Below are 121,230 nucleotides of genomic sequence, written 5' to 3'. Positions count from 1 at the left end.
AAACTGCTCGTGCGGCTCCTTCGAAATGTATGGGCCAAACATAAATTGTATAGAGCCTTATTACTCAATTCGTCAGTTGAAACTGCTCAGAAGTGCTGTTCAGGCTTCAAGTCAGACTAACAGTTATTATTAAGGTTTTATGAAGACCTCATGGCCACATTGAACAGGCAAGTCTTGAAATCATTAGAACATGTAAAGATGATCCTGTAGGGAACAGCTGTACTAGCAAAAGAAAGCGGACGAAAGAACATGAGCAGATGACATGCAGCTGTGGTCTGGCCGCTCACCTATCACATTACACTTACAGAGATGGGCAAGAATCGAGAGTTGGTGCTGCCATAGTCACGTGCTCGCTAGAGGAGGTGATGATGACGACTGATGCTATATCCTAGTAAACTTTCTAAATCTCTGTTGTTTGAAACTTGCAGTAGACAAAACCTCAAGGATGCTCTTATAGTCAATGCTTTCCTTTCTGAAAGGAACAAGAATTCTGTCCTGCAGCAAATTTCTGACAACAGTTACATGCAGTTCACACCAACATGGCGGCTGTTACGCTGTTGCACTTGCACGGATCCAATGTCGCTCGTGGCTTTATTGAACACCTTCGTTCTAGTGTGTTAATGTCAATTATCATTTCATTTGGTGAAATTTGTTGTCTTTAAACTGAGAATACTATTGATAATGAATGCCAGGTCGACACTGTGCGATTTACGCCGCTCTGAATCGATGTGGGGAGACCATGTGAAAGACAGTAGCCGCCGAAGTGTTTCCTCCACTACATGCCTGGTCACGTCTGGCCGGCTGATGGAGAGGGTGGGGCTCAAGTGCAATGTCTTCTTAACGAAACAAGCAAAGATGAAAAAACTGTTTGTGCACAACTACTGTCGCTGTAGTCATCAGCTGAAACACTGACCAGTCGGCGCCAGGTATTTGCAGCAGGTCGGTCGTAAACTCGTGTCCAGACTTCACAAATTCTAGAAAAAGGTTACCAGCCAGAGGCTATTATATCTATTTGCACCCAAAAGCCCCGTTTTACACCCTCTTCATGTTTCACTTTGGGTAACATCTTTGCCGCCACAGCCTGGCTTCGGGAGACGTTAGAACTGCAGCTTTGTTTGGCCGAGGATTCTTATCCGGTAGCCGCTGGCCTTTAGACTGGGGGTCCAAGAGGTCAAATTTGCTTATAAAATACACATGTGTAACTAAAGAATGTCTTGCTTTGCCGTACCAGTCATGTGTAGATCGTACATATATTATCACTAATCAGGAGAGAATGAACGGTGGTGGGTCATTTCTGGTACACGCAATACACAGCCTTGGCCGCTTGGCTACTTCCCTTTTCCCACTGTTGGGCCACGCATGCGCATGGAATATCTTATTTTACATGTGCCTATCTCAGATGTAAGCCCTAACCCATACCCATGACCAATCCTAAAGTAAACCCCAACACTAACAAGATGCTCACTTTTTGATCTAGAGGCTACAAAAACATATCTTCAATGTAGTTACTGCATACCTGGATACTCAACGATCTCTGTGTATGAAAAATAAAAGAACTTCCATTGCTGAACTGGGCGATTTTGGTGTCATGTATTCAGACCAGTTGTATTGACTATAATTGTTACAGGTCCTCACACACAAATGAAGGCAGTGCCCTGCATGTATCCTACTTGCTCACAAATGAAGCCAGTTCATATAACATGTGACACAGTTTTGATGTAGTTGTGAAACAGTTGCAAGAATGTAAAAAAATTGCTTGATATAACTGAGGGAGAGGCCAGATAAATTTTTTGCTCTTACTCCTTGGTTCTGTGTTTTATTCCTGCTTTTTGATAGAATAGAGTCTTACAGCTTACACTGACAAGTTTATAAAACACCATAGCTGAACTGAAATGACATTACTGGATATCACTTCAAATGGCTCCCAGGTGATCAGTATTGATATTTTGCCTTTCATATGAAATTTTGAACCTTTATTTCATAACAATTATTAATGCTAATAAAAAAAATCTAATTTAATAGTTTTTCATACTCTATGAGCAGACTTTCACACTACATTATATTTATCTGTAAATAAATGAGAGTGTAAGCTGTAAGACTCTATTCTATCAAAACTATTAAAAAGTCTTTCTGCATGTCTCTTCTATTTCTTCCATCTATGTGCATCCCTGCCACATCCCTAAGTATAAGAAAGTTTTTCAACTAAAACATCTGTCTGAAAAAAAGCTGAAAAAAAGTCTGCACTGTAAATCTTAATAGTGGTCATGCCAGCATTCAGCAGTCTATTGCAAAGACCAGAAAAGATGTCACAATAGTTCCATGTTTTATTCAAAGGAATTTCTAGAAACACAGAAAAGGTAGGCACAGGAACCACTGTCGTTTCATTTTTAAAAATATTTCCTTCTGTTTTTTAATATGTAAAATAACAATAAAACAGTGAGCAAGCGCAAATATGAAGTACAAGTATTGCAGACACAAAGGGAGACAAGTGAAGTTTCACAAGACTGATATTTAAACAGAGAGCAGAAGCAATCACATAGCCACTTTTACTATCTGTTTACCAATGTTGCCTCCCTTCATCATTGAAACAAAGGCAGCTCCAGCGTTCTCCAGTCCTTCTACGGTTGTCTCCCTCACCTGCATATAGATTACTCTATTTCATGGACTTGATTTTACATACAATCAACACCACAATTTCTCGCTCTTTACCCCTCAGTTTGATTTCTTGGGTAGTACCCCACACACCGGGTGACATTTCACTTTGCATAAAACATTCTCCTAAATGTAAAATTGTCTAGAAACTCTAATAAGCCATAAGCTAAAGATAGGATTTCACTAACCTTGATCTTTCCTTCACCATACCACTGAGCTAAAACTTGCAGGGCTGCCTCAAACTTGTCTGGGAAGTCTAGAACCAGAAATCTTTCCCTGCAGTTAAAGAGGAATAAGTTTTTGTTCGTCAAGTATTTTGGTACCTTCCTCATATGTCTTGACAAATGTTCACAGAGGTCTCATGTTACTTTTATAACAAGATTGTACATTACATATTGTGGATGAAGCTAGAAGATTAAAACTAATACCTCTCTCCTGTATACCTGGTAATGTTGCGCTGCTGTAAAATTTCTTGCAGTTCAGCTGAAATTGGTGGAGGATAAGGTACATCTTGGCTGTACATTGCGATCTGCCCGCAGAGTATTATGTGACTGTTGGACACCATCTGGAAACACATTTTTTTAAACATAAACATAGATGTTTCACACCAATTGTTGCATCACCAGACTACCCAGTAAACAACATGTATTTGATTTCTCTAATGTCAGATTAAATGAAATAGAGTCGCCCTTCGCTATATCACGGTTCACTTATTGCAGCTTCACTGTAAAATGTTTTTTTTTTAAAAAATATATAATTCTGTATTGCAAAGTTTTTGTTATATCATGGGATTTTGCGGTATACAGGTATTTGTATAATATTTAATATATATAAATAATAAAATAAACACAACGCTGCTACTTCACAGATTTTCACCTATCACAGGTGTCTCTGGAAAATAACCCCCGCAATAGGTGAGAGATCACTATATAAGAAATCAATCCCACAACACTGACCTGTTTGATAACAGATGTACTAAGGTCTCCACCAACATTATCAAAGTACACATGCACTCCTTCAGGACATATTTTCATTAGCTCTGCTGCTACATCTGTGGTCTTGTAGTTGATGGCAGAATCAAATCCAAACTCTTCCCGCACAACTCTACACTTTTCCTCATTGCCACATATTCCCACGACCTTAGCAGCACCAAGCAGGCGTGCAATCTGTATAAACAGAATATGTTTGAAACATTCTTTAGTAGTCCAGCCTATAAACAAAAACACCATTTTAAATAATTTGTTTCATAAAGAATTTTTATAAAATCTTTCTTCCTTTTTCTGTACAACATTTGACATCAGCAAAATATAGAAAAAGTCTTGCAGCTGTCATAATATGGTTGTCTAAATAAATACAATGATATTTCTCCATCAGAATATCTAATATCTATACAACTTCTTGAGAGTTTTTTTACCTCACCCAGCAGATAAAGAAATCATGCAGCAATACACACCCTCTACTTAGCATGATCATAGACAATGTAATCTACAAAAACTCTTATGAGGCAAATTATGCTATCAAACTCATATCTTACCTGTCCAGCAAGGGACCCAGTGGCACCTCCAGCAGCACTGACAACTACAGTCTGGTTTCCACCTTGTCTAAGATGTGCTCGTTCCGCTATGCCAAGGTAGGCTGTCAGACCTGTTCCTCCCAGCAGGCTGAGAGCCAAGGATGGATGGTTACCATATATTTCTTTTGGCAGCTGGGAAGACCATTTAGCAAGATTTGATGATAGTATCAGCTACTGATATCAGTAATTTTTAGTACCTGTATGAAAGAATTAATATACGGTTTATTAGGATGGCTTAGTTTATTTCTTTCACCCGTAATTTTGAGGGTAAACTTTATCCCTCCTCCATTCTTCCCATGGTTCAGATCTATTGCATGACCAGAAAAATATGCTAACCCTTTCAATCAAGTAACATTACCTATTAAACATTTTGACAGCAGTACCCCTAGCAAAACTAACTGAAGAAAAAAATTTACATTACAAATGTAGTATTTTTCTTCAAAACATTACCTTTCTCAAATTGCTGCCCACAATGGTGAACTCTGCAGTCCATGGCCACAAAAAAGTGCCAGTCACAAGGTCACCTTCTTGAAAAACAGGATCGTTACTTGACATAACTTTGCCAACGCCACCAAGGCCATCAATTCCTTGGCCAAGTTGCCATGCAGACATGTAATGCACACCAGAGTCTTCATTCATGCGGCAACGCTAATAAAACAGTTCCAAAAATTATATATACTCTACATCATTCAAAGAACAGCATCAAATGTTGATAGGCAGTTTGCTATCATAATGATCGAGTATTTTCATTATTTGTAGGCTTGACAAATTTGACAAGTTCTGTAATAAAATTAATATAAATACAGATGAATTTCAATGGTGTCTCTCTAAGCAGGACCGAAATCTCTACAATATTCCAACTTGATACAATCATTGTCGTGATTAGGATCGTTGTTGACTTATTAGCTCTCGTTTGAAAAAAAAATATATATCTATACCGCACGCAGAGAAAAGTGAAAGCCGAAATTTACCAGTGCTGGATCCACAGACAAAAACAGATTTTTCATAAGCACGTCTCCCGCCGCTAGGGATTCTGAAGTAGGTATTGGGCATTCTTGAATTCCGAAGTTGCTTTCTTGTGGCTCTCCATTCACACCTGAATTTAAATTATTCCTCTGTTTTACTTTCTATTAGATGCTTCTAATTTATCCTTCCACCACCCTTCCTTAAGTACCGTCGGGAATCAGCAAAATACATTTCCATCTGCCGTTATCGAGAATATCTCATTTTGAAGTGAAACAGAGGAACGAAATCCCACACTCACAGAAACCAGAGACTTTAAATAACATTATTTTAAGAGGAGAGTGAATGTGGTTGAGGAATGTTGAAATCTATTAGCAATAATTTAATTTCAAGTGAGCATTTTCTCATCAAACAACTATATAACTGGCTTCGAGAGCCAGCTCCGATCAGTAATGAGTAATAAATAACACTACATAATCAGTCGTACAAATAGATAAAGAAACAACGTCGTGAATAAGACTCACCTGGTCTGCTCAACAGTGTCACCTGTAAATTCTTACGCTCACTCATTCTGGAGACGTTATGATCTTAGAAAATGACTGTTGAGGACTTTGGTCCCTACACACATCCTTGGTCGCTACACACGTTTAAGATAACTCTTTATCAATCTATGAGGATGTTTTCGCAGTTGCTTCCCCTGCATCGAGTAATACCTCGAAGGCTTATTAAAATCAAATCAAATCAAAATCAAAACAGACTTTATTGTCTGTCGAGGAGACCCAGGACAGAAAATTGTCTTAGCTCAAAAGGGCAGGCATACATACTCAACATATTCAAAGTGAATCACCCACTAGCCAAGACACCACAAAGCACAAATGGGGCTGGATAGGAAACAACCTGCACAAACCAGCTGACACCATTGCCATAAACTGGAACCCTAAAGGGAATAGGAGAGTTGGGAGACCAAAGCAGACTTGGAAAAGAACATTAGAGAGTAAGGCAAATGACGTCAGAACCACATGGGCCCAACTGAGGGAGGCTGCCCAAAACTGAGTCCCCTGGCGAAGTGTTGTTGCAGCCCTATATGCTTCTTGTGGAGTAACAAGGAATAAACTAAACTAACTGGGTGCCATAATGACCACATAAGTATGTATGGATACATTAAAAAAACAAAAGATTGTGAACAAAGCGCCAAGACAGAACTTTGCTGCTTGAAATCGATGGAAAAAGTGGCGCTTTCTTGTTTCACCACAAAGCATCATGAATAAACATGGCATCTCGGACATATTTTAGCACAATGATAGAGTGCTGAGCAAGTAGTTGAGCACCAAAATAGAATTCTCTCAAAAATATTGGTTGAGGACTTAAATGTTCGAGCCCAAAGCAGTTTGAGTATTGAGGTACCACTGTGTTGTGTTAATCTAAATAATAATAATATACTCAAATTTTTTTTCTCCTTCAGCATCTGACAAAAAAGGAAGATCTTAGTGTCTCTGTCTTTGTGTCATTGAGATATACATAATATAGTTCCATCTTTCACCAATAAATGATAAGCATGCCCTATTCGGCAGAATTAAAGTCATCAAAATATTTTATTTCCATATATGGGTTTATGTTTGCCTGTCAGAAAAGCAATTTCACATTGATGTTACATTGTACCTCTAAAGCAATTCTACAAAAGGAAAAAATCAACATAATTTAACTAGCATACAGCAAATGGGACATTTTTTTCCATAATGTATTGGACAAGACACAAATTTGCACATAATTATAAAATGAAAAATCCACAATAGCAAGAACTCTTGATTAATGTCTTCATCAATGCCACATGATGACAGCTCATTCTGTTGGTAACAGACATAATTTTACTGAAGTATCCATCATATTTTTCTATGAATCAATGAAATCACAGTTCAGAAAAAATAATATAGCTACAAGGTGTGTAAGCAAAGAGACTAGAAATAATTCGTTTAAAAAAGCAGATTCCATATAGTGTGGAGTATAATGTTGCTAATGAATAGTGCTGCAAACATTGGGAAATCCAGAAAGGCTACTAATGTAAAAAGCTTATGAAAGTCATTATTTTGATTATTAAAACAAATTACAGGAAAAAGTCATCTACACAGAATTTTTAGTTTTACATAATAAATGTTTTACTGATTCAGTTGCTTAATAACTCTTTCATTAGCACTTTGAACAAGAAGGCACTGTTCATTGTTTCCTATGCATTATCAAGGAAAGTGTTACATTCTTCTTCACTTTGGCAAAACACACTGGTTTAAAGATGGAATGGCACTAGTTTGATCCGGTGATCATCATCTGGATGTTGCAAAATAATGTGACATCGTAGCAAAAGTTCAACATATGCGGGCCAGTATCTGTCATCCAGCACAAGGTACGGGTCATTTGGTGATTCCACACACCTAGAATGAGATTCCACACACCAAAAACCCTTCATATAATGTCCGCTTGAAAGCCATACATGCACAGATATTTAAAACTGCATCGATAAAACAGAAGCATAAAACATTTTAAAAAATGAAACGAGCTTCTAATAAAAATAATAGATAATATATACACTATATAAAACTTTGCTGCATTTATTCTCTTCCATATCTAAAATGCACAAAATGCAGAAGCAAATTTAAAAAAAAAAAAGAAAAAAAAAAGAGTTGGTTGGGAGACAAAATTTCACCTCTTACCAACACCTGATTTAGCAAAATACCATCCTGCATGTGATGCCAGACTTAATCATAGGTCAAGCCTAAATATCTCCCTACATTATTTGTCATGAAGTTACATTCATGGTGATATGATTTCTGTTAAATGTGAAGGCTTATGAAATGGACAAAAAACCACCATACTTTGTCATGAGTTCAAGCAGAATGTCTTTCAAGGGTAATGTCTCCAAACTTGTCTTCTTGTGATGTGATCGTAAATGCTTGGAAGTTAATGCCACCTAGAAATTAAAATAGACATAAGCCAAGTCACAAAAGGATCTAAATACATACAAGGTGTAAGTTTCTTTTTTTTTTTCAAATGAAACTTACCTGAGACTGGTCAGGTAAAGGGAAATGCTTGGAAACAAATGCTGCCATTCTTTTCATGACAAGTTTCTCTGTCTCCCGTGCAGCATCAATCTTGCTGGTGAGCTCCTGGGCTACCACCTCAACAGCATCTTCAGCTGGCTCCGTTGACACAAGAGAATTACATTTTTCCTGAAATGATTAAGTAAAACAGTCATATTCTATACTTTTTAAGAAATAAATATAAAATTTCTCTATGTTTAGAACTCACTGCATGTCATTAATTCTGTGACAATTAAAATATTGATTTTCTGGCTCAATCAAAAAATACTAATTTTTGAGGTAAACTAATTAATTATGCATTCATAATGGATTCACAAACAGGTTCTTTAAAGGACTTGGACTTAAGAACATTTTATGAAACATTTTTGAAATGATGAGAGATTAAAACTAAATCCCATGCATATTTTTGTCCCTAGGTGTTTGTGTGTGCAATTGGTCAGTGAAAAGATGAAGTAAGCATATTTTTAGTGCTTTGTTTTACCTGTAAACGCTCTTGTATAGCTAAAAGCTGCTGCTGAAACTGTGTTTCTTTCTCTATGCTGTCTTTCAGATCGAGACACTGTGCATTAACCAAAGACTGAATCTCCTGCAGTTGAATTACTTCTTGTTTCAAGTCCTCATAGAGAGATGCTTCTATGACCTGTAATAATTTAAAAAAAAAAAAAAACAGAATTAAAATTTTCTTTACTCAGTATCATAGCAGTCAACCCAAACTATAGCTTTTACTAACTAAATCTTAAAATATTTAACAAAAGACAGGATTAGGAGCATCCAGATCACAAATATATTACAAATTGAACAGGAAAAACATTTTTAATGTATGGTGATTTCTAATAAGATAAAATTATTCTGTCAATAAAACAGGTATACAAGTAATTTCAGATTCATAATTAAAAATGAAAACAGAGACAGTGACAGCAATTTAATTTCAGCTCTATTTATTTTGTTGTATCAAGAGATAGATCTTTCTTTAGTTTGAGACAGATATAATTACACACAAATAAAATGGTTTTCATATACATGTATTTGTGATATCATTTACATAACTTACACACACTGCTATGGTAGAGACACATGCATACATAAATATACACACTCTATCGCATTCACATACATTCACCACACCACATACTCAGCACTGTAAATAAGTCTTATGGCCGATTGGAACAAAACTATTTCTTCAGAGTTTGTACAGATCTGATCACACTAAAAATAAGGACCTTTTAAATCTGTCATTCTTTAAGAAATGAAGGAACTTAGGGACAAAACTATTACAGTCACTATCTTTTTATTTTGGCAATAGAAAGTATGGCAATAATGTGACCTGCAAAATGAATTCCTCAAAGTCTTTGCTGCTATTATTAGGGACCATAGGTAATAGTAGTCCCCCCAGCCTTTAAGTCATTAGCAACTTTCCTTGAGCCAGCTTTTTGTGAGGGTGATACCTGTCTCTCCCTTCCTCATTTTCTGTCTTACTTTTCTCAACCCTTCAAGTTTTCATTAAAGGTAAAGGCAAGTGACATTACAAGTTCTAACCTCGGAATTTGTGGAAAGAGACCTGGGAGTGCTGTTTTTTAACACCTCGATTTCAGCCTTAAGTCGCTTTTCCTTCTCCTTCAGTATAGCTACCAGGGGTTGTTGATCTAATGATCTGGTCGCTGAATACACTTGTTGGGTTTGCTGTAGAAGCTGTTGCGTTTCTTGGATCTCTGACCAAATAGTCTCACATTCAGTCTTTAAAGCTACGATGCCACTGCCATCAGCAACTCTGCCAAAAACCGCCTGTGCAGCATCATTACCCGCATCACCTGTGTCCGTTATAGCAGACATCGTCAAAACAGCTCTTGAAAGTTAATTTTTGTAGTTAAATGGAACATTATTTCTCGATTCCTTTCTGTGACATAGTAACAAAGTATGTTGTAATTGTAATTGTTGTATCGAGCCGCCGGAAGTTAAAAGTAACCCCCGGACGATCGTCATGATTCTGTTGAAATTAATAATATAATTAATTTAGAAAAAGTTCCAAGAAATATTTTGTAGTAAGCTAAACCAAATGTTAATAAACAGTCGTCAATAATAATAGATATCATTTTATTTTGGACAAATATTCCTAAATCCACAATTTTAATGCTGTAAAGCTGATTACTTCCCTTATGCTGTGTCATTTTTCTGCAAAGAGAAAATGTCGCGAGGGAGCAGTGCAGGCTTTGATCGTTTTATTACTATCTTTTCTCCTGAAGGCAGACTTTATCAAGTTGGTGGGTATATTACACTTAACATTTTACTTTTTATTCTTTTATAAAAAAATTAACTTGCTTGTGATGTTAATGCATGATTACTTTCTGGAGCCGGTATCGTCACTGTGTGGGAGACATGAACTACCGATTGAACAATGTGTTCCGTTTGTATATACATAGATGTATAGGTTTTGCGAAGTTTTCAGTGTTTAGATTTGTGCAAGAAACTGCTAATTGATCGCAGAAGTTGGATTTGATGTTAACTGAAAAGTGCTATGTTTTAATGTTTAGTGTATCATTCAAGACATTTTCGTTTGCTCGATTGCCGTCAAGATCATATTGTTTGGTTGCAGCATTGGCAGTGATTCCTATCACATAGACAAGCATAAAAATCCAAATCATATAATCAAAATTTCCCAAGGATATACGAAAACAAATGATTCGGCATAACATGTCATATCTAGTTTTGTAATTGGTATCCAGTGCCAGCCAGAAAGTTTTACATATATAAACATGGTATTAATGATCAAAGCAGCTAACTGACATCAGAATCAAGACTATCAATCATAATGTTAGCATATAAGTTGGTGTGTTCTTTTTTCAGCAACTGTTTGATAAAAGTAAAACCCACAATAATTATATCAGGGGCTCTGGGTCTAACTCTTAAAACTGTTCAAAAGAAGCAAATTTTTTTTTTTTCAAAACTTGCTTTTTAAATCATTTAGATGCTGCACATGAATTTTAGCAAGCGTTTTAAAAAGAGGTTTTCTAAATTTTATAGAGCTTTGAGCCATTTTAAACTTGGTAAAACAATTTTAACAGTGATGACCATGATCATTGGAATAGGCTTCAGAGAAGAACTCAAAGTATTTTTTTTGAGAACCCTATGAAAGTATGATGAAATAAAATAAGATGAATATTTTCAGCATTTTGGAATTTAATAAATGGATATCACCCAAATTATTGAAGACATCAAAAATGGTAAACGTGCGAAGTGATGATGGAAGGCATTCCAGACTCTACAGCCAGAGAAAGAAAAAAGTATGGGCTGAACTAATTCCATCTGATATGAGGTTATCAAGCAGATTTGAGAGATTGAGTGAGCTGACAAGGTGTTAATAACTCAGATATCCTAGAGCAAGGCCATGGCGACAATGGTAGCAGAGGGAGGCCACCTTGTAGTCGGTGGGATCATGGACAATCAGTGCAGCTCACGGAGGAATGGTGTCACATAATTGGATTTGGTCTTATTGAAGACAGCTTGGGTGTATGGTTTGGACTGAAAGCTTATTGAGTAGGTTGTTGTGAAACTCAGCAAACAGGGAGTTAATAGTCCAGCTGGGATGGCACAAATGCAGACAATGTAGATTTAACTCATTCAATACGGAGCTGCGGTAGCCCGTTCGAACTCGGTGTACGCAGCAGAGAATGACCGCGAATGAAATCTCGACTGGTATTTTAAAAAAAATTATATTTAATATCCTACATTAACAACAACTATGTGTGATACTCCGTTTTAAAGATCATTTAAAATAGATTTACGTGGTGTACATTTTAACAAATATACGTTTTGTTGTCTTGTAGTAAAATCAACTGAAAGACTGTAACTGTATCGGACCGAGAACTCACAAAATGGGGCCGTAGGTCAAAAGTTCGACAATCAGAATAAATATTTATAAAATATATACACACACAAAAGCACAAAACAGGCATATATTTAATGAGAATATACCTTTGAATTTTAATATTACTTACTGTTTTCTTCTCATTTTCGGTTGTTTGAGTACAAATCCACGTCGAATTGAGTAACCTGCTACGAATGTCAAAATGGCGCTGAAGTAAACAAACCTTCGCGTGGTTTTAACATGGAGAAAATACCTGATTGGTTGATTTTTTCAGACTTTAAAGGGAAGTAATCGAAAGAGGAACAATTCCTTACGGTTCCCGTATTTTCTCCCCTTATGTATTCGTTCATTTACGCACAGAACTAAACACTCGACAGACTCTACTGTGGTACAACAGTGCGTAGTACAGATACAGGCGACGCGTGGGCTGGGTCAAGTAGCGCTGTCGCGCAACCGCGTACTACGCGTGGCGAATGATTTAAGAAGAACTCCAGCTCAAACAGATTTTGCAAAACTTGCTGACCATAGGTGCAAATTGTCAGCTTTGAAATAAGATGATAAATTGCTGCGTTTCAGGTGCTGAAATTTACAGAGTATATTTATATTGTCTTTACCTACCAGAATCAGTGTATATTTTTTACCAATCGGGTAGGTGTTTAACAGCATTAATTCCTCGTGTTGACTATCCATGACATTAGTGGGAATGTTATTAAACTGAAGGAAAGCTCAGCATTAAAAGCAAAGGATTTACTTGAATGTCATTTGCTGAGGCTGAAAATTCATAATACTTAGACTGAATTAAGAGTTCCCACTTATTTTTAAAAAAATGATACTTTCTTGATTCCGGTGGATTACTTAATTTTTTTTAAAAATTGCAGAGTATGCTTTCAAGGCAATCAACCAAGGTGGTTTGACATCAGTTGCAGTGAGAGGGAAAGACAGTGCAGTGGTTGTTACACAGAAAAAAGTTCCTGTAAGTTTAAAGTGTGGCAAATGAAGAGAACAGTTCACAGTAGGAATTACCAGCACATAATTTTGCTTTAAAGGAATGAGTCCAGATGAGAAAATTTATCCTGCTATGTATTGGTTAAAGCATGTTATTATTTATAAATTATTTAAATGTCAGTGCCAGGAACAGTAGTACAGTGATACCTCGGTTCTCGAACATAATTCGTTCCGGGAGGACGGTCGAGAACCAAATTGTTCGAGAACCGAAGCAATGAAACCCATAGGAAATAATGGAAACTGGAGTAATTCGTTCCAAGCCCAGAAAATGCCTATTTACTGGCCTAATTTGTATATAATATGTAGAAAAACATGAGTCTCAACAAGAAATAAGAAATAAAAGTGTATTTATTAAAACAAAAAAAAAATAAATAAAATGTACTGTACAGTACAGTAAATTGTGTTCATTTACTGTACCTCTACCAAACTTTATGGCAGGAGGGAATGAATGTAGGGAAGGGGGATGGTTATTGTATTGAAGGGGAGTCCTCTTCAATAAAAACAGAGGGTAACTGCTCTTCGGGTGTTTCTGTTCTCTGTATCTTTTGCTGAGGAGAATCAGAATCTTGCTCTGCAGTTGGTCTGATTTCTTTACGGAAGAATTTGTCAATTGTTTGCTGTTTTTTTCTCCTTTGCAAAATTTTGCGGAAAGTGGACATAACATTGTCATTAAAAATGTTAACTGCTCTATTGCTACCACTTTATCAGGTGATGTTGTTCAACAAAATTTGCGATTTCTGCCCAATTTGCACACATTTCATGACTCTCTCCACAAAAACGTCACTCTCTCTCTCTGCACTCACACTGATGACGCAAGCAAGGCGCGCTGGGCTGAATCAGAGATCTGTAGGTCCCTACAGATCTCTGGCTGAATGAACGCCATTCGGCTCAACTCGGCTCATCTCGGACGTTCGGATGTTCGAGTTCCAAATATTTGTTCGGATTCCAAGACAAAATTTTCTCGAATTTCCTGGTCGAATACCGATTTGGTCGAAAACCAAGGCGTTCGAGAACCGAGGTATCACTGTATAATTAATTCCATCTCCCACCTGTGTTTTTTCAGGACAAGCTGCTGGATCCAGACACTGTGTCACATTTGTATCCTCTTACTGAAAGAATTGGTTGTGTCATGACAGGAATGATTGGTTTGTAAAATTTTCTAGTATCCTATAGAATTGTTATTATGTAGGGAAAAGGTGAATTAATATAATTTTAGGGTTATTTCATCATGTTCCACTGAAGAAGAGTTTATACATCAGTGTGTGTGCATTTACTTCAAGTGCTTTGCCTAAATGTTTTGTGTTATTTTTTGAAATGATAATATAAATAGTATGTAGTTTGTTAATGACCTAGACTCAAGCTTTTAAAACACAGATTAAGAATCATAAACAGTTATGCCAAACTATTGTGATCTGCAAATGCTTGCAGTAGCATATTTGTTGTAGTGATATACCCCTTTGCATCATCTTAGTATTTTTTTTTTTCCATACAGCTGACAGCAAGTCTCAAGTACAACGTGCTAGGTATGAGGCTGCAAAGTGGAAGTACACATATGGCTATGATATACCTGTGGACATTTTGTGCAAACGCATTGCCAACATTAACCAGGTTTACACTCAGAATGCTGAAATGCGGCCTCTTGGATGTTGTAAGTTAATGTATCTAGCAGGTGTTTATTACCTTAAAGATTTTGTTGTCTGACAGAAATTTGTAGCTCATGATAAATTTGCTGATATTTATTGTAGTAGATATAAGTAACAGATACAAATTTTAGTATTGGTTCTCATTCTTCACAGCAGAAAGTCTTTGTCACCTGTGTAAACGCTTAATCGTATTCATAATACATTTTGAAGAAATTATGATTACACGTGTATTGCCTTCTGAAAATGCACATCAATATTTTTCTTCTGCAATATATGTAAAGGTATTACTGTAATTTCCAAAATATCTTTAATTAAAATTTGGTAACTCCAGATAATCCTTTGATGCATTTTCATTTTTCTAATGCTTTCTTCTGAAGGTATGATTTTAATCGGATATGATGAGGAACTGGGACCTCAGGCGTTCAAGACAGATCCTGCAGGATACTACTGCGGTTTCAAAGCTACATCAGCTGGTGCTAAGCAACTGGAAGCGAATGGTTTTCTTGAGAAGAAGATCAAGAAAAAGCAGGACTTTACTTATAATGAAGCAGCAGAGGTAAAAAAGAAAGAAAAAATAAATATAAGCTTTGCTTGTCATGTTCTTTTGTTTAGGTAAGATTTTCTCAAATACAATTTTAAGTTAAAGAAAACTATTTTTTGAGTTTGTGGAAACTAAGAAGACCTACTTCCGATGGCATGGTGTAGTTGCAGCCTATGCTCCACTGGGGTTGAAAAGGAATAAAAAGAAGACCTATTACTCAATATAATTCTTAAAAAACAAATTAACTCTGAAAGCAGATGTTTGCATGCAAGCATCACTGTAAACACAAGAGTGACCATGTGAAGATATGGCAGTACAGCTTGCTGATCTTTTATATAAGAGCCATATTCTTGTGCTGTCCTGAATTGTAGTTTTTCATTTCCAGATTGCCATCACTTGCCTATCCACTGTCCTTTCAGCTGACTTCAAATCTTCAGAAATAGAAGTTGGCGTGGTTACAAAGGATAATCCAAAATTTAGGTATGTCACTTATTAGAAATTTTGACTGGTGTAGGTCTCATCTTTTATGATTAAAATACAGTTTTCAGTTTAAAAATAAGTACTTTTTGATTGAGTTTATGTAAACTAAAATGCCTTACTAAACAATAAAATTTTTTAAAAATGTAACTCTGGAGCCAGTTGCACAAAGGTTTCTTTAATTTAAAACTTTTAATAAAAGAAATTTAGGAACAAAATTTTCAAAAATTGTTCTTAAGTTTAGGTGCATTGTATAAACGCTTTGCAACATTTAAAAGTAGTTTTCTCTTCTTAATTTAGAACAGCTCAGAACTGTTCTAACCTGACTAAAACAGTTTTAATCCAGTTATCACAATCAGCTGTAACAGTGATCATGGTTATCACCATCACTTGAGGTGTTTATGAACAAGACTGAGGTCAAACAATATTGTTTTAACAGTTTGCATTTCAGTGTGTCCAGAATTATTGATGAGTTGTCTCGTCAAAGTGGTTGAGTAGAACTGTCTAGTGACATGGTGATCTGTTTACAAATTGTTCTGTTCATATTCACAATATTGACTGTGCTTACCATACTGGCCATTGATGCCACTTCATTTGTTATGCTAGTCTTGAATTTGGCAAGTAACCAATCTCATTGTGTAACTCTGCTCCCACTGTGTATGACATTTTCCTTTTGCTATTTCCATAGGAGCTCCATTTTCACCTTAATAATATATGCAGCATTCTGGCTTGAGAAATTTATATGATTTAAATTGATGTTGATTAGATTTAGTAAAGGTTGTTTAGTGCAAACTATGTTGTGCAAATAGTTTAAAATCTTTCTATAAAACTGTTTTGATTGATTTAAAGCTCAAAAGTGTTTAAAATTAGAAATCTGTAACTAGCTCCCCCAATTTAGTTCCTATTCTAGAAATGTATGGGGTAAAGACTTTGATTCTTCCAGAAATTTTAAAATATTTTGATATCCAGTAGATTGTTTATATTTGTGTGTGTACACATGTAGAGGTGCATATTTACTTGTTTTCATTCTCTTACAGGGTTTTGACTGAAGCAGAAATAGATACTCACCTTACAGCCATTGCAGAGAAAGATTGAGGAATTTGACATTTTTATAATGTTCAGTGTTTGCACATTATTCACCTGTCATACACATCATTGTTTCTTTGGTGGAAAATTGCGCACAGGCTGCTTCTGATCCTGTAATGTTTGCCCGTTTGGCTCACAGTCAGTGGACATTCATGAAGTGGTCACTGATGAGCCTAGAGATCGTAATCTGAATTTCTGTATAAATTCTTTCTCAAAAACAGGAAAGCAACTTTTATGACAAGCACAGAAAACAGTTACACCATACCTTGGTTGTCTCTTTTTTTTATTTCATGTCATGAAAATATTTTACATTCTACATGCTGTTATGTGCTGATGTACTGAACACTAGCTGAATAAATATGTTAAACAGTCATCTGTGTTTGCACAAGACTGTATCTGAGATCAATTTGTGTAATGTAAGACATGCTTATTCCAGGCCATACCAGTCTGTTGGTATCTCATGACACATTACAGTTTTTTCCCTTGTGACTGTGCTCTTTACAGTCATTCATCCGTATACGATACAACTTTTGATCCCCAGGGGCAATTCAAGATCGTGCTCATACTAGCAATAATATGTACATATACATGATATAAAAGAGAATGCTGGAGATGTAAGGATCACAGGTAACTAGATTTCTTAGCAATCAACCTTTGACATTTTCCAGATATGTTTTGATTTTCTTTCTTCTTTTTTTTTTTCTTGATAGGAGAGGATCTAAATATTATTCCAAAATGAGTTTTCAAAGAAAACAGTTTATTCAAAAGATATGTACAACTTAAAAAACAGTTTTCACCTTCTTGCATTTTGTGCCAGCACAAACATGTCCAAAACAAATGGTAAATTCTAGCAAACATATGCTGTATATTGAAATTACATCTACACAAAATCAAAATATTAACCTCTTACATAAAAGCTTTTTATCAGTCTTTCCCTTTCTGTTGCAGCAAATAAGCAAGTGGGCCTGACAATACCATTATACATGTGTATAGAGAAAAATAAAGATACAGAATATCCTGTTTAGTATCTTAACCTACTTTTAACAACACTTAGAAAAGGAGCCATTAGATGTATAACATAAATGAAAAAAAAAATTAATTTGAATACATGCCTTTGTTAGCTAATATGATTACACTGGAATATTGCACAATGTAAAGGCAGACAACAGTTCAAATTAATGCTAATTATGAAAAAAGAAAGCAGATACTTAAACATTTACTGCAGACATTTTGGCAGCTCTGCATCTGTAAGTTTCACCATCTCTGCACATTTCTTCCAAAGCTCCTTCCTCTTGTTGACATCCAATACATGAGGCATTAGTTGCTTGGGCTTACAGTCACTGAGAAAAGACCATGCAATCTATAAACCAATGGCTGTGTATTACACTACAGAGGTTTAATGTTAAAGTTTCCAGAATTGCCTGTGCACTTGAAATTATCTTGGCATGCCTGTAAGGAAATGTTGGGGGACCCCAAAATAAGCAGGAAACTGAAATAGGGCAAAATAAACAAGCCTTACATCGGGTTATTTTAACTTCTCCAGTGAGGACATTAGACTTTAATCCTTGAAAGTAATCACTTTACTTCCTGAAAACACAGTTTGTATGAAAAAAAAAAAAAGGTAAAGATTATAAAATTTAACATTTAATTTTAAATCACAATAAACAATATCATAGGCAAAAGCTAAATATGCGTAAATCAACCTTTCCTACCAGAATCCCTATTAAAACTACCTGTTTTGCAAATTAAAAAGAAACAAGGTTTATAAATTACAGTTTACAAAAATATTTCTCTCTACAGTGTTATTTTTTGGTGGGATGGGGGTGTTTGCATTAAATTATTGATTTTTAGTAGGTATAAAATGCAATCCAACATACCTCAAAGTGCAATGTGTGTAAGAAAATTAATGCCATATGGTGAATGTGTTAATAACAGAATAATATATTTAATGCTTGTACTTGATTGAGCAAAGATGATTTTTTTTGTTCACTTAGTAATACAACAGCTATATTATTTAGAGTAGAAATTATTCTGAAGGCACAGACATCAATGCCTACCAAATTTCACGGACACCTAGATTTACCTAAAATACTGGCCAGTCACATCCTCCAGTTCTTCTGCAACAGCACAGTGTACCGTTGTCTGTGCTCCCTGCTTTGGTGTTTTAAAAAACAGCCAGCTCATCAGACCAAGCAGACGAATAAACAGACAGCTAAATGGCCATGGCATCCCACCATCCAAATGCCGCCCCAGTTCTGAGTGAATGACACCAGGATGTAAAGCGTTTACAGTCACACCTTTCTCTTGCAAAAGAAATAAAAAACAAATATTGAAAATCATGTTTTCTTCAAAAAGACGATTTATCTACTGCCATCATTAATTTGCATCATAGCTGGCTGTGAAAGCAAACTGGAAATAAAATATACATTATCGTTTTGACTGTTTGCTCTAACATGCATTTCAGTAGAAGAGAATCACATGCATACTGCCAATGCATACCTCCAGCCTTGGATGCTTGGTTAAAAACTTCAAATCTGGATGTATAGATTTTTGCAGTTTGTATGAACATGGCTTAAAAAGTAGTCTATAAATTATTTCAAGAGATATCTGCAATATTGGCTGGCTTATTAAAAAACAAATTGGCAACAGAGCCTTTCATATTATGTCATGATTAATTATTAAAAAAAATATTCATGAGAAATAAAGTTGGGCTTATTTTATAGGAAAGTGCTACGTGAAAAAACTAATGTACACTTTAGGGGTGAAGTGTCATGAAGTCCGACTTTTAGGGGTGGGTGGTAGGGGAGGTGCTAGATAAAATGGGGAAAAAGATGCAACATCCACAGAGATATGTGTATGCCCTGACCTTTGAACTATGTCTTAAGCAAGAAAGGCAAAATTTTCTCCATACCTTTAAGAAGAGCACTAAGTTCCAGAGCAAACATTATGTTGGCAATCTTGCTTTGAATGTAAGCAGTGATTTGGTGATATGATTTCTTTCCATTCAGATTATCCAGATCAAGATCACCATCTGGAAAAGCAAACCATGACATGAAAATTTTTGTATGTATAAAAAAAGATTGACATAAACAGATAAATGATAACCCACACATTATCTCACTTATTATATATAAGAAGAAAGAACCCCCCCCCCAAAAAAAAAAAAAAAATCAATGGTACTTTCTCCTCCCACTTCTCATTATTATTCTAAATGAAATATGCAATCATGGACGACAATTAACTGGACTGCTGGCAGTCTGCCAAGACCAACTCTTATAGTCTTTCATGAAATGACAAGTGCTTAGGTCTTGGAAAGCTCTTTAAAAGCCAGCATCTGGAAACAATGCAAGCTGAAGAGGAATCAAACTGTTTTTAATATCAACAGTACATTTACCATAAGCATGCTGCTTAGTTAATTTCCTGCTTCTTTCTTTTTTGGCAAAAGTTATCAACATCCACTCTTTCCCATCCCTACATGCTTAGGTCCAACAAACAGAAAAGACAACAGCAATTTTGTACTTCTGTCAACCTGAGAGTTCACATTATCTGCTCTTTGCATTGATACCAAACTGATTTGCAAAAAGCCTTATAAGTAAAGGCAGAAAATGCATCGGCCAGCAGTCCATTGTACGTAAAATCCTTAATAAAATGAATTCATACATTCATATGCCTTTCCAGACACAACAATGATACGGCTTGGTGCTGACTTGTGGAGAAGATCTAGCAGAAGTAAAGTCAAGAGAAAATGACCCAGCTGATTTGTGGCAAACTGCAACTCATAACCATCTTCACTCTTTGAGAAAGGACAAGGACCCACAGCTGTAAAGAAAAGACATGGCAAAACGTTTTATAAGAAGTGCAGCCAAAAAAGGGTTAAGTGCAGTATGACAAGATGCAGAATAAACCTCATTAACCCAACCACTGCAGAAAGATGATAATGATTAAAGTAACATTACAACTGTAAGTCTTGAGAAACAGGTTACAAACCAGCATTATTAATCAAGATGTCAAGGTGCTCAAGTTCCTGGTTCACTTCTGCTGCAAACTTTCTAACAGATGTCAGAGATGACAGATCCAGCTGTCGTAATGTCACTGGCCTGCCAGTTGATTGCTTGATATCATCAGCTGCTTGCTTGCCTTTTGTCTTGTTTCGGCATGCAATTATGACATTAGCTCCTGTGAATATAACAAATTAAATAATGCAGGCTGAGGCAAGACAATGACCTTTATACCAAACAATAACTAGTCACTTTATGGAAAAGTTCACAAACTATGCAACATAAAAAGTTTTTTTTTACATGCTTTTACCAAACAAAGATTATTCACAACAAAAGGAATCCTTTTCATAGAACAAAGACTAACAACAGCATTTATTTCCTTCCCCTACTTTACATTCCACTGTTACTGTTTAATAACAATTCCATCTAATTATTGAATGAGATGACTGAGCTATTATTTAAACTTTCCTACAAGAAAGTAAGATCAAAGTCACAAATATATATAAAAGAGTATGTAGTAGTTTGCAGCAATACTATACCTCTTGAAGCCAGATCACGAGCTGTTTCTTTACCAATGCCTGTATTGGCTCCTGTGATTATAACTGTTTTTCCATCAAGCCTTGCAAGGCTAGTGGATTTACCTCCAGCAACAAATTTTCTAATAATCACATATCCAATACCTAGATGGGAAAAAGTGTAAAGGAAAGAAAATGTAGATTACAATCTATCAGAAATATGAAATGAACCTTGACAATTTTAAAATGTATAGATTTCTTGGTCTAATGTTTACATGTAACCAACAATAATAAAAACAAACATCACCTCCTGTCGTCTTCAGTCTTTCTCCATTGTCTTTGTACGTATTCATACTTATATGCAGTGATATAATGGTTAAGATCTCATTTACCCGCTGCAGCTATGGACAGGAGAAAAGTTGATTTTGACGCTGCCATCTCCTGCAGTTCCTCCAGGGAGGATAGTTTAAAGCTGGTTATCATTTTACTTGGAGCTGAAATGAAGAAATAATTAATTGCTATCAGTGTATGAGAAGATGCATACGCTTTTTGCGTAGAATAAATAGAATTTTCGTTTAACTTGGCGTCGATTCCACTTTGCGTGCTTCTCTGTCTCGCCACCTTGGACTTTTTTTTTTTTTTCTTCGAAGCCTATATATGGGTTTATCTAAATTTTTCGCGAACTATATATTTCCTCGTTGGCGCGATCTGTGATTTTCAAGATAAAGATTACGCGCGTGCAACTGTTTTCATTTATGAGATTGTTTAGGTGTATGCGTATTTAAAGTCATGTGTGCAAGTTCCTTTCTCTGCACTTTGTTGTTGTTGAATGGTATTAAGGTCAGACAAGTCAAATATCCTCTGCTGCTCGAGTGCTCTCCCCTTGCACTCCCTCTTCGCCCTCATGGAGAGCGCGGAGTGACGTCGTCGCTCGATCGCTCATCAGTTCCCACACGCGCACGCACTCTCATCACACACGGCTTTATAATTGTCATTTTTCAGACGGCTTATCTACAGCAGATCAGACGTCACACGCGAAGAAGTAATATATCAGTCGGATCACTAAGCACATACGGCGCGAAGAGACTATGCGATCAAAAGGAAAACAATTTTTTGTTTGTTCACATATACAGCGACCAATCGTTATGACCAACTTACAGTTATTATCAAATTTATTACTAATGTGTAACTGGCAGACTAATTGACTTGCATATTCGACTGCTTTTAATGATAACAACATTAAAAGTATAACTTGATTTTGTACACAATATATATATAGTTCTAACTGTGAACTGGGGGCGCTAACGGCAATAATTAACAGAAAATGTTTAGATGGATATAATAAGGATGTGCATGTACACCGTTAAAAACACAAAACCTGTGCTTGTATAGTGATCCTCATGAAATCATAGAGGGAGACAAAATAAACTTACTGGTAAAATTCACTGAGCCAGACCTACAGTCGGTGTGATCTGCAATTAAAGATTGTTATAATTAGTTCTTTTTGTAAATCATGTAAAATAAACTGAAAAAATGGCATGCAGCATTTTAAGGACAAAGAAAATATATGTGATCAGATAAGTGATTGTTAGAAAAATGACAGACTTTGACAAAGTTCATTGCATAGCTTTGGATTTCATACATTTTGTTTTAATTTCAAAGTGTATAAGTACAAAAATAAAATTCTTTCTTTTGCTTTGCATTAATTTTCCAAAATTTTAGTTGTTCAGAAAGCAATGTGATTGTCTCGTTGCTTTTCCCCCAGAATGCACCAAGACGGAGACAAACGTTTGGTAATCGCCGCACCACTGTTATTGAGAAAGCAGACGACGAATTTCAATCATGTCATAGATTTCAACTTCGAAGTTAATCATCAATAATACGAGAGATTGTGTGTGTGTGCAGTGTGCTTTACCTCTTGACTAGTTAATTTGAACCCATCATGCACTGTCATCTTGCTTCCGGCAATCGTATTCGCGCTCAACATTTCGTTTCTGTAATTAGTAAATACGTGCAATTAGTAGGCAAGAGATACGATTAAGCAATTTGATTATTTAAAACAAGAAGGATATGGTTAAACCATTTAAATTATTTACAGCACATATAGAAAACAGCGTCATGTAAAAGCGAGTTGCTAGCGATGTAGTATGTGTGAGACCTGCCGGGTACAACACGTGAAACATTTCACAAAAAGCACTACAATACTTATATATGATCATAAATTATTCATGACTATCCACTGTTATAAAGTACAGTTGTTTTAATGGCATCTTTCACTTAACTTTATTAAGACTTACTTCAGAAATCGGCGGTGTTTCACTTGAAGATGGACGTACAGTTCAAAATGTCCGCGCGCCGGCCGGTGTGACCTATCTATGACCCGCACGTACCTTGAGGTACACGCGGCGATGGAAAACAGACGGGGGAGGGAGGGAGGGAAACAGCGGGTGGAAGGATGCGACACGATCACGTGGCTACCAAATCGAGCGCGGCTGAAGAAAAAAAGCGCGATGGACGCGTCAGTTTAGGATCGAATTACACGCTTCCCATCCCAAAGTCTCACTTCCCTATAGGGGCCGTTCAAACACCCAAAGCCCTTGCAAGCTGGGAGGGTTCGATTGAACCCCGGTTAAGAACCACTGCTCTATAGCATTTTCTTTCATTGACTAGACTATAGGGATGCTCAACCTGGGGTCCTCATCATTTTGACCAAATACAACATAATTTCATTTTTAATATAATATGATTCTGGCCCTTGGGATTTTATATCATGTCCAGTGCGAGCGAGAAAAGGTTGGGCACCACTGTATGGACTATCAGATCACGCTCTTCTATACCTCTTCAATATATATCTGCTGTATCTATTTTGAATATTTCTCTTTAGTCTGGAATATGCATGTTCTTCATGTTTCAGACACGATCAACTGGTAAGAACCCCTTGTTAAAAATGCCAACCTTTTTAGACCGTTTAAGAGGCAGACACTTTTGAAAGTTTCTGCAAGTCTATGTGATGACAGTCATGCATGTCGATCCTGTCGCGAGAGTTTGAACTCCCATCGGGCCGCCGATCCTGTACGTGTACCTGCAAGCATGACCAACAGAAAGAGACTGTACTTTGATGTTTCGGCTATGGGACTTCTGAACACGCATGAACGTAGATGTTAGCCTACCATGATTGTGTAAAAGTCTACTTGGTGGAGGGGATATAAATATGTTGTGATAAATTTATTTTGACGATCTGTAAAACAACAAATTAACTTCTTTTGAAGTTTCTGTTTTGCTTCATTACCAGCTCCATTCAACAACCATTGATATTTCGGAAGGCTCAGTACTATGTCTCTGAGAAGCAAGCTTTTAAAGACTGTGCCTGCCATGAAATACGTCTTGTCAGCACCCGAAGCCACACACTTCTATAACTTGTGTCCACAGTCTTTGTGAGAAATACAAAAACTCACAGTTGTCTTCCTGTGTGATGCTCTTCACCTTGCGCGGGTAGGAAAGAACTCACCGCGTCTGCTTGCCGTGTGCATTAACGATTCGTGGTTGGGAAGGAAGTACCTAATCTAACTTGTTCAAGGATTAACGTTCATTTTGCATCGACAGAAATGCATTACTTTCAGAATTCCGTAATTTTGTTAATTTTATTGACAGTAGGATTATTCGTCAAAGCTTCAGATGATAGCAACGATGGAAATATTTCAGAACAAGAAGTCGGTTATGCGAAGGGATCGTTGTGTGGATATTGTACCTATTGCAAGGTGAGTTACAAGGATATTGAGCTTAGATATTAGACAGACTTTGTAACCTCTTATAAGGAAAGCTGAGTAAGTGAAACATTGACATAAACGCATTTTATAGCATGTGTTTTGAATGAGCGATAATTGATCACAAGAGTGGAGATAATATATCAGAGTCTAGAGGAATGAAACCTAGTCAGAAAGAAATCTCTTTCTGATTTTGCTTCCAGTTCTGCAAACTTTGCGACCACGACTGCCCATGTGAAACCAGTCAGTCCAAGCCAAACTGTAAAATGTGCAAGGTAATTTTTTTTTTCAAATAACAATTTCTCAGACCTGAAGTGCATTTAGCCAGCGTGCATGGTATATATATATATGTGTAAAGATTTTTTTTTTAGTTTTTTCATTTAAATCTGCCCTTTTTTTCCCAAGATGAGCTAAAATTAATAGCCTTGCTTAAAAAATGTATGCAAAGCCTATCAAAAGATAAACAGTGTTAAAAAAATCTTGTATGCAACTTGGTCATGTAGTACCATTAATATTCTCAAGAATTGCTCAATTCGTTTGGTTTATTTTTTTCAGTACTGCAAGTTTTGCTATTTGTGCTCTGCTTTCTGTGATACAATCTGCAAACCTGGTATGTGTATTATATAAATAGATTATTCAATGCGAAGTACAATTTGTCCTCTGCAACAAATAAACAATAGTCAAACACAAAGTTTTATTTTTAAAAAAGCAGGTAATCTGGCAGATCATAAGAACCGTTAACTTTATTAATTTAATCTTTCAAATTTGTTTAACATTGGAAGAAGTTTTATTATATTTTGTTACCATAAAAGCCAGCCTTTAAAGCTTTATTGAGGGTTACTGTGTAAGGTGATAGGAGAAAGGACTAGGGTAGTATATACATTTGTCTTATCTAATTCAGAGCACATACAGGAGATCAGCATGAGTAGACTGGACATAATTCACTTCCCTGTGTAATTTAGTCCCTTATGCAATTATGTTAGATATTTGGCTAAATTGCTAATATTGTGAACCTCAAAGTATGGTCAATACTTTTACAGGAAGCATCATTGATACAGTGTCTTCTGCTATAGTCAAGTAAGTTTACCTACCTTCATATATAGACATGTTCATTCATATATGCTCAGTTCTAACTGAAGATAGTTTTCTTTTATTGTATTACAAAATATGTGTTAAGAATGATAATGACAAAAATAATGTTACAATTATAAGTCTAGAGAAACAGAAATCTTGTAAAGTACTGGAAAATGTTACAATAAATTGTTTTAAATCATTACTTATAACACTGCACTGTTGGTATTTGGGTCATACTTTCTCACAGCCCATAAGCGCTTAAGCTCCCATAGCTGATTTGGTGTCACACTAATGCATCGAAACATAAAGAAATTTATCAAGGGTGCATTCATTTTTATTCTTTCTTCATTTTTCTGGTCAGCACTCACCACTGTCTCTGCCTTTGTGAAAAGCCACATCTTCCTTTGGTTATCATTGTTTTATGTTCTGGGCTTTCATTTTCTACATGATTAATTCTCATCACTTATTTATGGACCATTTTTCTTTTGCTGCTCTCCCCCCCTCCCCCATTCGGTTCCTCCTTAAATCAACATGAATCATGTCTGATACTTCTTCCTGCATTTTCTTACTGCTATTGTGTCAATGCATCTTTGACAGATGTATACCTCAAAAACGGACAACTCTGATCCTTGTCAACTTTGTTGCCATTGCTGTTAGGACAGAAATGAATGCTCGTACTCAACATCTAAAGTTGTCCACACTCTAACTGTTCAGTCTTATGCAGGGTCAGCTGCAAATGGTGTTATTTTTATCATTGAAAACACAACTGCAGACTTACCTTTTCCTGCCTAGTCATGATACCAACCTCACTGTTATCCTTTCTTGATGCTCTGTTGTTGTGACATGCTTTTAGGGCATGATTCTGTTTTTCTGCCTTGTAATGATCACTGTTAATATTATTCTGTGTATTTGCTCATGTGTTTGTGCATTTTGTGTCTGTATTTACTTTGTTTTTCTTTGTGTAAAGCGTATTGAGTCTTCTATAAAGCAGGGAAAAGAATTATAGCAATCTGATTTATTATTCTTTATTAATAACCAGAATGCTATTGCTGTTATAGTTCTAGAGCTTTTAGCCAATTAAATGTATTTATGGCACATATTATTTACATTACAGTACTGTTGGTTTGGTTGCAGTGCTCTTCCTTCATTCAACAGAGAAGAAGTTGATGGTGACATTGAGTCCGTTAAAACCTGGATTGAGAAGAAGAAGGATGAACTATAAAATCCCAACAATGATGCAAAATTAGGAATGGGTTATGCAGTTTTAAAATGCGATGAATATTTGAGATTTCCCACAGTAAGTGAATAAATGTAAAAGCTTGAGGATGTAAGATTGCAAAAGTAGAGCACCTTAAATGATTTGTTAAAAGGGCATTTATATACTTTTGTAGAATACAGGGCAGGTATAGCTTAGGACGGAATTGATTAAATGTTGGTATTGATTAATATTTTTAATGTGTTAATATTTTTGTCATCACTGTGCCAGGTGTAATCTGAATGTAGAGGTCCTTTCCTCCTAAAGTTTTGAAAAGAGTTAACTAGAGCTTAGAAAGAGTTCTTACATTTGGCTGGCAGAGAATCTGCAATGTCTGTGTTTTTCATGAGCATACCACTCTTATATGCCACCACAAAGGAAGATCAGTTTGGATTTAGTGTGCCACAATATGTTCTTAGGTTTTTCTAAAATTTGATATGATTTTCTAAAAGTTTTATTGTTCTTTGTATTGTTTTCCTTTTTGATTTTCCATATTTACTAATTTGTAAAAAATCTTTGGTTGTGTTATTTATATAAATCAGATAAAGACATTCCACTATTAAATGATACCATTGAACGCACAGTTGGTGTTTTTTTAATATAATTATGTTTTACCAATCATAAGAGTTGCTGTGCTCATGAACTGTATGAAGGATATGATTTGTAGCAGACTTGTGAATAAAGAACAAAGACTGTCTGTTAAATAGCTTAAATCAAGTGTACCTCAAACAATTTATAAATTCTGTTACACTATAGTGATTAAGTTCTTGTAAGAGATGATGAAGCAGAATATGCATAGTCTTGTAGTATTTCACAAATGTCATCATGAATCACAATTATAGATGTGACTAAAATTTCAAATTGGCTCCAGAAGGAGAAGTTTAAGACTGCTTGATGAGTGAAAGATTACTAAATAAAATGCAAATTGACTATTAATACATGTAGCAGTCTGTGAATGTGTGTGTGAGCCAGTGAGAGATGGAGAAGAAATTTTCATTCTTAATTTTGTTCTCCTTAAAGAAATTCTGTGTTTATTTGGAATGCAGTTAACATATTTACTAACATTGGTGTCCAGACACTTAATCCCCAGACACTTCATCCCCAGACACTTCATCCCCAACGCTTCATCCTTAAAATGAAATTTTAACTATAAAAATTATGAAGCCAGCGAAAAATTTAATTGAAATTCAAATAATTATCTTCATATAAACATCACAATAAGTTTTACAATTAAAATACTTTAACTAATGTTGTAGAGGTTCAAATGACGTTGAAGTTAATAGCATGATTTGAATATTATTAAAGTATTTCAATATTTATTTTAATTATAAAACTTATTGTGATGTTTATATGCAGATAATTATTTCAATTTCAGTTAAATTTTTCGCCGGCTTCATAATTTTTATAGTTAAAATTTCATTTTAAGGATGAAGCGTTGGGGATGAAGTGTCTGGGGATGAAGTGTCTGGGGATTAAGTGACTGGGAACCACTAACATTGTTCGACAGAGCGCATACTTTTAATTCGTACTTGATAAAATTGTGCTGTTTAATGATCATCATCTCCTTAAGCAACTGTGTTGCTGAGAGAATAGAGCAGTTAATGCAGATTTGTTAATCATGTGTTGCTGACAGTTCTTGGATATAGTTGTCTTTTACACAGTTTGTAAAACATTCTTTGCTCACTGTTGGAAAATCAGTCTGAAGTCTGTTCATGAAGATCTTTACACTTACATAGGCTGACTTTAAAATAATGCTGGTAATTGACTTTGTTTAATTATATAAATTTACTGAAATGTTTAGTATGTACCTGAAATTCTGATATGAATGACAACAGAGCGAAAAAACACAAAATGGAGAATAAATTTGTACTTTTTAATGAATTTATTTGAATGTGGAGTAAAATGTTTTTAGAGATGATTATTGAAACCTTGCAGAAAAAGTATGTCAGCAAAATAACTCTTGAACAAAGAACAAAACACTTTTTGGTCTGTTTATGAGATTTTCGATATGTTTTATATTTGAATCTTTATCTTCAGCAGGAAAATATTTCTCTATATTGGTTATAGTATAGTTAAGGAGTTATGATGTTTATATTTTTTCTTTTCCATCATAAGTCTTTTTGTCGTTTGTAAATTAGAAAATAAATCTTTCACATGGAATTTTGTACTTGAGGTTATAGAATGGAGATCGAATGTTTTTACTGATACATGCAGATACACATGCTTACACGTGAACTTTTAGTGAATTAGAGTTTCATACATATTGAGAAGTAAACCCGACTTTCCACGATGTAAGTACCGGCCAGTGTCTAGTGTTCACGTGTTCGGTTGAAGGCTATCGACTGTAGAAGAGATGGGCGCCATCAATCGTACCGTGAGAAGGACCTTAGATAATCAATTCAGCAGAAACTTCATCCCGGATTGGTCTAGACGCGGATCAACAATGACGGCTTGCCCCTTCGGCAAGCTCCAGGAGCGTTTAGCAAAAAGAGTGCTACCGGAGATCAGCCACCGAGATAGCCAAGAGAAGGGACTTCACTGGAACGAGAATCGTCCGCACATTACCCTAGCGCGGCAAGAGGAAAGAACTCACCCAACAGCTAGAACTCTGCCGCTGGCATGTTGTGGGACTGGCAGAGGTCAGATGGCCAGACGTTGGGGGGACGGGAACCGCGAAGTGTAGATTTCAAACAGGCTGACTTCCCATTCGTGTTTCCACCAGGTCTCACAGTGTCACTACTGTCCAACTTTATGCTCCGACGTTCACATACAAACGAAGACAGAAGTTTTTAGCTGCAAAGGATCATAAAGGCTGCATCCTCGTCGTGTTTGGTGACAAGAAGGCCAAGATCGGTCCAGACGTCTACTAGCAATGGTCAGGAACGGCGGTTAATTTGGCCTTGGGAAAACCAATGACAGGAGGGTAAGACTTCTGGAGTCTGCGCTGAGCCATCGACTTGGAAGTCACATGACACAGACAGTCTATCAGCTGGGCTGCTCAAGCACAGAAAGGTCCTGCTTTGTACCAAAGGACCTGACCCCTCCTCCCCACCAAAAAAGCCCAAAGAATGGTCACAATTACTAGTCACACCCATTCCAAAGAAAGGAAATAGTAAACAGTACAAACACCACAGAAACAGTCTAATCATCTACTCTTGCTGAAAGTAGACTGGTCGTTGCATGCAGGGCCTGCTTACCATCGCTCGAGAAAGGCCTATATGGTGATTAGCTTTGCCCCTGACAACAAGTTCCGGCAAACAAACAAGACTGCACCAGTCAAGGGATGAATGAATATAAACAATATCAATTGCCAGAGAAACAATTTTGTGTCTGTGTGTGAGCACTTAGAAGTTCGCTAGCTGTCTGCGAGGAGTAAATTACTGATTCTTTAATGAAAGATTTACCGGAATGAAAGTGTTCACATCATTACAAGATACAAAAGAAGTCACCCTGGTTGGTGTTTTAAAGTAGATATGTCCCTAGCCTTTAAAACTATTACGAAGTAAGCATTCCCTCGCTTGACAAGAAGATATTGTGGAACAGAACGAGTTAAAGTGTTCCCCTCCCTCTTTGTCTTTCTTCTGAACGGCCGTTGTTTTTGTCATATCTTCTATACTCTTCTTTCATTCTTCTAGCCCTTAAAAACCTGCATTGAGGAGAACAATGGAGGATTTAAACAAAACATGCCGTTTGTACTTATAAACTTGATTGCTGGCGCATAATTCTTTCGCCAGAACAAAATCATTTCTAAAAGGTGCCATTACAATATTTCCTTTTGGCACAATTTTAAAATCTGTCGAATTCGCGATCCTGGCCTCCCCAACGTTCCACTTGGGCCCTAAATAATACTCAGATTACTTCCCACTCACTAAATGTATTACACTACTTGCACTTGGTTCTGTACAGACTGTACTAGGGGGATCTTACAAGACCGAAGTAAACAAGGTGTTAAAAACAACCCACACAACCGCCGAGGGTGGATCTTATTTATGCACACGAGCAAAACAGTCCAAAATCTGGAACTGAGTGAACAAGAAGACTGTGATTGACTTGCAATTATTGTGTTAAAAATTCACTAGGGCGGAACACTGTATTTGTTGTAGCAACGGGGCGAGGGGTAAGAACTCTTTTTAAATCGAACGGATAAACAGAACTGCATGATATTCGCTAGGTGCCAAAGTCGCTTTGTGCTAAATGTTATTTTGCCAGAAGAGGGTGTGTCTTTGTCTCGGCAGGTAAAAACAAGGTGTAAAGCCACTCTTGCCTGTATACGCCCGAGGGAGCTGAAGTGCCGAGGCAGTGCACTGAATCTTCTTGCATCGAGTGAGTATTGTTTTTGCTCAATTTCCTAAATAAGCTGCTGTGCTAATTAGATATCTCATTCATTTCTGACAATGTATGTAGGCATGCGCCGAGTCTTAAAGCGTATCATTCAGTTTGGAAGCTACAGGTGCACACCCGATAGTAGGAGTTGGACTTGGTAGAAGAGAGAAGATGAAAATAGTGTAAGATTTTAATTCAATTGCTTGTGCAGGGTCTAATCAGGGTCTGATTCTCTAAACAAGCAAGCTAACCACGCTACAAATGTTTAAAAACAATTACACTGCTGTAACTAGTCATTCACATCCCTCCCGTGCACAGAAGGACATCTTAACTTGCAAAGCCATTGTGATGTCAGATCAGGGGTGTTTTTCCTCCTGTTTCAAGGGTGTGTGATATAACTGTGAGGATGCAAACATATTTGCAGTGTTCTTTTTATCTTAGCGACAAACTTATGACCTTCATGTCCCGCTACATTTCAGTTTTGTTCACAGTGTCACAATTATATTTTTGATATCTTTTCTACCAGGCTATTTTACCATGTTTTCCTCCGTCGTTAACTTTTAAAAAAAAATCCCTGTTTTGGATTCAGTTGACATCACGTAGAATTAACATGATACATGATTCTCTCTCGTACACACGCACACACATACACACACCTCTCCCTTCTCCCCTAGTACATGACCTAATGGCGAGAGATATCTCTCTGTTCGTTCTCTGGCTCAAGTCACAAGCCACCGACAGTAGATTCTCTTGCATTTTAATAAAAAGAAGAAACTCGCCGACTCTCTCTCTTTCTCTCTAACCATTCATCTCTATTAATGTGTGAGTTCCCGCTCAACAGGAGGGCAGGTCTCGACAGGGCGGCCCCACCCAGCAAAATACAATGACGGAAGCTCAGGCCTGAACTGCCCTAGCTGCACGTTGATATTATTTATCCCCCACCCAAATTTTTTTTTCGCTTTTCTTAATCTTCGTCGGTGTTATTTTGCTCCTGATAATGATAAAGAAAATTGTAAATAATACCAAATTTGTATTATCAAGGTGACGCTGATGAAAAAGGGACGCTACTGCCTTTAAACTTCCATTCAATAGTCAAAGAACTTTTAATTTTATGATTTTAGCTTTATTAAACTTTGTGTGAAGGATTCTGAGCCGTTGCACACACACACACACACAAAAAAAAAAACAAACCACCACCACCAACAACAACAACAAACCAAAAACAAACAAACAAACAAAAACAAGAAAAAACCCCCAAACAAACAAACGAAAGGTGGGACTTGAAAAATTGCCTTCTTTTTGTCAAATGATTTAAAGGAATTAAAGAGGAAAGTGACGCTATTCATCCGGCTACATTCATTTGCTTTTGCTTTTTATCCATGTCCTTCCCTAACTCCTTCTTGCGCAGAAGTGAACATTAGTCCATACACCAATCAGAGTAGTTGTCAATAGCCGTGAGTATAGTTAATTGATTAGTCCGCCTGCTCATCTTCCTTTGCAGATTTATGACACTCTCCATACTTATTGTTTGTTCCCTGATTCCTCTTTGTGATTTCTAGGTTTGTCTTATATTGCTTGTTGATAGTTGTTTTTCCTCCGTCATTTATATTCTGTCCATCTCTCGCGCTGAGATGTTCCTTGGTGAGTGTGATTATGCGCTACACCATCAACAACAACAACAACAACACCAACAACAACAACAACAACAACAACAACAACAACAACAACAATTGCTACAGACTACTAAACCGTCTAAGTACTTGTTCTGGCTGTACCTGACATCGTGTCTCTCATTGAATTCCTCTTCAACAGACCTCGCACGTGAGCTACAACCTTCCATCGCCGCGGTCCACCTTCTGGGAAGAACCTGAGCAGCATATTTGCCGAAGATGACTCTGCGCACCAGTTTTATGTCAGCTTCGCTGTTTAACAAGTTGTCTTTCATCTTTGCCATCATCGCCATGTTTTGCGCTTGGATTTCCTTCTGCTTGCCGACATGGGGCTACAACAACGACTCCCGGTCATCAGGGGTCATGGGTTACGGACTGTGGAGAGAATGCGGCAAAGGGGCTTTGTCGTCGGGCTGCTCAGACATCAGTGGAACGAATCTGGGTAAGTTCTGCAGTAAGCGGCATGTACCCGCCTTCGCCTGCATCTTGTCCTTGATGACCTAGACACATCGCTTAAAATGTGACTATATGTGATGCCCAGGGTTGTCCATGGGACATATTTTTCTATCCCGTCCCATCCCATCCCATGGCAATTTATGCCTGTCCCATCCCGTCCTATCCCACGGGATGTTTCCCATGGGATTCCTATGGTAATAACAATCCTATGGACAACACTGAAAACCACTTTTCGGCTTTTGTTCTATAATTCCTGCTACTTCACATACAATAGATGATTCAGAGGAAAGATTTAAATCCTTGATGAATGAAATAACAGTAAATTTATTTTGCAATATCAAGTATCGACTACCATGGGAAATACAAATGTGTGCTGTCCCATCCCATCCCATTCCATGGGACGTTTCCCATGGGATTCCCATGGGATTCCCATTCCTATGGACAACACTGGTGATGCCCATACCATAAAACCTAAACCATCCAAACAAAACGTCAGTACCAACCACCCCTAGTTTCTAACTCCAAACAAACAAACAAACAAACAAACAAACAAACAAACAAACAAACAAACAAACAAACAAACAAACAAACAAACAAACAAACGCATATTTTCGAAAAGGCCCTTTAGAGTCTAAGGGGTAGACTATGCGTCATCAACATGGTCATCGTATTAGTGCTATTAAGCATTTGAAAGTGAATATGACAACATAAAAAAATAAAGATATTCTTTCTAGTATTTAGCGTTTACACGTTGCCTATATTTTTTATGCATGTATACCGGTTCCAACTCGTTATCTCTCCACCATCACCTCAACCCGACACACACGTTGGGCGAGAGGTGAGGGTGGCAGCCTGGAGGAAGTCTTCTCTGTCACAAAGTGCAATAAGCGAGATAACGAATATTTATTAAAGAGTTGAGACTGTATGCACAAATATGTACATACGCATTCAAGACATATTAATGTGTGTGTGTGTGTGTGTGTTTTAGACTGGTATGGGGTGGTGCAAGCAATGGCCAGCCTGGGCTTCATCGGCGTGAATCTGGCCCTGGTGCTGGTCGTCCTGCAGATCTTTGTGGACAAGTGCAAGGGCGCGCGGGAGATCGCCTTTTGGAACTTCGTGCAGTGTGTTATCACAGGTTTGTGGTCACCTGTAGTCAATGCCATTGTTAGAGGGACAGTTAAATGCTTATTTAATATTTTATTTCTTTAAACTTTAGAACGACTTCATGGCTTTGTAAAAAAAAAATCGGAGAGAAAGTTTTTTTTAAACTGATATTAGTTTTCCTCTCGTAAGAAACATTACTTTCCCTATTCGGTTTACATTATTATATCCCTTGCATCCATACAACACTGACTTCTTTAACAATCTAAAAACATTTTTGTCACACAATATCACCCATTCATACACTAAAACCATCAGGGTACTTAGGCATCGTGACACGTTGTCTTGGTTGTCGTGGGATTTGATATTGTCTTCATCAATGACATTTTATTTATTCTACTTTTGTCTATATATTGTAGCTGTCTGCTACCTGATAGCAGTCATCATCTTCGGCAGCAAGTACAGAAGTGCACTAAGATCAAACATCTCGGACAGACCGGAGTTCGGCTATGCGTTTGGACTCGCCGTCGTCGCCTTGGCAATCAACGGCATCGCCGTGGCTGTTCTTCAGTTCATGGAGGGAAGGAGTGCAGCAAAGAGCTAAACACGAATATGGAAGAACCGCTGGGAAAAGTGTTTACAAAAGAGCATTTCTGGAATATGGAGCATTCAACATAAGAATACAAAGCATGAACAGTTAGTAAGCGATAATAGTAAAGACAGGGTACTTGAGAGCATGACAGACTTCTATACAGTAATAGATATAACAACCTTAGAACAGGCGGATACAGGAGCGAGCGACACACACACACACACACGTGCACACAGACTTATTAAATAAAGGTAAACTAAATAAAAAAATTTAATTAGTTAATGTGTGTGTTTTTGAATAGAACTTTTTGACTCATTAATTATTAGCAAGGAGATTCTTCCTGCATAAGGGTATTACCAAGGGGTCTGTGCCTAAAAACAAAGTTGACATTAACCTTAAAGGTGTCATCTAAGGGTTGATTGCGTCCGTGCATTAGGGTTAACTTTTGTGACCGTGGACAAGACGGCCATAAAACTGAGTGCCACCCATCGACACGAAGTCGTCTTTTCCCCAAATATTTTTCAATTGCGTTGAATTTGTGATGAAACTGATTTTTCTTTTCTTTTATTTTTTGAGTAAATGACGCACTCTAACCGATCTAGTCTCTGTAGTCTTTAGGCGATTCTTTCTCGACTTTAAACACTGTTTTCTTATATATTTGAGGATGACCGGGTGTTCTGTCAGGAATGTCTTGGCACTCGATTGGTGACATTCCCAAACGCAGTTTTTCACAACAAACGCGCGGATGCGTCATCCACCATTAGAAGACCTTTAAAGTTAATTGTTTTTTTAAAGTTTGACAAAACCCAGTCCCTCCCGTTCTCGTCACATGGACATTCTCGTCTTTTACACTACAAGCATTGGTTTACGACATCAACGAGCTCACATATGCATTTAAATGTCCCGACTAAGGAAAACTCTGAAACATCCTTGCGGTTTATGGAATGAAACGAGATGTGTAAACCCTGTAATCGAAAGTTTAGAGGCGCTCTGGTTCTCTGTCGACACCTGTATTAGAAGTAGGTGCTTTTTTGTGTTAACAAGCTTCTTCAACACCAGCTTTATTCGCACTTCCACAGAATTTCCACAGTCTTCTGGAAATCGATGTCAAGAAATTTTTTTCCGACCTTCAACTGTTCAGACACAATCCACTTCATTTGCTCAAAGCGCACAAGAAACAGTTTTAAAAAGACCTGATTCACAAGAAGCAACAAAAATATTTTGTGGAAATGCTTAAGATTTCCTCAGTATGAATAGCAAAAACTGCATCTGAATGGTTCCACGACTCCCAGAAAGACACCTATAGTTATCAGGTTTTTCAGTCCTTCGAGCCTTTTCATATTTTCTCGTACAGTGTTGCAGCTGGCACGTCAACCATGGTACCTTTGGAAGTGTCACCAGAAGAGGCCTCTGAGACTGCTTTCTCTGTTGAACACATGGATCAACTGTTTAATGTTTTCAGCAAGTTTAGCAGCCAAATGATGAGTCATGCCAACTGGGAAACGTCTGGTCACGTAGAGTTCTTGTACTAAACTTTGTCATGGCTGTCGACACTTCATCAAGCAATTCATCAGGGCCACCTCTGTGATTGAGGGAAAATAGTTATGCAAAGTCTGATTCCACTTTGGGTCAATCTTTGTAAAACAAATGAGGTGAAATTCTTCCCCACTAGCAAAATAAATCAAGAGTAGAAAACCTCTTTTTGTAATACGAGAGAAGCGAGGGCATGGGGATAATCCAAGTCCCCGGCAATGTCGGTTCTTTCTGCTCCAGGTGATGGTGGATGATCTCACCATGCAGAGTGCAAGCTACTGCATCAAAGACAGATAACTTTCTCTTGCCGTTGACCAACATAAGGGCTCAGCGCACTCCTGCGATTTTTTTTAAATGTAAAATTGAAATAGAAATATGCGAAATCTCTTAATTTGCTGGTGCCGCTAGTTGGTAATGGTGACAGAGGAACTGGAAATTATATTCGGGAAATCCGAAATGCTACTCCAGATGTGCCGAGTTAGAGCTTAATTTATGGAAATTTTTGAATAGAAATTGAGTTCACTCATGTGTCACCCAAGCACATGCAGACAAAGAAGTCTCGTTACCAAGTAGTTTTTAAATATAGAACTGCATTAAAAGGAAACAATAGAAATTTTCGTCAGGGAATAGTCCTGTACACTGTGACCGCCGCACGACCTCAAGTTCTCGCAATAACAGTAGACTTTTTTGCTGACACTCTTTATTTGTATGATTAATGCTGGCAGAAATTATTGTACACAGACCCAGTGGAGCAATTCGAGGTGTTTAATGTGAAATTGATACGTGTACGAGTGCAGCGTGTCTCCAGATCTACAGATCCACCTACCCCTCTCTCTCTCACACACACACACACATACACACACGCACGCACGCACAGACAGACGCCCGCACAGAATATAAGGTCTGGCTACCACGGAGAGCCTGCATTAGCCGTTCACACAGCACCTTTGTGCACAGTGAACAGCTCGTGACAGCCGCCTGGACACAGGGCCTACTTGTAACATCACATGTGAGTATACATACAGTTGCAACAAAACTGCCATCATGTAAACAGCGAAGTCGTTGCACTTATGTGCCGCCTTTATGAGTATTTACAAACTTAATCAGAAAGCTTGCAAGAAACTCACAAATTGATTTTTCTTTTGATATTACATACTTTTGGAGCTATTGGCCAACAAATACTAGTTGAGTCATATATAGGCATAGTTTTCTTATCATTCCTTGAGATTGTGGTCCAGAAATGAAGGAATGAGAATCACTGAGATGTATTCGAATTAAATTTTTTGAATGACAGTTTATCAACCACCCTATTTATTCGTCGAAACATCTTTAAAGAATAACACGAATGCAACAATTTTTTTAAAATTTATGATCGGGTTAAATTCATTAAAAACATAATTCCCAAAATATGAGTACATAATTATAATAATATATGAGTACATAATATAATATAATAATATATGAGTACATAATTACGCTTAATTTTCAAGAGATAAGTCGACATTCACACCTGCCACGAGGAACGCAAAAGAAAATTACTCTCATACACTGGAGAGTTCTGTTGCGTATAAGCAGTCTTTGTAACAACGAGTGTAGCAAAGCTGTCCCTGTCTTCGAGTCACACGAAGATACATCAGGTTGTCTTGTTCAACGAGAAAGTTTTTGCCCCAAAATGAAACGGCTGATTTTGAAATACAGCCCTACCGATCTGAACTTTATTTAGCAGCTTCACAGGAGGAAAAGAAAATTCACAAATTTAGGAGATTTGTACACACTGTAAATATTCACATTGGGTAAAATAAATTATACAGGTTGGAGACACAAATACAATATTTGTACCACTCTGCGGTATATTAATGAGCAAATCAAGCTATACAGGTTGGTAACAAAATCAAGTACACGATGTACAAAATATACATACGAGGTATGACAGGTTTGTGGTACAGAAATACTAGACCAATTACAAGTCAGTGTCACACAAACATATCATCTCACAAGCCAAGCACAAGTCCCTTGGTGATTTTTATTTCGAGTCTTTGTTCTTCGGTAATTGTTACTGTGGGAACATGAAGTAAATTTCAAATCCAGTCTCATGGACCTTCTGATCAATGTTTCTGTAGCCACTATACTGCTCATGGGGCCTCGTTCTGGTTATAATAGAACGCTTGCGTGAATAAGGTCCGTTGATCTAGAGAAATAGCATCTTGAACGGAGTTTTATTCAGTTACAAAACAGGGTACCCTTGTATGCTAATGAGCCTCTCTACGTTTCGAACCAGTAAAATTGAATGATTTAAAGTCATTATGCATGTGTTCATCTATTTCTTTCTTTAGAAAACTCAGCCAAAGGAAAATTAGTTTGACGGATAGCATTTCAAAAATGAAGCAGCGTGGAAAATGGATTGTTTTCATCGCCGTCGTCATAATGACGGGTCGCCTTGCCACGTGTCATAGGAAAACACACCATCAGAAAGATGCTACCTGCAAAAAGTCTGTAGACGACGTGGATCCAGCAATAGCCGACCTTTTGATACGCTCTATCGGCGCGAACAACATAGAACACAACCTGAAGTGAGTTTATTCAAAGACAGTAATTATAATTCTTATATATTCTAGCTAGATGCCACTCACTGCGCACAACAGACACACATGTACACAAACTGTAAATCTGTTAAGGTAAAGGTAGAGGTCGTCTCATGACCTTTGTCAGGTCGTTAGAGAGTGAGGGGGTCGAAACCTCACGTTTCTCGAGGTCTGAGTGCAAGTCCAAACAGGCAGTAAAGAAAACTTTCACAGTACAGGCACTAAAATCAACTCGGGATCCAATTTTAATGCTACAACAGAAGGCGCTGTTTAAACAGAAAATTTACTGCAGAATCTAAATTTTGACAATTAAGAAAGATATTCAAATGCACGAAATATTCACGAGTTTGTGGTCACTTCTGCTCCATATAGATTGAAGATTGCAGTTAATGATACTGCTGCCACTTCATTTCTCATTTGATGATATCACCCAGGAGAATAGTGACAGAGTCAACCTAAGTCAGATGTTTTGTTCTGCCATACCACACGTCACAAAATGTTTCACTAAAGTCTGAAAGAGAGAAAGAGAAATATTTTCAATCTTTAATATATTTTAGGCTGCCATTCTGTCCTCCTGTCACAGACACCTGACACAGAGTCCTCACATCGCAGGAAGGGACCGCGACTTTGAGCTTGTGGCCTACCTCAAGAGTAAATTTACAGAATATGGACTGGATTCTGTAAAGTCCACGCCGTACCAGGTTCTCCTGTCGTATCCAGACAACGAGAATCCCAATACTGTGCTGATTGTGAACAACACAGGCGGGGAGACTATCGTCTTCGACTCCACTTCCACCGAGAGCAACATCTCTCAACTTGAGGGAGTTATCCGCCCTTTTCTGGCTTACTCCCCCTCTGGTGTAGTCAACGTGAGTGTGAGCACAGACTGTAGGTAGTCCTCTGTGCTGACTAAGCGCATCTAAATAGCAATGGAATGATATTTAAAAACGTTTTTAATTTGCTTGTTTGGAACACTTTTAAATTTTAAAACACGCGAAACTAGCCTCAGATTTCTTATTTTCAAATTTTCAGACTTCCAAGCTGGTGTACGTGAACTACGGACGAGTTGAAGATTTCGAATTTCTGAGGACAAACTACAACATAACATTTAATGACTCTATCGTCATTGTGAGATATGGCAAAAATTTTAGAGGAAGCAAGGTCTGTACAAATCCATAAGAATCTTCTCCTCTTCGATTAAGATTAGAGGCAATACTAAGCATTTGCCTTCACTTCAGTAGCATTATCATCAATAGCAGCAGTCCAGTATATGGATTAAGTATTCTGAACTCACAGCTTGATAACGTAGGTATTTCGAGCTGTTACAAACACATATGTGCGACAATGGTAGTGTTATTATTATATTTCGTTACAACTTATACAGATAGAAAACCTAAAACTATTTTACTCGTGAAAAATTATGGCGTATGTCCTAAGTACACTGGCTTACATCGATATCAGCACTTTAACTTCTTGTCTCCTCCGAAACATTTGTCTGAAGTCTTGCTTGGCTCCACAGGTAGAAATCGCCGCGCGCTACGGGGCTTTGGGGGTCATCATCTACTCAGACCCTGCGGACTACACCTGGTCTAGAGACCCCCGGTATTTTCCAGAAACGTGGTTCCTGCCATCTAGTGGCGCACAAAGAGGCAGCCTCTACACCGGCGTGGGAGACCCTCTGACCCCTGGGTATCCATCTATAGGTTTGTATCACTGCGAGAAGCAGCATTACGCTTGGGTTGTCTGGCTACTGGCTAAAATATTCAACTCATAGCTAACGTCAGGCTACCCAGCTAGAGACTAAGAAAATGAGAGATGAAACGACAACATCAAAGGCTGGAGAGATCTGTTATTAGTAGAGAATGGCAGAGAAACAAACGATGATGAAAGTTCAGGATGGCTTGCAAAGTTAAAACGGATGATGATGACTTGAAAGCGAATAGCAATGAAAAAATAAGAACAATCATTAATTTCATTACCATGAAATGTTCTGTTTTACCTTTTTCGAAGTGAACACATATAAATAGCTTTCATTCAGTAATCAAATCTACTTTTTTCAACCCGTCTAACTCGGTTTACTTCACCTTTGTAATGATTTTGATGAAACGTTTATTTAGTCATTAAATCTTATGTCCTGAAGAACACTGAGATAAATACGAAATAATTTGGATTTGCACCACCTTGACTAGCCAAAGCCAAGTAGACGATTTTGAAAAATTAAAGAAAACATTGAACTTTCACACACGTTTATACAAGCAAGCATATTAAGCAGACTATTATTAATTCACTGTTGTATGTAGCCACAGCTTATCGATACAACGAGAGCAGCACACCAACACCTTTGCCAACCATACCAGCACACGCCATGGGCTATGGAGGGGCGATACACTTTCTCAAGTGAGTTTTGAAAATAATCGAAAAACACTTTTCAGGATTACGACATAAAATACACTTTTGTTGTTTCCCTTTTGTTTTGTCTTTTTTTCATCGCTTCGTTCTTTCTCTATTTGCTTATTTATTGAGAGTTATCTCTCTTGGACTAACTGGCTGAGAATAGCGCCCTCTGTCGTATATTTGTTTCATCTGACGTCTTCTTGGTGCTGAGCTTGTTGCCGTGTCTGCCACTGCACGTCTGGAATGAGGTGCATCTTACGTGTCGGTGTTACGGTTCCTTTTTGCTTGTATTCGTTCTACTATACTTTGGCTGCGGTGGTTTGTGCTGTATGCGGACGATGCCCTTTGGTTTGGGTTATAAAGTTTGCATTTCGTTATGTTGTCACCTTATTTAGTATCATGCAAGGATTGTCAGTATGTATCCTTTGTCTTCATTTGTCATCATCTGCTGTGGTTCCTGTGATTTGTGACGCTCTTTGAGATTGTCCATAGGGCGAGGATGTAGCACCAACTTTATTTATCATTATGCTCTGTTCATCACCTCATGCTAGTGTCCTTGGAAGGCCTTAGTGCTAGCTACAAATTTTGAGATAATACGCAGCTTGGGATTGATTAATCCGCAAAGTGACCTCAGTGTTACATTGTGTTTGTTCAAACTTTACGAATCAGAGAAATGCAAGGAGACGAAGTTCCCAAAGACTGGAGAGGTGGCTTGAACATCCCCTACAGGCTGGGCCCAGGGCTTACTCCTGGACTCTCACTTCGCATGAAGGTTACAACAACTAACAGCATTAGAAGGGTGGACAACGTGATAGCGACGTTGAAGGGAGACGTGGAGCCTGGTAAGAAACAGCACATTGCATTGCAGGAACCATCTTGTTTTGTTTTCGGATGAAACACTACGAAGTAGTTCAGTTGATTGTTTTTAACTTTATGACGACGACTGTGGTTTTGATGTATTTTTAAATGACAGACCGCTACGTGTTGATGGGAAACCACCGCGACGCCTGGGTGTACGGCTCCGTTGATCCTTCAGGCGGAATGGCCGTCATGATGGAGGTGGCCAGAGCTATGGGCCAGCTGGTCAAGAACAGTGAGTATGTCAAAGTTGAGCAAAAGTGCAAATCCCCAAATTGAAAAAAGCTAAAAATGTTCAATAGCATCTATGTTAAACAAATCTGCTTTTTATTACCTTCCTTCAAGGTCCAGGGACCAGTGTTTAGGCCGTAATCTTAAACGGTTCGATACCCATGTGACGTAATTTTAATTTCCCCATTTGATGAACGAGTACCTGACCCAGTAGAGAGGTGGGGAAGGTAATGAAGCCATGTGAAGGAGATGGACACTGCACTCATGAACACCTCAGCCCTCAATGTCTGATTTGTTAGCGGTTCCTTTACAGTTTCCCTCTCTGGCATGCAGAAGTGACTTTTAGTGTGTGTGTGTGCGCGCACGCACCTGCGCATGCGAGAACGATCACAGATGCTCTGGTGGTTGGATGTAGTCTTATCTAAATTTTAAATAATAATAATAATACCAGCAACAACAACTTAATGCGCTGCACACGAAAGACTATAAAACGAACCTATGGTCAGCTTACAAGAAATTTAAGCGTCAGACAATTGACAAGACCATGACAAAAACAATAAATAAGTGAATGAATGAAAACATGAGTAGTGAGCGGAGCAATGCTCTTGATTACGCCAGGTAATTCTTCAATAGACGGGGTTTGAATCTGGGCATGAAATCGTAAGCAGACTTCGAAAAGACTAGAAAAGAGAACTCCAGTTAGCTTGAGAAGGAAAAAAAAGCAAATGTCGAATTTCTCGCTTTACACGTACCACAGAGAAGAGTACATCAGAAGAGACTCTAGTGGTCAGGTGTTAGTAGCTCAGACACGTACCCGGCAAGGCCGTGAAGACAACGGTAGCACCGTGTGGCCATCTTGTAATCACTGTCATCTCGGACTGACAGCCACTGAAGCTCACGTAGGAGGGAGGGCACCATGGTCTGCTAGTCACCTACGGAAGACAACACGAGCGGCATCAGTATGAACACTTTGAAGTTGCTCCAGTACGCGGTTGGCGATAATCCACAAGTTGCAATAATCCACCAGACACAACAGATATCGAATCTTTGAGGAAATGATCAAATTCTTTGTGATCTCCCTGTGAAGTTCGGCTTTGTCCTTCACGTTATTGACCTCTGACGGAGGTACAGTGTTGCCCTCGCTAACGACAGGTGGAAACGCACGTCCAACCTTTACATCACGGGTTTACTTCATATCACACGGTAACAAAGTTACTTCGTGCATTTTGCAGAGAGATGGAGGCCACGCCGTTCTATCATGTTCTGTTCCTGGGGAGCGGAGGAGTATGGACTTATTGGTTCTAGTGAATGGGCGGAGGTAACAGTTCCCAGATTTCTTTGTTTACTATTGTTTACTAGTAGCCATTTTGTATCTCCGCATATTCTAGACATCAGTCTGTTACCCGTAACCTTTTTTGTTCTTTTTCTGCGCCATTATTGTAATGAGCAAACTTATAGTCACATTTTTCGGAATAGAAAAATATGGATTAAAAAAAAGAGTAACACTTTATTTTCTGTCTGTGCACCTGTCTGCATATCGGAATAACAGTGCGAGCGTGCCTGTGTGTGCATATGTATATATGTTTGCAAAATAAGGTGAGCAATATGATCCTGTGCACATTACGGAGCTTCAAGTACTAATACATTATAATAGTACATACTGTATTTTGTACCAAACAGGCATATCAACAGGTTCTAAGCTATTTAAACTTCGAAAAAAATCTACATTTAGTGATGACATCATCAAACTGAATAAGCTTGAAAGCTAGAAGCCTGTAGTTTGAGTCAGTTTGCACGAATTTTGAAAGATTAGGATTCTCTACATTCCTTTGTCTGCAGCAATATGTCAAGTCGCTGGGGGCGAGAGCTGTTGCTTACCTCAATATTGATGTCGCTGTGGGAGGTACGTGCGACAGTCAGAATAATGACGTAGTGTGACATCAACAGGTGGCATAATGACGTAGTATGAAATCAACAGGTAGCATAATGACGTAGTATGACATCAACAGGTAGCATAATGACGTAGTACGACGTCAATAGGCAGGACATAAAGCGTACTGTAACATAAACGGGAAATATTATGAAGAAAACTGCTTTCTTATTGCAGTGGGTTCCCTGATTGATTAATTAGTACTTTAACCGAGCGGTAATTTCTCAATATGGGGAGAAATAATTAGGGGGAGGAATGCTGCATTCCTTAAAAACCAAGCGTAGGGCCAGATGTGAGTGACCTGAACCCAAGTCCTAAGGATCTTCAAGATAAAAAAAAAATAAATAAATAAATAAAAAACTGATTTGTCCATTTGATACCCACATTTTGCTAACTCAAGTCGGAAAGTTTTGGCAAAGTTAGAAATTTAAGAGACATTTTGTTGAAACCAGCAAACACTCAAACTAAAAGCGTGTAAAGGTCTAATACACATTAATACAATACAATCTACACATCTAATACACAAATAACAACTTGAATATTGTTTACACAGAGCTGGAGCCACCATTACTAGGTTTATATACAAAACTACAAGAAAACGTATCTACCTCACGTCTGATGGTAGATCTGATGTGTTATTTTCAGGTAACTTTTCCCTTTATGCTTTGGGGACACCCCTGATGTACAGAGCTGTTTATGAGGCTACCAAAAAGGTAACTGCTTAACCTTTGTGGGTTATTGAAGTTAAAATTCCTAAAGGTCAACGACACGGGTATCAAGATTATTCATGTATATGTTTATGTATATTTCAAGACTACATGGACAGCTGGTGCTTTATGTTGATTAGTCATAGGCCTGTCTTCTTTCTGTGCATGGTGATGTTTGTAGGCGTGTATCCGTATGCATTAAATGCCCTTGAAAACATAAATTTTATGAAGTAAAATGTACTCTGCTCCACACACACAATTAGCTACACACAATAATGACAATAATGATAATAATAAAGAAAGAGAATAGGAGAAAAAAAGTAGTTGTAGCGTTGGTAATGCTCGCAGTGCACACGTGATCTCAACATTCGGGGTTAAAGAAATGCGGAATGATTTTTGATTGGTTCTTATGTTTTCATTACCAATGTGCAGCATCCGGCTTAACCATCTAAGAAAAACACATAATTTCTTATCACGTTTTGATAAGCTCATTTATTTACAGTTGTAAAACATACGAAGTAGCATGCGAACTGAAACCTTAGTACACATTTCAAAAACCACTTCCCAGAAACTGGTTAAACGTCAAAAATGGCGTCACTCTGTTGTTGAAGGCATGATATATTGACTTCACTCTATTGTTGTGAGTATATTATTTCGTGTCCATGCGTTGTTGTAGGTGCCCTAATCCTAGCGAAGAAGAAGTCAGTCAGAACAGACCTTCTGTGTACGACACGTGGGTTCACTCATTCCCATGGACCTCCGCTGGCCTTGACCTGCCTTTGTAAGTCAACCGTAGTCTCGTAGCTTTTAGGCACAATTGTATATTTGTTTATTATAACACATTGGTTTAGAAATACTGTTCTTTACTGCTATTATGACTGCCATATGTAGGTTTCTTTTCCTGTGGGTTAAATTAGGTCAGATTGACTTTAAGTTCAGTGTACCGGACTCAACACGTGCTCAGTGGGGTAGCGCAACACAGCAGACAGTGTGATTGTTGACTGAAGACATTTTCATCTCACATGCAGGGCCGCCGAGAGCCAGCCCGGGCCCCGGGACAGACGACCTCTCCGGGCCCCTTGTACTTGTAATCGTAAATTATTTTCCCAGTATATAATGTATGTTTACAATTCGAATCTCAATATCTACACTTCATTCAGTAACGAAATATAGACTGCAAACAGTAGGACAAGTGCACTAGGATCTACATCACTACTTGAACATAAAGTTGTTTACATGCGAGTGGTTAGTAAATGAGGACAAATGATGTTAAAGGATCAGACTTGTAGCACTCCGCTCCACAGACACCCCCCCCCCCTTTAGTAAGGACTGTTACGTCAGCAGCGATGTCAAAACCTCGACAGATTAGAACAACGGGCTAGATGTATGACATCGCCTTTGTGTTCTAAGTGCTGCGAGTTTGTACTAAGCTCACTGACGTGCAAGGAAATGTTCTCTATGTAATGATTTATACTTCTACATGTAAAGAGGAAGAACCGAAGAAGTAAATGCCTAAACAAGTCTTCATCGAGTGTCGTTAATAACCTCATTAAAAAAGTGTTTGCTGCGACGAACAGCAGAGCACATCAGTTATCATTTTTTTTAAACTTACATAACAAACACGCAGCACCTATCGAAAGTCCCTTCCTATATTATTCCTTTAGCAAAACCGCACGCGCGCGCGCACACATACACACACAATAACTACACACACGCATGCTGTTACACGTAAACAAATATCTGAACTGAACTGTCGCCTTCAGACTCTTTAAAGCAGAAATTTTGAATTCATCCAACTTTTTACGAAGCATAAACTCGGTCGACTTCAACCGCATCAGTCACTAGCCGTTAAAATACCTGCTGAGTTTTAGAAGACAAAGCAACTGTTTTAAAGACTAGTTAGCTAGTAAGTGTTAATACTTTTAATATTTAAGGAGATTAGAAGGTTTTGTAAAAATGACAGAAAAATAGAAATGTTTAGCATATTTTAGCTGAATCGTAATAGTTCCTAGAACAAAGTTATACAGTACTAATATTGTCATTTTACCTGCTGACTAAAACTTTATGAGCTTTTCTCACAAACTTCATTATTGTCAGTCAATTTGAGACGCTAGTCACTCTCATTGACACTGATGTTCCTGCCTTGTCAAATGCTATTTGCCAATAAACTCGATTACTATACTGTATGGTAGTGTGCGACATCGCAGTTAGTGGGGATGGAACGTAGCACGCACACAGGGAGGGTGGAGGCTGGCAATGTGGGGGTCGGGTGGTCGCTGGCCGGGTGACAGCCACGTGACAGAGGGAAGGTGTGAGGGGGTCGACTAGCGACAGGATGCAGGTGCGCGGATGTGGATGGATACGCCTAATCAACCATCCAAACAAAGTTATGCAGAGGGCAACCCAGAATCACGAGGTCAGAAGAGTTGGAGGACTTTACGGATACATGTATCACCATCTTCAGTGTACCCTGCGCAGCAAACATTCTTTCCTGCGATAGGCGAGCTCCGTGACCACTTTGTACGTTGACCTCAGCTCTGTTCTGTAAGCAGCAAATGTTGTTTAACTCGAGATACATGCATACGAAAAAATAGAAAGACGAGACAAAAATGGCGTATCATACGACTACTTCTAAGATGTTAATCTTTTCCTATTCCTTTGGCTAAGGAGCATACACATATTTTTAGTTACAGAAGTCTTACAAAACAAGTGCGAGCATGACAACTGTGAAATTATAGGTCACGAATCACATTCGCATACACAAAACGCATACACTCACATTCACACTTACCACCAGACCTTCCTATATGCACCAGGCCCTCACTCAGACCAGGCCCTCCCTTTTCGTATACTTGAAGGAAACGAGGTACCCTAAGCTTCTAATGCCCAAAGCGAAGAAAGTGATGAATCAACATTTTCTTCTCAAAGTTTTGCGCCAGGCCCTCCCTTTGCACCAGGTCCTCCTCTCTGCACCAGACCCTCCCATCGACCTGGACTTTTGTTAAAAAAAAGTTTGCACCAGGCCTCCCTTTGCACCAGACCCTCCTCTCTGCACCAGACCCTCCCATCGACCTTTTTGTTTTTAAAAAAAAAAGTTTGCACCAGGCCCTCCCTTTGCACCAGACCCTCTTCTTTTGCACAGACCCTCCCATCGAAGTGAACTTTTTTTTAGTCTTCTAATGCAAAGCGAAAGAAACTGATGAATCAAATTTTTTTGTTTTGCACCAGGCCCTCCCTGTGCTCCAGACCCTCTCTCTGCACCCCCTCCCATCGACCTGGAACTTTTGTTAAAAAAAAGTTTTGCACTAGGCCCTCCCCCGGGTTTGTTTGCTTTTTTTGTTTTGTTTTTTGTTGGTTAGAGTGTTGTGCAGTTCACATTAATTCACGCAACTGGCTGCGTTCTTCATCGACGTGCGAGTCGAGTGATCCCACCGCCTAAAGTTGTTTCATTTCTTTTCATCTGCTTTGCAACGATATTTGAAAGGTTTCAACAAAATGCGAAATGAATGAAAAAAATTGTAAAAATAGGAACAGCCACGAGAGAATGTGCCTCTCTTTACACTTTCGCCGATGCCACCCCCGAGGCGAGAGTCCGGGGCGTTACTGAGAGCCTGACTCGGCAAAAGCTTTCCCTCCGGTTTGATAGACTTTTTCAGACTCTCGACGCGGAGGCCAGCTACCCCTCACTAAACCGTTCACGTCGTAGTAGTGACAGGCGGTGTGTAGAAAGGGCACCGACGTAATTACTGGGAATTCCTCGTTGATAAGAAGAATTTCAAGCCCCCAGTCCCTATCACGAAGGACGTTCAAGGGGTTCGCACTGTTTTCAAAGCATGGTCACATCCACCTTGATTCCTTCTAAAGGCAGCCACACCTGTTATTGCTCAATCTCTTGTGGCTAAACGCCACTTCTCCCTCTAAGAAGTTAGCACCGATGCGTGAAGAATCGGTGAACTATTTAACAGGCTAGAGACTCGCCCGTGACAGAAATTAATCAGACCAAATCGCTCCGTACCACCTAAGAAACGGCCATGCGCCATCACCCACCGAATCAAGAAAAAGACATATCAATCTGTCAATGGTGTTTTGATTACAGTGCTCGGACTGGTGTGTGTGTTTACCGTGTTGACATCAATTAAGCCGCAAGGCTCCCATCTGGTGGTGACCTTCCGTCAATTCCTTTAAGTTTCAGCTTTGCAACCATACTTCCCCTGGAAGCCGAAAACTTTGGTTTCAGAGTCGATGAAGCAACACCTGCACAACGCTAGTTGGCATCGTTTATGGTCAGAACAATGACAGTATTTAATCGTCTTCAAACCTCTGACTATCGTTCTTGCCTAATGAAAATATGCTTGGCAAAATGCTTTCGCAGTTGTTGGTCTTTGCGAAGACGACCCTGCGAAGAGCCGCGCACGCTCAGGCTTCGCGCAGTGACCGTCGGCGCGAACGGACCGCACGACGATGCCTGAGATGCAACTACGAGCTTTTTAAGCGCAACGACTTTAATATACGCTATTGGAGCTGGGAATTACCACAATGTGCTGCTGGCACCAGACTTGCCCTCCAATAGATCCTCGTTAAGGGTTTAAAGTGTACTCATTCCAATTGCGGAGCCTCAAAAGAGTTCCGTATTGCTATTTTTCGTCACTACCTCCCCGAAGCTGGGAGTGGGTAAGTTGCGCGCCCTGCTTGCCTTCCTTGGATGTGGTAGCCGTTTCTCATGCTCCCTCTCCGGAATCACACCCTGATTCCCCGTTGTCAACATGGTAGGGCTATCACGTACCATCGACAGTTGATAAGGCAGACATTTGAAAGATGCCTCGCCGACTCGAGGCCATGCGATCGGCACAAAGTTATCCAGAGTCATCAAAAGGGACGGGGCCGAGACCCCGACTGATTTTGAACTAATAAAAGCGCTCTTTCCCGGCTTTGGACGGGTCGGAGTTGGTTTGCATGTATTACTCTAGAATTGCCACAGTTATCCAAGTAAATGATCATCTAAGGAACCTCGACTGATTTCATGAGCCATTCGCGTTTCACCGTACGAGGCATGGCTTAATCTTTGAGAACAAGCATATGACTACTGGTAGGATCAACCAGAATGCTGGGTGTACACGTAACCGACTCCCACGAAGCAAGTCGCCGCTGGAGCGCGGGTCCTGCGTTCGCGGGTGCTTTTTCGCTCTTGCAACCGAATCAATCGGTTCAAATTTTCAACGTGCGGAGCGTTCACCCGATCGACACGGGCGCGCTCTTTCACTCGAGACACAGTCAAGCGTTATTCGATACGCCGACGCGGCTGGCCGAAAGGAGCACGACGACGAACCCTCTCTCTGCTCAACCAGCCCACGCCTGAGCTGTGGGAAAACGCGACAGCGAAAGCCGCGCGAATCGCCAGCGAGCCAACCCGTACCACACCTTCTTCGGTCCGCTTCGAAACCGGCTCGCAGCAGGACGGGACGCAGACAACGATCACTTTCGACCGAGGGCGTCGCACGCCGAGCGAGCGCTCATTTGCCGATGCAAAATGCAAAACTGGGTGAGCACTACATGGCTAATAGTAACCTTTCTCTATTGCCATGTTCACTTTCTCGCGCCCTTTCGGCACACCTGCTCCCCATATATATAGCGCCGATTTTGCCCTTCCCTGCCTTGTGCCACGCCTCCCCTTGCACCAGGCCCTCCGCACCAGACCCTCCGCACCAGACCCTCCTGTTCGGTAAACTTGAAGGAAATGAGGTTCCCCTAAGCTTCCAGTACCAAAATGAAGTTACTAATGACTAGAAGTGTGTTTTCAATGTGTTGCACCAGACCATCCGCTTTGCACCAGACCCTCCGCTCGAACGTACATTTTCCAAGTTTTGCACCAGACCCTCCTCACCAGACCCTCCTCTCCAACGAACATTTTACAAGTTTGGCACCAGGCCCTCCGCACCAGACCCTCCGCGAGACACAGTAAAGCGTTATTCGATACGCCGAAGCGGCTGGCCGAAAGGAGCCACGACGAACCCCTCTCTGCTCAACCAGCGCGCGCCTGAGCCGTGAGAAACGGGGCAGCGAAAGCCGCGAATCACCACCAAGCCAACCCGTACCAGACCTTCTTCGGTCCGCTTCGAAACCGGCTCGCAGCAGGACGGAACGCAGACAACGATCGCTTTCGACCGAGGGCTTCGCACGCCGAGCGAGCGCTCATTTGCAGATGAAAAATACAAAACTGGGTGAGCATTTCATATATAGAAACCTTTATAGCCACGGTCCCTTTCGCGCACCTTTCAGGACGCCTGCTTCCCATGTATATAGCGCCGACCTTAACCATACCTGCCTTGTGCCACGCCTCCCATTGCACCAGGCCCTCCGGGCACCAAACCCTCCCTAGGCACCAGGCCCTCCGGTACCTGACCCTCCTTAGGCATCAAACCCTCCAGGCACCTGACACTCCCTAGGCACCAGACCCTCCGGGCACCAGACCCTTCCTAGGCACCAGATCCTCCGGGCACCTGACCCTCCCTAGGCACCAGGCCCTCCGGGCACCTGACCCTCCCTAGGCACCAGACCCTCCGGGCACCTGACCCTCCCATAGCACCAGGCCCTCCATTTTAGTATACTTGAAGGAATCGAGGTACCGCTAAAATTCTAATACCAAAGCGAAGTTAATGACGAGTAAAGTTTTTTCAAAGTCTTTGACCAGACCCTCCTATCTGCACCAGACCCTCCCATCGAACTGGAATATTTTCAAAAGTTTTGCACCAGGCCCTCCCCCTGGGTTTTTTTTTAAGAAAAAAAAAAGAAAAAAGCGAAGTAGTAAAAGAGAGAAAAGTGGTGTGCTGCTTTACCGGTGCACCCGGTAGCTGCATCACCACCTTCCCCCCTTTGTACTGAGGAGGGGGACTCGAGCCCATCGTCCGAGATGCGTCCGTCTGCGAGTGCGGACAAATCTCCTGGTCCAAGGCTGAGTCTCAATAGATGGCAGTGAGGTGGCTGCTCTACTAAGTACGACACCCCGACCGAGAACTAGGTCGTCTACGAATGATTTGGCATCTCCACGTCGCATGGGGTGAAAATCGTCCTGGTCCCCGCCGCGCACTGCTCGGCGCGAGCGGCTGATGACCCCTTCCTGTGGCTTCACCACCGCCGCGGCTGTGACACCGCGGCGTGTATCGCAGCGGCACTGAAAGTATCGTTACATATTCGGGCGGGATTCTGACTTAGAGGCGTTCAGTCATAATCCCTCAGATTGGTAGCCTCGCACCATTGACTTATCAGCCAAGCACATTAAACCTTTCGGGACGCCTGCTCCCCATGTATATAGCGCCAACCCTAACCATCCCTGCCTTGTGCCACGCCCCCCTCCAAATATTCTAACCGGGCGCGAGCCGTTTCAGGCCCTCCCTAGGCACCAGACCCTCCCGAATCCCTTCAGCCCGTTGCCGGTGTACAGCGCTGCCGAGAGACCGTTGTGAGTCTTTTCCGATTTTTTGCCCATCGTTTGAGAAAAGACACTAGGCCTACAGCAAGCGATGCTCGTTAACAACGATTCCATTTGAATTCCCTGGGGAAATTATTATCCATTTTATTTCTATTGATTTTTTGGTCAAAAACAAGACTTGCATGACCATGAGAAATTAGAGAGAGGATTAAAATATGTTACTTTTGTTTCAATTTTTTTTCTACACTTGTATTGCTTTATTTTGCTTCAGTGCTGAAAGAAAGTGCACATCAAGATAGTGAACATGGTGGCTTAGAAGATTTATTTTCCAATGATCAGCGAAACCAAACCCATTTGACTGGACTAAACAGAGATGGAAAAAAATGCAAGACTGGGATAGCAGACTTCTCGATTCATTTCAAAACTGACACCATTGCTCTATTGATGACAGACAGGTGTATGTTGAAGATGACGTGTTTAATTAAGATGAGGCTGAACCTTACACAGTACTTGTCTCATACATTTCATACATCGCAAGTCTGTTACATGCCACACACCATAATTCTTACACAGGAACGCGTTATGGTACAGGTCCCACACGTCACATGTCACACGCGTTATGGTACAGGTCCCACACGTCACATGTCACACGCGTTATGGTACAGGTCCCACACGTCACATGTCACACGCGTTATGTTACAGGTCCCACACGTCACATGTCACATGCGTTATGTTACAGCTCCCACACGTCACCCAGGCCACACGTCATCATACTCACACGTGTTGTTCTTTTGCTCACCTGCATCTCCTACATCGCGGAGGAAAATGCCAACACCAAGTGTTAGTGCAGACTTCGTGCGCGTGCTGAATCAGAACAGTTTTGTACATCAGGTACCTGGTGAGAGTTTAGAAAAACAGTTACACACAAATACTTAGACACAACTCACGTGCCTGTGTGCGCCAGGTATTCGGTGGGAGTTTAAAGAAGCCGTTACACAGAAACAACAGACTGGGACATCTAATCTAAAAAATGTTGTTTCCCACGAAGGCACATTTCACAAAATACCATTTGCTTTAATATATTACAGTTTGACTATCATGCACTCGACTAAACCTTTAGGCTAGGGCAACGGCCGTGAGATATGTATGTGTAAACCTTGACATAAACTGTGTATTAAAATATCAAGAAAAATATTTCAGAAGCGAGTAGAATGAAAGGAGGCAAGAAATCTGATTTTTTTTTTTTAAATATCAAATTTATCACGAAATTTGACAAGAGCTTTCATTAGGCCACGTGCGTTTGAAATTCTGACAATAAAACACATCTGGATACTTACGACTCCTGTACAGTGCACTCAGTACCAGTCACATTGCCTGAGGTCACACCTTGCACCACGTGGAAAATAAGAAAACAGACCAGAAATCCCAATGGAGCAGGACACTTCAGCTTCGTGTTCACTTTCTGACCCTGCAATAATACTGTACTTTATTTCGTCTTCCTGTAAACAGTAATATTCCTGGGATGATAGATTATCCCTATATTATCTACCTTGATGGGTGTTAGTTCCTTTGTGCACTATTTACAGTAGCTGCATGAAGAAAAGAGACTGCTCATGTAAATGACACTGAAGACGATGTTTACACTAGATTTTACTTCCAAGAAGTACAGTATTCCATTGGAGAGCCAACTGTCAGCCTGTTATTTTAGACTGTAAGCAGGGCCGCCGAGAGCCACCCGGGCCCCGGGACAGACCTCTCCGGGCCCCTTGTACTTGTAATCGTAAATTATTTTCCCAGTATATAATGTATGTTTACAATTCGAATCTCAATATCTACACTCAAACTCAACTTCTGCATGTGTAATGCTTGGGTGTTCTGTCCTTAGACCTTTCTTTAAAAGAAAAAGAAAAGGAGAAGAAGAAAAAAAAATCCACTGACCAAGGCCGGGCCCCCTTGACAGCCGCGGGCCCGGGTACACCAGACCCCCCTGTCCCCCCCTTTCGTCAGGCCTGCTCACAGGGTCAGGAACTTTGGCTCCGGAAGTGATTACTCGACCCTCCTGCAGTTCGTTGGCATCACGTCGGTGGACATCAGCTACATGTATGACCCGGTGAGTGAGCCACAACAGGCTGCCCTCTACCTCGTGACCCCTGACCTTTAGTGACTAATGCGTTACGTCATAAGCATGTTGATAAGACCTACAAATTTCAATAAGCTGTCTCGGCTACTTGAGATAAGCAGTTGAAGGTCTTATATATATATATAGTCAATTCTTTTCAAATCTAAATTAAGAATTCTCACCAACAAACATTGTCATGCAAATGCTGCTGTCTTCAAAAAATAACTGTCATTCTGTTTGCAGAATAAGTATCCGATCGCTTTCTATCCTCTGTACCACACAGAGTACGAGACATTCGATGCAGTGAAGAGGCTGATAGACCCGGACTTCAGGGTGTGTACTTCACTTTGGTCTTACGAGAGTCTGACACACTTTAAAGAAGTTTTCCGATCGTTTTTCATGACATTTTTAGAATATAGTGTAAATAAAGCTACCTGTCATCAAGAAGAAAGCTTCACGCCACCAAATAATATAGCTCTGTGTTGTGCTTTGCGATTATATGTCTATACGTGTGTGCGTGTGTGTGTGTGTTTTCAGTATCACCGGTCCGTGGGTCAGGTGGCAGTTGAAATTGTTCGTTTACTGGCCGACTCTCTCATCATTCCCTTCAACATCTCGGACTACGCCTGGGGGCTAGAAATGAACAGACAGAAGCTGGACAAAGGGTTTGGGTCACGACTGCAACAAATTGTCTCTAACTACCGTACGTTAAATAATTGTCTTTATTTACATCTACTGTAGTCGCTATCTTGCCTCAACCTCTCCCTAAGGTGTTAGCATCTGTTCCAAGATCACCGTAACCAGGCAGAGATACAGTAATTCCTTACAAAATCATTCCCTATACTGACTATTCCTGATCATGTGTTAGCATGTGAGTTCTCTGTCTTGCTCTGGCTGCAGATACACGATGCCTGTTCGCTGAACAATTCGTCACCGCAACTCATTCACCAGCCATTCACTTGATCCACTGTAGTGGTCGTGATGTTGTATAGGTCTTAGGTGACCTGAGGAAGATCACCAACTGTACGCACTGTTGCTGTGTATGTATATAGAACTGACTGTAGTCATATACATGTATCTATTTGTATATTATTAGGGTATCAGCACTCCCCGTAATTACCGTTGTATATTGCCGTTGTGAGTTGTGTTGTTACTGTGCATTTACATTAATAGGAGCAATAACTGTCGCGTGTCATTCTCTGTTTCAGCGGACTTGCAGAAAGTCATAGAAGGTTTTAAGAAGGATGTACAGACGTTTGAAAGAACCGTATCGCAAATAGACAGAAAGTAGTAAGTATCATTAACAAAAAGACAAATAATTCCAATTAAAACTGTTATAAATTAAAAAGGAATCAGTTTTTTGAAAGTCAAGTAAACTGAGCATTTAATTGACAGCAGAATTTTTCAGAGTCTTTAATTTGTAGGTGGACACAAACACATTTTAAATTACAGAAATATATCTTTTAAGAATATTTAGCGAGGAAATTTAGTAACAGGGGCAGTTAGACACAAAGATGGTTTACACTTTTCAGACATTTGATATTCGCCGAAAGCATCAACGACGCATACGCCGGAAACAGTTTCCCAGGGCTGGTGGACCTCCTGTTTGACATCGACAAACTGCAGGCAGACAGACTGGCAGAGCGCTGGAAGGAGATACAACATCATTTCTCCGTTCTTCTCAACGCTATACAGGCCGCGGGCTACACACTACGGGACGTCACCGAATTCTTGGAGGAAACCTACTGATCACCATTTTGGAGCTTCTTGGCACGGTGCAGACCACGTGACACAATGCAGCATATTTGCCGCCCACACCACCAGCACTACTACCAGACTACACTATGTAGTCCGACGTTTGCTTATATGATTGTGAAATGTTAAATAATGCAAAATAAAAGCAATCAGCAGTTTAGAAATGCAGTTTGTTTTCACTCACTTCTCGCACAACTTTCCTCTATCAACTGTAGTCATCATTGACTAGCGTGGCGTACGTGACGGAAAACTGTCAAAGTCAAAGCTGAAAGTCGTTGTCACCTTCTGCGATGTGATAACTCTGTGTCAAGTATTGGTACCAGGAAAAAACAACAGCAGCCTTAAATTGCTTAAAAACTTCAAAATATCTGGTTTAGACTTGAATAAAATGTTTTATCAAGTCCTGTATCGGAGACGAAAATAGCATTAATAAGCTGCCACTGTGGAAAATCAGGACAAATTCATGTGTAAATACAGTCAGCCCACGACATTTAAACGTCTGAAACCGGTTTTTGCCATCTGCATCCTTATCTTGATATTGTGCTCCTCCTGGCACGTGACTGTAGCGACGGAGATGATTCTCTCGTTTTGACGCGATTTTATCTGTGAAATGTTGTTCCACAAATTAATTTTCCCCTTGACTGGATAGCTTTCAAAATAAATAAATAAATAAAATAAAATAAAAGATCAACACATACAAAATAACTTAAAATGAGCGGCAGCGTCCTGTCCGCGACATCATTTGCTCTGACCATGTCAAGGTATCCGCTGGCGGGATTGGACATAACTCTATGAGCTGTTTACATAGCAACATACATGTAGACATACAAACACATGACAAACAGACACGTATGCTTCTCGTCCTCTGCCCGGGGCCGACGATGAGATGTTTCGCACGACATCTTGACACACATGCGCAGATCATCTTCTAGGTCAGTGATGTCCAGCCTTTTTCGGCCTGTGGGCCATACACATTTCCGACATGCGTGTCGCGGGCCGCTTCACCGCAAAAATGCAAAAAAAACAAAAAAGAAAAAAATAGAGCAGATACCATTTTTATTAGAAACAAGTTGTACTTACCAGTAATTATGTAGTAATTATTGGGATATTTGAAGTTGTTTACCCGAAACCAACTTCTGAATGTCCGGCTGCATCGTAGAGACATCAAGTCGGAGCACTGAATCGAAATGTTCGTCCATCGAAAAAAAGATTGAGAGACGCACCTACGTAGGGATAAATACTTCTTCTTCCCCTTTTTTTTCGTTTTTTTTTTTAGGTTTTTTTTATTACTAACATGCCGATTTCATGTACTGTGGGCAGAAGTTTCGCGGGCCGAAGGCACCGCGTCGCGGGCCGGATATGGCCCGCGGGCCGTACGTTGGGCATCCCTGTTCTAGGTTATTCTGTTATCACAGTATAGTACTTTCAAAAATGAACAACGACTAGTTTGACATCAGCTGTTACATCCCAGAGATACGTGAGCTGTTCCTCCATATATATAACGCGATGGTGTTACGACCCACCTTGTAGTATTTAGTATCTTTGTTTTAATTTCCCAAGTTTAAAAAACTGTTAATTTACCGGAGTAGCAGGCTGGTCGGGTTCGAGAAATGGGATATAATCAGGAAGAACATTGAACAAAGAGACTAAAGACCAATATTTCACAGAGACGTTGCTATGATAAAGGGAGAGCCATGATTTGAATCCCTTGTATGTGCCGACTAACACAACTATCCACCTTGATGTACACAATGTACAGAATTTCTGACTTGATACATCAGTTCACTAGAACCTGACTCATGCTTGAGGTATATACTCAGGTGGCTAGATACAAGCAAAGGTATGCAAGAACAGGTATGGAGGATAAAAAGCTCACTTTCTCTGTCTCACACACACACACATGTCAGAAGCAAACACAGCATCAGGCAGACGATATTTACAGTATCGAAAGCCAAAAAATGCGCAAAGTGCATCAGTTCGTGAAGCCTCGAGACTCTAGTGGGCCTTGAACTGCCGCCCTCGAGATGACACTTGTGCTGTTCATGTTTACTCGGCAAGTTTAGGGTACAGTGTGTCAACACACACAGACTGTATGATGAGCCAATCACAATGAGTCTGTGCTCATGACACCTTCGTGCACACTGCATTGCTAGTCACAGCAACCTTCCCCGACACCCGGCACCCGGTAGCCCTCATGTCAGGAAGCATTTTACACACGAGTGTAAGTATACACTGCATCTTGTTAGCCTGTAAGTCAAGGTATTTATATGGTACTATTATAAATATATTACAAACTTTTAAATTTCATTTTCGTCATCATCATCATCATCATTAAAATTGGCACAGAAAATGATTTTTCCGGCTGTCTCTCAACGAATGACGAAAGCTTTATTGCTTTTTGTAATTACGAACATTTACAGTTTAAAAAGAAACACTTAAAAACTGTTTGAATAATGTGTGCCAAATACACATTTAATATTGACACCCACTATACTGAAGAAGCAAAAATAATATTTGAAGATTATTTGATAATAACATATATTTGTGACATTTAGGGAGAATGTTTTAATAGTATTGTTTAGAAAGCGATTGGAGGAGACGTGCGGTGTGTTACGTGCGTTACTTTGATGATTTGTGCGTGAGTTAACTTTCACCTGTCATGTCCTCGGTCCGGTGGAGCAGCGGTTAGCGCCTGTCACCATACAGTGAAGGTTGGCTGCCCAGAGTTCATTTCTCGTCTCGGGCACGCTGTTCTTTCTCTGCACGTGACATCTGTTTACAGGGCTGGCTGCTTGCCGTAATATAGCCTTAGTTGCTGGCACGGCGTAAAACACCATTCCCCCCACCCCCCTTTCATGCCCTCGCGCATGTTTCTGTCGTCTGTTACGAATGGTGCAACAGTTGCCGCTGTAGTTGGTGTTGATATTAAACTACGAAGGCTACAAACTACAGTTATAGGAGGTATTCAAAGTTACCTAACACTCAAAACACCCAGGACTGCCATGAAATGTGTCAAGTTGGTTATTTCAGATCTTTCACTCAAGGGCCCCTTGACAGAGTGCTTTGTGCTCCAACGTTTGTGTGAGGAGTAGTACTTTCGACACCTGTCTCTCCGTTTATTTAATATTGCAAAAATGCTTTTTCTATGTAAAGTCTGATCGATGGCCATTTCCATTTAATCTCTACCATTATTAATTGATATCGTGATGTAGGTATTTCAGACACCCGGAATCAAACAATTTTAACAATACTTTGTATGGTGTAGAAGGATTGTTTCCTTTACACGTTTTAACAAAGCATCGCATCTCTCTCTATCTATAAATATCTTTCTTATCATGTAACACATTGATGTCACGATGGAAATACAAAGGCTTCAATAACTGATTGAGGTGCACAAGACCCAGGCGCTTATGTTGTCGTCAGTGGTCCGTGGGTCCGAATCTGCGATGCCAGTCTCTCCAACAGAGTCGTTGTAGTCGTAGTTCGTTGTACACACTTTCATTTCCAGCCTGCACAATGGTGTTCAGACTGCACATTGACTACAGGCGACACACACCTGACGATACCTGCTCACATACTCTCTTTCTCCACTCTCACCCTGCTGCCGTCTCCTGCGACCCTCACTTTATGTCTTTTGCTCCTTCTCTCAGCTCGTGACACAATCGCAGTGAGTACACACAGTTTACAAAGAAGCTATAGAAACATCTAGTAACTACCTGTCACGAATGCTATTTTTCGCACTCGCACCGAACATTCTGGCTAACAAAGCTGACACACACACACAAACACACCTGCAGTACTGGCCAGGTCAAAGCATCTTGCCTAGACAACGGTCGGGTACACCTCTATAACGCTTACACAATTTCAACGGTAATCACGTCTGCATCAAGCAACAGTTTCTCTCCTTACAAGTTATCTGATTCTTAGTCCATTCAGTTTATTCACTCTATGAATATGTCTTCTACAGACAGGTGTCACAACACACAAAGTGCGCCAAACTAACGGGAAACTTGAACGTCTTAAAACTTGAGTGACGCAGTGGATTGTAAAAATGTCTCGTTATCAGCCCATGAATCGCCTGAGTGAGCGAGTGAAGCCCGAATGATGAGTCGTTTATGGCCTCAAGTTGCATTGTCTGCAAATACACATTTAGGGTCACCGGGTGGTTCAACCCGTGCCTGTCTATGGTACCTGTTTTACCATGAGAGTTTAAAGCGTGGCTTTAACTTAATGCAATGTTGCGGCACTGCTTTCGAATTGTTTTGCTTTGATAATCATTATCCCACCCCTAACTGAAACCAATCGTACCCAGAGAAACCGGTCCACCTACTTATTATTTTTCTCAACGTTTCAGTGAGGTCAGTGACCTTTACAGTCTAAATTAACCTCGGTTTTAATCATCTTCCTACAAAATAAAGAGATGAATCCTTGTGTCATTTACCGCTCTACAGACATGCACTCTAAATCAACAACACCCAACAAACAATCTGAATTAAAGAAATAAATATAATATCTTGTGTAGGACACTGCAGTCGTTCAAGTGATATGTTCGAAGAGAGGAACTACCGTGGAGGTTGTAGTCAATCTGTCTCGACACTAGGATGAACGTTTTGACCGATGAAGTCTTATAACACGATGTGTAGTGGACATTGATTTCCTCCCTTGTACCGCGTCTTGCAATTGTTGTCACGTGGTAAAGTACACAGATTCGTCAGTTAATAAATGGATGATTTACAGCACTCTTTAAAGTAGATTCACATGGTTTGAAGTCCATTAGCGATAATTGCACCTCTTTGAGGCTTTAGAGTACCCTTGTAGATGAATGAATTTAATATTTGCAAGTCATTGTGCGTGCGTCTCTTTCTTTTCTTTAAAGAAGACAAGTATGGGGGACATGAGCAGTATAGAAGATATTTCAAGTACGAAGCAGCGTCCAAACACAACCCTGGTTTTGATTGTCATCGCCGTTGCCATAGTGGGAGGCTTCACCATCGGCATTTTGATTGGTCGCTTTGCCACGTGTCCCGACGAGGAAAATGAGAAATACAAAAAGTCGGTGCAAGAAGCGGATTCAGCGATAACTGATCTTCTACTGCAGTCTATCAGCGCAGAAAACATAGAAGTAAACTTAAAGTGAGTTTAAATTTTCATTAGATGATGATGATAATAATAATAATAATAACAGTAATCCTGCTGAACAAGCATATACATGGACGCCCACGTCAGCTAGTCATTCTTGTATTTCAAAACAAAACGCTTGCATTCAGAATTTCGTTGTCTGGGTATGCCTTAAGTGAACTGGCATCAGGTTCACACTGGGGTCCTAGATTTCCAGTGCTAAAGCGATAAAGGTTTTTTTATTCTGTATGTACGGGAGACAATAAAATGTTTATTTAAGTGTCTCGTACTTGCCGAACAAAAAAACAAACAAACAAACAACAAAACAAAACAAAACAAAACAAACATACATACAAAAACCTGTATCGCTTTAAATAGTCTAAAAGACTGAAAAGTAGAAATCTTTAATTTTTAATATATTTTAGGCTGCCATTCTCTCCTCCTGTCACAGACACCTGACACAGAGTCCTCACATCGCAGGAAGGGACCGCGACTTTGAGCTTGTGGCCTACCTCAAGAGTAAATTTACAGAATATGGACTGGATTCTGTAAAGTCCACGCCGTACCAGGTTCTCCTGTCGTATCCAGACACCGACAATCCCAATACTGTGCTGATAGTGAACAACACAGGCGGGGAGACTATCGTCTTCGACTCCACTTCCACCGAGAGCAACATCTCTCATCTTGAGGGAGTTATCCGCCCTTTTCTGGCTTACTCCCCCTCAGGTGTAGTCAACGTGAGTGTGAGAACAGACGGGAGGTAGTCCTGTGTCCTGGTGGTAGCTGTGCTGATAATATTGCAAACTGCCTTGGAATGGGAAAGTGGTTATAATCAAATAATTTAATCAAGGCGAACTTAACATATAAATTTAAACATGTAAATATGAATACAACGATTTTTAATATTCTATGGCGTTAAAAGCAACGATAAGAAACAGTTCTTTGCTATTAACTACCGTATTTACAAGACACATAGTAACTAACTGTAGTAACAGTTTTTTTAATCTTCACAAAATAAAAAAAATAGTTTTAAACAAATCTTGTGTATTCTGACTTAAAGATTCATTTAACTGTCCCCCACTCCGTCATTCCAGGCAGCAAAGAGTAGATTTCTTATTTTCATATTTTCAGACTTCCAAGCTGGTGTACGTGAACTACGGACGAGTTGAAGATTTTGAATTTCTGAGAACAAACTACAACATGACATTTAATGACTCTATCGTCATTGTGAGATATGGCAAGATTTTCAGAGGAAGCAAGGTCTGTACAAACCCAAAAGAACTTTTCTCTTCGCGATAAAGATTAAAAACATCGCTTTATTAGCAACAACATCAACATCACCTGTTCAGTAAATATATTTTATAATAAATTTCTCTGTGTAAACAACTGTGTAATATCAAACACCTTGTGGCCATGTCACTGTGAAGGGCTGAGGCAAATGTGTTGCTGGCTGATATGTATGACAATGGTTGCTTGCTTACGGTTTGATGTCAGTGACCTTTTCTGACCTTTGGTGTCTGGCTCCGCTCCACAGGTAGAAATCGCCGCGCGCTACGGGGCCTTGGGGGTCATCATCTACTCAGACCCTGCGGACTACACGTGGTCGGAGGACACTCGGTATTTCCCGGATACATGGTGGCTGCCACCTAGCGGCGCACAGAGAGGCACCCTCTACACCGGCGTGGGAGACCCACTAACCCCCGGGTATCCATCTATAGGTTTGTACCACCTCATTCAACATCATTCAACACGTGTTCCTTAATTACTTGCTAATATGTTGAGCACAACATTAAGAGTGTCATGCCCTTTAGGATACTAAACTAAGCCTGAATAGTTTCAGAAGTTCTGCGCCATCTTAAAGCGCAGATTTTTGATCAGCATTGGGTGCAAAATGTGACTTTGATGAGTTAGATAACACGGAACTGTTAACATACTTTGATAATAGCAAAGACAGACATACATATATAGCAGTCTGTTCCTAATCCAAGTTTGTGCTCCTTAAATGTAGCCACGGCGTATAGATACAACGAGAGCGACACGCCACTGGTGTTGCCAACCATACCAGCACACGCCATGGGCTATGGAGGGGCCGTGCGCTTTCTCAGGTGAGTTTTGGTATTAATGCATTTGATTTTCACACACACACACTCAGGCGTATGTACAAACATTTCCATGAACTATGCACATAAATAAATAAAGACTTCAACACTCTCTCTCCGTTATCCTTCCATTTTGAGGTCCTTGCTTTTGTGCTCCTTGCTTTATTTTTCATTTCGTGCATTCGTTTATTTTTCCTTGCGCTTTCTTGTTTTAGTGTTTTTAACTGTCGACAGTGTGAGCTCCTTATCGTACAAGTAATACGCAGTTAAGGGTTAATTAATCCGCAAAGTGACCTCAATGTTACATTGTGTTTGTTCAAACTCCACGAATCAGAGAAATGCAAGGTGCAGAAGTTCCCAAAGACTGGAGAGGCGGCTTGAACATCCCCTACAGGCTGGGCCCAGGGCTTACTCCTGGACTCTCACTTCGCATGAAGGTTACAACAACTAACAGCATTAGAAGGGTGGACAACGTGATAGCCACGTTGAGGGGAGACGTGGAGCCTGGTAAGAAACACAAGACATTGGGGAATGCTGTGTTCAGGTATCACAGGGACCACCTCACCTCGTTTTCGGAGAAAACAAAACCTATAAAATAGTTCAACGTTTGATTGTTGTTAATCTAAGATGATGATGTTTGTTTTCGTGTCTTTTAAATGACAGACCGCTACGTGTTGCTGGGAAACCACCGCGACGCCTGGGTGTACGGCTCCATTGATCCTTCGAGTGGAACGGCCGTCATGATGGAGGTGGCCAGAGCTATGGGCCAGCTGGTCAAAGACAGTGAGTAGAAATCAAAGCTAGAAAAAGATGCAAATAGCGAAATAAAAAAGATCCTTGAAACGTTTATGCAGATATGTTAATCACACCATGTTAATTCAATTTTCTTTATAAAGAGTCATTAATCCGTGTGTACTCCCCCATCGTTTCATCACCCTAGTTTAGGGACATTGGTCCCACCCACTGCCTACTCGGCATCCTCTTTTCTACAGACGATGTATCTGTCTGGTTCGATGGGAAGACGAGTACACTGTACATAATATCAGCGCGTGGGGTCTTTATTTAGGAGCAGGTGCTAGTCGCAAATTATTTAACATCTCAGCAAACAAAATTAATAAAATAATAAAAAAACCCCTTGACATTCAAACTACATAACTGGTACTCGTGCTTTTAATTACATAGTTTCAAAATAGTTAGTTCCTCGCAAAACGTTGTAACAAAGTTACTTTGTGCATCTTTCAGAGAGATGGAGGCCACGCCGCTCTATCATGTTCTGTTCCTGGGGAGCAGAGGAATATGGTCTCCTTGGTTCTAATGAATGGGCAGAGGTAACAGCTCTATTCTTTAATGTTTCTGTTTGCTTACTAATTGTCAATTTATGTTACTAAATGTTTTAAATACCTGTCTGTTACATATAATCTCTTTCTTCGTTTAAGTTACTGTTATAATCAATAAACATAAAATGTCGCTCTTTGTATGAGCAAACATGTCTGTGTGATTGGGACAAACTCATCTGCCCACGAATGAAGAGACGAACTTGAGCAAGAGCGTGCAGACGTGGCTGTAGGAATGTGAAGGGTGGCAGCCGGGTGTAAGACGAGCTATAAGGGTATCCCCTCCCCCTTGTACTGTCTAAACCTCCTATTCTTTCTGAATTCGTTATTAACACGTTATTAACACAGACGATAGGCTACACGTTATTATGCTTCTGAAAACGTACTTCTCGCGATGAAGAAGCTTACAGTGTAGAGGCCTGTAGAGGCCTGTAGTGCACTCAGTGTCTGTCATGTTGTGTGAAAACTCGAGATGTCAACATTGTGTAATGTGTCTGCAGCAATATGTCAAGTCCCTGGGGGCGAGAGCTGTCGCATACGTGAATATCGACATCGCTGTGGAAGGTACGTGCGACGGGTAGGACAATGACGTAGCTTAACGTCATCAGGTAGAACGATGACGTAGCAAAACAGGCATAGCAATGACGTAGTATGATGTCAACAGGCAGAACTACGACTTATTGCCACGTTTAGTGGGGGTTACTCGTGACGTGGAGGCTTTGTTAATATGACTATTTGGTTTACATGGAATGCAAGCTTTTCATCCTAACGGTAATTTCAAACTGTGAGCAGTGGGTAACGGAAATAAACAGGGAGGATGCCTGAAGGCCAGAGAAACACACAACGAGGTGTAGGTGTCACACTTAGTGTGCTCACGACGTCTTTGAACCTATGACCTCATACTCCTGACGGTAAAAGAACTAATCTAATCTCTTTCCCTGGCCACATTTCACTAATGGACGTCCAAATATTCTGGCGACGACAAATATGTGAGAGAAAATGCATTGGAAACTTGAAAACATGTGAGTTAAAAACGGGCGAACGTCGTTGGCTACGAAATACTGATATCTTGTTTACTCAGAGCTCAAACCACCATTCGGAAATTTATACCCAAGGTGGCAAGAAATGTTTAAACCTTGATACGTAGACAGGGTCTAACTATAGATGTGTTATTTTCAGGTAACAATTCCCTTCGTGCTGCAGGCACACCCCTGATGTACAGAGCTCTTTATGAGGCTGCCAAAAAGGTAATCACTTCAGTCATTTGCCTTCACCTTCTCGTAGTGTGATTTAAAGTCTTTCAACACAAATATCGAAACTACACATGGAGATGTTAAGGCTACAGGGAGAGGTGGGGTCATGTAGAAAGAATACAACCTTTTTCTGTGAATGGGGATGTGTGTAGGCGTGTAGCTTGATGACGAAATAGGGGTATTCCCTCAGTATCTTCCACCGATGATAAGCAAAAGGAAAAACCCATGAAGTACCACCGAGGTATATTGCATGCAAACTCAGAGATACTCAGTAGGCATGGCGAAGATGGCTTCATTGAGTTTGAAAGGCAATAGCTGGTGTTACTCTATTCGAATAATAATAGGGGACTGATGTCACTCTGTTGATGTCGATATAATACTTTATAGTTACTCTGTTGTTGTAGGTACCTAATCCTAGCGAAGCAGAAGTCAGTCAGAACAGACGTACGGTGTACGACACGTGGGCTCACTCATTCCCATGGACCTCCTCTGGTTTTGCCCTACCTTTGTAAGTCAGTAAACCGCAGTGTGGTAGCTTGTATCATTTTATGTTTTGATTATGAAACTTGCTTTACAAATACTGAATTGATTTGACTGAGCGAGCAAGCAGTGTGTCTGTTGACTGAAGACATTTTCCTCTCTCAGTATTGAAGAGTTGGGCTCCGGAAGTGATTTCACGGCCCTCCTGCAGTTCATCGGCATCACATCATCGGACATAAGCTACACGTATGATTGGGTTGGTGAACTATGAACTTTGACACTGCCCTCTGTCTCGTGTGAACGTCTGGCACCGCCCTCTGTCTCGTGAACACTGAGCGTCATTAACAAATGTGTCACTCGACGAGCACGTTGATAAGACTGCACAATTACAATTTGAATAGTTTTCCCTTTGGTTCAGAAGATGAAATAAAAATTATAATATTTTTAGTCCATTATTATTTCCAATCTAAATTAAGCATTCTCACCAATAAAAGTTGTTCTGCGAATAATTACGTTTTCTAAAAGAGTTTTCATTTTTTTTTTCGCAGAATAAGTATCCCATCGGTTCCTATCCTCTGTACCACACAGAGTACGAGACATTCGATGCAATGAAGCGGCTGATAGACACGGACTTCAAGGTGTGTAATACTAGTGAGACACTTCACTTTTTGTCATCTTTTGAATGCTTTTTGTTTTGTCTTGTGGGAGATTGTTAAAACAAAGTATGAGACAGAATATTCTAAACGTCATTAACAGGAGAGAAGGAGAGAAGTAATGTGTGTCTCTGTCTTCAGTATCACCGGTCCGTGGGTCAGGTGGCAGCTGAAGTTGTCCGTTCACTGGCCGACTCTCTCATCATTCCCTTCAACATCTCGGACTACGCCTGGGGGCTAGAAATGAACAGACGGACGCTGGACACAGAGGTCGGGGCACGACTGCAACAAATTGTCTCTAACTACTGTAAGTCAACCGATTGATATTTGTTGTGCCTACTGTCCGACAAATGATTGTGTTTTGTTGTAGATACTGTGTGTCAAACAAGTGTTTTCCTATACTTTCTGTACATCAAATACTCCGCTTCAGTCCTTGACGACAGGTCCTCCTGATGCTCCTACCTTATCGTCTGTAGGAGTTATTGTTGTTGACATGGCAGTTGTACCTATCTGTGTTATCTCTCTCGCCTGAGGGTCGAGTGTCATGGCAATGCAATATAGTGTCGGACTGACTGACTGAGCCACAGCATCCGACTTCTACACGCTTTCTGTGTGTCAGGGTTTTTTTTTTTTTTTTATTGTGACACCTTGGGGAACTTTGACAACAAACATACGTACACATGCTCTGCATGTCAGGTTTTATCTTTTATATCGTTGTAACTTTATTTCCTCTGTATAGCCCGATTTAGGGGAGATAGCATATACATGTAGTTTACTAGTCCTAATGCTGCAATGGCCTATCTCCCCTCATCTGGCTTAATAAAAGTTAAATTTAAAATTGTTCTACTACTCGTGGACTGCTTTCACGAATGCTATTTACATTTTGGCACAAGGGAAGCGATGCACGTGACAACACTTATTTTAAATTACATGTGATATTTGGAGATGGCAACAGATTTTAAGAGAAGAAATACTCTCTGTCGCGTGTCATGATTTCGTCTAGGTCTGCATGTCTCTCAGCGCATCGTGGGACGCTCCTGTATTGGAAAGTAGCTCACAGCAGACGACGGTCAACGTTTGTTTCAGGCTATTTTTGTCCGGTTCGCGGAAGAGGTCAAGGCCTTCGCCCGTTGTCTTAGCAGCAGCTGACGTCCACAGTCTTGCTACGTCACGTGAGGTCTGCTTTAGAGGCTGGTCGCTGCTGGGGAGAAGATTTCTTACCAAGGCGCTGAGTTAGAGCGGAGAGTTTTTTTTGAGAAGACGGCTGGAGTCTGTGCTGTTGAGGCAAGGTGCCGGTGTATGCTCTGCCACGTCTGACCCAAGCTTGTGGACACTGAGAGGCTGGTTTACTAAGCGAGTTGATGCCAGCAGTGACCACCGGGACTTGTGGAAAGTGCCGAGGTGGCGGAATGACAGCATGGGCTGTGACATCCAGTGTCTACGGGAGTGTGCTTCCGTTTCTTCTCGGGGTGACCGTCGGTCATAACATAAGCCGTGGGTGAGTGCATATTCCCCATTGTTATGTTTGTTTTGGATGAAGAGGCTGCACACGCCTGAGCATTAAGGATACGCCGCAGTATGTGTTTACTCCTTAAAAGTTTATTTTTGTATGTGTGTAATTTAGGGCTATTTCATGTCTTGGTTTAAGGGGTCATGGAGAGGATGTTTTGTTATTTTTTCCTGTAGCCTTTTAGTGACCGTTGTTTTTATTTATTTCAGGCTTTTTGTGTGTCCGGGTGCACGCCCTTGGTGTGTATTTACTGTGTACTTCCTGTGTATACGTGCTAGGCGTGCGTGCCTCGTGTCCTGCTCCACGCCTTTTTGTTCGACGAAGCATTCGTCTGAGATATAATCAACCTTTCTGCACTCTTCATTGTGACGTCTACGTCTACGGTTCTACACCTGCATTCAGGAAAGGGAACTGTACTGTGAACCAGCTCCTGAGACTGTGTACCAAGCGTCTCAAGCCCCTGTTCGTGTTAAGAATTAAAGACTGAGGGGGAAACTACGTTTAACTGACTGTACCGGGCTGCTGTGCGCTGTGTTACAATTTGTGCGCGTTTGCGCTTTGTTTTTTTTTCAATTTTCTTTGCGAGGTGCAGTACCTGGTTGTTGGTTCGTTTTGTTCGTTTTTTTTTTGCTTGTTTTGTGATACTCGCATCGATTTCTTCCTTGTTGTATTAGGTATTTGGGTGTTGGGTAGATATATATATATTTTTATTTTTTATTAAACTTCATTGTGTCGTTCTTTTCGTCTTTGTCTTGGTCTTCGCGGCACGTTCGAGAAGTAAGTCGCATCCTGCCTCCGCTGATTGACTGAGCGTGTGCGGCTGCTGTGTGAGTGGCCTGAGCGTGCTCCGTGGACCTGGGGGGTGGTACGCGACACTCTCAGTTATTCTTAACTGCTTAGAGTTGTCTGTTCTTTGTTTTGAACTTCCACGCACTACTACGTGACATTACATATTTAAAAGGGCAATAACTCTTTTGATCTTCTGTTTCAGCGGACTTGCAGAAAGTTATAGAAGGTTTTAAGAAGGATGTACATGAGTTTGAAAGAACCGTATCGAAAATAGACAGAAATGAGTAAGTATCGTGATACTACTAGTAGGTGGCGCTGCACGACCCACATACATGTTTATGCATGCACTCAGTGTGTGTATCAAGACCTACACTGATGGTAGTTGTAGAAACATTTGTCTTTAGTTGTATAAGAGTAAACTGAAGAACTTCCCGATTGTGATTGTCAGATCAGAAACCATCTCACAGCACTTGCGTCACACATAAGAAATCCTTACACCAGCAATCTACAGTGGTTTGAGCACGAGAGACAGAAAAGTGATGAAACAAGTAGAAGCAAGAAGGGCCGGGATAGGGCACACAAAGGAAAATGACGCTAATGATCATTTAAGGGAAATAACACAGTTGTGGTAATAGATATGGATACTACTTAAAATGGTGTGGTCTTGTATTTTAACACAGTCCTATGGCCATCCGTATGGTAAACGACCAGCTGCTGTTTCTTGAAAAAGCTTTCCTGGACCCCACAGGACTGCCATTTAGACCCAATAAGAAGTAAGTTTTCGTTTTGGACCGGTGAAGATGCGCGACATTGTCACTGACAGTTATTGTCACCGTTATATTTCAGAAGAATACAATATTTGTGTCAGGCTGATGGTAATGTTTCACTGGGTGACGTAGGTAGACAATACCAAACAATAAACCAAAGACAAAGCAACCTTTACTTACTTAAAAAAAAAACAATAACAACACAATATCACAGTCGAGTAAATAAAAACAACCCAGAACGGTTTTGTGTTTTTCAGACATTTGATATTCGCCGAAAGTGCCAACGACGCATACGCCGGAAGCAGTTTCCCAGGGCTGGTGGACCTCCTGTTTGACATAGACAAACTGCAGGCAGACAGACTGGCAGAGCGCTGGAAGGAGATACAACATCATTTCTCCGTTCTTGTCAACGCTATACAGGCCGCGGGCTACACACTTCGGGACGTCACCGAATTCTTGGAGGAAACATACTGAACACCACTCATTGCTGACACGGTGCACATCACGTGACATGATGCTGCCTATTTTCCTGCACTACCACCATCACCGCCACCACCACCGCGCTACGTCATCTGGTGTAAAATAACTCTTTTCCAAAGTTATCACGCCCGGTATGTGGGCAAGAGTGATGCACAATATATTTTACATTTTGTATAATAAATTTTAGCTTGTATTATTGAAACGCACAGACTGTGTACGACCGTCTGTATTCTAACAAGTAGTATTCGGGGAAAAAAACACAATCATACACAATCACGCACACGCGCACGCATATATGTATATATATATAATTTTATGTGATTTAAAAAATATTTAGACATTTTACTGTTATGATGAGAAGTGTTTTCTGATAATTACAATATAAAAGAAATCAAAATCTTATTAAAGCAGTTTATCTTGGTTCACTTTGACAACTGCTTTACTACAGTCATTTTATCGTAGGAACTAGACACGCTGCTGTCATTAGCTTAAATAATCTGTACTCACTCAGTCTCAAAGTGAATGCAATAGTCACCGTGTGTGTGTGTGTGTGTGCGCGCGCGTGCATGTGTTTGAACTCTCCTACAAGTGTTTGCGTGGTTTTTTTTCCCGTGACTCACATAACCGTTATCGCTCAAAAATAAACTTTTTATCGTCTGATTTGAATTCCACACTCTTTGATTTTGAGAAAAGTCAGAAGAAATGAATGTTATTGTGTTAAATGTCCCTTGTTTGTTATTGCATATTTACAACATGTCCTTCAAACAAGCGCAGGTAGTTTCTCTTACTAGTGGCACGACAACGGGCCACACTTGTAGGTAGTGTGTGACCAATGGAAGGTGCACCTTCAAAAGTATAAGTATTTTTTGCATTATATAATTACGACAGTAAACTCATGCACACAGCAGCTGAGCATACTTGAGCCAGGTACTAGACGCCATATAAATAATACTGATAAAAGTGAGTTTGTAACAGCACGCGAAGTTTGGCCAACAGTAATGTCTGAAGAGAAGACTTCTACCACTTGTGGCAAGCAGACCACCAGAGAGCCGCTGAGAGCCGGCTGTAAATCTGTTGGAGATGTTAATAACCTGCTTTCGTTGACTGTTCTACTTCTTAGTTTACTTTTCCTCTTTCTTTTCTACGTCTTCTTTCTCCCTGTCACGTGACCGCCTCTCCCCCACATCCTCCCTCCCGCTGTCATTGGTTCTGTTCTTGTTGCACACCCAATCCTCTGTCTCGTCCTCATCAAGGATTCAACAAGCTACATGAGACTATCACATTCTCCCATAAAGTAGCATGCACCTCAAAGTAATCGAACTTTTATTTTTGTAGATTATTATTTCTAACTGTACTTTACACTGTTAGAGTTGTTGTCTAGCACTCGTCGCCTCAATTATAGGAACACGAGGAGTGGGTAGGATTGCAGACTTGTTTATCAAGCTGGATTTCGACAGTATTGAAAAATAAGCTATGAAAATAGAAAAGACACCTACACTGCTTAGTCGCTGTAAATACAGGTAAATGGAAGGAGATGAGGAACTTTGGAGAGTGGATGAAGAAAAGAAGGAAAAAAGATGGGATCACACTATAAAAGAAAGAGAATTTGCGTCAAAACATGTTTATGCCTCTATTTATCTTTTTTTTTTTTTTAAAAAGCCCCAAAGAAGTCGAGGGCAGCAATGTCGTGACTTTACCTGTACTGACCTCTTGAACTATGACCCAGCAGACTATGAGTGTACTACGTGACAAGTGAATGACAGGTCAGCAGCAGATGGCAGTATGGCGTCCTCCTAACCCGCGCACTGACTGCACACGCACGCACCTACCCAACCCGACACACTTGTGTACGTGTGTGTGTGTACGTGTGTGTGTGTCTCACCCACATTGGCCACTATCAGCGCCCTCACGCGGTGGCCCACCGTCGGAGACGAGGGCGCGCCGCTAGCAGGTGAGTACTGGAGGTCTTAGTCTCGCATCATGTTGAACACGTTAGTCTCCGTGCATCGCTTCTGTGCATCCTCCTTTACACATCTCTTGTCTCTCATGCTCTCACGGACCCCGGCTGCTTCTCTCACAGTAGATGTTGTTACAGCAAAACAAACAAACAACTAAACAAACGGTGGGGCCTGTATCAATATTTCGGAACACGACATAACATGTAGAAAATATTACTTTTGGTAATTACTATTACGTTTTGAGATGTTTCTTTGACATCCGTGTGCTGCGCAGCACCTGCGCCATTCATCGTGCTGTTTTCCTTAAACTTACTGCCGGTATACCGTACACACTAAAACAAAATGTTTATACAAAAGTGCTTAATATTTACCTGCGTCTATCATGTGTTATTTATGAAGCAGCATTGGGTTGACAGCTGCAACGACAACGATTGTTTTTTTTTATTACCGATGTTTATGACTCGCTGGTGATCGATTCAAAGACAATTATTCCCTGTTTTTTTAAATTTCCCAATATATTGCAGCAATGTCAAAGCTCATAAAAATGTGATCATCAATGTCAAATATGTCGCCACGCAAATTTACCTGTCAGTGTAACACCTGTCACTGAATCCTAAAGCAATTATCTCTCTCCCTCCCTGTCAAATACTATCACATGGGAGAGGCATGGGGTGCAGGCGGAGCGGGAGGAGAACCAGTAGTGATGATCAGAGAGTGTCTGTTACAATTAAATGTCGCCATTTGTATGGTGGTGCCGGTGGCACTATAATGGGTATTTGACCTCGCGCCTACCCGGCTATCCCTGGCCTCCTAGACTTGCGCGAACTACTGTTACCTAGAATGTTTGGTGTGACCAGTACATGCTGGATGTTTTTAGATGCTTTTGTGCATTGTATTAGTATGCAAGTCCTGAGGGTGAGTAAATAAGGTTCAGCAGTCTATGCCGAAAATGTGTTAGAGACAGGTAGAGTAGCTAGGGAAACATCGTCAGACGTGCGTGTGTTACCTGTGTGTACGTGTGTGTAGCCTTTAACCAGCGTGTGTCGCTGCAGGTTTGTGTTCGGTGTGGGTCGCTGTTTAGCTAGGGAGGAGCTAAAAAATTAAATTAATATAATGAGAGAATTCAGAGAAAGGACAGTATTGTACATACACATAAATAATTGATGTTATTACATTTGACAGAATTTAAGGACATACTTCTGACTTCAAATTTGTAAACTCACTGCGAGTGCGATGAACAGAGCAGTTGCTGCCAGTGGAAACCCAGCGGGATGCGAATGCGGAATCCTACAGCTGGTCAGCGAACGAAGGGTGGGCGCGAGGTCAAAGGGCGGCGAGAAATATCCGACCTACGGGTCATCGCAAGCGCGTAACGGCTTCCCGTTCGGTCAGTTAGGAGCTCACAACCCATAGTCCGTATTTTCACCCCTGGGGCCCATCAAAATCCCGAAATGAGACTTAATTAAACATCATCGCCATCCACGTATTTTACAGTTTCACGACCACCCTCGCTGTACGATTCTTTGTTTGTGGGGGAGTAGGCCGGCCACCTTTGCTAGTTGTTTACGCCACCCGCTGCCGGGTGTTTCTTATCCGGTTGCACTGATTGTGTGCAGCGTGCGCTGTTGACTGCACGTGTGTAGCCTGACTTGTTACACCTGTGCTGATTGGCTCCCAGCAGATGCACAGTCTGCACATAGTCTGCGTTGTTTCTTTTGTTCCTGCTGCTCGCGTCTTTCGTGCTGTCAACAACTGTATATCACAGCAAACAGCCAGCTTGTCCTGTAAAAAGGTACTACATCGTGAGACGACTTTGTTTAAAAGGTATGTGTTGTTTAATTAAACCGTGTTACTCTCTGTTTACAATTCGAGCTGTTTTGAATACAAATCCAGGAGAGATCATGTTGTTGTTTTTTAAATGCTTAAAACTGTGGAAACTTTAATAGCCTTGAAAGCCTTTCCTGTTTAGCTGGAAAGCCTGCGCTCAATACCTTGACCTGACTTGCACTGTGCCATCACAATCTAACAGGAACCTATCTATCATCCTATCTCCGGCCTGTAACCCAAAAACGGATCTCGACGGCTTATGACACCGTGACAAAACAAATATTGACGAACGATTGAACAAGTTTCTCAAAGTGTGCATCCGCCCTGTAAACACTTCGGCAAACGTGTATATACTCGTTCTGTATACACTTTGTCAAACTTAGTCAAACGTTCTGCAGTTAATTTACAGCCATAAACCGTACATTGCCCGACCACAAGACCCCGGCAGGCCGACCCACATGGCGCTGTTTGAAGTCAGGCTGTTGGTCACGTGATCAACTGAAAAGCCGTGTGACGTACAGTGACCTCGAGTAACTGCTGACTACACCATAGGGTGGCTGAGGTATATGTGTCAGAGTAAACAAAGGCAAGCAAACGCGCGTGTGGTGACGTCATCAGAAAATATAAAGGTTTCGCCAGTTCGTGCTTATACTTAATTTTCTTACTTTCAATTTTTTTTACGTGCCTTCCTGCCATTTCCTCCAGTCTCCGGTTTACTATTTCCAAACACTCCACTCCTTCCCCCACATGTAGCAAGCCGACTGTGAACCGAACAGGTGAAGCAACCCTCTCTCTCTCTTTCTGTCTTTTTGTTTTTTTTCTCTGCATGCAAGCAGCTTGCTTGGAAAAATATGGACTCGTGTTTCACGTGCTGTGCCCTGTCAATCTTCGTGTGTCCATATATTGAAGTACACGCAAACACATGGCAACACCAGTATAATCCACGACAGTCGTCTTTTCTCGTTCTGCATCACGCGATGGAAAAAAAACCTCCTCACATCGCCGGGGCTCCATTGTTCTCAAGCTGCCGTGACCGAGAGGTCAGGCTGGTGTCATGACCCTCGGGAAACAACCATTCGTAGTTCTTGTAACTCCTCATACAGTCCGCTAAACACACGTTTTTCTGTGTTGTCCCAAGAAACAACTTTTATCATTACATATGTTTGAGGACCTCTACTCGCGACACGGGTGCTTGGGGAAGTAGGTTAAAACAGATCTCGACAAATTTATGACAGGTGTAGCAGGTCAACGATTGTCACGTGGCCCTCTGGTTGCTAGGTTTTGACTCAGAATTTGTGGATTACAAGCAGTTAATGTCTATGTGCTGATTGGTGTAATTTTGTGTCTGGGACCTGTCACTGGTGTTTGGTGCATGCTTTTTACAAGAATCTCTCTTCTCCTTTCTCCCCCTGTAAGGACAGTGTGTCAACATCAGTTGGTATAGTAAACAAATATTGCATTTTAATGCCCGAGGTTTATACTGTTAGATAACAGATCCCATCTGCCAAGCGTATCCCTGGGAATGGGCTGCGATCCGTTATAACGACTTTCAACGTTTCGACTGCTGGTTGTTCTAACTAGTCTCGCTTAATGTAGTCTCGTTTCTCTACTGTGAAGAAAGACAGCAGATGCTGCTGCGGCATAACTGCAAATAATCTGGTAATAAGGCAGGAATTAGGCAACACCTGTTCTTTTCCTACTCCATCTGACCGCTAAACAGCACCTGTATTTTTTCTACAACACCTGTACTCTTACTGTCAGCTAGTCTATTGAATTCGTATCGTCTCCATTGTTGCACTCAACTGAGTCAGTGCAGAATATCATCCTAGGCCAATTACATTTCCTGAACGATCATGTAAGCCATTGCATGGCCAGAACAAACATTTAAGTACTGTATCCCCATGATCTTAATAACTCTTTCACAGAGGTGTTACTTGTACAGAAGATTTGGAAAGAGAGAGAGTTCCATTGTTTGGCTGCACAATAACTAAACATCATGTTTTCGGATGGATGCATATCAGTAAAGGCAAAATAACAACAGAAATCGTGAAACTTAGTGGCATTGTTGTGGTAATTAATGCCACTTGTAAGTCTGAAAATATGGGTGAGAATCCCTTTATTCTCTTTTCTTCCTACAATATAATAGTTGAAAAGTCGTGTAGATACGCCAGCGCTAATGCTACAAATATACACCAGCATTGGCTTTGCTTTTGAGAATGGAGTTCCGTTGTTACATGCTAGAATGAATAAAATATAAATTCCACTTTTTTCTTATGAATGTTTAGCCACCAGTGACAGGATGTTCAAGGGTGAAGACTTAAGTGTGCGGGCGTCCGAAGCTCCAGGCTCATCTGGTTCATCGTCATCGGCGTCGCCATTGTGGGAGGCTTCACCATTGGCATTCTGATTGGTCGCTTTGCCACGTGTCCCGAGGAAACACAATATGAGGCTTACTCAAAAGCAGTGCAGGAGGCGGATCCAGCAATATCTGATCTCTTAATACAGTCAATCAGCGCAAAAAACATAGAGGATAATCTGAAGTAAGTGTTCTTTCAGTCGTACTATACAGGTCACCATGGTTTCATTGTTTGGTGGCGACATCTGAGACAAACTGACAGTTGTTGTTGATGTTGTTATGACAGGATTTGTCACTAGTCGCCCTCACACTGAGGTTATCCACTAGAAGTGATCTTGAGAAACGTTTCAAGTGATCTTATACTTCTTCAGATTTTGTATCCATTGGTGGCCACCCTTGTCGACATTGCCTACCTCACTTTCCCCGGTCCTGCGCCAGTTAGCAGACATATCCGTCTTCGTTTATGAATTATAAATATGCCAACTGCAAGGCCTCTTCATAATTCTTTATTTAAAATGGAAATTCACATCAAATATATTAAAAAAACAATGGCAGCTGTTTTAGATATTACTAATATTCTATTACATTGTTTATTTTAACCACAGATACTTGACCAACGTTCCTCACATCGCAGGAGAGCAAAGGGACTTTGATCTTGTCAACCACCTCAAAACTCAATTTGTCGAATACGGACTGGACTCTGTGACTTCCGCTCCATATGAAGTCCTCCTCTCCTATCCAGACAAAAATAATCCCAACAAGGTGTTGCTTGTGAACAGCACAGGTGCTGTCCTTTTCGACTCCACTTCCACCGAAAGCAACATCTCTCATCTTCCAGGAGTCATCCGCCCTTTCCTCGCCTACTCCCCGTCTGGTGTAGTCAATGTGAGTGGAGTATGTAGAGCATATAGTTACTGAAGAATGCGAGTATGGGCAAAGTGTGGTCGATCTTTTTTAAATAGCATGGTATAGAAGTCCTATGTTTATGATGGCACAACAGAAAAGGTCAGGTACAAGTTAATGTATAGACAGTAAATAATCAGAATATTCTTTCATAGCAATGAGTGCAGATAAAATGAATAGCGATAGTTGTTCTCATTTTTACTATATTTCTAAAACCACAGGTGTCTCGGCTGATCTACGTAAATTATGGACGAGTTGAAGACTTTGAATACCTGAAGGTTAATAAAAGCATAACATTCAATGATTCCATCGTTATTGCGAGGTACGGCAAGATTTTCAGAGGAAGCAAGGTATGTATGAATCGTATATTTTCTGTACTGATATAAAATACAACTGCCACCATTACCACGACTTTTATCACCGTTCTTACTGTTTCTTCTGTCTTTGTTATAAATGGGTGGTGATTTTCCCCGAAACTTTTATAGGTATTCTGCGAACTTTGTCTTCGCGTTTGCAAGGAAAACAAAAGCAGTGACCTACAAAGACAAATGAATAAATGCAACACCAGCAGATCATCTGATGCGGTTTAAAGACTTGTCTCTCCTTGCTCCACCCGTCTCATCTGAAGACTGTTATCTTGGGGTCTTGCTCCTCTCCTACAGGTAGAAATCGCCGCGCGCTACGGGGCTGTGGGGGTCATCATCTACTCAGACCCTGCGGACTACACGTGGCCACAAGAAGACTCCCGGACATTCCCGACACGTGGTGGCTGCCCCCTAGCGGCGCACAGAGAGGCACCATCTTCACCGGAGGTGGAGACCCACTAACCCCGGGGTATCCAGCCATAGGTTTGTACCACCAAAAGGAAGACGTTTCTCCAGAGATACCTAGTGACAAACATTAACATCACACACAGTTAAATCCAGCGGTTCACTACAGCTTGGTACAACGATACTAAGGAACTATAATCCAGAAAAATAACGTTACACTAATTTTAGGTTAGTTCCTTTGTGGCACAGAAAATTAACCACAGCATATGCTGGATGCTGATGAGTAGCATGGCGCCAAACTTTGTAATGGAGAAGTCGTGATACAACGGCTGTATCTCGCCTCGTGTTCTGCCTGTGTTTTTGCCGGAGGATCTGGGCTACCAAGCAAAGGCCACAAGAATGGACGCAGAATTTTTCCTGCCTAAGAAAATCAACCCTAACCCTAACTGTAACCCAAAGATCGGAATGAACGGGGACAACTGAACGAAGTGCAGTCCCTTAATTACTTGGGGAAACCATTTCCAGAAACGGTGGCTGTGCGGAGGACGTGCGTTTCATGATCATAGCGACGACAACGGCGATGGTCAGACAGCAAAATTGGAATATCTTCTCCACCAGATCTTGTGCCCATCATGCTGTACAGGTGAGAGACCTGGACTTTGCTGGAAGAACAAGAACGACGGATCCAGGTGTTTGAGACGAAATGTTTCAGGAGTCTTCCTTACGTTCTACAGAAAGCAAACAACAAACGACTTGGTATGAAGCCTAGTTATCTGCCTGGTGGATCCCCAGGAAATTTTGCCTTCAAGTGGTAGAGACTGAAATGTCGCCTTCCGTCATGTCGCCCGATATCACACCTTGCCGAAGATGGTCCTCTAAGGTTTCGTTGAAGGCGGTCTAAGCCATAGCAAGCAGAATAAAAGTTCTCTTCTCCGTGACCTGACTACTGTACTAAAGCGCCATACAAATGTATTATTATTCTAAATAAAGGCGGGGTGACTAACGTGAGCGAGATAGACTTCACCGCAGGACCTTCTCAGGCTGGTAGAAGACTGGTAGCAGGCGTGGGTCCATCAGATCTCCCCTACCTCTGGTAGTCAGAAAAGTGCCTCGACCATCGATATAAACGATGATCTGAACTGTTAATGTTCCTTTGCATATTTTTTTACACCTACGGGTATATACAAAAGCATCCCATAATTGCTTAGTCTTCATAATCACTTAGAGACTAACACTTATGTTTTCTTACAATCCACTGATAGAAAGGGGAATACTGTCATAGGGTTTTACATTTACAGCCACCGCCTACAGATACAGCGAGAATGACACAACCATGCCGCTACCCACCATACCAGCCCACGCCATGGGCTATGGAGGTGCGGAACGCTTTCTCAGGTAAGTATTTACACACATACACATACATGTATATATATACACACACACATACATACACACACAAAGGCACGCACACACCTGCACATGCACATGCACAGATACGATTGCATCATCAAGCACACGTAAATAACTTTCAAGTAGATGCGTTCCTTGCAATTAAAATTAAAATTTCCGAAGCATTTTCTTTCCATTTTTTTTTTGTCGTTGCAGCCAATTGCAGGGAGAAGACGTTCCAGAAGACTGGAAAGGCAGTCTGAATATTACTTACAAACTGGGCCCAAAGATCACGGATGGGCTGTCACTTAGTTTGCAGGTGACAACAGCTAACAGCATTAGAAGGGCGGACAATGTGATAGCAATCTTGAAGGGAGATGTGGAGCCAGGTAAGTCTGAAATCATGTGAGATTTTCTTCATGGTCGCCGATAGACTGCTTACTAGCAGGGATTTGACAGGTTGTCATTAGCACGTTTAAATAATTTATACATCAAGTAATCGTTACATCAGTAATTTGCTCATAAGATGTCGCTTACCCTTGTAAACTAATTACAATAGAAACAAGATATCCAGCCAACCCAGTCTACAGGTCTATGATTTAAAGTTAAGTGAACGATATAGCTACATACTATGTGGTTACCTGTTTAATTAAATTATTATCACTTATTTTAGTAGGATGAGGCGACTTTCTTTGCAGGAGTTAAAAAAGATCATCATGTTCTTATTACACTTCCTCTTATTTGTCTATTTGTAGAGCATCACAAAAATAATTAAAATATAACTTGAAAACTCAAATCCATGATGGAACAATGTGTCTTGAAAGTTTAAATAATCTTGTAGCAGTATAACAGTACATTTATACAAGCAATGTCATAAATGCCAGCACTTTGCACCTTCCCACAGACCGCTACGTGTTGCTGGGAAACCACCGCGACGCCTGGGTGTACGGCTCCATTGATCCTTCGAGCGGAACGGCCGTCATGATGGAGGTGGCCAGAGCTATGGGCCAGCTGGTCAAAGAAAGTAAGTTTTCCTGACAGGAATCCAGTTAATGATAACATAAGTACACAAGGAGTGTCAAAGCATCAAGTGTGGTACTGTTTTGAAGTGACAATGGCAAGGCATTCCTGACACTGGTGCCAGAGACCCTCTGACTTGTGACACATCCAGGAGTCTGGATGAGGAGATCAAAGAGACCGACTGAACTGAACAGGTGCTGATATCTCTGACAGATATTTTGGGGCAGATATCTCCAGACGATTTCACTGTATTTATAGATTACTTTATGATAACTGATCCCTCAAGATGAGTACACTGTATATTTTCAGAGAAATGGCGGCCACGTCGCTCTATCATGTTCTGCTCCTGGGGAGGGGAGGAATTTGGACTTCTTGGTTCTAACGAATGGTCAGAGGTAGAGCAGATTTCACACTCTGTAGTTGTCTCATCATACTTGTTGTTTGTCATTCTGTCTAAACCAAATACTTACTTTTGAGTGGCATGCGCGATCTGTCTGATTGTTTAAAAATAATATAGACGACTACTAACGGTTTTCAATCACTTATATGCCATGTAAGATCAAGCTAGAATACGTGAAAGTAGTAGAGGTTCTAGACAAAAATTAAATATTGTCAGTCAAATTTATTTTTTCTCACCTTTTTTGGCTTCCTCTTTTCCTAGAGGAAGAAGACGTTAATAAACATGATTTTTAGTAACAATTTAACAAAAGATTATAAGTATTGTTTCACATCTTGAATTTATTTTCAGCAATATGTGAAGTCTCTTGGAGCGAGGGCTGTAGCATATATTAATATAGACATCGCCTGTGCAAGGTGAGTGCCTAGTAGTGCTGAGGGCTGTGTGGTCTGACTACATGATGCTCGCACAGGTAACGAACTCAGTGGGGCGACATCACCATCAAGCGTCCTGGAGGTCTTCCTTGCATTGGACATACAAACATCGTCAGATCAACATTTCTCCAGGTCTCGACGTGGATGCCGTTAAAGCAAATCTTGTGTGTGTGTGAAACAAGCAACTCTGTATAAACAAGTTAAATTGAGCTTGTAATATTATATTTGAAAATATTAGTGTAGTAGCCCGGATAAAGACCAATTCGTAGTTGCGTGAATTAGGTGAGAGAAGCTAATCTGAGTAACAATGCACCGATATCTTTGTACAAACTGATAGATAAAGAAGAATGAATAGAGCCATGGGTGATAAACAGCAATGTAGTCTATGTGAGGAGGTTTCCATACACAAGTGTTTGCGTGATGGATGTATAAAACTTTATGTACCCCTCTTGCACTCTCTCATTCAGGTAACTATTCCTTCCGGGCCCTGGGCACGCCACTCATGTACAAAGCTGTATTCGAGGCTACTAAAAAGGTAATTGAAGAGATTCAACAAGTAATTCATCTACAAAAATTAAACAAGCAAGCGCAGAAGCTAGATATCAGAGAAAGCCAAATCTGTATTTAGTAAGGGGATGATTGGATGTGCAGGTGACCTGCCAGGTGGGAAAGTAATAACTGTTGTAACATTTGAGAATGTTTGTTATAACATTTGTGTATATCTATTATGGGTACTTCGTTCCGATGTCAACTTGTAATAATTCTGTAGTAATGCTTTTGCACTGTTGTAATGATGATGTATTAATGTTACTTTGTTGGTATAGGTAGATCGTATTGTGGGGAGTGGGGAATGGGGAGTTAGCAACCTAGAGGTTAGAGCTACACCGTGCACGCACCAGTGGGTTCGATACCCGAGTGAGGTTTTTCACCTAGTTCATCCAACTGTACATGGGTACCTTATTCCTGGGAGAGGAGTTGGGTACTTCCGACAGTAAGGTGAGGGAATTACCTTTACCTTTCTGTTGTTGCAGGTATCCAACCCAAATGACGCAGAAGTCAGCCAAAGCAGATCAACGGTATACGATACCTGGATACATTCTTTCCCATGGAAAGTTGGTCGGGACATTCCCCAGTAAGCCACCAGACTTGTGGTACCATTGCTATCAGAAGTAATCCTTCCACCCAACCTTAAAAAGCACAAAAGGGATTTATATTTTATTACATATACAATATTTTATCACCTATGCAGTGAGTCAAACAGTTCACACAACCAACATTTGTTTTCTGTTTGCAGGGTGGGTGACCTCGGCTCAGCAAGCGACTACGCACCCCTCCTGCAGTTCGTTGGTATTACATCTCTGGACATCCGCTACACTTACAACTCGGTACGTCACAAGACTATTTCTTTGTATATTCTTCACCATTTACTGTTTGAGCTCCGTGGTTGATTTTAAATGACAATATGGCGCAAGCAATGAGACTGTGGGGGACGTTTGTTTGTTTGTAATGTCTTCACAGCCAAAGACTAGGGCAAGCAAGTTGATTTGTTGTTTACATTTGTAAAGTAACTGCCATTCCGACCATCATAAACATTTGCAGTACTTACCATTTATTTTGTCTTAGCAGTGGAAACTTTTAATAGAGTTTGCTGTCCAGTTGCAAGCTTTAACAACAAGTTCTGCATAAAGAATAGTCGCTCTGTTTGCAGAGTAAATATAAGATCGGTTCGTATCCTCTGTACCACACTGAGTATGAGACATTTGAAGCAGTCAAGACCCTTCTCGACAAAGAATTCAAGGTATGTGATACTTTCAAAGCTCTTTAGTAACATAAGTACATGAGTTTTCAATGTGGGGTGCGGCCTTCTGAAATTGTAGTCAAAAAACCTGAATATTGTGAAAAAAGAAGAGAACACTTATCACTAGAATCCTGCTTAACGAACAATTTTGCTAACCTTTCTCCATCTGTAAATCAAGCCTTTTTTGTTAACCTTGTGTCTCTCTCGATCCCATAATGAAGCACCTATCTGTGTGTCTATCTACCTGTAGTATCACCGAGCTGTGGGTCAAGTAGGAGCTGAGATCGTCCGCTCTTTTGCCGACTCACTCATCATCCCCTTCAATGTCTCAGAGTACGCCTGGGCATTGGAGCAAAACAGAACAGACCCTAGACAAGGAATTCGGGTCAACCCTGAGTGCAAAAGTCTCTAACTACAGTATGTCACACCTGCCATACCTGTGTTCTTCTAATTACTTATCCTCAGAAATGTTTTGCTGGAACTATTAAATCCTTAGTTATGTTTCCTTAGAATAGCAATATAGAAATATCTCATTTAAGTCGAATGATTCTTCAGAAAAATTTAGGTTGCATAATAAAGAAACAAGAGAGAGAGAGTGGCAGGTTGTATTTAACATTTTGATTCTGTTTCAGCGGACCTTGAGAGAATAATAAGCAATTTCAAGAAAGATGTGGATAATTTTGAAACAGCTGTATCTAAAATTGACAGAAAAGAGTAAGTATTCAGTTGACCGGTGGATTTTGATACGATTTCTTTTATTCGTGTATACATGTGTAGATATGTTTGTTCATGCACGAGGTCTTGTTGGCATACTCGTCACGTGTACACCCACCTATGTCAAGTCCTTGTTGTAGTTGTTTTCGTGTTGGTTTTGATGCATGGATCATCAGTGAGTGTTATACCACCGAAAGTGTGTTAATTCTAAATAATGCTATCGACCACATGCAATAATAATCCGGCAAACAGAGGAGAAAAGATAGCATACGATAGCATTTATTGGCTGAAGGACGGGTCTTCATTACTAAGCGTCGTAAGCCATGTGGGAGGACGTGGTGTCAGTGTTCTTAGAATCGTGAGGAAAGAGCTTAGTCATACATAGTTATTGTTGAATGTTGTGTATTATGTTGAAATCCAGCCCCATGGCCATCCGCATGATAAACGACCAGCTGTTGTTGTTGGAAAAGGCTTTCTTGGATCCCGCGGGACTGCCATCCAGGCCTGAGAAAAAGTGAGTCTCATCGGTAACGAGTACGGAGTAAGCCCAAACAACACCACAGACAAAACATAAATAATGTGTGTAAGGAAGAAGTATAAGATTCAAGGTAGCTTAGTGACACTTAAAAATATTTCATTTTTTCAATTCATTAATACACAATTTTAGCAGAAAACTTCTTCTAATCAGATTATTTATCGAGAATGTGCTCACGATAGCATCATAAAGATGCTAACTGAACGGTTTTGCGTTTTTCAGACATTTGATATTCGCCGAAAACGCCAACGACGCATACGCCGGAAGCAGTTTCCCAGGGTTGGTGGACCTCCTGTTTGACATAGACAAACTGCAGGCAGACAGACTGGCAGAGCGCTGGAAGGAGATACAACATCATTTCTCCGTTCTTCTCAACGCTATACAGGCTGCGGGCTACACACTTCGGGACGTCGTCAAATTTGTTGAGGAAACATACTGATCACCGTTCATTGGCTGACACGCTGATGCTGAGATCACGTGACTTGAAGCAGACGGCAAAAAATGAAATAATTGTTAATAACAATACTAATAATCATCATGAAGAAGAAGAAGCTTGTACAGCGCGGCTCCTTGACCAAAGCCTGGGTCACCACACTTAACAAACACAAAAATACAACAAAATCTACATGTCGCATAGGTAATGTTTGTTCCATGGATAACACAGAAAAGAATAACCAGTAGTCCATCATAGTAATGACTAGAGAAGCTGTTACGAGGACAGATAACAAAGAAGACGAGAAAGCTTAAAAGTCATCGTTGCCATGGTGAAGTACAACTTTAGAACTGTGATTCGTTGTTGGTATTTACTCAACACAGGATGAAATTATTTAGTCTGTGCTTCAGTACCTATTGAATCTCTCGTCACACATATAATGATTAAATAATGAGACATGAACAACTATCAAAGACACCATAAACATTTTCATTATCCAGAGATTAGGATTAGGGGGACTTCGCACTGTCAGTTTACCCGGCAACTTGCCGACTACATGACTGTCATCATTTGGTGCAAAGTTTCCTTACTCTCTCTTTTTCCTTCTTCTGTTTTCGCTTTTGTTTACTTGTTTTCCGCCAACCGTGTTTTAATGTTAGCGCTGTATATATGAAAATGCTTTAGTGTTTTTTATATAAAGACATAACTCCATACCCAAACACTCCTCTTCATTAAGCCGAATCTACCTGATCATTTTAAATGTGACTTTAATAATTGAACCAAATAAATTAATTCAGATGCAATCACTTGTTCCTTTACCCGGTGTTCATTTCTCTTCGGTATTCTCATGCTTCATGCCAAAAACAAGTTGTAGACGAAGATAGGTGGGTGAATAATGTCCCATGATGAGTGTACTTTGTAGACTCCATTTATACAAGTTTGTGATCTCGGAGAAGACTTGTGAAAATGAAGAAACTATGACAGTGTTAGCCAGAGAGGTTCAAACACGATGAGGGAGTTGATATTACCAAAGGAATAAATAAAAGCCACAGGTAAATAAACAATCAAACACAATGCCGATGATGTAATAAAAACTGCAGCTCGCTACAACAGGCACTACAAGCACAACAAATCCAAGAAGAAAACGAAAATGCGGAGAACACTCCCCTCGAGCATGTTAGACAAGAGGACACCACTCTCATCTTACCTTTAAACTCGATTAACAAACCTATCTGAACATGGGAACTCTTACTAGACAATGTACACAAACAGCAATAAAACAGAGATAATGACCACTGGGTGTGGCTCTTTGTTTATTTCTGATTGTTTGCGAAAAGATATAAATATATAATATAATGGAAGCTTTAGTTTTTGTTAGAATTGTGCCAATGATGGAATATTATCTGCTCATTCATTGTGTGTGTGTGAGTGAGTGTGACGGTGTTTGTCCTCGTGCATGTATACGTACGTCTATGTACGCAATATGTTCTGCACTTAGAGAATGAGGTCAAAAGATGACGTCATTCCAGACATTGTCGTCAGAGGGAGACATTTTTTAAACCATCAGAAAAGAACAACAAGATGTCAACCGTTTATAGCTCAGCCTTGTCAAGGTGATGCGCAGACTGGAAAAGCATCGTTTAGGCTACACTTATGAAGCCTGATTTTCCAGAATGAGGAGAAGTCAAAGGTTACCATGGTGGCTCACGGCATCGCACTGAAATGCGATTCCAGATTTCTGTTGGCAGTTCTAGCAGTATGGACTTTTAGAGTCTGTGGAATCAGCAGGTAGGAGACTTTGTGACATGTTTACTTTTCATTGACACATATGAAACGTTATTTCATAGTAACAAAGTGCCAGATACTTTAAACTTTGGATGCAACGTTAAAATGATCACACCCAGCATGTAGGAGTCAGTCTTACCTCACACATCAGGTCTATTTAAAGTTCAGTGATGAAGGAGAGCTTACAATTAAAACGTAAACTGACATAAAACTAATGAACCAAGCAGAGAGTGCTAAACATTTCTTTAAGCAATGACACAGGTCTTTGTGGACATACAAAATGTTTGTCTCATCTGTGAAGCCACTTTTCTGTTACCTGGCTTCGGTGAAATTAAGCAATAGTTTGTTAAAGTTGGAAGAAATAGAGTGAAAAATAACGATTTCTAAAAAAAGTTTTAATTTCGAAAACGACAAGAAGAGCAGATTGTTTGAAAAATGAATACTACACTGTATGCCACAAGATTTACTTGTTTCACATCACGCTGGTCGAGTCTTTTACAACACACTCAGAAAACAACGACGATGCCGGATCTGAATGCATGAGAATTGGAGTTTTTCCCTTTTCAACCAAAAATGAACAGACATTTGACAGAGTTACATGACACGTCTGTCGTTTCTGTCTAAAGGCATGACAAGTAATGTGATCCGTGCGCCACGCAGTTTTCTACACTTGCCGGAGATGATGCAAAGACACGGGACGTCGTTAGAGGACTGCGCTGAGGCCTGTGCCCTGGTAAGATTCCCAGTCTCCCACGTAAATATCCAGAGATGCAGGAGAATATACTTGCATGTACTTTTCTGTGCTTAAAGTGCTTTTACGGTACTTAAACCTTCCAAAATGTAGGGGCATGTCCAGGGCTGAGCAGACGAGGCATCTACCTAGGGCCCCACTCTGTTGATTAAAACCCGGGCGATGGTGGTGTCGAGGGCCCCTCACATGCCCTATACTACGCATGGAATGGTCCCAATAGTTGGAAAAATTAACAACAGACTGAAGAAATTGCTTGTGTTTGGGAAACAACTAGGTCAGACTGTATATGACATTTTTGTAATGTTTGCGCTTCTCGGTACACTATTGCCAAACCAGACATTCTGACTTTTTAGTTATACTTACTGCCAGAGAAATTTATGGGTCAAGCATTGGAGACAAAAATATTTATTAATCAACATTATTTACCCTCACAACTCCACAAAGCTGATCTACTATAAAAGGTATATCTGATGGAAGGGATCACTTAGCAAATTATACACAGGTAAAGAAATGTCATCGGCTATTTAAAGACAAACGTAAAAGAATGTCATCATGAGTTAAAACAGATTTTGACATAGATCCTGGATAATACCGATTTTGTTTTTACTTCACGCAGTTAATAAGATAAAGGAATTGAAAGCAGCTTTGTTCCTCTGGTCATGGGCAGGAGAGACAGATAAAGTGCAGGTACTTCAAATACTTGAACGAGACACACATGTGTCTGTTGTCTTCGTCTGAGAGCTCGACTGTTCGTCGCATGGCGCAGGACGAACCCCCGGAGGACACAGGGACAATATCCGAAGATACAGTTCCTAGTGAGTATGAAATCGGAGGTTTAGTTACAATCTTTAACAGGCCATGGTGATGCCGTCACGGTCATTGCGTCTGTTCATGAAATATTGGTCAAGGCCGCTTTGCCCCACTTTAAATTTCCTGGTCAGGCCTGATGATGTCATCATCAGATGGATTTGAAGAATGTCGGTGCCAAATAATAAAACTTCTACTCATCAATGTCACGATCCTATAGAATGCATCTCTCTCTCTCTCGCTCTCGCTCTCTCTCTCTCACACACACACACCCGGACATGACTTGCCTGATCATGTCTGTATAGTTTACTAGACTGCTTTAACAAAACATTTTAAGAACTTTTTTTTCAATTGTTATATTCTTAACAATGCTCGTCATCGACGGGAACCTGCTTACCTCTACTAAAAAGAAAAAATTCTAAGTCTCTTCAGCGTCGTTGTGGACAGAAACACTTAACTAAGCTGTACGCTGTTGCTGGAGACAGGTGGACCTATAGTTAGAGAAAATAATAAAACCACTTGGTACGACGTCACTGGGGACAGTCGACTTTCCACTTAACATAAATAAATCGCTTTGTACGTTGTCGGTAACATTACAAACAATCATAAACCAACACAAGTTGGGAATGGTAACACTTTAACTCCAATTTTATTTCGTTAACTTTTTCGCTCTCTGTGCAGAAGACCTTCTATTTCACTGCGTCATTCTTCTCCTTTACGTCACGCATACGCATTCATACAATTTTACGTCATTTACGCTCACGCGTTCTTTCTTGCACGCATTAATTGTTCTGGAGGTAACACTAGTATTTATTGTGGCCTGACCCTGCTTGTGCTTTGAGGCCAAAGTACACAACTTGCCCAGACATCAAACCACCAATCCCAGTTGAATGGACGTAAATATAAGTAGTGTGTTTTTAAAGTATTGCATGTACGTTTACAATTTATTTTCTTTCAGTATTTTTAAAGTATTTCTTGTCAGCTTGAAAGTGTCTGCGTACAAAAAGCTCGCATGAAGACACTAGTAAGGGGCTGTTGATATATATATATACACACTTTTATTTATATAGTCGAGATTTTTGTATGTTTTTGGATGGGATGTTGTATCAATCATTTGTTCACAGGTGCAGGTGCAGGTGAAGCTGAAGCTGAGAAACAGCCGCCGGCAAAAGCGCCATTAAAGTTTCAGGAACTGGAAGAAACGCTTGAGAACCTCAGAGAACAGGAAGAAAATATGGATGTAATTATTTGGGAGGGAAGAGTAGAAGAAAGATGGGAGAAAGGAAACCGTCGAGAGGTTTAAAGAAGAATAACTGACATTGGAAAAGAAGCAAAGCCAGATTAGAAAGCAACTAAGAAAAGTGGAGATCTCAGTTTTCGACATCAAGACAAGGGGGGGGGGGTGATTTAAAAAAAAACTATTCTTGCTCACCATTAACATCTTGGTACAAGTTGGTAATGATGAATGAAAACACCTTTACACATAAATAGCAGGGTGAAGTCAGTGCATATTCCACTATTGAAAAACGTCTCTGCGCATGACTTATGTCTATTACCCGTATCTATATAACTCATAAATATGTATGATAAAGATTTGCATACAAGATTTTGTTTATCAGAAGCAAGAAATTTCACTTCCCGTAGGCGAGTGGCAAATCCCTGATGTCGTATGCTGTGTTGTGATTTCCAGGTTTGTTGGTTTTTTTTCCCAAACTCTTGTTAATTGGCGAAGGGCCTGTGTGCCGACAAAGCGCTTCAAGCACTGCTACACACGTTTTGCAAAGTCACACCCGTTGCTTGGATACTGTTACGTGACGTGGCAAGGACGGGCTGTATGTAGAACAGAAGTGCGGTTGCAGGAGCTTGGATGATGTTGTCGATGCAAGATGTGGGTGACGATGCAGCGGTGGGAGAGGGACTGCTGTCCCCGATGCGCTGCTTCTCCTGTTGTTGCTGTTGTTGCGATGATAAAGTTGGAGATGAGGGTGAAGATGAATGGATGTAAACTTTGTTGTGTCTGATGCGAGGGGAAGGCGGCGGAAGCAGATACTTGCAGGTGCCAGTGGTCGTAGTTTGCTGCTTCTGCTGCTGCCCAGGGCTGGAGGATGATGCCTCATCAGTGGAGACAAGATGTTCACCAATTGTTGCCAGAACCTCAGTGAACGCTTCTGGTGTCGGCTTTCGGAGGCCCCAGTTTCTTTTTTTGACTTAAAATGTTTTTCTAGCTTCTACCACGATACTGGCTTGGTTTGGTGTGGTGATCACTAGCCGCTCTAACTTCCACTCTCTGTAACTTTTCTCGGTAGCCCCGGTTTGTGAGTAAGGTCATTCTGTCTCTCCATTTACTGAGTTTCACGATCATAGATCTGATCTTGGTGTTCCGAGGGCCCGTTCTATGTGCCCTTGCTGTGTCATCGACTGTCCAATTCTTAGGGCCTTCTACACTGTTCAACTACACTGTTCTCTATCCAGGCGAGTACAGGTGTCAAAGTTTTCAGGGCCTTCTCAGGCGGGTATGCCGTAAATGCACGTGATCTCGTGAGATTGTTGTGTAACGCAAACTGACGACACCTTGAGGCGACTGCGAGGTCTTAGTCTCGAAATTTGATTTAAAAAAAAATCGACGAATCAGCAAAACAAACAAACAAACAAACTAACAAAGAAAGAAAGAAAGAAAGTATTGTAATTTCATTGTATTGTACAAGCACGTTTATTTAAATATCTTTGACAGGAAAGGTGAATTATTGTAGTAATTATCTCGTCAATGCAGAATATATTTTACAGTGGCCTTCATGCATGTGAGCAGCGTTCAGCCCCTAGAGAGAAGAGCGAGAAGTGGAGAGAGAGAGAACCCAAAGTCTGAGAGAAAGACGATAGGACGATGAACTAGAAAGGTTGTGAAAAGGTGTAGAAAAATGACATAAATTCATAATTGTATCTATTGTACATATTGTACTTAGCGATTGTGCTTTATTTACAGAAAATGAAACACGTCATCGCAGATCTTCATGACGAGGTGAACATGCTCAAGAAGCTGCACATGTCGGATGCCCACAAACTGTCGAGTAGCAGGGAGCTTCAGGACGAGACCACGGCGCTACTCACTCGCCGCATCGTTAACCTCAAGGTTGACGGGGAAAAGTTCAAGGCCGCCATGCATGCGCTCAGTAACATGCAGCGCATCCTGGCCAAGGAAATCGGAAGTCTTAAAGATGAACAGAAGGACGTGCTGATAAAATTGTCAGAGGTCAGTAGCGCCCTCAAAGACTTTCGATTATTTTTCTTTGTCCAATGCCACGTCATCTCGGAGCGAGTTGTCTCATATGTTGAAGAATGTCAGACAGTTTAGACAAACACACGACCAACGAACCCTTCAACCTTTATGGCTTCTGTCATCTTGAGCGCAGCCTCCCTTTCTCCAGGGTCTACTTTACCTCACTGTCACTAGAAGTGACAATTCATTTTTTTCGCGTCGGCTCCCAAGAGCGCAGCATCATTCTAGGAGAGTAGATTTTTTCGCAGCTCCATCAGCATCTCCAGCATTCCTTTCATCCTTTACATCTCATCGGATGTAAGTAGAAACTGACCTTTTGTTTATTTACAGATCGAGAAGTCGGCCAGTGAACTGGAGACCATGAGCGCAACACTCAAGGGCACCGACGGCGCCCTACAGCGAGACGTGGACTCTGTCAAAGATGGCATCAGCGACTTAGCCCTCAGAATTGACAAACTCCGATCTATTGTCAACAAGCAGATTAGCGAAAACAAGGTTGGAGCTTGTTTTTTTTTTCTTTCCAAAGTTTGCAACATTCTACACACTTTGACTCATGCTGAGGTCGGAGTTGTACATTTAAACTATTTAATACACTTTTTTCAGATGTCGCCACTCCTCATAAAGATCAAACACAACCAAGGTGCCCTCGCAACAGCTCTGGAATCAGTGTCCGAGAAAGTTGCAGGCCTCATTGCCGAGATGCCGGCTGTGGCGTCTGGGCTGAGAAGGACAGACCAGAAGGTGTCTAACCAAGCTCTGTACGCTCACGAGTTGCAAGGCAAACTGAAAGTGCTGTATCAGAACCTCATTCAAATCAAGAAGGACATCGGAGATCTCCTTGACCCCCGAGTGAGTTTTTACAAACATCTAAGAGAACACCAGATGAACTCGATAATTAACATATATATATATTACTTTACTAATGTGGTTTTTCTTGTCGCTACATCTGCTGCTGAAACCTATGATGAGCAAAACTTAAATGAATGTATTGGGAAAGTAAAAAAAAGAGGTTTAATCGCGTAGAAAGTCTTCCAGATGAAAAAAGGCATTAGACGTACTAATGGCATACTAAGGAAAATAAAGTCATATAAAAACAACTGAATAGTGTTGCCTTTGGCGGTCAGGAGTCGGTAAATATCGCTTACCGTAGTTATAGTATCCAATCCCTTTGTGACACGTTCTCTTGTTTGAACATTAGTCCGAGGTGAACATGGAGCGAGCCAAAGGCATTCTGAAGCTCAGGTCCGACGTGTCCATGCTGGCGGAGATGGACAAGGGCATCAAGAGCGAGATCAGGGACCAGAAGGAAGACATGGCGCGCCTAATTAAGGACGTGGCGCGGGTGCAACTCATGGCCCAGAACATGAAGGACAAGCTCACCCTGGTGCTCACTGCCAGCCGTCAGTTCCAGCAGGACATCAATGTGCTCAAAGAAGGACAGGTACTACGTGGTGTATACAGTATCGTTTGTAAGGAGTCCTGATAGGTTTTGCTGGCTTCCCGCAATCAGGGTTACAATTATCTTAATAAGAAAGCCTTTTGACAGATAAGTGATGTTTGTTATATCTTAAAATGAGACCCAATTCAAGGAAAAAAGTAGAGAATTTTAAAGATGTTACGCATTGGTATGCATATATCACTGAAACCGACTGAGGAGTTATTTTATTTTACTGAGTATGCCAAAGTGCGACAAATTTAATGGTTAACAATCCCTCATCTGTAACAAAGATAAAAGCGCTTCGTTTTAAACTTAAACTTTTCATGAAAAAAACCCCAATAGGATTTTAAAAAAATTCCTAACTGGGAAAAAAAATCCTTTAATATCGAAGGAATGAAAATTATTTTAAAAGAGTGTGTTAAGTTCATTATAATTTAATAATTCTCAAAACTGTACCGTTACGAGGTAGTAGACTTTTAACATTTGAATCTTCACGTAAACTTTACCTCATTTTCAACGATGTAATCAAAGTAGGCTAATTGGGTAGAGGCACATTAGAATATACTTTAAACGTTCCTGCCCCTACCTTTAGTTAATATTTAGGTCAATCCGCATGGCCTCTGCTTGATGATGATGATGATGATGATAATGATGATGATGATGACAGCAACAGCAACAGCAGCAGCAGCAGCAGCAGCAGCAGCAACAACAACAACAACAACAACAACTACAACAACAGATTGACTTGTCATTGTGAGAATTTCATGACAGTGTTCATGAGCATAGATGGTGTGTGAATATATATACATGTGTGTGTGTGTGTAGAAAAACGGCTTGTCCGTGGTGGAGGTGGCCGAGATGCAGAAGCAGGTGCTGGTGGCCCTCAATCGCCTGAAGACGCGGGAGGCGCTGGTGATGAAGCAGATGCAGAAGTACCGCGAGTCCGTGCAGCGGGTGGCGCAGCTGGTGCAGGACTCTCAGAGCCAGAAGTCACGCACCCAGCGTCTGGTGCTGCAGCTGCAGTCCCGCTTCCGCCACCTCGAGGCCGAGATTCAAGAGCTGTTTTACAAGACGGTGAGAGCACAACAACATCCTCATAATTAACAGTAATACGAAAAAGCAGGCACCCTCTTATACGGGCTAAACAGGTTTGTCCGACAATACACCCTACACCCTGCTTCCACTCTGGCCATCGATGCATCAGTAGTCCTCCTGTCTGTCTGAACCGCTGGCTTTCAAGGTAAGCGTATGCACAGGTATGTCTCAAAACTCACTGATGTGCATCGCCTCATGGCTGTAGACATAGACATTTCATGAGTTTTTACACTGTCTCTCCGCTGTTATAAACTTTCATACTCAAGCAGGCAATTAAGCACAAAGAGAGGGAGGGATGGAAGAGCGCACGTGTGTCTGTACTTTACCAGACATACGTTGCGAAGCATTTTCCAGTTTGAAATCACAATTCACAATGTGCTGTAAAACCACATCATTTTGTTCCCATTAACAAGAAAGTTCATTAGTGCCGATGATTGGATCTGAAAGTGATGTGGTAAGGTACACGCTCTACGTCATCCCCCAATCTTTTGTTGTATCCATTCTATTCTTATAATAATATGACCATGCTATATTTTGTTATACTTGTTGCTTTATGCTTTAATGCAGCTGGGGTGGTCCATTTGCGCGTGAAGGTGATGTTTTGAGGCACATCTGAATGATTCTTGATTTTATATTTTACGTTCTTAGGCCTTTCATAAAATAGTCTGCTCTGTTGCGACAGGAAAATTTCGATTACAATATGTGTTTGTTCTAATTTTCGAAATTATTATTATTATTATTATTATTATTATTATTATTATTATTATTGGGTTTGGGTTGTGTAGTGCCGAATGACTTCCGGTGACCTTTGCTCGCTCTTGTCTGTGTTTCAATAGCGAAGTATTGCCAGCAAGATGCAGCATCCACAAAACATGAAAGGCATGGCCGCCTTGCTAAGGTCACAGGCCCACACCAATGCCAAACTCACTGACCTCGCCAGGGAATTCGACAGATTACAAGTGCGCGTCGAGCAACTCAGCATGGAGTTTAAAGACGAGGACACCATGGGTCCAAAGGGTGAGATGGAGCTTGTCGAGGGTAGGGAACACCTTGAGAAATCGTCGTCTCTCGACGAACCCTTCATTGAAGAAGACATTCACATCACGAAAGAGCGCCCCCACAGCTCATTTTCTGACTTTGACACCTGGCCTCCAGAAAGTGCAGAGAAAATCGACGATTATTTCAAGGTTAATAAGAATGGGGAGGCATCGGAAGAGTTATATGATACCCTGATGGCTGATGGCAAAGGAGCGAAACGCACAAAATACGTGAGCAAAAACTTACGACGGAAAAAGGCGCCAGTTTCGACAAAAGACAGGAAGAATAAACACACCCCTGTGAGCAATGTGGATAACAATAAAAATGAACCTCAAGAGGCTGGAATCCGTGCGAGCGGCAATATCAAATAATAGACGAATCGACACATACGAGGTTCTTAAAATAGAAACAGCAAAACCAGAAAGCAAATGAACAAAGAATTGTAGACAATTAAAAAGAAAGCAGATAAAGATAAATTTTACACATAGCAGGATTAGAATTTAGTTGGAAAGCAAGCTAAACAAGAATAGGTATAGCTTGAAAGAGAAAATTGAGTACAAAAGTGTTGAAAGTAGTATCACACAAAATTACCCATGAGCCTGGAAAATAAGCAAAGCTCAGGTAACTAAGTAAAACAAAGACGACAGAGAGAGAGAGAGAGGGGGAACAAACAAAAGACAGGGACAGTAACGTGGCTACGAAAATGTAGCTTGTGTTACATGCTTATTCATCAAACAATTGTTGTGAATAGGCAGACCTCATCTAGCCCCCTTCCTCAGTTCCTTCACTTTTCAAAGGAAGTCGTCCAATGACAGGGTACCGTTATGGGATTGAATAGGTAGAGTCTCTCTCATCCCCCTCCACCTTGTGCCTTACCTGCGCCATCTGAGAACAACTGATCGGCAAGAAAAACGTAGAATGCGTTTGACATGATTGCCAGACCTGTCCACAGTTTATCAACCTGAAGTACTACAAGGGATGAGCTAAAACAGTGATGGGGAGTTAGAGACGAGACAGATGGTGGTTAGCCACTTTTCAACTGACGAAAGTTAAAGAGCTACCCGCCAACTTGTGTCAAAAGTCTATTTAGCAGCGTGTGCTTTCTATAACGAAACATTTTTTCTTGTTTTGTGATATTTTCTCTACTAAGTATTTCATATCCAATTTGACGTTTGGTATCATTTCTTTTACATATTTGACGAATTATTTGAATGTAGGCCTTCTTGGTATTTCGAAAGGACACGTAACATTTCTACACTGACAAATATTGTGTATATGTATTCACAGCATGATGTGTTTCCTTTATTGTGAAATAAACATGTTTTAAATGTTTCTCAGTGCGTCATCTACAAACTGTCTTCCTTGGAGAGGACGGCATGTCAGATGGACTAGCACACGTCAGCTGCCGCAGCGCAGGGAATAGAAACTGTGTGAGTGAGAGAAAGAGAACATGTGAGAGAGAGAGATTGTGTGAGTGAGAGAAAGAGAACATGTGTGTGAATGAGATAGAGTGGTCGGACGTGTGTGTGAGAGAGACTGAGAGAGAGAAGGGGGAGATCGAAGGAAAGAAACGAACGAATTTTTTCTGTTTAGGCCAATCGCGGAAAGTTAGCACAGCTCGCACAAATTTATAAATATTACAATTCAAATCATATTCTCTAGTATCAATTTGCTTAATCAATTGCATCAAAAGATGACTGTGTCAAAAGAAAATAACAATAACAATATATACATGTCTGCCATTCATTGAACTACTGCCATAGGTTTTAAAACAGTGATAACAATATCTGGCTGGGCAAGTAGTGTAGGGTGGGTCATTGAGAAAGGCTGAGAAAGCAAAGACAGATTGGTGATTTGAATAATTGGAAGGCAGGAATCTACGTCTGAAGTCTGTAAGCTGAGTGCACCGGGAAAGTAGATGAAAGTCATCTTGTGAGGTTGACAAAGAGGACATCCTAGGTTTGGCGCTAGGTGTGTTGTGTGTCTGTATTTGTGAGTTCTGACAGAAGAGATGTCCATTCAAAATCTAATTAGAGCATCCGTTAAAACCTTGTTGTTGACACAGCATAACTAAGGTTCCATCTGCAATTCCCACTTAAAATTCTCACAAACATTAAATTTAGGGCTGTCTGTAGTCTGACAATGACAGTCTTGTTTATGACAGTCAGCAAGACGTTGCTTAAACACAGAAAACTTTGTCTATGTTTACACACCTTGATTCTCCCAGACAACCATACCTGTACAGACTGTCCCACCCTTCACACATCCACCGACTTTCCCTCTGTTAGGGAGGTCAACAACATGTTCCATGCTTCACGTGGATGTGCTGGGGTCAAACCTCGTCAGGCGTACCCAGCATCGTTTGTAAAAGACTTTGGAAAGAACATCGAGGGAAATCTGTGTCACCGTAGATAATAGAGTTTGGGGCTTTGAAGCTGATTTTTTAAAATGTAAAAGTACGCACCATTTCTATCTGGAGTATTTTTAAGCCCTATATTTCTGACACATATAAAAGCACCTGACATATCTAGCTATCAAAAAGTATAAGTAGAAGATCAGGTCTATTGTCTTGGATTTTCTACAGAATTTTTAAAATTCACTGTCACCGTTTTATCATTGTATGTCCCTTTTTATTCCTGCTCAGTAGACTTAAAGTGTATCAGCACTTGTAGAAGGTACGTTGGACTGTATTGTACACCAGTAACAGTGTCAACTGAACGACATCCTCAGCAAATAGTAGGATAACAATATCTAAGACATTTGTGTTCCAGCCACTCGCGTTCCCACAACGCCTTGACATGTGCGCGTTCTTTTCTACTCAAAACACCTCTATCTCTTTTGTACGCCTGTATCTGTTTCATGATTTTAACTATTAAAAGTACACAAAAAATGTTTAAAATAATTCCCTAGTGAACGTATATCAATTAATCCTTACTACTAAGAAATAATAATAATATTATTATTATTACTTATTAATAATTTCTTATTCTAAACTCAGTCCTGCGAGAAAGTTCCTTTCTTGATGTTTAATTTAAAAAATAATAAATATAAAGTTCAGCACATTTCTTTTACTGTATCAGCAGTCACTGAGGACTATGTTTCATAAATCTACATATATCTTACACACTCTACTCGGGGACAGACATTAGCCATTGAATGACACTGTCCCTGGGGACTAGCGACCTCCCTAAATGACACACTGTATAGTAAACACTGCCTCTTGGGGTCAGAGGTTGTCTTCCTGAGTCATATTATGCTCCAGGATACCAATAAACTGCGCCTATAATAGTTACAAACGAGAACAAAATTGCTCAATAATATATATTTAAAAGAATACATAAAAAATTGAACATACAATATCCGGACAATAAAGTTAAAGCTGGAAGACACGCGGTACACATTCAGTACATGTGTATATTTTCCAGTGAAACATTATATCAGATTTTGTTCAAGATTTTTACTAACATTGCATCACGATTATATGGATTTCCATGAACGTTCATACTTGCAGCAACATGAGTCCATATTTTGAACAGTGAAATGCCCTAGCAGCCTTTTAATAATTATAAAGATTATTTTATTAAAACCTTATTGTTGAGAGTTCCTAGACACGTTGTATAAATGCATAAAAGTATTTGAATAAGCCGGAGTACACTGCTAGAGGACACCATCAGAACCGTTATAGAAACACCTAGTCATGCAACTCACATGATCGCTGATGAAACCTGGAGAAACTTCAAGATTTTTCCTAACAAAGCATTAGTTAGAAACCACCTACCAACCTGTAAAGTTTCTGACACAAAAGATTAAGACAACTTGACCCCAACAGATGTTTATTCCCGTAGGAAAGTCTCACGGTCTCTGCCGCAAAATGTTAAAAGGACTTTTAAACGCTTGACTTTTTTTTAAAAGTCCACATTATCGTTATCAGACAAAACGACTATAAATCTGAGCTTGCTTGAAGGTGAGCCACACATTCACATTCAACTCTAGCCAAGATAATGAAGCTCGTGGTCCTGCTGAGTCTCGTCTCACTGGCATGCAGGTCAGTGTTTTTTTCTGTGAAACCTCAGGTCTTGACCTCAGCTCTGAAAGTTCTCGATTCTCTCACTTAGCCGTTAATCTACTCCCATTTTCCTGATTCTTTTTTTCTCAAGAAAAAGTGTTTCTAACTTCAGTTAATCTATATAACATTTTTGTTACAGCCAGGGGGGTGACGAAGGATTCCGTTCATTAGACACCAACAAGGACGGCACCCTTTCCCTCAGCGAGCTGTATGCCTACTACGACAACTTTGATGCCAACCGTACGTCAAGATGTCTTCTCTTGTTACGTGTTCGTCCCTTTAGTCTGCAAGATGCCTGCATTTATTTGTTTTAGTCTAGCATGGTCGACACTTGGTGTTTATTAAAGCCGGCTCAAGGGGGACACTGCCTGTCACCACAACAGTAATAATCAGGTGTCGTGGGTCTGACATACCTGTCTCTCCCTGAGACACCTGTTATAGGGCTGACGGTTTTCTCCAGGTGGGCTCCACTGTGTGTAGTACCCCCAAAAGCCAGCACGGGTAGACGGTCTTAATCATTATTTGCAATCATTTATTATTTTTCCAATACATAAAAGTTATAATTCGACTGTCAATATCCATATTTCGTTTAGTAACTTAATATAGACAGCCAACGTTAGAAAAGTGTACACATCTCAGATCTACACCACTGTATGAGCTGTGGACACCTGAGTGGTCAGTAAATGAAGGGAAATGACATGAAAACATCAAACTATTCGAACCCTTCCATAGGAAAGGTCATCAGTGGAAGTGAAAAACTTGACAGATTAAAGAAAAGAAGATTTAAGACAATATAAGGTTTATATCCTTCACCCTAATGCGTGTGGTGTCACAGTCGTCAAATATTTGGGTATGATTAATGAAGGTATTAGTAATTCTAGTAATGCTGAAGCCTACACTTTAAAGAATTTTTTAAAGTCTAGCTCTATTTTTTCCACTTGTGATCCCTTTTACTTTCACTTTTGTTAAAAAAACGAAAAAAAATACATAAATAAATATCTTATACTGTCTCTTGTTGGTGATGGATAAGACGTAAGGACAGGATCGATGACAAGGTTTTGAGGAGACAATAACATTGAAGCTGGCTGTGTTTTTGTTGTTGTTGCAGGAGATGGAGCTCTGACTCTGCAGGAGCTTATCCAAAAGGCGGGAGGGGCGGATTCCCCCGGTCTGGAAGCTCAGTTTAACTTCTACGACAAGATGGACGGCACCACGGACCAGCGCGTCACACGAACAGCTGCAGTGCTGGCTTTCCAGAAAGCACTAGACGCCAACGGCAAGTTTCATAATATTTCAAACATGTAACACATGCGGGAATCTCTTAAAAACACATAAAGATGCATTGAGACAATAGTGAGAGCCTGCTAGGCACACTTCTTTTGTCGACAATGTGAGAACTCACGAAAGGACTAGGGGTGTGGACACTTGTATCTGATTATTTGGTGAAGTTTGCCGCCAGATGTTTCACCAAATCTTTATAAACACCTCTTCTGTTCTCAAAATACCCGCTTGTAAACATCAACTGAAGAAGATGAAACTCGCCACGTTTCGTTTGTATTCCAATACGTCTAACTTGTGGTCCCAGTTCTTCCCCTGCTGAGTACGTCACAAAGTAGGTGTGTCCAGGTACACGGTGATGTTTTTGTAGGCGTGTATCTCGATAATGGAAGGAAGAGGGATTCCTTTTATTTTTGTTGCCAAGCTTGACGAGACAGTGAGTAATCCTCGGCATAGAAATGTGAGATGTTTAAAATATTCAAATGACATCTGTATTCTCAGTCTCTCATATTTCTCTTACTTTTCTAACCGGCTTTTATTAATTTCAGGTGACGGCTCAATCACTGTTGCCGAATATGAAGCCGGCATGGCAAAGGTTGGTTCTTGTTAATCTTCACTAAGTGTTTGTGGAACGTAAATCTTATTTTCTGTTTCTCGTGTAGCAAGCATTATTACAGAAACGGGAGGAAGGGATTTGTTTTAGTCTAACACTTCATTTTTAAGTTCACCAGTACGTAACTGCCAACAAGTCTCACTTTTTAATCTTTCAAGGTCTATTTTTATATAAGAAGTCACCAGGTACAATCGACGTTCTTTAAATGACAGTTGGATGGCATGATGAAATGAGATGCAAGTTGTCATGTCTGACTGTACATTCCATACCTTGACGTATCTTATGTTTTCAGGTACAATCAGCTATTCAAGGAGGAGTTGTCGGTTAACAAAATCATGTATCTGGAGTTGTTTGTAACATTAAATGATCTAAACTATCAGTACACGTGAGTGTGTGTACACGCAAGCGCATGTTTGTGTTAATAGACGAGAATGTTGCGTGTCTGTATGATAGTACTAACTGACGATAGTCAGGAGACATCACACACACACACCATCACTCCCACTATAAAATATCAAGTGGAATACACCCTCTATGCCACGACTTGGTTTTTTTCTCGAATTCCTTGCCAAATGGCATCAACACCTACAGTCCTACTGACCCTACTTCTTTGTCCACTCTAGCGCAAAACTCGTCACTTGCTAGGTTTTCCCTAGAAATCCATCAATAGCAACCTCATCTAAAGACCACTTGGCAACCAGAAACTCCCCCACCACGTGCTTGAGGGAGGCAGACACACACACAGAATATGGGTGGGGAGCATAGAGGGGAGGTCCTCTTGAGATATCCACGTTGTATGATACAGAATAGCCGAGTCATTAATAGAGATTTCTAATTGATTGTTTGATTTTAAATGCATGTAGTATGCGTTGCATAGAGGCTTATAAAGTTCATTCAACCACAAATTTATGTTCTTTATGAAACTTTGTCATCTGCTTCATCGCCCGAGTCCCATACTCCTACCTCCACACCGACAACCAGAACAAGTTGACTCGCACATGTTAGCCAGATCTGGAGGAAGGAATTGAGCTGAGCTAAAACTGCACTAAATAAAAAAATCTACCCTTAACCGAAGAGAAATCCTTGTAAAACTTGTGCAATGTGTATTTTAGTTGTCATCAACATATTTCAGGCATTGAATTGGTTCTTGTGACACTTGGCCTCTGTATGGTAGAGTTTCCTATTGGTACACAGTGTGTCCTCCATAGACTGTAGACGTCGTCACGTGTTGTTCGCAGCGATATCGCTGACCGATGCTGCTTGTTTGATAGAACAGAGAGGGAACCAAATAAGTACGAAAATTTAAGCTAACAGTACAAGACTTCTCCCCAAAACTGTCTCTGCCCAAGCCAGCAGATAGGTCATGTAGTGTAAGGGAGGTAATGTGGCATTTTTGTCAGCTTTAGCAAGGGAGACCACCAGAGTAACGGCGCTGAAAGTACAAAAAGTATCAAAAAAGATTTTTTTAAGAACATGAGGGGTATTTACTGCTGTATCTACCGCTCATATCAGTCTAGTCCACTCCCATACACTTTTTTTTTTGAAAAAAGGAGAGAAAGAGGAATAATTAAAAAGAATAAAATCCCGGTAATGTGTCTTCCTCAGAAACATAATAAAGGTATGCGCTTGGGGATTTCAAAAATAGAATCACGCGAAATGTGCTGCGTATTCTCAGGGTCACATGATGAGAAACAGACTAACAAATTTTCCCTCACGTTCACTTTACGACTCAGAGGACCTATCCTGTAGATTTGACGATATATAGGTAGAGTTTCTCTAACTGATGTTTCTGTAGACCAAAGCAACAGGACTGTCAATGCTCTATATTAGGGTGCTTATTTTCTAACCAGGAAAAGGAATTGTTTCTTTCTCTTCTCACATAAGATATTAAAGGTCCTGATGTTCATTTCTCTACATACGTTATTTCACAATTAAATGACGGGCAGTAAAATTCTGTCAAAGTACACACACAACTCAATTCAACGGGATGTGGATGGAGCAGAACTACAGTGTAAGCGGATGACCAACAGAAGTTCATCTTCAGATGTTGATTGTGTCCATGACAAGACATGGCGTGTTCATTCTGCTCCAGGATACAATTACGAGAACACCAGTGATGTCGTCACATTATTATGTCGTCATACCTCACCTGTCACAGTGACGTGTAACGCATATCGCATCATCATTTGTGTCGTGGGCTTCCGAGCAGCACACAGACCAGGAGGCTGTAACGTCTTTTAAATCTTTGTTATTTTGATTTATTTTAGATGGAAGTGTGTAAGAATTCAATGTCTGTGTAACTGTGATATCCCAGGATGAAAATATACCATCTTTAAAGTTAGATAAAGTTTGATAATGACATATACACCTTTTTTTTCTTGCAGCATCCGATACATTCAGCATGGACGTCAGGAATATTCTTGTACTGTTGGTCTTACTGGATGCAGTTTACAGGTAATGAAAAAACACTTCTGAAAGTCATTGTCAAATATCTCAGATCAAAACAATGTAAATGTCATCTAATATTTAGTATAGACAGAAATTTTTTTTTGGTGGTGTTGGTGGTTGTGGTGGCGGAAGCAACAACATATATAATTGTATATTTTTGGCCGCACAGTCCACCAAAGTAGTCTACATATTAAGTCAGTCAAAAGGTAAAGACAAACAGGAATTGACAATGTTGACGTTGTGGCTGTCATGGAAATTTGTTTTGCCTTCAGTCGTCCGGCCCTTGTCGGTCACCCGTACCAAGACGTTAGCGTCGTGTTGGAAGGACTGGACTTCGACAACGATGGAATTATTTCCTCCGGCGAGATGTACCAATATTATAAAAGCCTTGATATCAACAGTACGTATACTGTAGAAGGCGCGACATTTTCAAGGATTTTGACCGACATTGTTTTGTACACTAGGACAGGTGCACACGTACGTGCAGACACAACACTGAGCTGAAACACGAACCATAAACACACACAAGCTGACACAAAGTGGAGCTGAAACACTGAAATCACGTAGACACACAATGGCTTCAGAGATCCACGTACTAGACGTTAGAATATTTTACACTAACTTTTTTATATACTGACGAAACTAATGAGTGAGACTCATCAATTCATCTATAGTGAACACTGTAAATGCTTAGTGATGATGATGCTTAAGGAAGACAGCAGAACCAGTTCGCAAGATAGAAAGTCATTATTCAAACGTTTGCCTTTCAGATGATGGAACGGTGACCTACGAGGAGTTCGCAAAAAGTAGCGATCAAAATGATAATCAGCAGATGTTTGCCTACTTCGACGTGCTCGATGGACGACGCGACAACCGCATTTCCCGACGCAAAATTGCGGCTGCCCTCCAGCAACTGTATGACCTCAACTGTAAGTGTGCACCTCCTGCCTTGTAATTAGTCCTGTCGTGATCATGTAGCAGCTTCCACTCTCTGACAGTCTTCAGGTGAACAAAAACGGTGACAACCTCAAACCAATATTAAAAGAATGTTTCAGTCAACTCACAAGTAAGCTAAAATGACGGAGAACGAAATGCTGAATGGCTTCCGAACAAACTTTAGAGTTTCAAAAGCACCCTGTCAAAGGCCTCGGGTGGGAAACACCTCGTAGTGCGGGGTGGCTTCCAGAGGCTGATGTTGAGTGACATTTTCATCACGTTTTTCTGTGTGTTCATCTTTAGTGCTTTAATCCCGGTCGTCCAAACCTTAGTATCCTAGATTTCCAGAGTCTGTCGGACAAATTAGAGAATTCTGGCATGACATATTATACGGTTATAAAGGGTAGCAGGGTTAGAGGTTAGAGGTTAGCAGGGCAGAGTATTAATATGGCCAACGATTCTGTGTAGAGGAATGCAAGTTTGACAAAACTTTTGACATTAGACAACAAGATGATAACATTGACACTCAGACAAGTAGCTAATTGTAACTAGACATAAAAACAACCAAACCATACAAGACAAAGCAGACAATGCCCATACACTCATTTTTCTAGTATGTCGTATTGTTTCGTTTTTGTGCATAAAATGAATGGAGGCGATTCTGTTTCCATCACGTAAAACTTGTTTCAGACGATGGATCCATCACGACCTCGGAAATAGACATTGTGCGGAAAAGGTAAGTACACACAGCTCTGTGAGAAGTCCTTTATTTATCCCACAGTCAGATATTACTTACAGGTATTCCGTCAACAAGTTCTTACAGGACTGCGTTTTCTGGAAAACTTTAATCCAATTTCTTAACGTACCTTTATAAGCTCATTTTATATGCTAAAGAAGGATTAAGAGTGCTGAAGTGGTAGTTTTAATGTGCTCGCTATTTTTTCACTAATTAACTAGGCTTTTATGATTCATATCCGTACGGTAATTAGAAAAAGTAGTTAAAGTCTCGAAAAATATCCGGAACCTTTACGCTTTCATGTCTATTGAACTATATTTTTTCAGAAAAAGGCCTTATTGGAAAGTTTATTAGTCAAAACATGTTTTCACTTCCGTGAATGAAAGCGCCAGAAGTTCGGGATTGCAGGTGCTTTACACGAGATCCACTGACCTTCCAAAAACTGTTTAGACTATTAACCTCTTCTTTCAGTGAAACTATTACCAGCTCTTAATACACCGTAGTCAGAACCTTTTTTATGAATTTTTTAAAATGTTATTCGAAGAAACAGAACAATTTGATTTGAAAACTTTATACACAATCCTGTCGATGGATGACACATTCACGGCTTGTATGAGTCTGCGGTGGTTAGGGCTCAGACTGCATCTACAACAGGACTTGAACCTCAACCCTTTCATTTTACTAGAGGCGTGGTTTACCACCCCATCCCCCACCTGTCTGCTATTATTATTTATTGTCGTGATCACACGTTGTCAAAGGTTATACTTAAAAAGAAATAAATTTTAACAAAATTATAAAAAAAACTGGAGCAATTGATTCGTGCATCTTCCTTTGTAAATCGTCTTGCATGCTATTGTTTGCGGGTTTGTCTGCATACATCTGATTGCTGCGGGCGGATGGTATTTTGATGTGTATGTAGGTGTGTCAGAACATAAGGGGGCCTTTCAAGTGAGGTTTCTTGCATTAATTTAAACTTTTGCTTTGATTTCATATGGGTGTGTGTGTGTGCGCATTTCAAAATCAATTAATGACATAAACAACATTTGCAGCAGAATCAACACCAAACACACCACCAACTCCACAACTACTATTACTACTCTCACCAACATTACTATTACCAGGATGACGACAAAGACACAGGAGGAGAAAGTGAAGTAAGAAAAAGAAGAAGAGGATGAAAAAAATCCACAACGACGGTAACAAAGGAACAGACAACAAAATTCATTCGCGGGTCAACTTGTACCTCAGAGAGAGAGAGACAGAGAGAGAGACAGAGAGAGAGAGACACAGAGAGACAGACAGAGAGACAGAGACAGAGAGAGACAGACAGAGACAGACAGAGACAGAGACACAGATAGAAAAAGTTTCTTGGTCTCTTATGTACGGCAACATGAGTTTCCCAGCAGCAACATTAAAGAAAAGCTAAATATTCATGTCTCCCCTCACAGCAAAGTTCGGTTCTTGCGCTATGGAACTCTATATACACTGACTTCTCAGTTCCTTGAGAGGAACGCTAAAAGCACACATTGACTAGCGAACACACCTACATGTACACGTACACACAGACACATAGACCTGTATTGTCTGTGCTTCTTGCTCTGTTCTCTCTATCTCCTCCTTCCCTTGCGATCATATCAGCCAGCATTAGCACCAGATGTTTGAATTCATTCGGCGTCGGAAACTACGGAAAAATCTTACCAAGAAGAAATTGTATATGTCATAGGTTAAGAGGAGAAAAACCCATAAGACTATGATAAGGACAGGTAATGAAGTGAAAAAGATGAAAATACAGAACTTATAATGCTACAATCTATTATCTCCTAAAAACAAGGGTGGTTAAAAGGTCAGGAGGTCAATGGGTATGAGCACATCTTACCTGTCATACCAGATAGTGTCCGTGTACAACTTGAGGACACGCACTTACTCAGCTCAGAACCTCTCAGGTCCTAACAGACGACAGTCCTTTCACTGGCAGCGGTCTAAAGTCTTCAGAATGGTGAAAATCCTGCTCTTCTGCCTTTTTGCCTATGTCTACAGGTACTGCTGTGTGTGAATGAGCTGTGATCACATGCAGGTCTAAACTGTGATTGTGAATGTGACAGGTGTAGACGTGTGATGGTATTGTCCGCTATTATTTTGGTGCTGTATGCTTATAACCTTTGCGTTCTTATTAAACTGATACTAATTGCCCTCGGAGATGAAGAAAATCATGTTATTCTCTTTACTCGTTATTTACTCACGCACTCACGCAGTCACTCACGCACGCACACACACACACACAGGCTGGACACATGTTATATGTATAAGCTGATTTGTTATTTTACCGATACAATCACTAATTGACTATTGCAGCTCATTAATGAATCGATTGCCACTTGAGAGACACAGAGACAAAACCAGAACACAGCTCAGAGTTAGTTTTAATTACCGACAAAGTACGACAAAGATCGAGGAAGAATTGTATTAATGAACAAGTGGTCTATGTCTTTATTATTTTTACAAATTACTTAGTGGTGATAACTTGTCCACAGCCAGAGCACCCTCAGTCCCGAGCAGCAGGCGCTGCTGCAGTCGTTACAGGCTGTCTTCAACCGCGTGGACACTAATGGTGACGGCAGGATAGTGCTTGACGAACAGCTGGCATACTTCGACAACCTGGACCTCAACAGTGAGCACCTTGCAGCTTGTATCTGTGTAGTCGTCTGCTACCTGTGTCTGGACCCCACACAGTCCTCTGTGTCGTCCCTATTACACATGTCTGGACCCCACGCAGTCCTCTGTGTCGTCCTTAAACCAAAGCACATGTTTGGACCAAACAGTCCTCTGTGTCGTCCTCAGACTAATCGCGTGTAATACACGTCAATGCACTTGTCTGCCAAACTACATGTGTGTCAGCTTGTGTGTTTATGTGTCTACACTAGACCACTATCCTTTGTGGAAGGGTGGTTTTATGCCGAGCACTGTTTCCCATAATATATAATGTAAATGGAATGAAGTAGTTCTGGTCTCTACCATTGGATGTCTATTGTTCTATTGTTCACAGTATTTTATGATATTCGTATATAGGTTTTTCTTGTTGCCTGTTTTCTGTTTACCCACACCAGTAATAACCTCTCCATCTCTTTCATTATTCCAGACTTTTGCTTTACGACCGTTTTTACTCATCTAAGTAGCCTTAATGACCTCTTCATGTTTCGTTGTTTCGATATCGTTGGCTTATCTAACCATGTATTGCTAAATGGATTTTTCAGACATGCGTATGACACTCTCAACCTCGGCAATAACCTCGTTTAGATGTTGTTTTGCTTCCTCTCTCCTTAAGATCGTGAGGATAGCATCATTATATCATGTCATTAAATCATGCCTTTTCTCTTTTACTTCTGTAGAGGACGGAAAGTTAGATTACAGAGAATTTCTAGCCAGTCGCGTGGATTCCGGACCCGCGCCGTCGCAAGTCATCCTGAATGCCACCTTCACGTACTACGACACGGTGGCCGGCAAGGTCCCTGCTGATGGCTTCCTGTCCCGCAATGATGTCCGAGACCTCTTTCAGCTTCTTGATCTTGATGGTAAGATCATGTGTAGATGTCAGCGGTCTCAGAAACCATCCTCATTATTGTCTTCATCCTTACTCTTCATCCCTTCCTCCTCATCATCACCAGTGTCGTCGTTGACGTCTTCACCATCACAACCACGATATCGTCCTGCTTTCCCCCGTTGTCCTTCTTCACATGCGTTTAGAAAATAAAGTGATACTGTAAAAGTAGCTAATGTTCCTGACATCTACAGGAAACATCATGGCTTGCTCATTTTGTCTTTTTGTCTTTCTGTCTGAGTTTTGTATTCGTGTTCTATTGTAGGAATCACAGAAACATCACATGGGGGTCACACTTAATTATGCCTTGGGACTTTCATATTTATTGCAGAATAAATATATAAGAATACTAGATACAGTTACAGCTGTTTGCACTGTGTCAAGCTGAAATCATGATAAACTGCCTTTAGAGGGCGGGCAATGAATAATTTTTGTAAAGAAAGCTATTTCTATCAATTATATATTTGACTTTTGTCTTTCATCTCGCTGTCTGAAGGAAATGGCGAAGCCTCTCTTGTTGAGTTTGACACAGCTTTCATCAAGGTGAGTACGAGGAATAGGATATGTTATTTCAAAAACAGATCGCAAGGAAAAGTGAACAGTCAACATCAATCACTGCTGCTCGGTGTATATTCAGTCCATGCAAAGACTCAACGTTCAGTACCCACAGTCCAACCTCCCCTGACGTCATGGGGGTAACTCCTTCTGCACTGGACAAGCACCTCCGTCATATAGTCATGTTGCTGTAACTCTCGATATTGGGTTGTAAAAATGTTCACCTTATTTTACAAGACAGTGACTTATTTAATACGAAATATTAATACAAGTATTCAATACTTAGGTTGTATAAATTGTGTAAATACAAAGGTAAAGTGGAAATGCAAGATTAAGGTATGCCGAAACGAGAAAAAAATATATACACGTAAGATAAATATGGCTGCCGTTATCGGAATGGTTTTTCTCTTTGGAACGAGGTACATTCCAAGACCAAGATTCGACTGTACCAAGATGTGTCGTGTTTTAAAAGTGGACTTTGGTTATAATGACTAAAGGCGCACTCAATGTCGGCACACATACAGCAGGCGGATTCTCCTTTAAACTTTGATTTTAAAAACAAATTCATGGAAATGCACCTTTTGGGAGGTTTGACTGTATTAGGGGGAGAGGGAGGGGGAAGGTGAAGGGAAAATGCAACATTATGGACCACTTTTAATTTGGCAAAAAAGTAAATAACTAAGAAACTACACAACGATTCAAGAGTCAGATAGACGAGCACAAAGGCAGGTAGACATTAGCTTGTGAGTGTAAAGGTTAGACATTTAAATATTATCAGCTATAAATGTCGAGTATTGAGACAGTCAACTATTAATGTCTGGTCTTATAAATCTATCAAATTTTTAACATCCTAGTGGCTAATGGGTTGGAGAACTGCGATGTTTGGTGCGATGTGAGATATTTTAAGGTCTAGTCCCAGATTTACTCTGGTGTCCCCCTGGAACCTTTCTAAGTAAACATTTACACAGTGACTGCTGGGGGAGCCAAGACATGTTTTCATTCACCGGCTCACAAAGTTATACCGCGTCCCCTGACATGTACCTACTCTACATGACCATCAAACATACTCTTTAGATTTCACTAAATGTTTATCTTTCAGGTTGGTGAAGCCATTGCCGCTCTGATTAATGCAAAAACAACTCCAAGAAGCTGAAAAAGCATCCACAAAACCTCAAGACAAATCGTTTAAAATCCTTGAAAAGCAAATGCATCTTTTTAATTAAATTGGTGTTGCTTATTTTTTCTTTGCTAATCTATTTGAGGTGAATGCTACATTTATTTATGTTTTCTCTCTGTGTGTGTGTGTGCGCGCGCGCGCGCGTGTGTGAGTGCATAAAAGATTTTAAAAAAAACTTACATATAAGAAATGACAGACTAAAAGGTCGGAATAAAGGAAAAACGCAAAAACTCCGCCCCTGCCGAAGACTTTGTTTGTGAACTGCCTCAGGCTACATATCAAACTAAACTAAAGATTATTATATGTTCTTTGTTCGCCCAACAGTTAAGAACCAAACCATAAATAGCTTGCTGACAAAGAAATATCGGGGTTAGAGAAGATAAAGATAAGAGAACATCGGGTTTTGTTTGTGACATTGAAGTCACGGTGTCAGATAAGTTAGAAAGTGAAGAAAATCAAATACAAGACACAGCTGGTCCTCTACTCCACCGTGGTTCTCGCACTTTTACTAAAGTCATGAAGTCTCACATCTGTAGATGAAGATGTCAGTAAAGGCATTAACTGTAACACAATAAAGCAGAGAAGAAACAAAGGTAATGTCTTAGACTCAACTATGAATGGAAGTGCAGGTGAACCTGTCACTTAGAACACAACAAGAACGTTCTAGAAAGTCACTCATCTGTTTCGTCAGACTGTCACAATCTTGCATCACATTCCCCGTGCACCGGCACCTGACCCTTGACCTCGGTGGAGGCAAGAACGCCAGGCAAGTCAAGGTCCAGGGACGATTCAGTGTTAATGTTTGGTCACCTTCACAAGTGTAATTGTCTCACATTGTAATTACCACTGACAAGAATTTCTATCAACAAAGTACTAGAAGGATTTTCGAAGATCAAACTAACAGCGACCATGTCAAAAAAGAAACTAGACAGTTCTGTTTGGATACCTGCATCAGACCAGGGACATTATTTTCTTTTTCAATGTTTAATTTTCTTTGGTATGTTGATTTCTTCTCACATTTTTCGCAGGTAAGTTTAAAAGATGATGTTCGACGATATGAGGAATGGGAAACATCTTTTGAATTAAAGTTAATGAAGCCCCTTTTACAATTAGAAAATGTAAGACACTTTCTGCAATTTTCATATGATTACAAGTAACGTGACATGTTAAAAGACACATAATATCATTATGAAAATAGTCTTCTAAGCTGTCCTCCAGAATACATCTTTAATAATTTTTATTTATTTTAATAATTCAGTTAGCAGCGGGTAGCTGTACCCAGTAACCCACAGACAGTTTCTTTCTTGTGTCGGCAGGATGTGAGCAGCTAAAACAATACTGTAACAAATACAAAAATAACCTGTCTGTAGTATTTATTAAGTTACCAATAAATGACACATTTTGTCAAATTCTCATAGGATTATGTTACATTAAAGGAATTGTTAGTAAATTTCTTTGTTTGTTAAAACACAAAACTCCACATTTCTGTATAAACCGAAGGTCACCATCTGCATCAAAAGTTGACCTCGTGTACTCTAGTCATATCTTGAGGTAAAGATATGAACAAGACACAAAGTGGAGAAGTCCCAGATCATGACAGTGTGGACGTCACTCAAAGCCATGAAACAGCTTTTTACGGGTAAAAAAGCATATTTTACCTGCAAGCGACACGAACATGCTTGAGGACAGAAAGGCACGTCTGATGAAATCCAGTGTGTGGCCTTCATATCTTGTTATCTTTATCCACATCCACTTTTTGTTTTCTCCATTTTTCCTTTAATTTCTATCTATCCTTCTTTTTGTGTTCGTAAGTGTTTATGTGAGTTGATCATTTCTCAGCGTGGAAAAACTAACATAATATAGCTCTGTTTGCTATGATTAGCATATGCACAAGTAAAGTAAAGACTAATGACTCACACTTTTGAATCGTGTTCACTGTTCAGATCAGAACACACCTGTAATAATCCAGTATTCACGAATAATGAGTACTCAATACTTGAGTAAATCTAGAGATCGTATAGTGCTTCAAGATGAAACAGTTTTATGCTGCGAAGAGCTGACTAAAGCAGACACAAAATCACAAAATACTGACTCAACCGCTACATCCTTACAGACACACACACGCACACACGCACACGCACACACGCGAGCACAAAGAACGCGTCTCTAAGGGTACTTTGGGTACAATAAGGGTTCAAGAAAATTTAAAAAAAACGACCATTGAACTGAACGCCTCTACTACGTCATTATCTCAAACATTTACTCAGAATAACGTGGCTACCCTCTTACAGATCGTATATATACCCTGCTGTGTGCAGGATCTTCACTTCTTCAACATCAGACCCCAGCGAACGGTAAGTCAGACAGTTTGCAATAGTCGGCATGTAGATCATCCTACACTACCTACAGTAGTCATTCAAGACTCGTCTTCAGTATGCTCAACAAGCTCACACTACAAAGCTCAGACCTCCTTCACTTTAAGACCAACCTGAATGGTTTGCAATTTTTGGCAGATATCGATAGATAAAGGCAAACCTAACCTTTAATTTCAGCCTTCAAAGCCAATCCGTTAATTAATTATGCGCTATTAAATTACGTGATTCGCACCTTCGATCAAGGAGCGCTGATAACAGTGTACTACGTCACGTTGGTGCACCATTCACAACACTGCCAGCCGTCAACACCAGTCACAACGACAGGTCGGGTTATTCAGACGTTGAAAGTCTGTATTTCTCGTGCTAATGTAGCAGTTGTTCAGAACCACGAGAAATGCAAACTGTCACAGTCCGAACAATCCTGTCTCTCATTCTCTCTCTCTGACTGGTGTTGACTGCTGGCAATGTTGTGAATGGTGCACCAACGTGACGTAGTACACTGTTATCAGCGCTCGTTTATCGCACGTGCGATTTGTAGCGGATAATTAATTAAGGCCAGACACCGGTCGAAAAATTGTCAAAAATTTTTCATTTTGGCCATTTTCAGATTACTTCATACTGTCAAAGTTCATATTTTGTTCTATTCACTCGCCAAGTGGTTTTTCATAGAATAATCTAGAAATATGTCTATTTTGTCAATGAAAACATCTACTTCTATCCTATTTACTTTTCCCGAGCGCAGAATAGCGAGAATAGAGAATGTTTGAGACATAGCAACACACCTCGCCACGTGGGCAACTGTGTCACATCGTATATCGGTCGAAAGGTCATGACATGAATTTCCAAACAAAGGCTGAGTCAAAACCCTTAGAAGGCCCCAAGCTATGATACAAGCTCTTTTCTAGACGACACAAAGGGTCGGAAACTTCCTTATATGGACGCATGCGTAACATACTTTGCATATAGCCAATCAGAATTCACTAATGCCGACCTAGACGGGGTCATAGGGCACACGAACACGCTTCGGCTGTGCTCGGGTATCCCACGGACGGATTTTGGAGGCTGACACTTACAGGTTAGGTTTACATCGCCTATGTCTACTGATATCTATATAAACGCAAACCGTTCAGGTTGATCTTAGACACTTTGTGCCGGGCTTTAGCTAAGCAGAAACGATACAATAATAATAAACACTAAGGTGTAATTAACAAATCCAAAAATACTCTTTCATCATGCAATGTACAGGGACGAGTAATCTACAACAATTCTCCACTCGCCCTTCTTTTTCATCACACGTTAGTGGAGCTCATACGTGTTCTTGGGTATTCATCGGGTGGTTAACTTGGAGTTTGCTTTGACAGGGTTAGTGGGTTGGTAGGTTGGTAGTGTTGTACACTAAATGGACAACATAGGCAGCATAAGTAAGTACAATGGATATGAGAGGAATAAATTATGCAGCTCATCAATGTTATAATCACAGACTAATGATAGATGTTAAGGAAGAAATCTAGTCACAAAAGCCATTTCTCAAACAGTAAGCATACTGCAACCTCCTTACACCGACTTCTACCTCTTCAGATCAGCGAGATAACTCCATCATGAGGGCAATCATCCTTCTCGGCCTCGTAGCTGCTGTCTTTGCGTAAGTTTTCATGTTTGTTTGATTGCTTATTGGTTTAAATAACGACACAAGTCATCAGTCAGCACACGTTAAGTTAATTTTATTCACTGTTTGATTCTCTCCAGTGATAGCCAAGTAAATCTTGGAGAGACTTTAGAGTTGACCTGTTAGTTCTCTCTTTTTGAGTCGTCACAAAGTACAGGTGCAGTGCATTTATATGTAACATGCTGTCGACATGTAATAACACTAGTGTAGAAGCCTTATTAAGCGAACTAAGAGATGACAACAACTTGTTGTGATGTTTTCAGTCAACTCGACCGCGACGCTCTTCGCCAGGCGTTTGACGCGCTGGACTCTGATGACGATGGAAGCTTGGAGCTGAGCGAACTTCAGGCCTACTACGACAACATTGACACTAACAGTAAGCAGAGATAATGTAATGAGAAGGTATTCACGTATGCATGAAAATTGAGAAGTTAGTAAAAATCGTGAGTCCTCTAAAAGACTAACAACTTGTGTAGAGGAGACAGTGAAAAGCTTGAACCCCACTCCGACTCTCAACCTGAAAAAATAGACTTTTTTCGGTCTCAGGATGGAGAAGGTAGCTATCCTGAGCCATAACGGGATGCCCTGACCAACACCCTTCCATCTGTACTCTGTGCGAAATGCAATTATCAACAACATAATTAATATGAACTTTCAGGAAATAAAGCTGATGTTCTAACTCTTTGCAGAGGATGGCTTCGTCAACCTACACGAGTACTCTGCCTCGCGTCCTGCTGGTGAGACCGCTGCGCAGACCAAAGCCTCCTTCGACTACAACGACAAGCTGACGGCGTATGGTTGGGACAAACAAGGTCGCGCCAGTCGGCCCAGTCACCGTCGTCTTCAACCGACTGGATGCTAACAGTAAGTGTACCAAGACTGGTGTGAACACTGACAGTGGCTGCCTTCAGATCCCAACATTAACTTTTGGTGTCGTGCCAATGAACAGATATTCCTGACAACAAAGTCACAATGAATAATTATTCCTGACATTAAGGTAGCAATGCACTAGAATTCAAACTGCTCGAGTATCATCTTCAGGTTGTTATTGAAACATTAGTTTAATTATGACAACATCCACAATCTCTTACATCACACACAGCCGTTTGATGATTATCAAATTTTGCTATCAAGAATACTACAGTATATAATTAGAAGGTCAGGAGGTCAGGAGTCACATTATCAATGAAAGATGAAGCTATTAACAGGTGTCGCTTTTAGTGGAGTCAAAATTTATGTAAGATATTCTAATATTTATATATACATAGAGACATTTTTTTCAGATAACGGCAAGGTGTCACAAGAGGAATTCCTTGAAGGCTATGCTAAGGTATTTTCGTTCTTTACTTTTGTTTCTAATTACGTAAGTAGTTGACTAGACTAGTGGTGTACCAAAGTGTGTGTCTGTACGAGATGTCAACAGACTCAGGAGACTAACGTAGGAGACCGAAGGAGACGGCGTTAGGTCGTAGGTCAGCTACACAGGGCGGGGAGTACATACAGGGCAAAGTAGGTTTTACTTTTCATGTACAGCTGGTACAAGTGCTAGGTCTTTGCATGTAACCTTTCCCTAGCTGGTGACGGAGGAATTTGTGAGCAAAAGAAAATAAGAATACACGATGTGTAGGATTCCCTAATGCTAGTAAACACTGAGCACAGACAAGAGAAGTGAGGAATATTCAGGAACACGTGACCGAGTTTGTTCCAGAGCGAGGCTGTGATAGGATCTGGAGTTAGGGTGTGTTTATCACTGGGGTTGTAGTAATGTTCTGTCTGCATTACCTAGTTACTTATACAACATACAGTCCACGGAATATCAGAGTTCGATGTTTTGGCAAGTCTGCTTTTTGCGTGCTTGTTTGATTTTATTTTTCCTGTTGTCTGTTAATTTTTACACGTTCGCTGTTCCTGCGGTCTCACTGAGTCCGCGATGTACTTTCAAAAGTGTACACAGCCTAAATATATCAAATTATTGCCTACACAGAAGTTAAAGTTTATACAGGTCGTTGGTCTTAAGATTTGTTTCTTTAGGCGTTGTCGACAGATTCTGGCTGAGGTGGCAGCGATTGTTGGGTGAAAGACAAGACGATTTGTGATTAGTTGTGCAATAAAAGGGAGGACTAGTTATTTGAGTGAGTTCCATGTTTGTATGTGTTGGTGATAATCTGTTTGGAGAAGTTAGACGATGAAGAGACAGTTGTAACAATAATAGAGACGATGACAAAATTACACACATAAACATAGGAAGAATGCACACACAACTCCAATAACATAAAACTACTACTGACTGAAGCTTTTACGGACCGACTGTAACGCTGGTCCTACATCAAACATCTCGGTCTATAAGACATTTCAGTCAGCAGAGCAACGACAACGTCTTCCGTTAATTGCAGTTAAAGAGCCGCAGGATGTTCCTTTCCTTGTATTGGTGTTGCTAACCGCGGTTTAACCAGGCTTTTATGTGCGCGAGCGCGTGGCTATAGCAGCTCACTGTGATTGTATTATTATTTAGTGAAATAGATATAGTAGAAGTAGTAGTAGAGTAGTACCATCACAACAGATCTTGAGTAAGCAGCGTGTGGAGACCGTTCACACTTTTGTTGTTACCTGATAGTTAAGGACTGATCGCCACAACAACACGCATACGTTGTAACAGAACAAGTAACTAGCATACAGGAAATAACAATCCTTTTAAAATTGAAATACAATCTGTTTAGAGTATGAAATAAAAACCTTTAGAGTGAAGATAAAAATCTCTTACGTGTGTGAAATAACAATCCCTTAAGAGAAATAACAATTCTGTGAAGAGTGCCTAACAATGATACTGTGTCCGGTGTCGCGTGCCTTGTCAAAACAACATCGTCAAGAATAAAATTAGTTTGCTATTGTTGCCTCATTAGCAATATGCAACTTACAGGTAGAAATGATCCGTTACTTGTAGTTTTACCGCAAAGATCTTTCGCATGTCGAACTGCTTATCCATTTCATGAGCGAGCAGACTGTTTTGGAAATGCACGCTTTTCTTTGCCTCTGTGCCAGCCTTACACTGATGTCATTAAAATCACATTTTGATTAAAAAAATTGTTTTATTATTGGTTTACTGCGCCATTCAATGATCAGAATGTTGTAATCAGATATGTATACCCTTAGGTTGGTTTCATTCCTGACACTGACGAAGGGTACTATAGTAGCATGGAACCTCTAGACTATAATTAAATGATTGTTGAAAGGATCACTGGCTCGTGTGACGGAATTTCCGGTGACCCGCCATGGGCTAAAAGGCCTTTATGTAAATGTCAAGCTTAATATTCTTGGTGTTTCCTGTTCTGTAGAGTGCGGGTGCGTGTGGAGAGAGCTGGTGCGCGTCCTTAGTAGTGTGAGTGTAGGTGTGCGCGGCGATTACGTGAGGTGAACTGGTGGTTGCATGTGATGATCTGTATTCTTATATTAATTATTCATGTGAGTGAGCAAAACCAATTCTCATTTTTTAAATTTGCCGTGTGGTCGAGATGGGGGTAGCAGTTTGTAGCAGACCTAAAAGTTGGTCAAAAGTAAGATTGCTGAAGTAGGCGCTGTGTGGTGGTGGTGGGTGTATCTGACAGACAAAGGCTGGAATGCACTCCACAGACGTGTGGAGTGTTGGAGGTTGATTGAGAGGGAGTATGGAGTGTGGACGTTGTGAAGTGTGGAGTGCTTCGTGCAGGCCAACGTTCAGACGGTATGGTGTGTTAGTGTTGGGTGTTGTGAGATCGGTGGGTGGCTGACGGCAGAAGGGTGGTAGTGGGTCGCTCGTCGGTGCTGTAGATGTTGGCGTGTGTGGGTGTTGCTGAGGTGGTTGCTTGTTCTACAGGTCATAGTTGAGGCTGTAAGACTGCGTGGCGAAAACAACAGATGGAGACGAATCCAGGCTTAGTGGTGGCTGAAAGTAGGTGTAGTGGTACCTGGGTTGGGTCGTGACCTTCAATGCGTGATGTGATAGGCAATCGGTCTGTGAACTGAAACCAGGGCTGTGCACACACACACACACACGCACACACTGTATCATACACTGTCTCCGAAACATTAGCACACTAACATAAACTAACACATCTAAACACTGACATTATATATAATATTATAGGGTTTGTGTAAGATACACACATTAGCACACTAACATACACTAAGAAAATTTGTCACATTATTCACATGAATATACTGATTTCCTGAGAAAGAGAGAGAGAGAGCAGGACTAATCAGACGGACACACTAACGGAAGAACATCAGTGAGGGCACTTTGGGTACAATGTGGGTTCTGACGAACTGAAGGAAACGGCCATAAAACGGACTGCATCTACTACGTCATTATCTCGAACATTTTAATCAGCCTTTGTCCCGTCGTTAACCTCTTCTTTTAAGCAAGAGGAAATTACAAAAAAGCAAAAAAAAAAAAAACCAAAAAAAAAACCAAAAAACAACAAAAAAAAAATTCAAACAAAACTATTTTTGCGGCCAAAAGGTGTACAGTTAAACTCTTATCTACCATACTCTTTGACTCCCACTGGTGCCGCTCACCTGAGACACGGTACAGGGCGAGATGGGGACGTGTGCTTTGGGGTAGGACAGCAGCACCCAGTAGTTCGTGTGGAGGTGCCATGACGTCATAATGACGTGGCTACCCTCTTACAGACCGTATATATACCCTGCTGTGTGCAGGATCTTTACTTCTTCAACATCAGACCCCAGCGAACGGTAAGTCAGACAGTTTGCAATAGTCGGCATATACATAATCCTACAGTAGTCATACAAGACTCGTCTTCAGTATGCTCAACTTGCTCTCACTAACGACCTCAGACCTCCTTCACTTAAACTGTTTATGTCAGGCGCTAGTTGAGCAGAAACAATACAATAATAGTAAACATTAAGGTGTACTTAAATAATGCAAAAATACTCATTCATCATGCAATGTACAAGGGAAGTACAATCTACAACATTCTTCCACTCGCTCTTCTTTGTCATCAGACGTTAGTGGAGCTCATACGTGTTCTCAGGTATTCATCGGGTGGTTAACTTGGAGTTTACTTTGACAGGGTTAGTGGGTTGGTAGGTTGGTGGTGTTGTACACTAAATGGCAACAGAGGCAGCATCAGTGAGTACAACAGATGTGAGAGAAACAAATCTTACAGGTCATCAGCTACAGATTATCGATGTCACAATCACATTCTTATATTCTGTTACGAAAGAAATTGAGCTTAAAGTACATTTGTATAACCTCTGCAACCGCCTTACACCGACTTCTACCTCTACAGATCAGCGAGACAACTCCATCATGAGGGCAATCATCCTTCTCGGCCTCGTAGCTGCTGTCTTTGCGTAAGTTTTTATGTTTGATTCATAGCTTATTCACTTAAATAACGATACAAGACC

General features: G+C 40.4%; 15 protein-coding genes and 2 long non-coding RNA genes across 19 annotated transcripts in view; 13 read left to right on the top strand and 4 right to left on the bottom strand.

Annotated features, from left to right (window-relative positions):
- Positions 1-2,310: 2,310 nt before the first annotated feature.
- Positions 2,311-5,864, bottom strand: LOC112570332 (prostaglandin reductase 2-like). Its single transcript, XM_025248719.1, has 8 exons — positions 5,713-5,864; positions 5,197-5,321; positions 4,676-4,873; positions 4,187-4,357; positions 3,609-3,818; positions 3,096-3,217; positions 2,841-2,928; positions 2,311-2,637 (listed from the first exon to the last, which is right to left on the bottom strand). Exons 1-8 carry the CDS (start codon positions 5,756-5,758, stop codon positions 2,533-2,535), a joined length of 1,065 nt encoding a protein of 354 aa, XP_025104504.1. The 5' UTR covers positions 5,759-5,864; the 3' UTR covers positions 2,311-2,532.
- Positions 5,865-6,761: 897 nt separating this feature from the next.
- LOC112570334 (centromere protein K-like) lies at positions 6,762-10,249 on the bottom strand. The gene is made up of 5 exons (XM_025248722.1): positions 9,814-10,249; positions 8,759-8,917; positions 8,239-8,406; positions 8,053-8,147; positions 6,762-7,611 (listed from the first exon to the last, which is right to left on the bottom strand). Exons 1-5 carry the CDS (start codon positions 10,105-10,107, stop codon positions 7,467-7,469), a joined length of 861 nt encoding a protein of 286 aa, XP_025104507.1. The 5' UTR covers positions 10,108-10,249; the 3' UTR covers positions 6,762-7,466.
- A 131-nt stretch (positions 10,250-10,380) lies between these two features.
- On the top strand, positions 10,381-17,264 carry LOC112570335 (proteasome subunit alpha type-6-like). The gene is made up of 7 exons (XM_025248723.1): positions 10,381-10,535; positions 13,018-13,112; positions 14,208-14,289; positions 14,637-14,792; positions 15,165-15,343; positions 15,714-15,808; positions 16,843-17,264. Exons 1-7 carry the CDS (start codon positions 10,460-10,462, stop codon positions 16,898-16,900), a joined length of 741 nt encoding a protein of 246 aa, XP_025104508.1. The 5' UTR covers positions 10,381-10,459; the 3' UTR covers positions 16,901-17,264.
- Positions 17,158-23,340, bottom strand: LOC112570333 (retinol dehydrogenase 13-like). Of its 2 annotated transcripts, XM_025248720.1 has the most exons (9): positions 23,320-23,340; positions 22,838-22,876; positions 21,797-21,898; positions 21,429-21,569; positions 20,879-21,067; positions 20,552-20,710; positions 19,803-19,922; positions 18,975-19,194; positions 17,158-18,231 (listed from the first exon to the last, which is right to left on the bottom strand). In XM_025248720.1, exons 3-9 carry the CDS (start codon positions 21,885-21,887, stop codon positions 18,108-18,110), a joined length of 1,044 nt encoding a protein of 347 aa, XP_025104505.1. In that variant the 5' UTR covers positions 21,888-21,898; positions 22,838-22,876; positions 23,320-23,340; the 3' UTR covers positions 17,158-18,107. The 2 variants fall into 2 exon arrangements, with proteins under 2 accessions (XP_025104505.1, XP_025104506.1); XM_025248721.1 differs by lacking the exons at positions 22,838-22,876; positions 23,320-23,340 and adding an exon at positions 22,220-22,300.
- Positions 23,341-24,889: 1,549 nt separating this feature from the next.
- LOC112570822 (sarcoplasmic reticulum histidine-rich calcium-binding protein-like) lies at positions 24,890-28,435 on the top strand. Its single transcript, XM_025249460.1, has 5 exons — positions 24,890-25,162; positions 25,372-25,443; positions 25,724-25,778; positions 26,209-26,245; positions 27,377-28,435. The coding sequence occupies exons 1-5, from the start codon at positions 25,010-25,012 to the stop codon at positions 27,462-27,464; spliced, it is 405 nt and encodes a 134-aa protein (XP_025105245.1). The 5' UTR covers positions 24,890-25,009; the 3' UTR covers positions 27,465-28,435.
- A 3,048-nt stretch (positions 28,436-31,483) lies between these two features.
- Positions 31,484-35,924, top strand: LOC112570542. 2 transcript variants are annotated; one of them, XM_025249042.1, is made up of 4 exons: positions 31,484-31,825; positions 33,630-33,932; positions 34,935-35,084; positions 35,470-35,924. In XM_025249042.1, exons 2-4 carry the CDS (start codon positions 33,710-33,712, stop codon positions 35,652-35,654), a joined length of 558 nt encoding a protein of 185 aa, XP_025104827.1. In that variant the 5' UTR covers positions 31,484-31,825; positions 33,630-33,709; the 3' UTR covers positions 35,655-35,924. The 2 variants fall into 2 exon arrangements, with proteins under 2 accessions (XP_025104827.1, XP_025104826.1); XM_025249041.1 differs by having other exon boundaries at positions 31,489-31,820; positions 33,633-33,932.
- Positions 35,925-40,146: 4,222 nt separating this feature from the next.
- Positions 40,147-46,321, top strand: LOC112570361 (glutamate carboxypeptidase 2-like). The gene is made up of 11 exons (XM_025248761.1): positions 40,147-40,223; positions 40,341-40,626; positions 40,790-40,918; positions 41,277-41,460; positions 42,058-42,154; positions 42,821-42,993; positions 43,125-43,244; positions 44,473-44,558; positions 45,080-45,143; positions 45,816-45,883; positions 46,310-46,321. The coding sequence occupies exons 1-11, from the start codon at positions 40,147-40,149 to the stop codon at positions 46,319-46,321; spliced, it is 1,296 nt and encodes a 431-aa protein (XP_025104546.1).
- A 237-nt stretch (positions 46,322-46,558) lies between these two features.
- LOC112570828 (N-acetylated-alpha-linked acidic dipeptidase-like protein) lies at positions 46,559-57,327 on the top strand. The gene is made up of 6 exons (XM_025249469.1): positions 46,559-46,658; positions 55,323-55,413; positions 55,666-55,755; positions 55,960-56,125; positions 56,631-56,712; positions 56,955-57,327. Coding segments are annotated over exons 2-6 (351 nt in total). The 5' UTR covers positions 46,559-46,658; positions 55,323-55,401; the 3' UTR covers positions 56,956-57,327.
- On the bottom strand, positions 48,375-54,845 carry LOC112570829. The gene is made up of 3 exons (XR_003100709.1): positions 54,641-54,845; positions 54,103-54,198; positions 48,375-48,419 (listed from the first exon to the last, which is right to left on the bottom strand). It is a non-coding gene; the product is annotated as an uncharacterized LOC112570829 (long non-coding RNA).
- Positions 57,328-62,062: 4,735 nt separating the features above from the next.
- LOC112570827 (putative N-acetylated-alpha-linked acidic dipeptidase) lies at positions 62,063-73,272 on the top strand. The gene is made up of 17 exons (XM_025249468.1): positions 62,063-62,310; positions 62,747-63,032; positions 63,427-63,555; positions 63,830-64,013; positions 64,304-64,400; positions 64,729-64,901; positions 65,058-65,177; positions 65,637-65,722; positions 66,229-66,292; positions 66,908-66,975; positions 67,386-67,489; positions 67,627-67,717; positions 68,010-68,099; positions 68,256-68,421; positions 70,616-70,697; positions 71,094-71,186; positions 71,438-73,272. Exons 1-17 carry the CDS (start codon positions 62,063-62,065, stop codon positions 71,652-71,654), a joined length of 2,298 nt encoding a protein of 765 aa, XP_025105253.1. The 3' UTR covers positions 71,655-73,272.
- A 246-nt stretch (positions 73,273-73,518) lies between these two features.
- On the top strand, positions 73,519-87,364 carry LOC112570360 (N-acetylated-alpha-linked acidic dipeptidase 2-like). The gene is made up of 18 exons (XM_025248760.1): positions 73,519-73,611; positions 76,687-76,689; positions 77,731-77,985; positions 78,407-78,686; positions 78,926-79,054; positions 79,367-79,552; positions 80,773-80,869; positions 81,080-81,252; positions 81,768-81,887; positions 82,193-82,278; positions 82,632-82,696; positions 83,746-83,865; positions 84,009-84,099; positions 84,423-84,512; positions 84,788-84,929; positions 85,145-85,226; positions 85,648-85,740; positions 85,984-87,364. Exons 7-18 carry the CDS (start codon positions 80,808-80,810, stop codon positions 86,198-86,200), a joined length of 1,341 nt encoding a protein of 446 aa, XP_025104545.1. The 5' UTR covers positions 73,519-73,611; positions 76,687-76,689; positions 77,731-77,985; positions 78,407-78,686; positions 78,926-79,054; positions 79,367-79,552; positions 80,773-80,807; the 3' UTR covers positions 86,201-87,364.
- Positions 87,365-87,739: 375 nt separating this feature from the next.
- Positions 87,740-96,811, top strand: LOC112571147. The gene is made up of 10 exons (XM_025249962.1): positions 87,740-87,982; positions 88,606-88,712; positions 89,398-89,545; positions 90,662-90,777; positions 92,518-92,784; positions 93,142-93,306; positions 93,415-93,660; positions 94,010-94,252; positions 95,075-95,323; positions 96,181-96,811. Exons 2-10 carry the CDS (start codon positions 88,608-88,610, stop codon positions 96,751-96,753), a joined length of 2,112 nt encoding a protein of 703 aa, XP_025105747.1. The 5' UTR covers positions 87,740-87,982; positions 88,606-88,607; the 3' UTR covers positions 96,754-96,811.
- Positions 96,812-100,279: 3,468 nt separating this feature from the next.
- LOC112571054 lies at positions 100,280-102,721 on the top strand. The gene is made up of 5 exons (XM_025249848.1): positions 100,280-100,427; positions 100,588-100,688; positions 101,557-101,724; positions 102,275-102,321; positions 102,632-102,721. The coding sequence occupies exons 1-5, from the start codon at positions 100,384-100,386 to the stop codon at positions 102,665-102,667; spliced, it is 396 nt and encodes a 131-aa protein (XP_025105633.1). The 5' UTR covers positions 100,280-100,383; the 3' UTR covers positions 102,668-102,721.
- A 1,538-nt stretch (positions 102,722-104,259) lies between these two features.
- Positions 104,260-107,267, top strand: LOC112571052. Its single transcript, XM_025249846.1, has 6 exons — positions 104,260-104,566; positions 104,724-104,793; positions 105,060-105,187; positions 105,558-105,716; positions 106,414-106,459; positions 106,786-107,267. The coding sequence occupies exons 1-6, from the start codon at positions 104,275-104,277 to the stop codon at positions 106,811-106,813; spliced, it is 723 nt and encodes a 240-aa protein (XP_025105631.1). The 5' UTR covers positions 104,260-104,274; the 3' UTR covers positions 106,814-107,267.
- A 1,032-nt stretch (positions 107,268-108,299) lies between these two features.
- Positions 108,300-111,846, top strand: LOC112571053 (calmodulin-like protein 1). The gene is made up of 5 exons (XM_025249847.1): positions 108,300-108,496; positions 108,991-109,127; positions 109,846-110,028; positions 110,551-110,597; positions 111,709-111,846. Exons 1-5 carry the CDS (start codon positions 108,315-108,317, stop codon positions 111,760-111,762), a joined length of 603 nt encoding a protein of 200 aa, XP_025105632.1. The 5' UTR covers positions 108,300-108,314; the 3' UTR covers positions 111,763-111,846.
- A 2,208-nt stretch (positions 111,847-114,054) lies between these two features.
- LOC112571154 (probable calcium-binding protein CML27) overlaps positions 114,055-121,230 on the top strand; it is a 9,313-nt gene continuing 2,137 nt past the window's right edge. The window contains exons 1-3 of the mRNA XM_025249968.1: positions 114,055-114,140; positions 115,740-115,803; positions 116,091-116,203. Coding sequence (XP_025105753.1) covers positions 115,760-115,803; positions 116,091-116,203 — 157 coding nt within the window. The 5' untranslated portion in view covers positions 114,055-114,140; positions 115,740-115,759. The remainder of the gene's footprint in view (positions 114,141-115,739; positions 115,804-116,090; positions 116,204-121,230) is intronic.
- Positions 116,644-117,959, top strand: LOC112571156. Its single transcript, XR_003100759.1, has 3 exons — positions 116,644-116,691; positions 117,111-117,157; positions 117,872-117,959. It is a non-coding gene; the product is annotated as an uncharacterized LOC112571156 (long non-coding RNA).

Source organism: Pomacea canaliculata, linkage group LG8, assembly GCF_003073045.1.
Source record: "Pomacea canaliculata isolate SZHN2017 linkage group LG8, ASM307304v1, whole genome shotgun sequence".
NCBI lineage: Eukaryota > Metazoa > Mollusca > Gastropoda > Architaenioglossa > Ampullariidae > Pomacea > Pomacea canaliculata.
Note: the sequence above shows the minus strand (reverse complement) of the source record. Positions and strands in the feature narration are given on the sequence as shown.

Excerpts from the sequence above, each read along its gene's own strand:
- LOC112570827 (XM_025249468.1), top strand. The coding sequence starts at position 62,063 with ATGGGGGACATGAGCAGTATAGAAGATATTTCAAGTACGAAGCAGCGT. Across the intron at positions 64,401-64,728 it reads GGGGCCGTGCGCTTTCTCAG|AGAAATGCAAGGTGCAGAAG; the intron begins GTGAGTTTTGGT and ends TCCACGAATCAG. Across the intron at positions 68,422-70,615 it reads ACAAATTGTCTCTAACTACT|CGGACTTGCAGAAAGTTATA; the intron begins GTAAGTCAACCG and ends CTTCTGTTTCAG.
- LOC112570334 (XM_025248722.1), bottom strand. The coding sequence starts at position 10,107 with ATGTCTGCTATAACGGACACAGGTGATGCGGGTAATGATGCTGCACAG. Across the intron at positions 8,918-9,813 it reads CTCTTTCCACAAATTCCGAG|GTCATAGAAGCATCTCTCTA; the intron begins GTTAGAACTTGT and ends AAATTATTACAG. Across the intron at positions 7,612-8,052 it reads CTGCTTGAACTCATGACAAA|GTGTGTGGAATCACCAAATG; the intron begins GTATGGTGGTTT and ends ATCTCATTCTAG.
- LOC112571147 (XM_025249962.1), top strand. The coding sequence starts at position 88,608 with ATGACAAGTAATGTGATCCGTGCGCCACGCAGTTTTCTACACTTGCCG. Across the intron at positions 90,778-92,517 it reads AACAGGAAGAAAATATGGAT|AAAATGAAACACGTCATCGC; the intron begins GTAATTATTTGG and ends CTTTATTTACAG. Across the intron at positions 95,324-96,180 it reads AAGAGCTGTTTTACAAGACG|CGAAGTATTGCCAGCAAGAT; the intron begins GTGAGAGCACAA and ends GTGTTTCAATAG.
- LOC112571054 (XM_025249848.1), top strand. The coding sequence starts at position 100,384 with ATGAAGCTCGTGGTCCTGCTGAGTCTCGTCTCACTGGCATGCAG. Across the intron at positions 101,725-102,274 it reads GAAAGCACTAGACGCCAACG|GTGACGGCTCAATCACTGTT; the intron begins GCAAGTTTCATA and ends TATTAATTTCAG. Across the intron at positions 102,322-102,631 it reads ATGAAGCCGGCATGGCAAAG|GTACAATCAGCTATTCAAGG; the intron begins GTTGGTTCTTGT and ends TTATGTTTTCAG.
- LOC112570822 (XM_025249460.1), top strand. The coding sequence starts at position 25,010 with ATGCATTACTTTCAGAATTCCGTAATTTTGTTAATTTTATTGACAGTA. Across the intron at positions 25,779-26,208 it reads TGATACAATCTGCAAACCTG|GAAGCATCATTGATACAGTG; the intron begins GTATGTGTATTA and ends ATACTTTTACAG. Across the intron at positions 26,246-27,376 it reads GTGTCTTCTGCTATAGTCAA|TGCTCTTCCTTCATTCAACA; the intron begins GTAAGTTTACCT and ends GTTTGGTTGCAG.
- LOC112570828 (XM_025249469.1), top strand. Across the intron at positions 55,756-55,959 it reads TGATAGACCCGGACTTCAGG|TATCACCGGTCCGTGGGTCA; the intron begins GTGTGTACTTCA and ends GTGTGTTTTCAG. Across the intron at positions 56,126-56,630 it reads ACAAATTGTCTCTAACTACC|CGGACTTGCAGAAAGTCATA; the intron begins GTACGTTAAATA and ends TCTCTGTTTCAG.
- LOC112570335 (XM_025248723.1), top strand. The coding sequence starts at position 10,460 with ATGTCGCGAGGGAGCAGTGCAGGCTTTGATCGTTTTATTACTATCTTT. Across the intron at positions 10,536-13,017 it reads AGGCAGACTTTATCAAGTTG|AGTATGCTTTCAAGGCAATC; the intron begins GTGGGTATATTA and ends TAAAAATTGCAG. Across the intron at positions 14,290-14,636 it reads TGTCATGACAGGAATGATTG|CTGACAGCAAGTCTCAAGTA; the intron begins GTTTGTAAAATT and ends TTTTCCATACAG.
- LOC112571052 (XM_025249846.1), top strand. The coding sequence starts at position 104,275 with ATGACGGGCAGTAAAATTCTGTCAAAGTACACACACAACTCAATTCAA. Across the intron at positions 105,188-105,557 it reads TAAAAGCCTTGATATCAACA|ATGATGGAACGGTGACCTAC; the intron begins GTACGTATACTG and ends TTTGCCTTTCAG. Across the intron at positions 105,717-106,413 it reads GCAACTGTATGACCTCAACT|ACGATGGATCCATCACGACC; the intron begins GTAAGTGTGCAC and ends AACTTGTTTCAG.
- LOC112571053 (XM_025249847.1), top strand. The coding sequence starts at position 108,315 with ATGGGTATGAGCACATCTTACCTGTCATACCAGATAGTGTCCGTGTAC. Across the intron at positions 109,128-109,845 it reads CGACAACCTGGACCTCAACA|AGGACGGAAAGTTAGATTAC; the intron begins GTGAGCACCTTG and ends TTACTTCTGTAG. Across the intron at positions 110,598-111,708 it reads TTGACACAGCTTTCATCAAG|GTTGGTGAAGCCATTGCCGC; the intron begins GTGAGTACGAGG and ends TTTATCTTTCAG.
- LOC112570542 (XM_025249042.1), top strand. The coding sequence starts at position 33,710 with ATGACTCTGCGCACCAGTTTTATGTCAGCTTCGCTGTTTAACAAGTTG. Across the intron at positions 33,933-34,934 it reads CATCAGTGGAACGAATCTGG|ACTGGTATGGGGTGGTGCAA; the intron begins GTAAGTTCTGCA and ends TGTGTGTTTTAG. Across the intron at positions 35,085-35,469 it reads CGTGCAGTGTGTTATCACAG|CTGTCTGCTACCTGATAGCA; the intron begins GTTTGTGGTCAC and ends TATATATTGTAG.
- LOC112570360 (XM_025248760.1), top strand. The coding sequence starts at position 80,808 with ATGCCGCTACCCACCATACCAGCCCACGCCATGGGCTATGGAGGTGCG. Across the intron at positions 82,279-82,631 it reads GTTCTAACGAATGGTCAGAG|CAATATGTGAAGTCTCTTGG; the intron begins GTAGAGCAGATT and ends ATTTATTTTCAG. Across the intron at positions 84,513-84,787 it reads TTCTCGACAAAGAATTCAAG|GAGCTGAGATCGTCCGCTCT; the intron begins GTATGTGATACT and ends TGGGTCAAGTAG.
- LOC112570361 (XM_025248761.1), top strand. The coding sequence starts at position 40,147 with ATGATACTGCTGCCACTTCATTTCTCATTTGATGATATCACCCAGGAG. Across the intron at positions 41,461-42,057 it reads CCCTGGGTATCCATCTATAG|CCACAGCTTATCGATACAAC; the intron begins GTTTGTATCACT and ends TGTTGTATGTAG. Across the intron at positions 42,155-42,820 it reads GGGGCGATACACTTTCTCAA|AGAAATGCAAGGAGACGAAG; the intron begins GTGAGTTTTGAA and ends TTTACGAATCAG.
- LOC112570333 (XM_025248720.1), bottom strand. The coding sequence starts at position 21,887 with ATGATAACCAGCTTTAAACTATCCTCCCTGGAGGAACTGCAGGAGATG. Across the intron at positions 21,570-21,796 it reads CCTGTCCATAGCTGCAGCGG|GTATTGGATATGTGATTATT; the intron begins GTAAATGAGATC and ends TTTCCCATCTAG. Across the intron at positions 19,923-20,551 it reads GTCTGGAAAGGCATATGAAT|ATGGTGATCTTGATCTGGAT; the intron begins GTATGAATTCAT and ends TTGCTTTTCCAG.
- LOC112570332 (XM_025248719.1), bottom strand. The coding sequence starts at position 5,758 with ATGAGTGAGCGTAAGAATTTACAGGTGACACTGTTGAGCAGACCAG. Across the intron at positions 3,218-3,608 it reads GTACATCTGTTATCAAACAG|ATGGTGTCCAACAGTCACAT; the intron begins GTCAGTGTTGTG and ends ATGTGTTTCCAG. Across the intron at positions 2,929-3,095 it reads CAGCAGCGCAACATTACCAG|GGAAAGATTTCTGGTTCTAG; the intron begins GTATACAGGAGA and ends CTTTAACTGCAG.